The sequence below is a fragment of the Cetorhinus maximus genome, chromosome 18 (assembly GCF_964194155.1).
Source record: "Cetorhinus maximus chromosome 18, sCetMax3.hap1.1, whole genome shotgun sequence".
Lineage (NCBI taxonomy): Eukaryota > Metazoa > Chordata > Chondrichthyes > Lamniformes > Cetorhinidae > Cetorhinus > Cetorhinus maximus.
In genome coordinates, this window is record NC_135896.1 from 29007206 (window position 1) to 29148279 (window position 141074).

Genomic DNA, 141074 nt, shown 5'->3' on the forward strand with positions numbered 1-141074 from the left:
TTTGGATTCCTTTTTTATGTTAGCTGCTACTCTCTTTGCTTTCTCTTAAATGCTTTTTCACTTCCCCTCTAAACTTTCTATATTCAGTCTGGTTCTTGATTGTGTTGCCTGCCTGACATCTGTCATTAGCATACTTTTTCTTCATCTTAATCTCTATCTCTTTCCAGGGAGCTGTGGATTTATTTGCCCCTGCCTTCCCACTTCATGGAAATATACCTTGCCTGTGCCCAAACTTTCTCTTCTCTACAATTACTCAGATTATCCCTTTCTTAAACAACAGTACTATGTTGACAGCCCTCCAATTCTCTGGCACTACACCTGTAGCCAGAGGAGATTGAAATATGATGGTCAGAGCCTCTGCAATTTCCTCCCTTGCTTCTTTTAACAAGCTGGAATATATTTCATCCAGGCCTGGCAATTTATCTACTCTCAAAGGCATTAAACCTTTAATATTTCCTCCTTTACTATGTTTCTCTCATCCAATATTTCATGCTCCTCCTCCTAAACTACAATATCAGCTTTGTCTTTCTTTTTTGAGAGAACAGACCAGAAGCATTCATGAAGAAGCTTACCCACATCCTCTGCTTCACACATAGATCATCATTTTGATTCCTAATAGACCCTACTCTTTCCCTAGTTATCCTCTTGCACTTTGAGTATTAATAAAACATCTTTGGATTTTCCTTATTTTACTTGCCAGTATTTTTTCATGTCCTCTCTTTGCTTTTCTAATTTCCCTTTTAATTTCACCCCGACAATTTACTTCGATAACTTGAATTCAGAAAAAGGTGCAGATTGGTTAATTTTATAGATGATGCCAAATTGGCACAGGTAGTGGAATTGGAGGCAGCAGCTCAATAATTACATAATGAGTTGGACAAAGTATGTTTATATAAATACATAAATGCCATATTGCTTTAAGTAGGTCAAGGGAACGCAGGTTCAAACTTGTGAAAAGCAAATTTAGGACCAATGTCAGAAAATTATTTGTCACAAGAGTAAACAATATAAAGAATGAACTTCTAGAAAGAAAAGTGAAGGCAAAAAGCCTGGAGTCATTTATAAACAACTGGGTTCAACAAGGGGAGAACTATAGAGTGCTTCTCAATGGACGAACCAAGGTGAAGTGAATGGTCTTCCTCCCCTGTAGCATTCTCTGAACCTATCTACTCAGCTCCCACTGTGTTTTCCCTACCTAAGTAGTATTTTGAAATATCTCCCTTATGATACACTACAGAAATGCAAACTGCTGCATAAATTTCTGCTTACTCATTACATTTTATATTTTATGTCAGTACCTACAAGGGTCAACCAACATCATTGAGGCAGTGCACTGTATTTGGAAAGTTAATTCCCAGCTTCAGCCCAAACTGCTCCCTCTCAAACAATAAAAGGGAAGATAAATAAAGTTGCAATGTCTTGATTAGAAGCAGAGGATTAATTAAACCTGCCCACTGCTTACAGAAAAAGTAATTTGACACCCTTTCTGGTTTGCAGCAGCTGCTCCAGAATGGACACCAGAATTACAGAATATCTCCACAAAGAACCATTATAGCACCTGCCAGTTAATCTTCAGATAGGCCTCAAATAGCAGAGATGGTCAAAATATTCACATTATTTCCGAAATATAGGGTGAAAAAATGTTGTACAGTATATAAAATAATACACAAATGAAACTGGTTTCTTTAAATACATTTCTTTCCCACGCCTCGTCAACTGCAATCCATGGGTGGACAAGCAACCAATGTACATTGGTGATAAAGGGAAGGCAGAATATTTTCTTTACTGATGGTCTACAATCACCACAACCTTAGGAGGTCATACAGCAGGAAAGGAAGCCAGGTCACTCTGCTCATGCGCCCTGCCACCCCCTCAAAACAGCACCATTCAGTTTATACTGCCTCTCCATGTTATACCTCATAACATGCATCACTTCACACTTATCCACATTACACAGCATCTGCCCATTTCATCAATTTGGTAAGTTTTATATCATTTGCAAACTTTTATTCCCAACTCCAAGTCATTTACATACAAGAAGAAAAACAATAGTTTTATTACCATCCCTTGGGCAGCCCACTGAATACTTCTCTCACATCAGGAAAACATCAATTCACCATGACCTCCGACTCCACTCCCATACTAAGTTGCCAAAGCCCCTTTAATACGTGTGTTTCTATTTTCCAAATATGTCCATTGTGTGGTACTTTATCAAATGCCTTTTGAAAATTCACATATACATCTACTGCACTGCCTTCATCAGCTCCCTCTATTGCTTCAGAAAAGCTAGAAGAACAGACCTCTGGAGGGAAAAAAACACTGATGCAATATATTTAAACTTGTACCAACAGAAATCAATCAACAGTGCAGGAAGAGAAGCACAAATAACTCAAGATAGCAGGAAGGACAAATAAACCAGGAGGAGGAAAATATGCAAAGTGATAAAGAGAGGGAGTCAATAAAATGATTGGAGAGCAGTCCAAGCCACAAAGCACATAAGTGAAAAACAAACAGAAACATGAAAAAGAGAAAAATTAGACAAACGGAAAAGGAAAGAAAGAAAAATGTTCGTCTGTAGCATGCTTCATGGATCCAGTTACCACCCATCCAAACAGAGTAGGCGCACAGTAGGTGCAGCACAATAACTTCGATGCAATCATAGCCAATGTCAGCTATTAATGATTAAGAGGATGCAGGCAGCAGCGTTATTTAAATGCAGTGTTATGCTTGATATTGTGATTGAAGAGAAATTGCCAAGTACGGTTTAACTATTTCATACTGAAACTGTTATCAGATAGTTTACAGAACAAAATATTCAGAATATGAATTTGCTTTTAAAACATTTAAATAAGCTAACTGCATTTTTTTCACTGATTATTGCAATTCAAATCAGAGCCCATTACTAAATATTGCATCTTAGAATTGAACACCACGAATAAATGAATGAATTCCAAATAATTTTGTATCGTATTTTATTCTCTTGTGGTATGCACCGTAAGTAACTCAACCTTGCCTAAGTACACCTAAACATGTCAGGAGCAGAGATCCTGCAATAACAAAAACAGTGGTGATAATCTGGAACTCTCCTCAAAAAGCTTTTGAGATTAGGTCAATTGAAAATTTCAAAACAGAAATTGACCCAACTTTCATATAAACAGAAAGTATTGGAAATACTCAGCAGGTCTCAGAACTGAAGCGGGGTAAGATATGGGTTTTATGCTATTGAAAGGGGGAAGAACAAAAGGAAAGGTCTGCGATAGGATAGGGGGCAGGAGAGATTAAATAACAAAGATGTCATGGAACAAAATGCAAAGGGAGTGGTAATGGTTGTAGCAAAGAAACAAAACATTGGTCCAGGTGAGTGCTAATGGCAGAATAACGAACAGCTCCATCTAAAAGCAAAATCATGAAAACAAGATACAGAGTGGCAGTTTCAAAAAAAAGTCAAAATGGAGGAGAGAGTTCATGGTCTTAAGTTGTTGAACTTCAATGGTGAGCCTAGAAGGCTGTAAGGTGCCTAATTGGAAAATGAGGTGCTGTTCAAGCTTGTGTTGAGCTTCACTGGAACGCTGCAGCAGGCAGAGCACAGATATGTGAGCGTGAGATCAAGGTGTTGAATTAAAATGGCAAGCAACCAGAAGCTTCGGGTCATGCTTGCGGACTAAGTGGAGGTGTTCCGCAAAGCTGTAACCCAGTCTCTGTTTGGTATCCCCAAACTAGACACTGTCCTAGATGCTGCCAGACCTGCTGAGTATTTCCAGCACTTAGTTTATATTTCAGATTTCCAGCATCTGCAGCATTTTGCTTTTTTTTTTGGACATATTTTTGTTAGACAAGGATATTGAGTGTTACAGAACAAAGGTGAAGATAAGGTATAGATCTAATGGAATGGTGCAGAATGGTCAGTCTTTGATCCCTGTCACAAATTCTGGTCACTGGCTGCTGACTCCAACTGTCTCCCTGGCAACTGCTTGAGGCTGAACAAGGCTGTTTGCAATCTTGGTGCCATACTTGACTTTGGGATGAGCTTCCAAGTCCCTAACCACACCATCACTAAAACCACCTACTTCCATCTCCACCTTACTCCCCCCACTCAGCTCATCTCTTGCTGAAGCCCTCATCCATGTCTGTTACTTCCAGACTTGAATATTCCAATGCACTCTTGCACAGCCTCCCATTTCCACCTGTCATAATCTTATGCCCACCCAAACTTCTGCTGCCATGTCATAACTCACACAAGTCCCATTCAACCATCACCCTTGCGTCTGCTGGCTCCCTATTGAACACCACCTTCATTTTAAAATTCTTATCCATGTTTTCAAATCCCTCCATAGCCTCACCCTTCCCTATATCTGTAACTTTCTCCAGACCTACAACCCTCAGAGATCTCGGCACTCTTCCATTTCTGTTCACTTGGACATCTACAGTTTGCATTGTTCCACCATGTCTTTAGCTATTAAGGACCTGAGCTTTGGAATTCCCTCCCTAAATTGCTCTTCCTTCCTTTGAGACACCCCTTAAAACTTCTGGTCATCTGCCCTACCATCTCCTTATATGCTCAGTGTCAAATTTTAAAAGACAGACAGACATGCATTTATCTATGCCTTTCATGATCACAAAACATCCCAAAGCCCTTTACAGCCAATGAAGTGCTTGGGAAGTGCAACCACTCCTGTAATGTAGGAAATGCAACAGAAAATTTGCACACAGCAAGCTTCCACAAACGATGTGATAGTGAACAGATAATTGTTTTGTGATGATTGACGGTTATAAATGGCTAGAGCACAAGGGATAACTCCCCTGCTCCTCTTCGAAATAATGTCATGGGATCTTAAATGCTCAGGCAGCTGGGGCGTCGGTTTAACATCCCAACCAAAAGATGGTATCTATGAGTGCTGTACTCCCTGAGTACTGCACTGGAATATGAGCCTAGATTTTTGTGCTCAGGCCTTGAGCATAAGTCTTCAAATGGGACTTAAATGTGCATATTTCAGTCTCAGAGGCAGATCTTGTTGCTCATGCTCTTGTGAAGCACCTCGGGATGTTTTACTACGTTAAAGGTGATACAAAAATGCAAGCTGTTGAATGGTCAATACCTTTCTTCATAATTCAGTGGGAAAATACATCATAGTGTATGATAGTGAGTAGTAAATAACACTAAAATTTCAAGTTCTATCAGTAATTTGTGCTTAATCAGGGATCTAGACAAGCTAAGCAAGAATATATCACAATAAATGGGAACCGTACTATAGTAGTTATGTTAATAATCCCAAGGCCTGGAGACATGAGCTCAAATCTCACCATGGCAGTCGGGGAGTTTAAATTGAATTAATTAAATAAAAATATCTGGATCAAAAAGCTAAAAAAAAACCGTAATGTTGACCATGTTGTTAAGAACCAATCTGGTTCACTAATATCCTTTAGGGAAGGAATCTGCCATTCTTATCTGATCTGGTCCATATGGTCAACTCAGCATTGTGGTTGACTCCTAACTGCTCTCCAAAATGATCTAACAAGCCACTCAGTTGTTAAGGCGACAGCTCAACACTACCTTGTCAAGGGCAATTAGTGATGGGCAATAAATGCTGGCCTGGCCAGCGTTTCCCACATTCCATGAGGGAAAAAAAGGACAGTTTTTCTTCTCTTTGGGGAAAACATCTCGTGACCTTTGCTGGACAGTGACAGATGCGGTTATCAATAGGGGTTTAAACCTTTTTTTTTGCACAATAGGCATGTATAACTAATTCCTAGGCCAATGTCTTAAAATGCAAACTTTGCCACACAACTTTTGCTGGTGGTACGTTCCCCACTGCCTGTCTAACCGTGGAAAAAGGAGTAAGCTGAGGGCGACAAGACTTGGAGGATTTCAAACTCGACAACCAAACGGAAGCAACAAGCCGGCATTTCGAGTACGGGACCGACTGGCCAAATGTATTATTGTTGTTTTCTTCTGAAAGTAACAATCGTTAGAAATGAGATTCGAGCCGCTGGGGTCTCCTCCTCCTCCTCCTCACCCTCCCCTCTGGCAAACCCCAATTATTTCAGGAATGGTCCCTATAATTGTTGAGAGGGAAGCAGCTACCATTCACCCCCCCCCCCCCCCCCCCACACACAACCCGTGAAACTCTTGATCCGCAAACCCACAGGAAGACAACATGAGACTTTCCCGCAGGCGGCCAATCTCCTCTCGCCGCAACGTGACTCGAATCCACCTTCCCGCATCCCGAGAGCGGTTCCGGTTCGGGCCTGGGGGCCACCGAGCGAGCGACTGACTGACCGACCTCCCTCCCGGTGACTACCCCGCCCGCTCACTGCGGGGCCTGGGGGCCCCCACCAGACCCTCAGCTCGGGCCGGGTCAGGACACACTCACCCTGATCTTGCGGCTGATTTCAGTTCCTATTTCCATCCCTGATGCCCGGCTCCTTGCCTCCTCCTCCTCCTCCCACTTTCGGTGCCTCAGCAACGGCGCAGCAGCCGGGTATCCCCGGGAACTACGGGCTGCCATTCGTATCAGACTTCCTCCCCCCCCCCCCCCCGTCACTGCGCGGAGACCAAAATTGCGCTCAGTTAGCGTTTCGAAATACACTTGTGTTCAGTGAGCCAAACCCAGTTGCTGCAATTGTTGACAATTTTCACAGTGCAAAAAGATGAACAATACGAGCCTCATATCACGTAAAATAACATCTATAGCAGCGACAAATGAATATAAAGAAAGACTTGCGATTATATAGCGCCTTTCACAGCCATCAGGTGTCCCAAAGCACTTTACAGCCAATGAAGTACTTATGAATTGTTGGCACTGCTGTAATATAGGAAACGTGGCAGCCAGTTTGCACACAGCACACTTCCAACAACGAATGTTATAATGACCAAATAATCTGTTTTTGTCAAATTAATTGAAAGGTAAATATTGGCCAGGACTTCTGTTGGATCCTGTGCCCTATTTGTTGGGACTTAAGGATCAGGGTTGCATGCTTGTTTCGAGATGACTGACTTGGTACCATAGTCAGAGAAGATCGGTAGATTGTTCTTAGAAGAAACAAATTCTGTTTATTTACAAAAGGAGCTCAGCAGCTACACTTGTGTGCTTACAACTCAAAACTGTCTTTACACTTCAGACTCTTTACTCAAGTCTACTGACTACAGAGGTAGCCCTTGCTACTCTGCTATTAGGTACCAAGCTTGTGTGATCTTCCATTACAATATTCGTCTTAAGGTATATTACACATCAGGTTACTACAACTTCCCTGCTCTTCTTCGAAATAGTGCGATGGGACCTTTTACATCCAGTCACACATGCAGGCAAATAGGGCCTCGGTTTAATCTTTCAGTTGAAAGACCTCTGACAGTACAGCGCACCCTCAGTACTGCACTGGAGCATCAGCCTAGAATTTTGCATTCAAATCCTGACTTGAACCCACAACCTTCTGACTCAGGCTACAAACTAAACCACTATTGGGGAGTTTTGTTGCCAGAAATTCACTTGAAAATGGACTTCGGTTTCTTTTTCTTTTACCCTCAAACCCATTGTCTCATTTCCCAAGACTCTGTCTGCCTTTCAGGTGAAGGTATGACATTTCCCTTATGCCCACCACATTGTTTTACATCTATTCCTCTTTCCTTTTATTTTTCTCTCAAATCTGTCATTAACTTTCCATTTTCTCTCAATTTCACTTTTCCATTCAGTTTTCCATATTGGCAAACTCAACCAACAGCGAAACATAAAATTGCAAAATAGTCACAGCACTGAAGGAGGTTAATCAGCCCTTTATATCCATGCCAATTGCATGAGAAACTCAGCTAGTCCCACACCCTTACCTTTTCCCCCTAGCTCTGCAAATTTTCTGTCCTCAGATAATTATCCAATTTCCATTTGAAAGCCACAGTTGAACACACACTAATGCAGTGCATTCCAGATTTTAACTAAAGGCTGTGTAAAAAAGCTTTTCCTCATGTTGCCTTTGGCAAAAGAGTCATCTGCTTTAAATCAGTTTCCGTTGGATCTCAACACTTTTAATGGTAACAGTTTCTCCCTATCTACTCTGTCATAGTCATACTCTCAGAATCATACCATTCAGATAACATCACTGATTCCTCCATTACCATCCCTGGGTATGCTCTGTCCCACTGACAGAACTGGCCCACCAAAGGTTGTACACCACTGTGCTGCCATCAGGAGTGATTGACCCGGTGGCATCCTCAAAATTGACTCAGGAATCCATGAAGTCTCATGGCATCAGGTCAAAACAGGCAAGGAAACTTCCTGTTGATTAGTTGAGGAAGGATGTTAGCTAGTAAGGAATCAGTACATTGCCACATTGACCGCCACTTGGAAGATGCACTGACAATAACAAGGGCTGAGGGACTTGAATGTCCATCACAAAGCATGATTCGCTAGCACCACTACTGACTGAGCTGGTCAAGTGCTGAAGGACATAGCTGCCAGACTGAGTTTGTGGCAGGTAGTGAGAGAATCAACAAGAGGGAAAAACCTACTTGAGCTCATCCTCATCAATCTGCTGTCAATGCATCTGGCTGTAGTACTACTGGCAGGAGTCACCACAGCATAGTCCTTGTGGTGACAAAGTTCCATCTTCATACTAAGGGCACCGTCTATCATATTGTGTTGCACCACCACTATGCGAACTGAGCTTTGTTAAGATAATCTTTCACAATTTTCCATAATTCTAATTTGCTATCAGCAAATTCAATATTTTTCTCCTAAATTCAGATCATTTATGCATAACTAGTAAACTAATCAGTAAACTAATTGTAAACCGTAAGGAAGATAGTGATGGACTTCAAGAGAACATAGGCCGGTTGGTGGAATGGGCAGATACAGCAGATGAAATTTAATATAAAGAAGTGTGAAGTGATGCATTTTGTTAGAAAGAATGAGGAGACGCAATGTAAAATAAGGGGCACAGTGCTATAGGGGATGCAGGACCGGACAGACCTGTGCACAAATCATTGAAGGTAGCAGGGCAGGTTGAGAAAGTGGTTTAAAAGATATATGGGATCCTGGGCTATACAGGTAACAGTCTAGAGTACAAAAGCAAAACTCTGGATCAGCCTGAACTGCAGTATTGTGTCCAATTCCGAGCACCGCACTTTAGGAAGAATGTGACATTTTTGAGAGATTGCAGAAAAAAGATACGAAAATGATTCCATGAATGAGGATGGTTTCAGGCTTCAAATCAGAAGCTTTTACCATTAAGATGTTATACATCTTCAAGGTGTCATTTCTGGACTATAACAGATGCATGTAGTAGATTGTAATATGCTAGCCTTTGTTGATGTAAAGTCATAGGATAATGGGACTGATTTTCGTCTCTTCATTTCATTTGCACTCAAACAGGGCAATAGTGGCCATGACAGCCAGTTACATTTAGTTGTGTTACATCAGCTTCCAGGGCCACAATTTTCAAACACGGTATTCAGATCATAAGAAATAGGAGGAGAAGGCCATTCGGCCCATGGAGCCAGCTCTGCCATTGAATAAGATCATGGTTGATCTGATTGTGGCCTTAACGCTACTTTCCTGCTTGCCCTCATAACCCTTGAATCCCTTGTAGATTAAAAATCTGTCTGACTCAACCCTAGTTCTAGATTCCCTATGAGGGGAAACATCCTCTCAGCATCTACTCTGTTAAGCCCCCTCAGAATTTTATATGTTACAATAAGATCACCGGTCATTCTTCTAAATTCCAGTGAGTATAGGCCCAACCTGCTCAACTTTTCCTCAGAAGACAACCCCTTCATCCCAGGAAGCAGTCTATTAAACCTTCTGTGAGGTGCTTCCAATGCAAGTATTAGTGGTGCAAAGAACTCTCATTTGAAACAGGGGCAGGCAGGAGATCTAACAATGTTAAAAATAAGAAAAAAGTTACAAGTTTTGAACAGCAGAAATGTCAGCTACTTGAAAAAAAATACATTAAATGGCTTGTTTTTGATTAATTGGATTCAACTTTCTTTTGTTCATAGGGTCTACTAACTGAAGAATAGTTGAAAAGCATGGGAAAAGACCAAGTCATCAAGTCCACCTTATATACTTTTAGCAGAAATGAAATCAAATTTACATGAAAAGGGGCAGGGCATCTATATTTCTGTCAGTTTAATTCACAATCTGTTATAGAATACAAAAGCTATAGCCATGTAATCAATAGGCTATTTTTGTCTCTTTCATACATACAAACCTCTCTTAAAAATACTTAGCATAAATTTTACCTGATTGAAGTTTTCATTGCGGTTTTAATCATTTCTTCAAATAATTTTGCAGAACATCTGAGTAGAAAAAGTTTTAAACTAATGAAGCATCTTGGAAAATGAGTTATTATGCATATGTTCAGACCATATCATCTATGTTCACCTCACATGGTATTTTATACCAAGTTCAAATATAAACTTTTGGGAGAGACTAAGGCCTTCAGGTAAAAACATTAAAATTAAAATACATGAAACGATTGAATGGATAAATGTAATTCTTATTAAATGTAAAATCTTGCGATTTAAAAAATTTCAGTTACTAAGAAAAAATGCTGCACCACCCATGGGGACATCTTCTGTGATTACATTAGGACAAGTTTATTGGAATTTATAATGGAACAATTTACATAAATTTGACAAAACGTCACAATAGGAAGAAAGATATCTATCTGGACTGCAAGTGTACAGATGTCAGAATTCAAAGTTATTAATTAACAGATAATGTGCTCAGTGTGTGAGGAAGATATAATAATTCTCAATGTTATTGGAATCTATTGTAAAATAGTGGTGTGTATGTGTGAGAGAGAGATTTAATTGGATTAAAGGCAGCTGGTCAGAAGGCTTTGATGTAAACATGGGGGAAGTTTAGAATAAAAACAAAAAGAGAAATACCTGGAAAAACTCAGCAGGTCTGGCAGCATCGGCGGAGAAGAGCACAGTTGGCGTTTCGAGTCCTCATGACCCTTCAACAGAACTAAGTAAAAATAGGAAAGGGGTGAATATAAGCTGGTTTAAGGGGGGGCGGGGCGGGGGGGGTATTGGGACAAGAATAGCTAGGTATACGAAAATCCTGACGGAGAGTAGAGCAAAACTTCTTCAAGGTAGGCATTTCTTGAAGAGAAGTGGCAGTCAATTAAACACAGAGATAAAAGCAAAGAACTGCGGATGCTGGAAATCCAAAACAAAAACAAAAAGAGAAATACCTGGAAAAACTCAGCAGGCCTGGCAGCATCAAGGTGTAAAAGGACATTTACATTTTTAAATAAACCATGTTAGATTGTTTTCAGAGGGGTAAAATGTGTCACCTAGCCAGGTGAAGTTTAGAAACAATGTGTTTATTTTCCCCGAAGATTACTGGTAAAACTTAGTACTATGAGAGATTTTTATTATCAGAAAGATAAAGTCCAAAGACATAATGAAACAATGGGAATTTGCATTCAAAGGAGAAAGGCTATGTAAGGGTAGGCATTTTTTTAAGATCCAACAAGCGTGAAAAGCCTTCAGCATCTATGTCTCAAGCTGTTGTTTTCAAAGAGCTTAAGTTAAGAAAACTCAATTTGAATTTGACTGGTTCAGGGTATTGTCTCACTTTGCCTGGGTCTTTTAAAATCTGTGTCTCTTACTGTTGCCTTAACAAAAGTGTAACTGGGAGTTAGATTGATTAAGGAATTTAGAAGTTATCATAGTAGTAATTTGTAGATCTATGTATGTGTTTAAAATCATTTATCTTATTAATAAATATTTAATGTAGTTTTGTAAAAACCTATAAGACTTGGTGGTCTTATTACTACTGAATTCAAGTCACGCATCTCGAAATTTATACAAATTGCAAAACAAGTTGTGGCAGTTGTTTCAAGTTTCCCTTTAGGATTTGAACAACTTAGCATTTACCATCAGCTGTGCCATAACACTAATACACAACATATTAGCAGGTTCTTGCTATATAGTGATTAAATAAAATGTGATTAAATAAAATATGCAAATTTTAGGGGTAGTTTCATGTTTAAATTAAGTAAATAAACAAACAGAAGTTTGAAAATTGTGAACCTCATTTTTATTATATAGCAATTTTATTTTGTCTTACTCTTTTTACACAGAACTGCATGGGCTAAACAAATTGATTCCTCTAATCCTGCCAAAAGTTGCACTACCAGCCACCTTCCTCAGCCCCTACTGTCGCTGCTTGAATAAAAATACTGTTAACTTTCCACTGCACCATCACTACCTACTAAACATGTAGTATAATTTATGAATTTTCCACAAATAATGAAACGAGCATTTAAAAATTTAAAATGCAACAAGAAGCATAGTTAATACCCTCCTCCAATAAGTATAGATATTAAAAACAAAAACAAAAACACCTGGAAAAACTCTGCAGGTCCGGCAGCATCTGCGGAGAGGAGCACAGTTAACGTTTCGAGTCCGAATGACCCTTCAAATTCTGTTGAAGGGTCATTCGGACTCGAAACGTTAACTGTGCTCCTCTCCGCAGGTGCTGCCGGACCTGCAGTTTTTCCAGGTATTTTTGTTTTTGTTTTGGATTTCCAGCATCCGCAGTTTTTTGCTTTTATCTTAGTATAGATATTAAGTTGTGAGCTGAGCAAGTTAAATCCAAAAAATACAAAGATTCTTCACTTTTTTCAATTCTTCTGTTAGGCTATTGTTACGGACAGGAGGGGGTTTAATTTAAAACAGCCCTGATTTCTTCTCCTCACCAGCCATCTATAAACAGAAAGGTGTTTTTGATTTTCCCCTTTATAAGTGGTGGTGTAATTTCCCCAACCCTTCAGTTTTTGGGGTGATCCAATCCTCTATTAATAATCCCACAGCGAACAAGAGATTGATTTTACCCTGAGGATTAGTTTATTTTACACACACTCAAAAACACAGGAAGGGGGATTGCAATGTAGCCATACTTCAGGCAAGTCTTTTCCTCGTCGGGCTTAATAATCTTTCCTTCAGGCTTGTCAGCCACGTGAGGCATTTCTTTCCCTGCTCTAGGGCTTTTCTGGTCCCTATTTAATGCTGGGATATTTTGGGGAATCTATTTCAGATTCTCAGGGCCTTCACTGAACATCCTTTAATTTTACTGGCCTGGCTTCAGCCTTGCTACCTTCAAGCTGTTCTCTATCTGGGGGTGCTATTCCACCCTTTTGGGCCTTCCCCAGCTTTCTGCCCTTCTGCAGTTTCCTGCTGCTTGGTACTGGCCTCTTTTCTTTCACTGGTTAACACCTTGCTACCAGCCAAATTGTTCCGAAGGAGGGAATAGATTCCTGCTACTGGTAGTTTAGGGACAATTGTACAGTAACAGGACCTGAAACAAGGCACACTCTAGGTAGACCTTATGGAGATGTCCAAACACAGATCCTCCTCCCATTCCACTGATCAGTGCCTTGGCCTTCAGGGTGGACTCAGGATGGGGGCACTGGGGGGTAAGGACTGAGTGGCCCATATCCTGGAACAGTACCACGGACTCGTTCACATTCAGAAGGGTAGGGGGATACTTCCCGAAAAGAAAAAACTTTGGAAGCTCTCTGGGAGTTTGTCTGGCTCAGACACACAGTGCCATGTCCTCCAAAGAATAAGTTTCTATAGAGAGTAGCCCTGCCTGCTCTGCTGAACTACCCATTGAAGCATTATTTGGGGTACTACCAGGTTAACTGGCTTGCCTCGCAAACTCCAGCATTGGGGTCTGGAATGGCCTATTTTGTTGCAATGAAAACACACCAGCCTCTGGGAATTCTCATCTCGGGCTCTAGGGGGGCTCCTCGCACCCTCTTTTGTGTTTTCTTTTCTCAGTGGGGGACCTTTCCTATCTAGGTCGCCCTGCTTCTCTTTCCAAACCATACCGATGAGAATTGGAAAGGGTCTGCCTGAATTTACAGGCCTTTGGTTGAGATCATAGTGGTCTGCTCTGACAGCTGCATCCCTAGCTGTGAGGATCCTCTGATCCATCAAGTGTTTCTGCAATTTTGAGGAGGTGCAAATTTTGAATTCCTCCAACAGTATTAGCTCACCCAACTCCTCATAGGTGCATGGGATTCTTAGGGATCTTACCCATCGGTTGAATGCTATTTACTTCAGCCATTTGAACTCTATGTAGGTTTGTGTGGACTTATGAGCATTCTGGAATTGTTGGTGGTGTGCCTCTGGAACTAACTCATAGGCACTTAGGATGGCCACCTTGGTTTGCTCATAAAATTCAGGGACACATCAGGAGGCACATGGAGTAGACCTCCTGGGTTCTCCCAGACAGCTGCCCTCAAGTTAAAAATGTCCAGAGATCTGAGGGCTATTTTAGCTGTCCTGCTATTTCCTTGATGGTGGCAAAAACAATTGACTCCACATCACTCTCTTCAAACTTGGGAAGGAATCTCACATACCTGAGGGCCTCAGAGAGTGGTTCCGGGTTACAGGGATAAGGGATGCTGCTTGTTAGAGATTTTTCCTTGCCGCTTCCAATTGTCTGTCCTCTCTCTTCGTTTGATTTCTCCTCTCACCACCCATCCGTAAGCAGAAAGGTGTTTTTGATTTTTGATTTCCCCGATTATTTTCCCCAACTCCAGTTTTTATGGGGTCATCCAATCCTCTATTAATAACCCCACAGCAAACTCAAGATAAAGGTAAAATGAGAGGCTTGGTTTATTTTGCGCACACACAAAAACACAGGAAGGGGGTTCGCAATGTAGCCCCTGGTACACTCTCACAATAAAAGAGGGATAAAGGAAAGAAAAAGGTACAGGGCCAAGACCACAGACAAAATAAGAATTATTGTTTCACAGGAGTCCAGAGTCCAGAATCAAAAATCCAAGGGTGCATTCCTTCATAGAGGTTAGCCATCTGAAACTGATGCAGGTTGATCCACTTTTCCAGTAGCGCTGACTTCCACAATGGGAGAAGCACGGAGAGATGAATCAGTCTTGCAGTAGGCACTGGTACCGAAGTTCAGATGTTCCAGTAAAAAAAGGTGTGGTTGAGGGCTAGGCAATTTAAACCTAGGCAGAGCTCTGTTTCTGCTGCTGCTTTGTTGATGGAAGATGGCAGACTGCTTGGATTCAGCTCCACAAGGCAATATTACAGGTTCTAGCAGCTTTGTGGGGGTGTGGAGCAGGTGGGGGGGGTCCATGTGACATAACTTCCACTTCTTTCCCTTGGTTTGTACAAAGGATGCATATTTCTGGTCTGGATTCTTGAGATGGTTAATAAGTTTCCGCAGTTTCAGGTCCCCTTTTGTCCTCGCAGCCATTTCGTCTCCGTTGGCCAGAGCTCAGCCTTAGAAATGTAAAGGGTATTTGTGCATTTCCTTGGAATTCAATTTCTGCAGTCACAGGGGGCATTAGTGCCTCTCTAGAGATAACAAGATCCTTGCTGTTTTCTGAAGACTAGAAATTCCTTTTGTCTGAGCCGTAGCTAGTCAGGCTTCAGTCAGTGTAAAGCCTACGTCCATTTAAAAAATAATAATTTTACAAAGTAGCCAGGATGATACAGACACATATATATTTCTTCATGTCTTCTGGACATGACACTATTAAATGGCAAATATCAATGCAACATTTGCATGTGCTTCAGTCTTAAAATAGTTATGTCTATACTATCTGGGAAAGGTATATTCTACAAATTACAAAAAGTAAGATTAAGATTATTTGCAATAATGTAGAGTGACACCAAGTGGAAAATATTGATCAGTTCATACTCATTAAAGCATTTCAGCTTTACAGAAGAATCATTGAAGTTCATAAAATACTACTAATTATGAACATTTATTAGACAGATATTCTACTGTATATGCAAACAGTATATAGTGCAATTTATTTACTATTGGGATTTTATATTACACCATTCCCAAAAGTGTCCCAGGTGAACTGGAAAGATAAAAGGAAACATATGCTTAACCAGAAAGGCGTGTACTGGTACAAATATAATTTTCATTCCTTGATCAAGAGTTTGGTAGCAAAGTGCCCTCCTTTCCCTAAAGACAGGATCATTCACTGATTCATTTGTGATATATTTTTTGTTTAATCAGGATGCAAGAATGTATGGTGTTAAACTGTTTCAAGTTTACTAAAATCTTCCTATTCACTTACCTTAGACCAGTCAAAATCTTGGCATTCAAAAGCAAAGGACTGTTTAAGCACTTGTTTAATTAGCATTTGCAAATTCGTATCAGTCCATTTAAACAATGAAGTTTTAAATTCAGTTTGTGTTTCCGCTATATGTATGTATGAACAATCAGAATACAGCTTGATTTGGTGTGGGGATGTTGGTGCAAGGGGATTGATCATATTGGAACACTTACATAAGTTTAAAAAGTGCTACAATTGCAGAACAAAGCATGACTTGCCAAGCAAGAACAAAACAAGAAACAAGAACCATTTGAATGAGGCTATAGATTGCTTTCATTAGTTAAGTATAATTTTTGTTGCTTAATAAATTGTCCTGCTGCCATTTCATCAAATATCTCCTTGTCCAAAATTTATTGTCTGGTCTTTGAACCTCTTACATCTCTGAATGGAATTAAACATTACCTTGCTAATTAAACGTGCGGCACATGGGGATCATGGGCTGTCCATTCCCCTACCATTCAAAGGCAGTGGTAACCAGGCAAAGCCCTAAACTTTGAGGGATGGTCAGCTGTTGTGGAGCTTCCTCCCACTGGAATCGAAACTTTCACCAAAAGAGGAGAGGAGGCCAGTGAAATCACCAATCTGAGGGGCAGCTCAGAGGAGCAGGCCTTCAGGCGCCAGGTGTATTGGCAAGGTTTGGGGAGCCACTGTGTGACACTCCCAACAAAGGCAGCAGCCCAGTAAAGGCGGAATGAAGGAGGCATGGGACATCTATGCAGTCCTCCTGGATACCCTCACCCACTGCATCAAGTGGAGGATCAGCAGCACAGAGAGTGGACCAGATGCCAGAGACATCAATGCCAGTACAACAAGGGGTGCAGCCTGCAGCTGGGCAGCCTGCAAAAAGGCGGCTTTGTTAAACAGCAGCAGGGTTGAGTCCAAAGATGAGTAATGCTTTGTACCAGAACCAGCTCCTGATGTTGGTGCCAGAGAAGACCATAGCCATCAAGGCAGTCTGCCACTGGCCTGTGCTGATGCTGACAGCCTGCAACCCATGGGACAGGTTGGGCATCCAATGCCAGTGGCGCTGGAAGTCACCTCAGCATTGAGCTTCTTCCAGGGATCCACTGGAGACACATGCACAATATCCCGGGCAGCTGCATCATGGAGATCACCAATGCCTTGTTTAAGAGGGCTGGAAGGTTCATGTACTAACACACTGACCCTGATAGCCAGGCAAAAAGGCTTCAGGGCCATTGTAGGATTTCTACAGGTGCGGGGTGCAATTGATTACACCCACATGGCAATCCAAGCTCCTAAAGACCAGCCTGCAGCTTCATAAACACTCATTCAACATGTGACCACCAAAAGTGAATCCTACAGGTGTGCTTCATTTCCCATGAAGTGCTCATGAAGCCTATGCGTGCTTCAACATTTCCAGATGCCACAGCTGTTCCAGCCACACACATGCCTTCAGCAATGGATCCTCGGGGATAAGGGATACCCACTCAAGATGTGGCTGCCGATGCTGGTGAGGAACCCTCAACACTGCAGTCAAGGAAGGATACAATGCCTGCCATAGTCGACTCAGGCCTCAAATTGAGCAATCAGCTCACTGAAGATGTAATTCCGTTCCCTAGACCATTCCAGTGGAGCACTGCAATATGACCCAGTGAAAGTTTCCCGATCATAGCTGTCTGCTGCACTCTGCACAACCTAGCACAGCGGTGGGTTGGGGGGTGCTTGCAGCTAGAGAACTTGGTGGAGATTTACTCCTCTTCGGATGAGAAGGATGTGGAGCAGGGGGCATAACAGGCAGGACAGCAGGACAAGGTGCCTGCACCAGAGTCAAGAGCCTTGGAGAGATGCACTAGGGAGACTCATGACAACCTCATTCACACCCGCTTCCAGCCGGCATGAGGCCCTGGAACAACCTGCCGCATAAGACCACAGCCCATGTTGACCCCACCTCATCAGATTTAGTACTTACACCAGAACCCATTGCCCAGTGTTGCCCCATTCCCGAAAAGGGTCAGACTCCACCTTCTCCCCTATGGGCAGGAAGATGAGGGTGCAAAGGTTCATATTGCAAGTGAGAAGGCAACAGTCACTGAAGAAAAGATGCTGGAATAAGTGCACCAACACAACTTTACTGAGGCACGAAGACAAATCATTAGCATTTAAAGTATGACCACCAGTGTCATGTGCTCTTTCTAATGACCTTCCAACTACTCCAACCTAATGCGACCCCCATATCTGCAGCTGAAGTGGAGATAGGCTTCTGATCACAATGTCCCATGGCCAGAGATGACCTCGGTGACCATCCAAGGCCTGGGGGCTCCTAGCATGCTGAGGGCTCCCGCACAAGTGCAGTTGCTTTCTCTGGCCAATCCTCCTTCCTCTCAATGCGCAATGGCACCTCCTTGTCTTCTGGAGATGGAGTGGTACCTGGGGGTGGGGTGGAGGGCTCATGGGAAAACCAATTTTATGCAGGTCTGTGCACATATTCAGCAGCCACTGAGTGGTCTGCTGGATTTGGCTCTCCATGAGGATTGCCAATCTCTCCATGGAAGAAGCCATGCACTCACACCCAAGACATGGTAGAACTAATGCCCTGGATGGACTTTTCACGATCTGCACATAACCTCTGGCAGTTCCACCAGATGTTCCCATCTGTTGCTGCAGCTCCAGCAGGTGCCATGGGCTGACACTGGAGGCCCATCACCAGCTTGGGGTTCAGCATTGACCTGGCTTCCAACAGTACACCCACTCTCAGGGCCCTCAGCTCTCTCAGCCTCTGTCAGGTGTTCCTGCGCATCTGAGGTGCTCACCTGATTGTGACCCCAAACTGAGTCATGAATGCACCACGGATGTGAATGTATCTGCTGGAGGGTGGGGAGGAATGATACAACACATCCTTTGAGGATTTGGTACCTTCCTTCTCAGAGGCGGATTGCAGGGTCCCCATCTGTCTCCAGAGTACAAAAACCTGCATTGGAGAATGCAAACAACTAGGGCAAAGGCCTTCCTGCTCCCTATTCCGATCCATACCTCAGACATGGTTTCCTTTCTGCCCAACAGTGGACCAAGCTGAAGGTCTCCTCATCCTCTTCACGCTGCACTCTGGTCACATCATCCATTATAGCCCGGCTGCCCTGTTCTCCGGCCAGGTCAAGTGCCTCCTCCTCAGAGGGCGTCAGCGTTCATCTGGTACATGTCCCCCCCTCCACCCCCAGTCTCCAACCCCTTCCCTGGTGTTGTGGGACCTTTTCTCCTGCAGGCAGGAGAAAGGGAGTTGCCGCACAATGATCAACTGATCCCCTAATCAGCTGGTATCCCTCTAGACCATGATCAGGAGCTCCCAGGTATCTGGCAGGCTTGGAAGATGCTGGCACCGAGAGGCAGATGCCTGTCATCCAATACAGCCATTCCTCATGGGGCAACTAGTGTGGGGCATACAAATATTTCACCTGCCTCACCCATCCCGTCCCAAATTTTGACCCATGCCTTGCCTACATGAAAGCCACAGTGTGCTCAGCATTCACTCAGTCACCTGGTGGTGTGGCAGTGGACACTGACCTGTTTTCAATGCTGGACCAGATGTGCTGCTCGGCCCCATGTCTATAACCTCCGCCGTTATTTCAATCCAGGCTGGAGGATCTCTTCTTACCGTCTGCAGGCAATCGCATCTCCTGCCATTCCTGGGCCGCCTGGAGAGAACCTGCATATTGCTGAACTATGGGGCTGCCCTTTGCAGGGAGGAATCGCTGAATTATGGGGCCACCCTTTGGCTTCCGTGACATCCCTGTTTACAGCCTCCTACTCTGCTGTTGACCATGCACCAGAAACATGGGAGGTGAAAGTTCTTGGTCTGGGAGATGAAGGTGCCTCCTTACTGCAGCTGGCACAACAATGTGGGAATCTTTGAAGCACTGCAGACAAGTCTGGCTGCTGTTTAAAATGGTGCCAGCACCTGTCCTCCCATCACCTGATTCCAGGATCAACACCTTCCTGTCCATCCCCAACAATTGATTAATTGGGCCCCACACCTCCAACTTGTTAATTGGCCAGCCAGCTGCTTCTGCCCCAAAAGGCAATACCACCCACTTTTGGATCCGCTGTCAGGCCCCGCACCACTGACGTTAAATTCTGCACATTGTGATTAAAAACACAAAATCCATGTCATGGTAAGTCACAGGTAATGCTGTTTTGGAAGGACAGAAGAATTGTTATACAATGTAATGAACAACGTACTGCTTTCTTAGTGAGGAAACTGTCTCTTTAAGATAGTCTAATGTTTAAGTAAACACAAACTCGTCCATTTTTTTGTTTGAAGAGAATTTCAGCTCCAGGTTAGAACATCAGACATGAATTGAAATTTTTTTTCCTGCCATAAAGAATAGCTTTCATCTCTGACATTTGCAGTTGCACATCCATGTATATTAAAGGTAATTTTTTAATAGATTAACTATAAACTACACACATATTCACCTACATAAATATGCCATAGTGAATCTCCGGTGGCATTTTTAAGTTAGTCAGAGAATATGTTACGTCTTTGAGCCGTGTTTGTTGTAACAGGCTGGAAGCAGTTACAGTGAATATCTGAAACAAGAAAGGAAACATTTTCCCTTTAATTCAATCTGCTGGCTATTCCAGCACTACAAATTCATTCATCTATCTATGTGTATGTGCGCCCGTGAGTGTGTGAATGTGTGTGCATGAGATATATGTGTGAGATATACACACATGCATACATGCTTATGTGCATTAGTGTGCATATATAAACATATAATATATATTTTAAATACGTTACACCCAATTTAATTTGAAAGACTTTCCACCTTCTTGTGGTCCATTCAAATTTTAATGCTTCCTCTCTAGCCTCATTTCTCCTGAGTCTATCCCAATACTTCTGTGACCTACAGCTTGTCACTTTAAAAAAAATTCTACTTTCCGTTTTGCCCGTCTGTAGCTTCAGGCCTAATCTTGCCCACACTTTTCCTGCATACGAATATATAAATTAAGGGCATCAGTAGGCTTTTCAGTCCCTTGAGCTTTTTCAATCATTCAATAAGATCATGGCTGATCTGATTGTAGCCTCAACTCTACATTCTGCCTACCCCGTTAACGTCCAACTCCCTTGATAGATCCTTGACTATCTACCTCTGCCTTAAAAATATTCATTGACCCTGCCTCTATCACTCTCTGGGGAAGAGAGTTCCAAAGGTTCATGACCCACTGAGAGAAAAATTCTTCTCATCTCCGTCTTAAATGGAGACCCCTCATTTTTAATCTCTGTCCCCTAGTTCTAGCTTCTCCCACAAGGGAAAACATCCTTTCAGCATCCATTCTGTCAAGTCCCCTCAGGGTCTTATATGTTTCAATAAGATTACTTCGCAATTTTCTAAACTCCACTGAACACAGGTCCAGCCTGTCCAACCTTTCCTTATAAGGCAAACCCCTCCCCATCCCAGGTATCAATCAAGTGAACCTTCTCTGAACTGCTTCTAACGCATTTATATCCTTTCTTAAATAAGGAGACCAAAACTGTACACAGTACTCTAAATGTGGTCTCACCAACTCCCTGTACAATTGTAGTAAAACATCTTTTTATATTCCAATCCCCTTGCAATAAATGACATTTCATTTGCCTTTCTAATCACTTGCTGTACCTGCATACTAACTTCTGTCATTCATGTTACTACGACAACCAGATTCCTCTGTACCTCAGAGTTCTGCAATCTCTCTCCATTTAAATGACATGCTGCCTTTATATCCTTCCTGCCAAAGTGGATAAGTTCACATTTTCCCACATTATACTCCATGTGTGGAATTTTTGTCCACTCACTTAACCCTATATGCCTTTGCAGACTCATGTCCTCTTCACAACTCACTTCCCTACCTACCTTCCTGTCATCAGCACATTTAGCAACCATACATTCGGTCCCTTCACCAATCCATTGATATAAATTGCAAATAATTGAGGCCCTAGCACTGATCCCTATGACACTCCACTCATCACATCTTACCAACCTGAAAATGACCCATTTATGCCTACTGTTTCCTGATATCGAACCAATCCTCTATCCATGCTAATTTTATCCCATACACCATGAGCTCGTATTTTGTGTAATATCTTTGATGTAACATCTTGTTAAATGTCTTCTGGAATTCTAGGTACAGCACATCCACAGGTTTCCCTTTGTCCATGTGGCTCATTACTTCCTCAAAGAACTCCAATAAATTAGTCAAACATGATTTCCCTTTCACAAAACTATGTTGACTCTGCCTGACTGGACTGAAATTTTCTAACTACACTATAAGCTCCTTAACTAAGGTCATCTCTCGTTATTGTACAAATGTCATCCTTAATTAACAGAGCTTCCTGTCCTTCCTAAATGTCACATGCTTTCGAATATTCAGGTCCCAGTCTTTCTCATCCTGTATCAATGTCTCTGTATTGGTTATCAGATCACATTTATTTTTAATTGGGCTGTCAATTCATCTGTTTTGTTGAGAATGCTACATGTATTCAGATAGAGCTTTAGTTTTGCCTTTTATTATTTTTGTAACCTCTAGCCTTATCTGCTGGTGCACTCTTAGGTTTGTACACTCTTTCCCTTCCTGCCATGCTCTGATCATAATTTCCCTTATTCCTACCTTGCTCTCTTGCCTTGGCTTCTCTATTTATCACATCTTCCCAACATTGATCCCTTTCCCCCATTATTTAGTTTAAAATAGTCTCTATCGTCCTAGTTATACGACTAGCCAGAACACTCATCCTAGCATGGCTCAGGTGAAGATTGTCCCAACGGTACAGCTCCCACTTTGCCCAGTACTGTACCAGTGCCCCATGAATCAAAACCCATTTCTCCCTTTGGGAGAATCTTTGAGCCTTGCATTTAACTCTCTAATCTGGTTTGCCCTATGCCAATTTGCTCCTGGCTCAGGTAGTAACCCAGAGAGCCCCCAGCTGCTCATACTCCCTCAGCAGAATCTCTGTTAGCTCTACCTATGTCGTTGGTACCTACGTGGACCACAATCATTCAATCCAACCCCTCCCACTGCAAGTTCCTCTCCAGCCCAGAGCAGATGTCCCAAATAAAAGCAAAATACTGCCGATGCTAGAAATCTGAAATAAAAACAAAAAATGCTGCGAAAACTCAGCAGGTCTGGCAGCATCTGTGGCAAGAGAAACAGAGTTAATGTTTCAAGTCTGCATGACTCTTCTTCAGAGCAAATGTTCCGAACCCTGGCACCTGGCATGCAACACAGCTATCTGGACTCCTGCTCTCAGCTGCACAGAACTGTGTCTATCCTCCTGACTTTATGGTCCCCAACTACCACTACATTCCTATTAACTCCCCTGAGCTTGAATGGCTTTCTGTACCATGGTGTCAAGGTCAGTTTGTTCATTCACATTACAACCGCGACTTTCATCCATATAGGCTGCAAGAAGCTTGAACCCTTTGGACATTTGCAAAGGCTGAGGCTCCTCCACTTCTACCTTCTGGTCCCCATACCTGCCTCACTCGCCACCACATCTTCGTATCCCTGACCATTGAACAAATTGGAAGACCCTATCCTAAGGGGTGTGATTGCCTCCTGGTGCAAAATGCCCAGGTAACTTTCCCTCTCCCTGATGCATCACAGTGTCTGCAGCTTGGCCTCCATCTCAATGACTTTGAGCCAAATTTGTCAAGCCACAAATACTTACTGCAGACATGTTTGATCTGGATCACACTAGTGTCTAGCTCCCACATAATGCAGTCATAACACATCGCCTGCCTTGCCATCTTTATTGTGTATTAATTTATTTTTCTTAATTTCTAGTTAATAAACACTACTACTCCCAATAATATTTACTACCTCTAGTAAAAACCTTACAAGTACTAGTAAATTACACAAGTTTTGAAGATAAACGATCAAAATATTCAACAACCAATCACTTATCTATTTTCCTGCGATGTCACACTGATTTCTCTCAGAATGCGACCACTGCACTCTGGAGCACATACTGGACTGGATGGGTCTTCTAGGTGCTGCTGACTACCTCTGGGTCCCTCTTTTCGCCCACTCTTCTAAATGGTGGTTACTGCCTCCGGGTCCTCTTTTCACCTATTGGCTGAATTCGTCCTGAAAGGTATAGATGCCAGACTGGCCCTACATCAAATGGGTTAAGGTTATTAACACAAGAAAGCAACCTACTTGACCTCAGCCTCATACCTTACTTTTGAAAACACATTTTCTACAATAGCCTTGGTGGAGTTGAGCACTGCAAAGTCCTTAGGACAAAGTCTTATTTCCACTATGAAAGCATCTTCCATATTGTATAATATAGCACAACTAGAGTGTTAAGTGGGACAAGTTAATGAGAGATCTAGCATTCATAAGGCACTTTGGGCCAACAGCAGCAACAGAATTACACAGCACCACAGCCTAATAGGCAGCACCTTTTGAAATATCTCAGCAAGCACTAAATTTGATGTTTTGCGATTGGTTTTTGGAAATGTTTCGCCACTGGCATCAGTATCATAATGTTTAAATTTCAAACTATCAAAACACAATAATTGTAGGCGTAGTTTACTTTCAACTTTAAAAAAAATGGTCAAATTAGGATGTGAAAAATCATTGTGGTTGTTTCCCTCCTGTTGCTCAGGTACCAATAATTAAAATATTTACATTTCAATCAAAACCCAAGTGAAAATCAGGTGGTAAAACAGTTGAATTTTGTAAACGTCTCTAAGTGCTTTTTAAATTCAAATCAGGATGAGGAATGACTGTTTTTCTTTTCAACTTCAAGTTTTATTCATACAATTATTTAAAAAGACCGTGCATGAGACAAAATGTTCAAGTCTATTGACTGTTCTGTAGTTTTTTATAAAATTTTTATTAAATTATAAAATTCAAAAAGCATATTTAAAGAAGTATGATAAAAGCAAAAAACTGCAGATGCTGGAAATCCAAAACAAAAACAAAAATACCTGGAAAAACTCAGCAGGTCTGGCAGCATCTGCGGAGAGGAGCACAGTTAACGTTTCGAGTCCGAATGGCCCTTCAACAGAACTAAGTAAAAATAGAAAACAGGTGAAATATAAACTGGTTTAAGTGGGGTGGGGGGGTTATCTCCACCTATCACTGACCCTCTATCCAGCTCTAACCCCACCCCCCCTCCCCCTTAAACCAGTTTATATTTCACCTCTTTTCTATTTTTACTTAGTTCTGTTGAAGGGTCATTCGGACTCGAAACGTTAACTGTGTTCCTCTCCGCAGATGCTGCCAGACCTGCTAAGTTTTTCCAGGTATTTTTGTTTTTGTTAAAGAAGTATGATGTTTGTTTGATACTAAACAAACAAATAATTTGACTATCTTAAAAACTATTTATTTCCTGTAAAATCGTCCAACATTCCACATCCTAAGACCATAAGACCTACCTTCAGCCATTGGAAACATTACTTTTAACAAAAATATCGAAGTTCATGTCCAGGCTTTTCAGAGAGGCATCAAGTGAAAACTTTGAGAATATTCGAAGACAAAATAAATGCAGTCACATTATTGTGAAATATATGTTTTTATTTTGTTTATAACCTTATTTTTGACAGTAGAATGGCAGACAATTCATTTTTCAAAAAGGAAGTCAAGATGATTTGATTGGCAACAAATTATGATAGTGATATGTTGACATGTTTTAGGAAGATTTACTATTACAACATGTTGAAATTAACATGAAGTATTAATGTATAGATTTTCTAAAGTGGGGCACAGTTAATAAGGATAACGTGCATAGGAAATACTGAATGCAAGATTTACCATTATATTTCCTGTGATTTTGTTTAAAGACAGTGGAAAATTTTGTAAGTACAGGAACTGGGTGGGTGGAGTTGCATGTAGTAGTATTTTTAGGGCAGATTTAACAGTGTTGGGGAACAGTATATGGGAGTGATTGGGTTATGAATCATGAGGTGCAATACTGTGGGTGTGTCCCAAAGGGTGCCAAGGACATAGGATTACTTGGAAGAATGATTCTAGAATCTGATTGCATTGAGGAGCAGAATTTGAGTCTGAGCGCACTGGGAATGCAGTCTAATGTTGTCAGCATGAATGGAACTTCTGGGATCTAAGAATGAGAAATCTGTGGGGAGGAGGTTGTCCTAGGATGCAGGAGTTTGAAGTGGGACTTGGAATATGAGTATGCATCATGACTTGGGAGAGGAGAAGCTGCCCCGGACCTATCACAAATCCTTTTCAAACTTTTAATGTTCCATATCTAATGCTCCACCATATGCCTACCCATTAAGCCTCCCACAACTCTTTGCACCATTAGGCATCCCTCCACCTATTAGCACTTGAGCATGAAGTTTTGGTTTCTTAAAATTAATAGTAAATCAAAAGGCACCATGATTGAGTTGGCTGACTTATACAGCTTAGAAGTATTCTATAGGGTAGCTTTTGTCAACTTATTAAAAGATTTGTTTACAGTTTCCAAATTAAAATATTCAAAGGCAGTACAGGGTATTTTTTAAATTGAATTTTCAAAGTAATAAACAAATGACATAAAACAACAATTCTTTATAAAGAATACCAAGTCAACAAAGAAACCACAAACCAAATGTTTTTTTTAAAACTGGTTCTGTTTGTCTAAGTAGTTCATTACAGAAAACATTTATTAATAAACTTAATTAAATGTGAGGCTTGCCTTAAATAAAGCGTTGATAAATTGTAGTTTCTTTTTGGATGAAGCAAAGAAACTTTCCAGCCTTATAAAATGAAGGGACCCACCCTTCTACTTTTCAGCTCTTGCTGATGCAGAGACTACATGTTGCAAAATTCTGTAAACAGTACATTTGCTCAGATGTGGTTAAAAGCCTTCACCAACTACTGGTATGAAAAATCCAGTCAAAGCCTAATGACTAGAGCCTTGAGAAGCTTTGAGAGATGATGAGACCTTACTGTAAAAACTTTAATGAAGGCATTAAAAGAGAAGGTATTAAACTAAAGAGAGTTTTGTGGATAATTTTTATCATTGTAAAATCTGTATTCTTTTGTTCAAAACATTACTTTAAACATTAGAAATTTCAGTTACTGAAGAAAATAGTAATAAGTGGTGACAAATATTTACATATTTAGATAGTTATGTTCAATGTTAAACATTAATGTAAAAATAGTGATAAAGGAGCAAGACTTGTGGATATGACATGCAAGATTTTTAAATTTAGCAAACATTTCATCCTCATGTCAGACATCTGGCATGATGCCTTTGTATGTGTGAATTTATTACAGCTAACCGGCTCATGTTTATTAAACCTTTAATTATAACTGAAAAAGTTAAAATGTATATCAATCAAATGAAATGGCAGCGGGTAGGTAAATTTCTAACAAGGAATTAAGAGCATACAAACAATTAAAGAACGAGCAGATAGAAGAATCCACAAATAAAAAAGCATCACAACAACTATTTTGTGAAAAAAGTGTTTGGATGCGATTTTACATTCTATTCGTTCTCCACCAAATTTAAACATTTACTGGAAGGAAGATTTGTAATGTAATGGTGTACAACATTTACCAGAAAATTCTTAAAGCTATCTACAGATTACGGTTTCTACACTTGAAATGCCTGTATAGATGTGAGATGTCCAAATGTTAGAACCATATTTTTAAAGACTGTGGGGAGAATTTTCTTCCCATTGGGCAGGCCAGTCAGGAGTGGGCGCGGAGCTGATCGCTGGTGCGATCGGCTGCGCGCCACCATTTTGTGTGGGCGGGCCAATTAGGGCCCACCCAGCGTGACGTGTGCCCAGTGCTACATGTGGGGACAGGGGAAGGAGGGAGAGTCGGGGCCTGTGCTTTTCCGCGCATGCACATGAAAGAGTGCAGATATCTCTGAGGCATGGAGCTGCAGGGAGATCAGTGTTCAAGTTGGGAAAAATAAAAAAAATAAAATTATTCAGACATGTCCCAGCTCATGTGACACTGTCACATGTTTATGAATTTTCATTAAAATTTCTCTTTCATTTATAAAACCTCCATGAAACCTCATCCCGCCTGTGGATGAGGTTCTATGATAAATGCTAAGGCTGCCTGGGCTCTTCACCTGCCCTCCAACCTTAAGGTTGGATGGGCAGCTTTCTCAATAGGACTAACTGGTTTTTGAATGGCGCCTTTGACAGTTCGGCGGACGTGTAGCCAACCCCGGTGCATGCCGCCGAATGGAAGATCAGAATTACATGTGGTGACGTCGGGACGCATGCCCAACGTCACCACGCGTCGGCATGCAGGGTCTGCCCCCACCGCCGAACAGAAGATTCTGTCCTGCATTTTCTTTTAAAATATGGACATTGCATTATTGGGACACTTGGAAGCTGATCTGGATTTTTTCTTAAAAAGGGTCATAAATTCACCTTTGGACTGAGGGCAAGTATGCCTTTTCCAAGCAATCACCTGAACAGCATGGTACTTGAGGGGGAAGAGCTGTTTGCTAGTATCCACTGCAATTATTTTAATAGATGAAAGAAAAACTGGTTTAAAGGTGAAGGCTAGTGATTTACTGGAAATCACATGACAGAGATGAGCTTAAAGTTTTGAATTTGTTTTTTTGAAATCAGTTTGGACTGAACTGGGAAGGGGAAAAGCTGTCCAATTTGCAGTCTTTGCCTTGCCTGAAGCCGTGTGATTGTCAGTATCCAGTTAAGAATCCTCACTTCAGTGGAGCTTGTCTATTTGGAAACCCAAGAGGCCGAGATGAGAAGGATTGATCTGGCTCTATTTTCCTCCACTCCAAAGCTCTATTGGAGAACCTCTGAGGCTACTACTCAGACTAGCAATCTATCTTCACATGAGGGTGCTCCAGATTGAGTGTCAAAATCCTGCTAATTTTATCCTTTTTTTAATATAAAGTCTACCCCAACTGCTCATCTCTGCAGAGACCCCTGTTTGTCCTTTGTTTGTTTGCGTGCATGTTTGTGTGCATTTGTATGTGCACACACCCGCACTGTAGAATTTTAAAAGGGGTAGATAGTTACACTTCCAGATTATAATTGTGTGTTAACTGGTTCTTGCAACTTGCTTTAAAAAATAAATTTTGTTTTATAATAAATCATTGAGTTTGTTGAAAGAAGCCTGGTTAAAGTCTTTTATTCTGAGCCTAATAATAGTGAAGTTAAATAATTGGCCATTTTGGTAAATTAAACTTTTAAACTAATGGTGCAACCTGTGGAGTAATGGGGCTAGATAACCCACGTACTCCTCCCATCCCGGTCAAAACACAAGTCTTGAACTTATATAGCCTCACCATTAGCTGAGGAAAATCAAGTTCAGAGACACAGTTCCCAGCATACAACTGTGCCATCATCTTGCAGCACAATTCATCCTCTCTGCAGTTGTATTAGCGCAAAATTACTAACGATCAAAACCTCCACAGGTTTTTTTTGGACAGTGTAATTTTTTTTTTGTACAAACATCAAGAAACTAGAGTCCTAAATCTTAAAGGAAACTACAAAGGTATGAGGTGTGAGTTGGCTAAGATAGATTGGGGAACATGATGGTGGATAGACACTGGTTAAAATTTAAGGAATTAACATATGCATTGCAACAGTTATACATTCCTTTCTGGCGCAAAAACACAACAGGAAAAGCGGTCCAACCATGGCTAACAAAAGAAATTAAGGATAGCATTAGATCCAAAGAGGAGTCATATAAAGTTGCTGGAAAAAGTAGCAAACCTGAGGACTGGGAGCAATTTAGAATTCAGCAAAGGAGGGTCAAGAGCTTGGTTAAGACAGGAGAAAGAGAGTATGAGAGTAAACTTGCAAGGAACATAAAAGTGGACTGTAAAAACTTCTATAAGTATGTAAAAAGAAAAAAATTAGTGAAGACAAATGTAGGTCCCTTACAGTCTGAAACAGGAGAATTTATAATAGAAAACAAGGAAATGGCAGAGCAATTAAACAACTACTTTAGTTCTGTCTTCATGGAGGAAGACACAAATGACTTCCCAGAAATACGAGGTAACTAACGGTCTAGTGAGAAGGAGGAATTGAAGGAAATTAGTATTACTAAAACAATAGTGCTGGAGAAATTAGTGGGACTAAAAGCCCATAAATCCCCAGGGCCCGATAATCTACATCCCAGGGTACTAAAGGGGGGTGGCCATGGAAATAGTGGATGCATTGGTTGTCATCTTCCAAAATTCTGTAGATTTTGGAACAGTCCCGGCAGACTGGAGGGTGGCAAACGTAACCCCGCAATTTAACAAAAGATAGGAGGGAGAAAACAATAAATTTCAGTTAGCCTAATATCAGTCGTAGGGAAAATGCTAGAGTCTATTACAAAGGATAAGGTAAAGGGACACTTAGAAAATATCAACGGGATTAGATAAAGTAAACATGGATTTATGAAAGGGAATTCATGTTTGACAAACCTACTGGTGTTTTTTGAGGATGTAACTAGCAGAATAAATAAGGGAGAACCAGTGGATGTGGTGTATTTGGATTTTTAGAAAGCTTTTGATAAAGCCCCACATAAGAGGTTAGTGTGTAAAACTAAAGCATTGAGATTGGGAGTAATATATTGGCATGGACTGAGAATTAGTTAGCAGACAAGAAGCAGAGAGTAGGAAAAAATGGGTCTTTTTTGGAGTGGCAGGCAGTGACTAGTGGGGTACCTCAGGGATCAGTGCTTGGGCCCCAGCTATTTCACAATATAAATCAATGATTTCGATGAGGGAACCAAATCTAAAATTTCCAAATTTTCTGATGACATGAAATTTGGTGGGAATGTGAGCGATGAGGAGGGTATTAAGAGGCTTCAAGGCGATTTGGACAGGTTGAGCGAGTGGGCAAATACATGGCAGATGTATAATGTGGATAAGCGTGAAGTTATCCACTTTGGTAGGAAAAACAGAATGGCAGAGTTTTATTTAAATGGTGATAGATTGGGAAATGTTGATGTACAAAGGGACCTGAGGGTCCTTGTACACCAATCACTGAAAGCAAGCATGCAGGTGCAGCAAGCAGTTAAGAAGGCAAATGGTTTGTTGGCCTTCATTGTGAGAGGGCTCGAGTACAGGAGCAAGGATGTCTCACTGCAGCTGTACAGGGCCTTGGTGAGACCACACCTGGGAGTAATGTGCGCAGTTTTGGTATCCTTACCTAAGAAAGGATACACTTGCCATAGAGGGAGTGCAGTGAGGGTTCACCAGACAGTGTCCTGGGATGGCAGGATTATCGTATGAGGAGAGATTGGGCCGACTAGGCTTGTATTCGCTGGAGTTCAGAAAAATGAGAGGAGATCTCATTGAAACATAAATTTCTGACAGGGATGGACAGACTGGATACAGGGATGATATTTTCTCTGGCTTGGGGGGGCTGGTCTATAACAAGGAGTCAGTTTCTGGATATGGGATAGACCATTTAGGACTGAGATGAGGAGAAACTTCTTCACTCATAAGGTGGTGAACCTATGGAATTCTCTACCATAGAAGGCTGTGGAGGCCAATTCTCTGAATATATTTAAAGAGGAAATAGATAGATTTCTGGACTTTAAAGGCATCAAGGGGTATGGGAGAGTGTGGGAGTATAGCTTTGAAATAGAGGATCATCCATGATCAGATTGAATGGCCAAACAGGCTCAAAGGGCCAAATGACCTACTCTTGCTCCTATTTTCCACGTTTCTATGTTAAGAGAGTAATGCATAAACTCCAATTTCTGCTGAGGTAATATTCTTGAAAAAAAATTTAGGAAGAACATTCATTGATTGTTTATTATCATATGCACGACAAATGAAACTTTAAAGTACACCAAATTTCAAATTAGAAAACCTGTCATTTGTAATGTATTTTGAGTGCACGACCAAAATCGAGACTATAAAGCTCGCAAGTTCTGGAAGAACTGTACCATTTATTCAAGTTTGGAGAAAGTTTCTGAAAATGTTATAAACAAAGCATTCTACCAAATGGTTCTGCATATACACAAAGTACTGGCACAGAAGGAAAAATGCAAACAAGAAAAGGGTAAAACTGAAGTTTTGCTTATTTCTTGAACTTTACCAAAAAAGGCCACATTCTAAAAAGATGTTTCAGCCAAACTTGCGGAAATTTATTTATGCTACAGTGGTATTTACATATATATCAGCAGTGGGTAAGGAAACACGGTTTACTTCTTTTCCAGGAACCAATCAAAAATATTTCCCCATCTCTGTGGAGATCAATTTCACATGAGATGTGAGAGATGGGTAGGTTACAACAACATGCTCCACCACATCAGGAGCTCTTCTAGTGTTACATAAGAAAACAAAATCCATCAACTTAACAAACATTGCAAGCCACATTTGTAAACCCATAATCAATGTACAAGTCATACTGCACCTGATCTAAAAACACTAAGAAAGAATGATATGGCATAAATGTTGACTTTAACATACAAAAGCACAAATGCACACACTCGTAATTTTCACAAAGTACAATCCTGTACATAATGCATTTTAGAATATGATGTGATCTACTTAATTTATATATACATAAATGTTTTACAGATTGTCCTTCATACTCCCATGGTTCAATACACTGTCCTGTAAAGGAAATGAACTTCCAGTTATCATAAACTCCTTTTCTCATAATTACTGAATCACTGAGTTGAGGTGAATACAGGTAGATCAGAGTTAAGAGAGATTTACAAAAATGCTTCCACACAAGTTTTAAACGAAACAACATGGACATTGTGTAGGAATCCTTCACTTTTACACTTTGTAAACTCAAGTCACTTAGCAGCAGTTTTCCAATTCATAGATTATATTTGAAGTGCTTTACTGCGAAATTATATTACACAAAGTATATTACACTGAAAGTCACACAAAAGCCAGTTGTGTGCAGACTAACTCCACTACTTATATCAAATGGTTATCAGTGCCAAAATACTCATCAAATTTAAACCTATTACAAGCTAAAAGTAATTCAAATATAAGATTAGTTCCAACACAATTAGAATGGATATCTGAACTAGAATAAGCTTACATTGCTTTTAGCAATCACATAATTTTAGATTTCAATAATTATAATTGAGTCTGCTAATTAAACTATACAAACCAGACTTTTTACTAAATGGATAGTTATGTCTTACTTAACTGAACAGCTGTAAATTAAAAATATGAACAGGATTGGTTTATTCTGTATCTGTATAACTTGTACTTTCATTACTTCCGTAAACTGTCATACAATACAAGCCTAACAAGAAAATTATCACCTATTTTACACACCAGTTCCAGGTCTAAAAGTATTAATTCCAACAAAAATCTTTCATTTGCACCAGTTCAATCTTACTCCATGAATCTCACATTCACTCATCATTCTGTTTGCACATTCTTATTTCTTCCTACTAATGAAAAGAATCAGCTATCATCCTCTCATCACATTTCCATTAAATTAAAATACTTTCACACTATAGCTTTAAACTGATCATGCACCAAGTATGGTGGATTCATAGTATTTGTCCTCTTATGACAATCTTGTTTACAATCGTGCTCAGAGAGCAGAAAATGGTTAAAAGTTATCAACTTGCACTCAAATTTACATAGAAAAACTGCCATAAGATAGGTTTCTCTTACTTCATATTAGAGAAATAAACATTTTCTTTATAAAATTTCCTACCAATTGAAGCACAATGCATTTTCCAATACAGTTAAAAAAATCGGAGGTAACACAGGGAAACATGTATTTCTCCCATAGATTTGATGCTTCTTCTGTGTACTTCACATGCCCTCTTACACAAGTTTATTCCTCCTCCTCTTAAGAGGTTAGAGAAACTTTTCCTTCATTTCAAACAATTCTGCATTCAGCTGTTTTGATTGCAAAATTACAGCACATACGAACACAAGCTTATATCAGCCTAGAACTTCTCAGAAAGTGAATGAGCACTTTGTAGACAAAGATATATTGTGCAATTGTCTGCACCATTAGCATCCGTTGTTGTCTGAGCAGGTTCAGCATGGTAGTAACATCCAGAGTCTGTGGGATAAAAAATTAAGATACATTTACATATATTGCACTGATTTGATACAAAAGGGTGAATTTAAACACACCAGTACCACAGAATGGATTTTCTAAAAAATATAAACTGGCCTTTCTCAATTGACACAGGAAGTGCAAAAGAATATTAAATGACCAGAGTTAGACAAAAGCAAATACAAACAAGGAAAGACAAGTGTGTACCTACCCCAGACCACATAATCTACCCTTGCATTTCATTACTCAAGACAAGTTTTACAGAACATCTTCCTGATCCTCAAAGTACAAAAAAAGCTTAATGCCCATTTTGAGCATGTGCCCTGGACAACTCTTTTGAGGCATATATGAACATAGTGAGTGGCACATTTCCAGCTCAAAAAGCGCATGCACGTGTTACCCACCACCCCACCCCAACCCCCCCAAACCATGGCACCTGTTTTATGACTGTAAAATGGGTGCAGTGTCATCAAATTTGTAAGCTGTGATGATTTAATAGATAATGTGTAACAAATGAAATTTCTGCACTTTACTAAAACAATACCAATACCTATATGAAAACCAGAGTGTAGCCCGAAGATGCCCACGGTTGACACTGTGGACACGATATTATGTGACTAATTGATTAAAATGGGACAGCACTTAACAGTACATGTCAGCTCCTTATTCAACCCTCAGAGATCCCAAGGTATCTCATTCAGGAAAAAAGGATCACAGTCCCGAATGCCCAATACATGCAGAAGCAAACAAAACATTTAAATTATCAATTGTTGCATACCATGGAAACAGAGATCAAACATATCAATGTCAGCTATTCATTTACAGGTAAACAGGTAAACTCAAAAATATATGCACACATAAGCGGGTAGAAGCATGAAATTGTTCAAGAAATAATGCACTACAAAACTCAGTAGCAGCCAATGAGTAAAGAATGTTGGAAAACAAAGCACAACGGTGATGAAGCAAATGACAAATCTATCAAAACTTCCCAAACCTCCCCTTATACAACAGAGTCAAGAACCATCTACCTGCAACAGTAAATGCTTGTAGTATTAAAATCAGTAAACCAGGTGGAGATACCCAGAACCTAAAGCACTCCAGGTGTTATTCTCCTACGTCATCAGTGCCCAAGCACCCCCATCTCATATAAGAGTACAAGTCAGCCTCCATTCCTGACTGAGCATAGATCATAATAAGCCTCTAACCCATCCCAGAGATCATGATCAGCTAACCAACCCATCCCCACTAGCAAGGGACTACTCAGTCAACCCCAAAGAATCTGACCTGACAACACAGCGAGCCTCACCCGCTGCCAGACCAGAAGTACCCATCACCAACAACCCCCTCATCCTACTCTCTTAAGACAGAGATGCCGATCACACACAACCTCCACTTCACTGAGCAGACTTGGCAATGGTATGCTATTTCTCAAGTGCCAAGGTTCAGAACATCAAGAGCAAATTCAAAAGGATCTGGAATGGGAAAGTGAGCGGTCAATGGCCATGGTTCACACAGAAACTAATGACAGATAAGAATAGGTTTGAGGTTCCAGAGAGGATTTAAGAAATTGAATTCTAGTGTAAGTAGCAAATCTGCAGGGTAGCAATCGCTGGAATACTCCTAGCCCCACATGTTGAACTAGTCATAGGGTGGAATTTTACGGCTTAATCACAGCAGAGGGGGGGCTGGAAAATGCAGTGAACCATTCGAAAGTCCACTGACTTTGGCGGGACCGGGAGATCCTGCCGGCGGGAAGGGCCGCAAAATTCTACCCATAGAAAGATTACAATTAGCAAGACGTGACAGGGTTAACTGGTGCAGAGGGGAGGAGTGTAAACTTATGGGGCACTTGGGCCATATCTGGAGGCAGGGAGGACTGTACAGATGGGTTGATTGTCACCTAAATTACAGAATAACCTACGTACTTATAGAAAGAGTAAATAAAGCGGTGGAGAAAGATTCTAACTATTTAAGGGGTTCTGAAGGGAAATCAGCACAACAGGTCAACAAATGAGAAAAGACCAGCAGGAAATATATGTGGGTGTGAACAGTTACCCAAATAATGGTTCTATACATGAAACAATGTAGCATAAGGAATAAAACAAGTGACTTAAAAGTACAAATGTGCTTTCAGGAGTATGATATCGTAGCCATTACATCTACCTACATAGGATATGCAGCACAGAAAGAGGCCATTTGGCCCAACCAGTCCATGCAGGTGTTTATGCTCCACTCTTAAATCTACCATCGTAACTCATCTATTACCTTCTCCCTGATATGCTTGCCTGGTTTCCCTTTAACTGCATCTATGCTATTCACTTCAACCACTTCCCGTGTTAGCAAGTTCCACATTCTTACCACTCTTTGGTTAAAGTAGTTTCTTCTGAATTCTCTAATGGATTTCTTGGGGACTATCTTATATTAATGGCCACTAGTTATGCTCTTTCCCACAAGAGGGAACATTCTCTCTGCATCCAGTCCATCAAAACCTTCCATAATTTTAAAGACCTCTATTAGGTCAACCCTCACCCTTTTTTTTTGAGAAGGGACCCACCCCGTCAAACCTTTCCAGATATGGTATCATCTTCTCTGCACCTTCTCCAGTGCCTCTATATACTTTCTATGATATGGCAACTGGACGTACATGCAGTATTCTTGAGTGTGGTTGAACCAAGATTCAATACAGGTTTAGCACATCTTCTCTACTATTCAATTATATCCCTCTAGTAATAAAGCCTAGTTTGCTTTTTAAAAAAATGATCGTGCTAACTTGTGATGTAACTTTTAGTGATTGATCTAATTGTATTTAGAAATCCTTTTCATTCTCTACCCCATCTAAACTTGCATCTTCCAAAAATAAGTGACCTCCTATTCTTGGCCTAATATCGAATTAAACAACTGAGACAAAGTCCCAGAAAACCAAGGCAGGCCTTTTAAACAGCCCACCTCGGCATTCGGCAGCTCATGGCCCCCTCCAAACTGTTCCTATGGGGGGCAGCAAGCCCAACTGCAGCTCAAACCTATACCCCAGAGCGAAAATCGCACCTTTCCAGGCACTTTTACCCAAGGCAGGCGCGTTGGGCCAGGAATTTTCCAGACTCCCGCTACGTGCCCTTAATATGAAAATCCAGCCCTATCAGAATGCTATCCAGTACTATCCGGCATCCAGTATTGGATGAACAGAAATTTCCTTCAATTATATAGTGGAAAGGCTGAAGCCATCATCTGCGATCCCCATCAAAAATTCTGTTCCCTACTGCCAACTCCATCCCTCTCCTTGGCAACAGTTCCAAGATTAAATTAGTATGTTCACAACCTTGGTGTCACATTTGAAAACGAGATGAACATCCAACCTCATATCTGGTCCATTGCTAAGACCACCTATTTCCACTTCCATAACATCTCCTGACTTCGCCCGTCTCTGCTCAACTGCTGCTGAAACGCTCATTTGTACCTTCGTTATCTCTGACTTGGCTATTCCAACAGATTCCTAGCTGGTCTCCACATTTTACCCTTGATAAACTGGAGGTCATATAAAGCTCTTCTGCTTGTGTCCTTACTTGCACCTAGTCCCATTTACCCATCACCCCTGTCCTCTCTGGTCAAAGCAACGTCTTGATTTGGAAATTCTCATCCTTATTTCAAATCCCTCCTTGGCCTCACCCCTCCTTTTTTCTGTAATCTCCTCTAGTCCCACAGTCCTCCAAATTATCTGCACTCTCAAGTGTACACAAAAGCATCCCTGATTTTAACTGCTTGGCCATTAGTGATCACATATTCAGTTGCCTCGGCTTGAAGCTCTGGAATACCTTTCTTACACCTCTCTGTCTCTCTACCTTACCTTCCTCCTTTAAGCCATTCTCTTTGACCAAACTTTTGGTCGTCTGACCTAATATCTCCTTATGCGCCTCAGCAACATATTTTATTTTATAAAGCTCCTGTGAAGTACCTTGGGGCGTTTTATCATGATGAAGATGCTAAATAAATATAAATCATTGCTGTTGGCTATAATGGGTGCATGTACAAATACAGAGATGAGGGAAAGTAGCAAAAACAATGTGGCTATAATGGGAGATGATAGGAATTTTAATTTTCACCTAGAGAGAAGAACTCATTTTAAAAATTCATTTTTGTTAATTATGTTTGGGGCATTTCCAGAACAAAATGCTTTAGAATCGATAAGCAGACTGGCCATATTATATGTAGGATGAGCAATGAATGTGAATTAGTTAACAATCTGATGGTAAGGCAACATCTCGCAAATAATCACCATAATATAATTAAATCTGATGTAATGTTTGAAAATGAGAAGGGAGACTAATAAACCCAGGTTATAAATTTAAATGAGGCAAACCTCGAAAAGTTGAGACATGAGAGAGTGAGAAAATGAGGAACTACAGAACTGACATTAGTAGGGGAAATGCTACAACTATAAAGGATGTGATAACTGGACACCGAAAATAAGGGTAGGATTGGGCAGAGTCAACACGAATGGGAAATCATGTTTGACAAACCTGCTGGAGTTTTTTTGAGGATATAACTAGCAGAATAGATAAGAGGGAACCAGTGAGTGTGGTGTATTTGGATTTTCAGAAGGCTTTTGATAAGGTCCCACACAGGACGTCAGGAAGCAAAATTAGAGCACATGGGATTGGGAGTAATATATTAGCATGGATTAAGAATTGGTTAACGGGCAGAAAACAGAGTAGGAATAAATGGGTCATTATCAGGTTGGCAGGCTGTGACTAGTGGGCGACGGCAAGGATCAGTGCTTGGCCCCAGCTATTTGCAATCTATATCAACGATTTGGATGTCGGGATCAAACATAATATTTCCAAGTTTGCTGATGACACAAAACCAGGTCAGAATGCGAGTTGTGAGGAGGATGCAAAGAGGCTTCAAGGGGATTTAGACAGGCCAAGTGAGTGGACAAGAACACGGTGGATGAAATATGTGTAAAAATGTGAAGTTATCCACTTTGTAGGAAAAGCAGAATATTTCTTAAATGGTGAGAGACTGACAAGTATTCATGTCCAAAGGGACCTGCGTATCCTTGTTCATAAGTCCCTGAAAGCTAACATGCAGGTGCAACAAGCGATTAGGAAGTCAAATGGTACGTTGACCTTTATTTCAAGAGGATATGAGTACAAGAATAAAGTAGTCTTGCTGCAATTGTATACAGCCTTAGTGAGACCACACCTGGAGTATGGTGTAGTTTTGGTCACCTAAGGAAGGATATACTTGCCATTGAGGGAGTACAACAAAGGTTCACCAATCTGATTCCCGGGATGGTGCAATTGTGCTTTGAGAGATTGAGGAGACTGAACCTATATTCTTTAAAGTTTAGAAGAATGAGAGGTGATCTGATTGAAGCATACAAAATTTTATAGGGCTTGACAGGCTAGATGCAGGAAGGATGTTTCCTCTGGCTGGCAGGGCAGGGAGTCTAGAGCAAGAGGATGCAGTCTCAGAATAAGAGGTAGGCCATTTAGGACTAAGATGAGGAGGAATTCTTCATTCAAGAGGGTGGTAAATCTTTGGAATTTTCTACCCCAGAGGACAGAGGAGAGATTGATAAGATTTCTAGATATTAAAGATAACAAGGGATATGGGGATAATGCAGGAAATTGGCATTGAGGTAAAAGATCAGCCATGATCTAATTGAATGGCAGAGCAGGCTTAAGGGGCCAAATGGTCTACTCCTATTCCTAGCTCCTATGTTCTTAAACACCACAGTAAACTGGGTTGAACTGCTGATGGGTAAACCTACAGACTAACAGGGATGTAAAATGGGATTAGAATAGGATTCTGATAGCACAGAGGCGATGGGCTGAAGGGCCTGTTTCTGTGCTGTTTAACTCTGATTCTATAACAGTACTAGTGTAGTTAAGCAACTATGGTCAATGAGGTAGTGGACACTATCAAGGTTAAAGGCTTACACAAATGGAAGGAAAAGTGAATTCAGCAGGCTGCAAGAGCTATAAAAATCAACAAAGCCATATAAGAAAAGAACCTATGAAAAATGCACAAGATATCAAAACTGATAATATTTTAAAAATACATTCAGAAAAAAGTGTAGTAAAGGCGAATGTGGCCTCAAGATAGAAGTGGGCAAGACTCTTATGGACAATAAGGAAATGGTAGACTTGTTGAATGAGTACTTTGTACCAATTTTTACTGTGGAAGAAGAGGACAAAATGCCAGCAGTTACAAAGGGAATGCAAATTAAGTCAAAAGGGAGGAACTTAGAGGATTTAAAGTGTTTAAAAATAGTGACTAGTAAAATAATAGCATTCAGGACTAACAAATTTCCAGGACATGATGGTTTCCAACCCAAGCTATTAAAATAAATAGGTAAGGAAATTGCAAATGAGTTGGTCATACTTTTCCAAAGCTCTCCAGGTTCAGAAATTGTGCCTTTGGACTTGCAAACTACAAATATCACTATTATTTAAGAAGGAAAAAAGAAAATAACCAACAGGTCTGTTGGTTATCAGTTGCGCAGAAGTTACTTGAATTTATTAGACAGAGACTGTGTACCAGGGCAAGTTCAATAAAAAGATTAAGCTTACTGCATTGTGTTCCAGGCAGCCAATCATAATTTCCGATAAAATTACAACACCAGTCCTTCCAACACCAGCACTGCAGTGTATAAGTAAAGGTGTATCCGGATTTTTACCGTCTGTTGCACTATTAGTATGGCGTCGCACTGACTCAATTTCATCCAAATAAGCTATAAAGGCAATGGCAAATTAAGAAAATGCATGTTAACAAGAATTATTTATGTAAGTGGGGCAAAATGCATCAGTATAAACGTATGGCGTTTATTCAAATTCGAAAAGTTAATCAAAATGAAATAAAACTTACATCGAAATCCCTTGACATCTTCTGGGCAGCCATTTTCTGGCCAGTCTGTATACTGTAAATGCCATACTGTCCTCTCTTGCCCATTCAATAGATGTTTAATTTTCAACCCTGTGGTTGCATAACAACCTGAGTCAGTTCGAAATCGTGTGGTTATTTTGAATCTTCCATATGTGACTGAGTTATTCCTGGAACCTAATCGAGGCCAATACCGAAAGCTCTTCTCTCTCCCTCCCTCCTGTAACATAAATACAATATAAAGGACTTGATTAACACTAGAGGACATCCAATTTCGTAATTATTATGCATACTCCAAGTAATTGCATTATGAACTGAATTTGGAAGTCACTTTACGTAATCATTTTTTAAAATTCTATTTGAAGTGCTAATTGATTGAAAAAAATGATGCACAATTTCCTAACCACTTTTGTGAAATTTATAACAAGGAATAAATGATCTGAGGGGAGAAATACTTGAAAGAGAATACTTTCAAACTGCATAAATATTCTGTCGCACTGAAGTAAAATCTCAACATCGGCACTTAAATTATATGCACAAAGTTAACAGTGACACAAAGCTGGATTTTCCCTTCAGGGGTGGGAAACAAAAAATGGGACTGAACTTGCCCATGGGGGCAACAGTAACTAACTGGGATTTTGAAGGTGGCATCCCCTTAACCAGCATGGAAACATGTTCCTTGTTCAATTAAGGGTTGTGGACAGGTCGCAAAGCTGGAGGGCTAATCAGAGGCCTACCAGCAAAACAGGAGCAACAGGCTACAAAAGAGGGTAAGTTACAGAGGGTGCTTCAACATGGATCTGTCTTCTTACCAACTTCTTTAAACTTAAAAGGTGAAAAATGGTTTTTGCAATGAGGTCAGAACTATGGATGGTGGGGGTAGGGAGCCCCTATATAGGCCGGCGTGTGGCTGTTCTCTCAGCCAGGCAGGCAGGGAAGGCCTTTAGACCTGCCCCCCAGCTTACTGCTGGCTGCACATCTCTAGGCACCTAAACTGTCCTGACCTATGTGGGAAACTGGAGGTCGACTGGAATTTTTCTTTAATTGACAGTCACAAAATTATTAGAAGCCTAATCGGCTATCTACACAATGCACTACAGCAACTCACCGTAGGTCCTTTGACAGCACCTTCCAAACTCTACCACCTAGAAGGGCAAGGGCAGCAGCTGCATGAGAACACTGCCACCTACAAGCTCCCCTCCAAGCCACATACCATCCTGACTTAGAACTATATCGCTGTTCCTTCACTGTCGCTGCGTCAAAATCCTGCAATTCCCTCCCTAAGTGCACTGTGGGTGTACCTGCACCACATCGACTGCAGCGGTTCCAGAAGGCAGGTCACCACCACCTTCTCAAGAGCAATCTGAGACGGGCAACAAAAATGCTGGTCTAGCTAGTGACGCCCCATATCCCATGAAAGAATTAAAAAAGAATGCCACTTGGGGACAGGGAGCCCTGCTGACCCCGAACCTGCCTCTGCAAAAAAAATGACTGCACCAAGAACAGCAACAGGAAAATGACACGTAAGCCAGCATTGGCATTTTTGGGCCCCAGCAGGGCCCAGAAATCCAGCCTATGAGATCATATTACTGTGTCCAACAGAAGTTTGCACGAATATATTTCAAAATTCCTGAGCCTATTGTGACAGTCCAAAGCGCAAGTCAAGTGGATGAAGCTTGGCTGACGTGCAAATTCTGGCAGGACCCAGAAACATCAGGCTTTCACTTATTCAGGATGTCTAGTTCTATTACTGTATCTTATTTGTATACACAGAAAAAATGCAGATATTAATTCTAAAGCCAAGGGCATGAGCAACTCAAGAAATACCTCTTCTATGGTAATCATGGCTATGATAGCGACTCCTTGTTCCCACACCATTTGCCAAAAATCAAGGCAAGTGGTCTGGAGTGGTCCTTGTGTGGCAATGTAATTCCATTCCTTGCCTTCAACTACTGCCTGTAGTGAAAAGATGAAAGTTATCTGACAACCATGGGCAAGTTAAGAAAAAGTCATTATAAATTTGTGAAGAACTGTGGCAAACTTTTAAGTGCTTAAATTCAACGGAATCTGCAGAAATGCCACACTTGTAGCTTTCTACAGCCAAAACAATTACAAAGCAAACACCATGTATAAAACTTATCTACCTTTATATGAGATGCATTTATGTAACCAGTATTGTTCTCTTTTGTAGGCACTAGCTCCACCCTGTTATCATCATAGGGAATAACATCTGGGAATCGATTTCTTTCTGCATTTTCAGGCAGCAATGCAATGGTACACTCTGCTTTTGGATTTTTCTTTGGAACACTTTCATATTCTGTAAACACCATTTTCTGTTCCAGACGCTGCTCCAAGATTTTGTACTAAAAATGCAAAACACACTTACAAGGGCCATTTTATTTAAAAATGAAACTGCTGGAGCAATGATGTAGTAAATGGATTTTGAAAATACATTTCACCATTAAGACTTCTTTTTCATAGTGTTTTTATAAATGGTTTATGATAAATTTTGCCTTATTTTTTTTCTCTTCTCCAACAAGATTAGAAGCATTTACTTACTACCCTCATATTTCAGTTTTCACTATGATTTCTGTAACTCTGTTTACAAAACAATGAGGATTTGAGTTAATATAGACCTTTAAAATGACACAGAAGCTCAAGCAAGCAATAACAATATAATTGGTTAATTCAATCTCTTTTTAAGGCACAGCAATTTAATCAAACCATTTCATCCAGTTAGGTCATCAGCTTTCGTTTCTTATATTCACTTTAAAAAAAAGTCAGCTTTCAATTTAATCCAAGACAGCATTCTATCACATTAGCATAAGCAGCGGGAAGTTTTACATTAATTTTACTGTAAACAAATACCATTTTCTGGAACTTTCAGTTTAGCACAACTTCTATTTTGAATTCGAAAAGACTTTTTTTAAATGACAAAATATAAATTAGAAACCAGGTGCATCACAAACCTTCTTTGTGGTATACTAAAACTTCAATAACCAAAAGCTGAGGCATAATTCTCAATGAATTACAATAATAATAATTGAAAGAACTCTATTTTCTTTTCATTAAAAAAAGCCCTTCTCCCTAAAACGCATCTTCCCGTTAAATTCTGAAGATTCAACTTTTAATCCAAAAAACCTTTACATAAAAACAATTTGAAACTCAATAATTAATTATATCATGAAATTAACCAGTGAAGGCTACCTGACGGCTCAGTGGTAACTGAGGCATTTAAGACCACAAAAGTCTTGGGTACTAACAGCTAATTAATTAATTAATCACTGCTGAAGTGGCAGTAGAAGCAAAGTACGGCTTCATGTATACCTGGATGAGGAACAGGGGGAAAAGAAAAATCAGCAGTGACACCAACTGAAAGTGTATGGGCAGAAGGCAGGTAAGGAAGGGATTAGGCTCAACCATGGCCGCCATACCCCATTGACACTCCATATTATAGGTTGTGACAAAGAATAGATGCCTGGATGAAATCTGATAGCACCAGGGTATAATATTGAAAACTGTTGCCTCCCATTGATTTGCATCCCATTGATTTGCATCCCAGTGTAGGCCATTTACTTTATGGGGGGGTGGGGAATAAATATAGGGGTAGAGAGTTTTTAAAACCTTTCCCTGGAAATATTATTTTATTTGCACATATTTCAGATACATTTCAGTATTTTTACAATGAAAGTGTACACGAGGATGGACTTTTAAATATTTGCTACATCAGTATTTTTACAAAGTAAGTGTACCTGAAATATCTACAAATAAAATATTTCCACGGCAATGTTTTAAAAATAAATTTACTCGCCAATTTTCTCTCTTTCCCCGTCCTTTTCCAAAACAAAATCAGACTGGGTTACCATTTCATGGGTGTTGGTGAGCCTGCAGGTGACAATACAAAGTTGCTACAAAGGACAAGAATAAGCTATGGCAAAAGTTCAATTCTATTCCTTTCAACTGTCCATCTACAGATGCACAATTCCAACAGGAAACGTAAATAAGAACCAGAAACTCTCAGCAATTTTCCTGCCGAAATGTCAATTGTACTACTGTTGCCCACACATAAAATCTCAGTATTATATTGTGCAATTATCACTTTTCTAATATTATTGTAACTAAAAGTATATAGTTTAGCTACTTCTGGTAGCCAGAGTTTCATCAAATATTGTGCCTTTAACAGTTCAATCTTCAGACAGTCTAATAGTCAATCTAACGCTCTGAACATATAAATAATATGAATGATATCAAACTATACCCTTTCGTCGTATGATGTCTTGATAGGCTCATCTTTAAGAACATCAGGTAAAGGCTTTTGAAATGGTGTTAATCCATTTAATTCTGCCATCTTCAATGGTCCAATTTTCCTAATATCAGACACACGAGTTCCTTTACGCGTATCCTTCAAAATTTAAGGATAATTTAAATAAAACAAAAGCCAATAGCTAACAGGCATAACACAATCCAGAACACATTTACTCAGCGTACAGAACCTGCATGGCAAGATTCTGCAGGAACCAGGAAGTCACATATAATAAACTGCTATCGGAACACAACAGTGTACAGCTAAAAATAACTCTCAAACAGGTGCTCCACAGGCCAAATGCAAGAGGATAGAACAATTCAAATGGCCAAAGCAGATTTTTTAAATGGTCGCACTGAAATCAGGTTTTCCAAAAACAATCAACTGCATAACTAGAAACAATACACAGTGGTGTCGTGGTGTTGTCAACTGGACTAGTAATCCAGAGACCCAGGGTAATGCTCTAGGGGCCCAGATTAGAAACCCACCAGGGCAGATGGTGGAATTTGAATTCAATAAAAATCTGGAATTAAAAGTCTAATGATGACCATGAAACCATTGTTGTTAAAAACCCATTTCGACAGGACCACCCAGGGATGATGATGGTGGGTGGTGTCTGGGACTAAGCCAGCAGACTTGGCGGCACAGTGATATATAGTCGGGAGGGAGTTGCCCTGGGGGTCTTCAACATCGACTCCTGACCCCATGACGTCTCATCAGATCAAAAATGGGCAAGGAAACCTCCTGCTGATTACCATGTAGTGCACCCCCACCCCCCCGTCCTCTCTCAGCTGATGAATCAGTGCACCTCTATGTTGAATACCACTTGGAGGAAGCACAGAGGGCAAGGGCGCAGAACGTACTCCGGATGGGGACTTCAATGTCCATCACCAAGAGCGGCTCGGTAGCATCACTACAGACTGAACTGGACAAGTCCGAGAGGACATAGCTGAGTCTGCACGAGGTGGTGAGGGAACCAACAAGAGGGAAAAGCATACTTGACCTCATCCTCACCAATCTGCCTGCCGCAGATGACAGTAGGAGTGACCACCGCACAATCCTTGTGGACACCCTCCATCGTGTTGTGTGGCACCACCACTGTGGTAAAAAGAATTTCAAACAGATCTAGCAACCAAGACTGGGCAACGATGAGGCACCGTGGACTATCAACAGCAGCAGAATTATACTCAACCACAATCTGTAACCACATGGCCCTGCATATCCTTCACTCTACCATTACCACCAAGGCAGGAGAACCCTGGTTCAATGAAGAGTGCAAGAGGGCAAGCCAGGAGCAGCACCTAAAAAATGAGGTGCCAACCTGGTGAAGCTACAACACAGGAATACTTGCGTGCCAAACAGCATAAGCAACAAGTGACAGACAGAGCTAAGTGATTCCACAACCAACTAAATTCTGTAGTCCTGCCACATCCAGTCATGAATGGCAGTGAACAATTAAGCAACTTGCTGGAGGAGGTGGCTCCACAAATAACCCCATCCTCAATGAGGGGGGAGCCCAGCACATAAGTGCAAAAGATAAGGCTGAAGTATTTGCAACAATCTTCAGCCTTAAGTGGAGTGGATGATCCATTTCAGGAGATCCCCAGCAACACAGATGCCAATCTTCAGCCAATTCGATTCACTCCACGTGAAGAAATGGCTGAAGGCACTGCACTGGATTCTGCAAAGGCAATGGACCCAGACAACATTCTGGCAATAGTACTGAAGACTTGTGCTCCAGAACTTGCGGCGCCCCAAGCCAAACTGTTCCAGTATAGCTCAACACCGGCATCTAACCGGCAATGTGGAAAATTGCCCAGGACAAATCAAACACAGCCAATTACCGCCCCATCAGTCTACTCTTGACCATCAGTAAAGTGATGGAAGGGGGCATCAACAATGCTATCAAGCAGCACTTGTTTAGCAATAACCTGCTTGCTAACGCTCGGTTTGGATTCCGCCAGGGCCACATAACTCCTGAGCTCGTTGCAGATTTGGCTCAAATGTGAACAAAAGAGCCAAACTCTAGAGGTGAGTTGAGAGTGAATGCCCTTGACATCAAGGCTGCATCTGTCTGAGTATGGCATCAAGGAGCCCTAGCAAAGCTGGAGTCAATAGGAATCGCGGGAAAACTCTCTGCTGGTTGGAGTCATACCTAGCACAAAGGAAGATGGTCGTGGTTGTTGGAGGTCAACCATCTCAGTTCCAGGACATCGCTACAGGAGTTCCTCAGGATAGTGTCCTAGGCCCAACAATCTTCCGCTGCTTCACCAATGACCTTCCTTCCATCATAAGGACAGAAGTAAGGATGTTTGTTAATGATTGCACAGAAGTAGAGATATTTGTTAATGATTGCACAATGTTCAGCACCATGCACGGCTTCTCAGACACTGAAGCAGTCCATGTCCAAATGCAACAAGGCCTGGACAATATCCAGGCTTGGGCTGACAAGTGGCAAGTAACACTCACACCACACAAGTGCCAGGCAATGACCATCTCCAACAAGAGAGAATCTAACCATTGCCCCTTGACATTCAATGGCATTACCATCGCTGAATCCCCCACTATCAACATCCTGGGGATAACCATTGACCAGAAACTGAACTGGACTAACCATTTAAATACTGTGGCTGCAAGAGCAGGTCAGAGACTAGGAATCCTGTGGCAAGTAACTCACCTAAATCCCAAAAGCCTGTCCACCATCTAAAAGGCACAAGTCAGGAGTGTGATGGAATACTCCCCACTTGCCTGGACAAGTGCAGCTCCAACAGAACTCAAGGAGCTTGACACCATCCAGGACAAAGCAGCCTGCTTGATTGGCACCCCATCCACCACTGATGTACTGTGGCAGCAGTGTGTACCATCTACAAGATGCACTGCAGGAACTCAGCAAGGCTCCTCAAACAGCACCTTCCAAACCGCACCTTCCAAACCTATGACCACTAACAGGAAGGACAAGGGAGCAGACACATGGGAACACCGCCAACTGCAAGTTCACCTTTCTAAGCCACTCATCATCCTGCCTTGGAAATATATCGCTGTTCCTCCTCTGTCACTAGGTCAAAATCCTGGAACTCCCTCCCTAACATTGTGGGTGTACCTACACCACATGGACTGCAGCAGTTCAACAAGGCAGCTCACCCCACCACCTTCTCAAGGGCAACAAGGGATAGACAATAAATGCTACCCTAGCCGGCACCACCTGCATCCCATGAATGAATAAAAAAACACCAATCTTAGTAAATTATTCACCATTCATTTTCACTCCCCCACTTCACCCAAGATAGCACAATGTCAAGGGTTGTTTTTTAGTTCGAGGAAAGGGAGATAACGGCAGATTTGAAAGAGAGGATAACAGTACTGGAGGTAAGAACACCATTAGTAACAGCTAACATAGAAGCCAGGAAGGGAAGCTGGGCGGTTAACAGTTCAGTAGGAATAAGATCCAGAGTGCAAGCAGTGGGTCCCATTAGCAAGAAAATTTCAGAAAGGGCAGGAGGGGAGATGAAAGAGAAATTTGAAAAAGATGCAAATTCAGGGTTGGAGGGCAGAAACTTAAGAGGAAGTTTGTTCAGTGAGCTAAGGGAAGTGGGGGTAAGCAGCAGAGGCAGCTGAACGCATGGTCTCAATTTTTGTAACAAAAAAGTCTACAAGCTCCTTGCATTTACCACTGGAGGTGAGAATAGAGGCAGCAGGAGAGTGTGATTTATGAAGATGGTTCGTGTTGGAGAAGAGAAACTGTTTGTTATCTTTGCTTTCCTGGATGGGTTTTAAATAAGTGGTTGTTTTAGCAATGGAAGGAAGTAACTGATAATGCTTTATGTGAGCCAGCCAGATCTGGCGATGGATCTTTTAAACCAGCTTTTCACCAAAGGCATTCAAATCTGCATCCCTTAGACTTGAGAATGAAGGCGAGGGGTATACCAAAGCAATGGCTAGGCAAGTATGTGTAATGGCTTTAGTGGGGAGGTGGGCAAAGATGGCAGAAATGGTGATGGGAAAAGCATTTTTTTTTCAGCCTGCCTTCTAATATTTTTTCTTTTTCTGTTTTTGCAGGCCTGGGAGAACAATAAATCAGCATTCCACAAACTGCGATGACCCCCCTCTTAACATTTAGAAGCATCAGTTCAGCTATATACTTTCCAGAAGATCTAGTTGGCAAATTTGAGAAGATAACTTTGGTGAGCAGGAACAAACGGTGGTGAAACAGGAGCTGAGCACTTGGCCACATGGCTGCCATCAATGACAATGTATACTTTCTGAAATGCAGATGTCTGGTGAACCTGGCAACTACGGCAACCTCCTATTTTTTGGGAGGAAAGTGCTGACTGATGAATCAGTTACCTGATACCTATGTGGCCAGCACTTTAGTTGACACAGCAACACTAGCCTGGAATAAGTTGGGGGCAGAAAAGCTTGGGAAGCTGGTGACCTTAACTATCACTGGCCGTAGCACAGCTACGTTTCAGGTGTCCTTGAGGCAAATGGCAAAGCTATGTAACTTTGTAATGGTGCATTTGGAGCCTGCATTAGCATGTAGATTATGCCAAGGCATGCAAATATAACTGATGGCATAAAGACAGGTGCAACCAGTAGCACTCAGGGGTTGTGTGTCCCCAGTCTTTCATTTTGTTCTACCTCAATCAAGAAATACTATATTGGGGACACATCTAACTAATTCAAACACATTTGCCACTTGCCACGAGTGTCTTCATACCTCATTGTTCCTTGAGCTCCTGTTAAAGCTGGTATTCTAAGAATCCTCTCTCATGTGCCTTCTTATTTGTCATGTTCCGCTAGGTTCTGTAAATATTTCACTTGCAGTCTAATTTCCAGTGACTTAGCATACAATAACGGAATATCCTTTGCAGGGCATCAAAGCTAATGAGTAAATACAAGTTGCATTCCCTAAAATAGGTTCCAGATATTAATAAAAATTTCAGAAATAGAAAAATCTATAATAGAATTATTAAAAGGGTACTGTAATCATTATTACCAAAAGAAGCCCACAAAGGCTGCTCTGCTTTGACATTGCCACTGTGCAGGGAGTTTCACTTGCATCAACTTAAAATGGTTTTTGATGCATCAATGCGCAGTCCTGGTGCAAAATCTGTGAAACTGCACCGTATATACTTAAAATTGTTTTGCATGAGGCCTACAATAGTCTATGCCACAAGATGTGTCTCGTATACAGCCAGCAGAAAATAACGGGTGCTATACATGCCTAAAACGTGCTGCACAAACATCACAGTTGAAGGGTAGTAACAACATAACTTATGCTGTGGAAATAATTATCTATATTGGTTTTAAATTAACAGCTTCAAGGTTTTCAGCAACAGAAGAGGCATTTTAAACTTATTTTATGTACTCAGTATATTAGAGGCTTCACCTTAAAAAATTAATGTATACAATTGCCTCTGCAACACCATAGAACCGTTTATGTTTGTGACAAGAACATCTTTGCATTTTCCTCTGACCTGTGAAAAGTCTTGCTACAAATATTGTTTGGGGGTTAGGGTGGGAGGAAACAATTTTATTTACTTTTTTAAACCAATAAGTGGCTAACTTCAATGGAATGAAAGAGGATCTAGTCAAGATAAAATAGAAACAGAATTTGACAGGAAAAACTAGAATGGAATAACAGGTGATCTTTGAGGAGACAACGTTTCAGGGACAGTCCAACAATATGGAAAGGTAGGAGAACCAAAGCCAGGGCTCCTTGGATGAAAGCATAATACAGAATATGATGGAACAAAAAAAGTGTCGGATACATGTCAAGTGAATTCTTCAAATGGGAACCAGGCTAAGTACAATAAGTTCAGAGGAGAAGTGAAGAGGAATACAAGATTGACAAAGAGAGAATGAGATTAGAATGGCAGTTAACATAAAAGGGAAACCAAAATTCTTCTACCAGCATGTAAATAGTAAGCAGGTAGGGTGGGGTCTATTAGGGACAGAAAAAGTGATATATGCCTAAAGGCATAGGACAAGGCTAGATTTGTTAATGAGTACTTTGTATCAGTGTTTACTAAGGAAGAGGATGCTAGCAAAATATCAACTAAAAGTTATGACAAAGGTGAAGGTTGAAATGGGGTGAAAATTGATAAGCAAGGTGCACAGTAAAGTACTATGCTCTAGAGTGGATAAATTGCCAGGTCTGGATGGCTTGCATCCTAATCTGCTAAGGGGAGTGGGGCGGAAATAGTAGAAGGGCTAGCCATAATCTTCCAATCATCTCTAGATACATGGGAGGTGTAAGCGGTTTGGGAAGTTGCAAATGTAGCACCTTTGTTCAAGAAATGGTACAAAGATATTCCTAGTAACTACAGGTTGATCAGTTTATCAGTAGTGGGTAAGGTTTTAGAAACAATAATCGGCAGCACCTTCCAAACCCACGACCACTACCATCTAGAAGGACAAGGGCAGCTGACACATGGGAATGCTACCATCTGCTAGTTCCCCTCCAAGCCACTAACCATCCCGACTTGGAAATATATTGCCTTTCCTTCATTGTTGCTGGGTCAAAATCCTGGAACTCCCTCCCTAACAGCACTGAGGGTGTACAACTGCAGTGGTTCAGGAAGGCAGCTCATCACCACCTTCCTCAGGGCAGTTAGGGATGGGCAATAAATGCTGGCTTAGCCAGCAACACCCACAGTCCATGAATAAAAAAAAGGCAGGAGAAAAACAAATGCACTTGAAGAGCCATCATGGATTTGTAAAAGGCAGATCGTGCCTGACTATTCTAATTGAATTTTTTGATGAAATAACAGAGAAGGTTGATGAAGAAAATGCAGTGGATGTTGTCTAAAGGAATTTTAAGGAAACGTTTGGCAAATTACCACATAACAGGCTAGTTAACAAAATTGAGGTTCATGGAACAGGAGGATCAGCATCAGCTCGAATAAAAGATTGGCTTTACGACAGAAAACAGTAAGTCATGGTAAATGGTTGTTTCTCAGATTGTAAGACTTTAGACAGTTCCCCAAGGGTCAGTGCTAGGACCACTGTTTATATATATATATATATATATATATATATATATGTGTGACTTGAATATTGGAATACAAAGTAAAATTTCAAAATTTGAGATGATATCAAACTTGGAGGTATGGCAAACAGCGTGGCTGATACAATTGATTACAACAGGACATAGATAGACTAGCCGATTAAGCAGACAACTGGCAGCTGGAATTTAATACAGAGAAATGTGAGGTAATGCATTTTGGCAGATGGGAAGGGAGAGGCAATATACACTTAATGGCAAAGATGTAGAGGGCATAGATCTTCGAAAGTGCAGGACATATTCAGAGAGTAATTGGCAAATCATATGGAATCTTGCACTTCATAAATAGGAGGTATTAAGTACAAAAGCAAGGAAGTTGTGCTGAACCTGCATAAAGCTCTGGTTAAGCCACAACCAGAGCATTACGTTCAGTTCCAATCCCCACACTTTAGGAAAGATATGGGACTGAATTTTCCCCCGTTAGGGGGGTTGTGTGGGGTTGGGAAGGAACAAGCGTGAACCCGATCGGTGCCTCCAATCAGGTTCGCGCCACCATTTTACGTGGGTGGGCCAATTAAGGCGGGGATGGATTCCGAGTCCGGGCATGCACGCGAAAGAGCGTAGAAATCTCCCTGAGGCATAGTGATTCCTCAGGGAGATTTGTTTAAGTTTTAAACAATTAGTAAAGTAATTAAAAACTTTTAAAACATGTCCCCTCATGTGACTCAGTGTCACATGAGCTGGGACATGTCATTGAATTTTTAAAATAATTTTTATTGAATTTTTAAACACTTCATGAAACCTCATTCTGCCCGTGGATGAGGTTCCATGAGGTTCCTTAGGGTTGGACAGGCAGTTCATTTAATTATATCAATTAGTTTTTAACAGGCCTTAATAGGCCTGTGACAGTTTGGTGGGCACGCAGCCGACTCACCTGTGCGCCCGCCGAACTGAACAACTAAATGATGCATGGTGACGTCAGGACGCACCCGTCCGACGTCACTGCACGTCATTTTATGCGTCGGCGAGCGGGCCTCGCCCCCATTCACCAACCGGAAGAATCTCCCCATTAAGTTCTTTGAGAGGGTGCAGAGGAGATTTACCATAATGGTTCCAGGGATGAGGTAATTTGGCTACAAGGTTAGGCTGGAAAAGCTAGGGCTGTTCACCTTGGAAAAAAGAAAGTCAAAGGGAAATTTGATAGAGGTGCACAAGATTGCGACAGTTTTAGATAAAAGTAGACAAAAGAAAAGCTGCTTCCATTAGCTGATGGTAAAGGACTAAGGGACACACATTTAAAGTTTTGTGCAAGAGATATGGAGGGGATGCGAGGGAGAGCCTTTTTATGCAGTGAGTCTGGAATTCACTGCCTAAGAAGATGATGGAAAGGGAGACATAGGCACTGAGAGAAATAAAATTGCAGTGTTTTGGGGATAGAACATGGAAATGGGACTGATTGGATTGCTCTATACAGAGGGCCAAGCATGGACTTGAAGGGCCAAATGGCCTCCTTCTGTGCCCTAATGATTCCATGATTCCAAATGAACCCCTACGAAATATTTTCTTAAGCCAATATAAATAGTTCTACAATATTGAGAGACATTTTTTAAACTGATGTATTTGCAGCTAAGATAGGGAACCAGTGTCAAACTACTCACCCCAAGTGGCGGGAGAGCTTCCATAGCATTTAATCTACCAGAAAGCACTTCAGACATTGGTCTCTTCTTTGAGGACTCTCTTCTTATCTGGCTTTTTCCAACTGTATTGAGGTCAGACTCAGACACAAATGCAAGAAATTGCATAGCTTCCCTTTTTTGCACTTGATTTTCTGAACTGTGCTGGCTAGCTAGAGCAGGTGCAGAGCTATATAGATAGTCTGGCAATGGTTCTTTAAGGAACTGGTTTAACACAGCTGGCAATCGGGCTGTGGAGTCAAGAGGTGGTTTCTGAGATCTCTGCTCAATGTACCCTGTATCATACTCCTCATCCTCTTCACTACTGTGAATCAGCATTGTTGCATCGGAGAGAGATCGCCCATGGTAGCAACTTTTCTCTTCATGAATTTCAGTATCTCCTGGTTTTGTTCGTTCAAAGTAAACATTTGGCTGTGAATCTGCAGAGGTCACTTTTCCTGAGCATGTCTCAACACCTGTTGTAGACATAGTCCTTTCTTTTATTCTCCAACCCTCAAAATTGTGCATAAGCCCTGCAATCTCAATGCTGTTACGTTTATGGATGTTGCTATGTACTCTGGCAGAGGTTAGGGGTTCACTGACTTCTTGTAGTGAATGTGCAACAGGCAAACTATCCTCCTGGAAAGTCTGCACAGAGTGATGCACACGCCTTGTTATCAGATCTGGATTGCTGCTACTAACATACAGATGTCGTGAAAGGTCAGGTGTACTGTTTGCAGGTCTTGGATAAGGGTAGGGTGGTGGAGGTCGATACACTTGAGTTCTCAACATATTTGCTGCATTGTAATCCTGAGTGTGTAACTGTGCATTAGTTAATTCGGGCACACTAACAGCCCCAACGACAGGACGTCGGTCAACTGAATTTATATATGGTGACTGGCTATGGAAACTGTAGTTCAAATGAAAAGGGTACTGATACACATTTTGGGAATTAAACTGAGCATGCTCTCTAATTTCCGGCTGGCTATAAACAAGTGGGTCTGGTCTACTGTAGGCATAAGAATTGCCTATGTTAAGATTTCGCATGGAATGGCTTTGTCTTTCATTCTGAATCATTCCACGATTGAGCTGCCTCATAACTGTCTCGTAATCTGGGGTTGGCCTATAGGAAGGTGGAATAATCGTACTATGTCTGTTTGTTGAGATGTAATCTCCTCTTATTACGTCACTTCCAGTGATACTAGGATTTGAAGACATAGGCGATGCTTGCATAAAGTGCTGTGGATTATTTAAAGAGCTTGTGCTATGTGCACTATAGATACTGCCATTTCGGATTCGACCATTGTATTCATATGGTGCTCTATCCAAACTGGTTTGAGACCGATAGAAACAGCTATTTTGATTGTTCACGTAGAGATTGTCTGAAATAAAGTAGAAGGTGAAAATTATGCAGAACATGAGTAGCTGAACCATACAGATTTAATGTTTGATCTCCAGTCTACACACGTTAGTTGAGCGGTGAAACGGGTTGAATCAATATTAACAGTCAAGGCCAATAAATATATCAGTATGCCAGAGGCTACATTTTACACCAGATTGATGTTTATGTAATAGTCTCAGATTACTTCAAACTCGCATCTCTGAATCATTAGTCCAGGCTCTGGATTACTCGTCTTTTAACATAACCACTGCCCTACCCCTATGTCATCTAAAATACATGGTACATTGCAAATTAACACTACATACTTGACAGGTTATTTTTCTAAAATGTTTCTAGAATTGAGGTCTGCAACTACAATTCTAATAATTGTCAAATATGTTTTGTATTTTGTTATTATTTCTTTAGGTGGTTAAATTTGAATATAGAAGGTAATAGAAAAAAATTGTACAAAGATAATGTCACATTTATGACTAAGCAATACAGCCTGACATTTCCTTGATTAAATACTCTACCTTGAGAAGATTTATAGGGCTCTATGTAGGGTCCAGTGTAATGTAACTGGGGTAGTGGCATCATGTACTGATGAGGTTTTGGCTAAAAGAAAATAAAAAGCAATAAAGAACAAATCAATTCATAGCAAATGAAACGCTAACAGTAATTTTATATAAAACCACAAAATATTCCAAAACCTAGACAAGAAAGGTGAACACTTCTGGCATATACTTAAAAAATAAAAAAGTGGTTTAAAGCAGGATATTCTTGACTAACAAGGGAGTCAAAGGGTATCGGGGTAAGGGGGAATGTGGAGTTGTGGTCACAATCAGATCAGCCATGATCTTATTAAATGGCAGAGCAGGCTCGAAGGGGCTGAATGGCCTATCCTGCTCTTAATTCATATGATCATACGTAAATAAAATGATCCTAAAAGGTACACAGGACTAAGTATCAAACACACAGCCAATTTGGACGAATCTTGCATGATTAGTCCTATACACAAATAAAGGAGTCTGATTTTTTTTTCCTATGGCAATTTCAAAATCAGCAACAACTTATTTACATAGCATCTTCAATGGAGAAAAACGTCCCAAGGCACTTTACAGAAGCTAATCAAACAAAAATTGAGACTAGGGCCCAAAAGAGGTGTTGTTAGAAGGGGTGATGAAAAGCTCGGTTAAGAGATGTATTTTAAGGAGGGCCTTAAAGAAAAGCAGGTGACAAGGCAGAATGGTTTAATAGAGGGAATTACAGAGCTAAGGGCTCAGACAGCCAGGCTACCAATGAGGCAAAGAAAGCTGAAAGCAATTTTTTTTAAAAACATGACAAAAATAATAATTTCCACTGTTAGTTTTGTGCAGCTCGGGTTTAAAATGGAAGCTGCTCTCTCAACGAGATGCAAAATGGGAGGCAGGGAACAGCTAGTGAAAAACAAAATTCCACTTGATCAGGAATCAATTAACTCAAAAATAAAGGCACTAGACTTGAGGAACATGACTTTCAAGCAATTAAAAAGATATATAATTTCTGGTTGTGGTCAAATGTAAGAACAGCTTGGAGAAAATACAAAGCAAGCCATTCTTAAGGCCATTAAAAAATGGATAAATAGCCCAATTCCAGCTGCTTCCATTCAGTTTTGTGGGGGATAATTTTTTTTACAGCCTACCATTATTTAGATACACACAGTAGTTTGCTAGAGAAAATTAAGGGGTGTGGAACTCATAGATCCATAGCAGGAGGCCATTTGACCAGTAATGTTCATGCTGGCTCTCCGCAAGAACCCACTTAGTCCCACTCCCCTGCCATTTCTCTTTAGCTCTCAAAACTCTCCAGATAATTATCCAATGCTCTTTTGAAAGTCACAATTGAATCTGCTGCCACCACATGCCTCGGCAGTGCATTCCAGTCTCTTTGTGTAAAAAGGTTTTCCCTCCTGTTGCCAATCACCTCTTTTGCCAATCACCTCAAATCGGTGTGCTCTGAATCTTGATCCTTCCACAAACAGCAACAGTTTCTCCATATCTGCTCTATCTAAACCCCTCATGAGTTTGAATACCTCTATCAAACCATCTCTTCATCTTCTCTTCTCCAAGGAGAACAGCCCTTGCTTCTCCAATTTATCCATGTAACTGAAATTCCTCATCCTTGAAACCATTCTCATGAATCTTTTCTACACCCTCCCTAATGCCTTAATTAGCAAGATACCATCTGATTTAAAGAGTTCTGGGGCTATATCAATGATTTCGATATGGGAATTGAAGGAGTGCTGTCAACATTTGCAGATGCTGCCAAAATAAGAGATAAACTTATTTTTTTAGGATGATCAAAGGAAGCTGCAAGGGAATACTGAAATCAGGAATGGACTAAAAAATGATTGATGGAGCTCAATGTCAGTTAAGTGCGAGGAGATGCATTTTAATAAATAAATCAGCAGTAATTATACTCTAAAAGGCTCACTACTGTGCAACAGCAGAGGAACTAGGGGTATAATTTTAAAAGACATTAAAAGGCAGCACCCCGGGTTCCGAATTCTAGGCTTTATCTCAAGAGTATTAAAATATAGGAGCCAAGATGAGCCTACATAAAATCTTAAGTTCTCAGTTAGAGCTTGTGTGCAGTACCGAGCTCCATACAATAGAAAGGATATTGAGGCTTTAGAGAGGTTACATGGGATTACAAATATAATGGTAAACTTGAAAAAATGACATCTTTTGTCAGAATACTACAGAGTACAGGGCAATCTTTGTTTAAAATTATGTAATGATGGAAGCAGGTTAGATAGAAGAGTGCTGCTTCCGCTAGTTGAGGGATCACAGATACAAGATCAAATGCAAGAGATTTAAAACAGACAGCAAGGGAAATTCACTTTCAGGGTTAGTGTTAAGACAGAAACTATGGCAACATTCAATATTGGATTGGATATGTGGAAGAAGAAAATGGAGTTAAAGGAATGGGAACAGGATAGGCAAATGTCACTCAAACTACTTGCTTGAGCAAAGGGGAAACTCACTGAGCCAAATGGCCTCTTTCTCTGTTGTACATACAAACATATGAAATAGAAGATGTAGGCCATTCGGCCCTTCAAGCCTGCTCCACCATTCAATAAGATCATGGCTGATCTGTTTGTGTTGAGTTCTACATTCCCATCTACCCTCGATAACCTTTGATTCCCTTGCCTAACAAGAATCTATCTACCTCTGCCTTAAAAATAGTTTTAAGTGACTCCGGTTCCACTGCCTTCTGAGGACACATCAGGCACTGCAAGCATCGGAAACTCACATTCTGGAGTGATCCAATTCTAATATGACCAAAGACATAGGTTTTAAAGATGTTAACATAGAATGGCTAACATACGTTGACATAAAATGGCTGATACAATATGCATTATGGAAAAGCAGAGTTAACTTGAGTTAGAAACCTAGACTGGCATTTCACTGCAGGCAATTTGTGAAGGCAACATAGAGAAGACACTCCTCATAGTTGCTTGGTAGGAAATTTTGATATAAGAGCAGCGAGCAGGGCTTTGTTTATCATTAACCATAACAAGCTTAAACATGTGAGTAGTAGAATAGAGTAGATTATAATGCATAATGTTTATATCTATGAACGTGATAAGAAATAACAATTACAAGGCAGCAATGATCTCAGTTAGAGTACTGTGTACAGTATTAGGTTTCATATTATAGGAAGGATATTGAGGCTTTAGAGAAGTTACAACAGATGCACTAGAATGTTGTCTGGTATGAGGAATTACAAGCAGCTGAATGCTGTTACTATAAATCTAAAACGACAGGAGACTGATTAGGATAATAATATTCCTGCACCTGCCTGAAGAGAGTTACAAGTTGTTAAATAAAAACTATAAATTAGTAAATCAATGCTGCAATGTTTATTAATTGAACTAGGAGAAGTCGGTTCACACAACATACCAGCTCTCAGCATTAGTTAAATAATGAATAGAATTACTTGTTAAAATGAGTCATAATGGCACAGAAGGAGGCTGATCAGTCCATACCAGCTCTTTCCGTACAGCAATTAGGTCAGTCCCATCTCGATCCCAGTAGTTCTGCAAGTTTGTCCAAAATCCTAAATCTGTGCCCCCTAGTCCTTGGACCATCAGCTTCTACAGAAATGCCCTCTGCACCCTCACATTCTTCCTTAAGTGTACCTAACTGGACACAATATTCTAGATGTGGTCTGACCAGAGCTTTATAAAGTTTTGGCATACCTTCCCCGATTTTGTACACAATACATCTATTTATAAAGCCCAAGATCCCATTTACTTTGCAAATTACTCTCTCAATATGCCCTGCCACTTTCAAAGATCTATGCACATGAACCCCCAGGTCCCTCTGTTCCCACACACTTTTCATATCTGTGCCAGTAAGTCTGTATTGCTTCTCCCTATCCCTTCTGCTTAAATGCATCACCTCATATTTCTCTGCATTAAATTCCATCTGTCACTTGTCTGTCCATTCTGTTAGCCAATCTATGTCTTGCTGCATCAATTGACATCATCCTTGCTGGTTACCACACCTCCAAGTTTGGTAAGTTTTGAAATTTTATTCCGCATTCCAATATCCAAGTCATTTATCAAAAAAAAGGAATGGTCCTAGCACTGACCCTTGGGCAATACCAACATCCACCATCCATCAGTCTGAAAAACAACCATTTACCCTGACTCACTGATTTGAAGCCAACTTTTTAATTGAAGCCAACACAGACCCTCCCATTCCATTAGCCTGAATTTTGGTAACCAAAGTAAGTGGCATAAAGTCAGCTCAACAGAGCACTGCTTTGACAGGGTATTTACTTAACTCAGGGAATATGGTGAATGAGGTAATTCGGCACAGTGAGGGAAGAGGTACAGTTCTGGTCTGTTAGAAAACAAGGAGTGGTCCAAGAGAGGGAACGGAAGATAGTGAGACATGAGGCATTAACTAGTTAAGCAGATAAGATGATTTGTTGGTTTAAGGTTTCTTTTTTCCTGTGAACTAGGGTAGAAATTTAAACCAAGACCAGGAAAGTAAAAGTACTATATTAAATGTAGCTTAATTAGCTAAACTGTTTAATATAACTACAACTTAATTTAACTTGGTTCAATCACATTTAAGAGTACTGCATGCAGTTCTAGTCACCATATTATCAAAAGGAAATAAAGGCACTAGAGAAGTTGCAGAGAAAGTTTACAAGGACGATACCAGAAATGCATTGGTATACATAACAGGAAGAGATTGACAGGCTGGGTCTCTTCTTGTAAAAAAGTGGCTGAGGGGTAAAATTAAGAAAGCTTTTGACAGAGTGGATACGAAGAAAATGTTTTCATTTTTGGGGAAAAGCATGATTAGAGGCCACTAAAATAAGATAGTCACCAAGAAATCTAATAGGTAATTCAGAAAAAAGTTCTTTATCCAAAGCATGGTTAGAATGTGGAACTCTACCACATGGAATGGTTGAAGCAAATTGCATAAATGTGTATAAGGGGAAGCTAGGCAAGCATTTGAGGGAGAAGGGAAGACAGGGTTACGATGATCGATTCAGATAAGGAAAGATGGGGAGGCTCGAGTAGAGCATAAAATCCACATGGACTGGTCAAGATGAATAGCCCGTTTCTGTGCTGCATATCCTACGTAATCCTATGTGACCAGTTTTTAATCTGGCACTTCATGAATTGTTTTCTTAATATCCATAGAGACAACATCATTGCTTTCCCTACATCAACCTTCTCTGTCTTTTCATCAAAAAATTCAAATGGATTAGTCAAGCACGATCTTCCTTTCACAAATCCATGCTGGCTTTCCTCAATTAACCCAAACCTCTCCAAGTGCTTGTTGATTTTCCCCCCACCCCGGTTATGATTTCTAAAACCTTATCACCACTCATGTTAAATTGACCAGCCTGCAGTTACATGGAATATCCTTACACCATTTCGTCAATAAGGGTTTCATATTTGCTGCTCTCCAATTTTCAGGCACCTCTACCATTTCTAGGAAAGCTTATTGCAAACCCTTTAGCTATCTCCACTCCCTTTAGAAACCTGGGATGCAAGCCAACCAGATCACATAGCAGTGACCTATCCACTCTAAGCATAGCTAGCCTTTCCTGTACATCTTGTCTATCAATTTTCACCTCAGCCATTACTACCTTTGTCTCTACTGATATTTTGTCAGCATTCTCTTCCTTAGTAAATACCAAAGTACTCTTATTCTAGCCTTGCCTTGCCTTGCACCTAAGCATATATATTCCTCTTTGTCCCTAATAGGATCCACCCTACGTCTTACTACCTGCACTTACTTACATGCTGGTAAAAGATTTTCAACTTGCACTATGTTAACTGCCATTCCATTCCCATGTTCTCTCTTTGCCAATCGTTCATTCCTCTTCACTTCCCCTCTCAGCTTATTGCACTTGGCCTGGTTCTCACTTGAAGAATTCACCTGACATGCATCATAAACCCTCTTTTTTTGATTCATCATATTATCTATCTCCCTTTTCATCAAAAGGAATCCTGAATAAGATTGCTATTAATTATTTGGTGGCAGCACTAGATAAGACCTTTTAAGTCATGTTGGGAACAAAATGAAAGCTATAAGGCAGCATCTCACATACCAAAGACATTCTTGACAACAGGCTCCTTCGGACTGGACTCACTGAAGCAGTTTGAGTTTGTCTGAAATCGGAAAGCAGATGATTGTTGCAATCCAAACCATTTTTCCCTCTAAAGTTAAGAGTTTAAATGCTTTTAAAAGTATTTAACAGTAAAAACCCATCGTAAAACTCCATGTACAAACAGATCTCCACCAGTAGCAGTTAAAATGGTTTTTTTTTGGGGGGGGGGGGGGAGATGAAAAAGACAATGCAACTATATACATTATATTGCTGCTGCAAAACTATGTAGCTTTTAAGTTTTACTTCACAACTTTCAGCACTTTTTTCCCCTTTTATATTACATCTATTTGGTAAATCAAAATCTAAAGAAATTTGAAAATCCATATGCATCATATAATCTTACAATGTTAAAGCACAGAAATAGGTTATTCAGGCACAGTGTGCACACTGGAGCATTGTGGGAAGCCAACCAGAATGAGACCAGGGCCTGAGGGCACTGAGTTGTGGACAATGAGATTTAGGTGTCCATATATACAAATCAATAAAAACTAGTGATCAGGTACAAAAGAAATCAAAAAAGCTAATACACTGCTGGCCTTTAGGGCTTTGTAAATATAGACCATGAAGATCCTAAATTTGTTCCCTGGTCTGTGCCAGTTGACCTCAGTTGAGTGTGTGAAAGAGGTACAAAAATTGGCTTCAGTGTCCTTGCTTAGGGAAAGGGAAATTACCACTTCAATGTTCTGTTCTAATTCCCAATTGCTATACCTGATGGAAGCAAAGGCATCAATTCACTAAGTAAGGCCTACAAGCAAATACATGATCAACAGGCACTCGAGCAAGTTACTAGAGATCAACTAGTACCCATGAAGCTGCACTCAAGAGTTAATGCATTCAGGAAAAGAGGGAAGGGGGAAAAATACATTCATATGAAACTGAAAGCAGAGCAATAATCCCAGGATAGAGTTAATATCTATAAACTCAATTTTCTTTGAGTTTATTGGGTCATTTAAATGTGTTGACTATTTATTTTATTTCTCCAATGTTTATTTTAACATACTGTGCTAGATTTTTATGATTAAGCAGATCACAGAGCTTCACTTTATATCCAAACCTAAACAACAATGTCAATTGCTCAGTTACAAATAACAGCGTGACTTTGAAAAAAAAAATTGGATAATTATTTGAAGAACAAAAAAATTTGCAGGCCTATGGAGAAAAAGGTGGGAGAGTGGGACTGGGTGAGTTGCTCTTACAGAGAGACAGCATAGACATGACAGGCTGAATGGCCTCCTTCTGGACTGTAACAATTCCATGACGTATAGGAAAGGAAAACTGCACACCTCCCAGACAGAGAGCAAACACTTACAATGCAGAGGCGAGGAAAACAAAAACAGTTTGGCTCATCCTTTGCAGGGAAGAGAAAGACTTGAAAGTAAAGGCAAATGGGAAAAAGGGAAATAAAAATCACAGAATTATTACAGCACAGGTGGCGGCCATTTGGCCCATTGTGTATGCGCTGGCTCTCCACAAGAGTGATTTGCCTAGTGTAACTCCCCTGCCTTCTCTCCTTAGCCTTGCACATTGTTCCTTTTCAGAAAATCTAATTCCCTCTTGGATGTCTTGATTGAGCCTGCATGCACCACTGTCAGGCAGTGCATTCCAGATCCAAGCCACTCACTGTGTGTAAAAGCTTTTCCTCATGTCGCCATTGCTTCTTTTGTTAATTATTTTAAGTGTACCCCCTCTGGCTCTTGGTTCTTTCACCATGGGAACAGTTTTTCCCTATCTACTGTGTACAAACCCCTCATGATTTTGAATGCCTCGGTCGAATCTCCTTTTCATCTCCAAGGGAAACAGTCCCAACTTCTCTAATCTATCTACATAACTGAAGGAGCTCACCCCTGTGACCATTTTTGTTAACCTTTCCTGAAGTGTGGTGCCCAGAACTGGATGCAATATTCCAACTGAGGCCGAACCAGTGTTCTATTCAAATTTAGCATAACTTCCTTGTTTTGATACTCTATCCCCCATTAATAAAGTTGAGGATGCTGTATGCTTTATTAACCATGCTCTCAACCTGTCCTGCCACTTTCAATGATTTAAGCACATATACACTTGGGTCCCTCTGCTCTTGCGTCCCCTTTAGAATTGTATCCTTTATTTTCTATTGTCCCTCGTTTCTCCTACCAAAAATAAATCACTTCACACTTCTCTGCATTAAATTTAATCTGCCACTTGACCACCCATTCCACCAACCTGTACATGTCCTTTTGAAGTTCTACACTATCCTCCTCACAGTTCACAATTTTTCCAAGTTTTGTATCATCCACATATTTTGAAACTGTGCCCAATCTGGGTCATTAATATATCGTGCAAAGAGCAAGAGTTCGAACACTGACCCCATGTGGAACTCCACTACAACCTTCCTCCACTCCGAAAAACATAGATTAATCCCAACTCTGTTTCCTGTCACTCAGCCAATTTTATATTCATGCTGCTACTGTCCCTTTATTCCACGAGCTATAACTTTGCCCACAGACTGTTTTGCAGCACCCTATCAAATGCCTTCTGGAAGTCCATGTACACCACATCAAGAACATTACACTCATCAACCTTCTCTGTTACCTCTTCAAAAATCTCCAGCAAGTTATTTAAACATGATTTTCCCTTAACAAATCCATGCTGGTGTTCCTTAGTTAACCTTCATTTGCCCAAGTGAATATTAATTTAGTCCTGAATTATCATTTCTAGAAGCTTCCCCACCACAGAAGTTAAAGTGACTGGACTGTAGTTGCTGGGCTTATCTTTACACCCTTTTTTGAACAAGGGTATAACATTTGCAATTCTCCAGTCCTCTGGCACTATCCGAGTCTGAGGAAGGCTAGATAATTATGGCTATTGCCTCCACAATTTCCACACTCACTTCCCTCAGTATCCTTGGATGAAGCCCATCCAGTCCTGGTGCCTTTCAACTCAAGTACAGACAGCTTATCCAATATCACCTCTTTATCAATTTTAAACTCTTCAGGTGTCTGAATTACCTCTTCTTTCACCATGACCTGCACAACACCTCATTCCTTGGTAAAAATAGATGCAACATTGGCATCTACCCGGCAACGTGGAAAATTGCTCAGGTATGTCCCATCCACAAAAAGTAGGACAAATCCAACCCAGATAATTACCATCCCATCAGTCTACTCTCGATCATGAGTAGAGTGATGGAAGGGATCATTAACAGTCAAGTGGCACTTGCTTAGAAAAAACCTGCTCACTAAAGCCTTGGTTCAAACATTGACAAAAAAGCTAAACTCCAGATGTGAGGTGAGTGTGACTGCCCTTGACAACAAGACATGAAGGACCCTAGCAAAACTCTGGAGTCTGTAGAAATCAGGAGTGGGGGTGGGTGGAGGAATCTCTGCTGGTTGGAGTCATACCTAGTACAAAGAAAGATGGTTATGGTTATTGAAGGTCAATCATCTCAGTTCCAGGACATCACTGCAGGAGTTCCTCAGGGTAGTGTCCTCAGCTCAACCATCTTCAGCTGCTTCATCAATGATCTTCCTTCCATCATAAGGTCAGATGTGGGCATGTTCGCTGATGATTGCACAATGTTCACCATTCGTGACTTCAGATACTGAAGCAGTCCATATTTAAATGCAGCAAGACCTGGACAATATCCAGGCTTGGGCTGACAAGTGGCAAGTAACATTCATGCCACACAAGTGCCAGGCAATGACCATCTCCAACAGGAAAGAATATAATCATCACCCCATGGCATTCAATGGCATCGCTGAATCCCTCGTTATCAACATTCTAGGGGTTACCATTGACTAGAAACTGAACTGGACTAGCCATATAAATACTGTGGCTACAAGAGCAGGCAAGAGAATAGGAATCCCGTGGTGGTTCCCCAAAGCTTGTCTACAAGGCCCAGGTCAGGAGTGTGATGGAATACCCTCCACTCGCCTGGATGAGTGCGGCTCCAACAACACTCAAGAAGCTTGGCCCCGTCCAGGACAAAGCAGCCTGCTTGATTGGGACTCCATCCCAATTCATATTCATTCCCTCTAACACCGATGCACAGTGGCAGCAGTGTGTACCATCTACAAAATGCACTGCAGGAATCAGTGGCAGATTGACTGTGAAACACACTGTTCTGTGGCACTGGGCCCGCAAATGACTGGGGGCCCCAAAATGCAGGCCAAATCTGACACGTTTTTTGAAATATCCCCTGTCCAATATAATGTGAACAATTATTGTGTTGTGTCCTCTCTAAACTATAAACATCATTGTTCTGGAGTGTGGGGACATCTACTGGCCGCAAATGAGAACCGTAATAGAGTGGTTCAAATTTACATTCACTGTCAATGCTACAGAAACAGGACAATGTGCAATGTGAGCAAATAGTTTCTGTCTATAAAATCTGTCGTATTATTTCACGTTTTATAGTGAAAAATATGAAGAATCCGGAAATAACAACAAATTTACTTCATTCGTTGGATAGTTGTAAATTTGCAGTGTTACCTTTCATTAGACATTCCTGTCTGATTTCTCAGCATAGTCTTTACATTACTTGAAATGAACCAAACACAAATACCAATGAAATCTGAGGGCAACGCTGCAAGTTTCAGGGAAAAACCTGTAAAGTGGAAAGGGGTGAAATACAGAAAGAATAAAATGAAATTAAAATATAAGCGCAAAATGCTGGGCTGATGGCTCCATGGTGCTCAGAGGGGGTCTCTCCAAGGCAACAGCTGCTCACCCCTGCCTCCAGCTCTAACACTACTGCTGTAGGGGGTCATCCCTCTGATCGTAGCCTGCCTACTTGTCCCCTGCCTACTTGTCCCCTGCTCATTGTAGTAAAAAATGTCCACCCTTTGAGGGCTTCTAAACATGGAGGCACCCTCTTTCTCTGTAGCTTCAGCAGCAGCCACCTCTGGTATGGCTTTCAGCTATGAGAGGCAGGCCACCTTCTTCATGGACAATGGTCCCTCCAGTGGCCTCTTCATTGGCCGCCGCCAACAAAATCACAAATGTTGTCCATCACACGGACTTGGGACCAGCTTTTGGTCCTTATTAATAGCAACGGATTTCGGTGGGACAGTCAGATTTCCAGTGCTGATGGGGTCTATTTCTAACAATGTGGATATTTATTTTATTGACGGGAGATGTGGAGCTGCTTAATGTCCTTACAGCTGGAACTGATGATGCATTCACTGATGGTCCAGCCTTGTAGAAAATCCATGATCAGAATTGCAGCTTCATAGTTAAAAGGTAGGCAGGCTGAATATTCAGGGTTGATCTTCCTTATAACTGATCTCAGAACAAGTGATAAATAAGCAAGTGCTGCTGATGCTGGAAATCCGACATAACAGTATGTGCTGAAAATACTCAGCATATCTGGCAGAATTTATGGAGAGAGAAACAGATTCAACATTTTGGTCAATGATGATCCTTCTTCAGAACATGCAATGTTGGTTTTGTTACTGCTGTTTTCAATTATTCTCGATGACTGCAATTGCAGAACGTGGTCATTATCAAGCTGGGGTCCACAAACCCTGGGGAGTGAGAGAAGGCTTTCCAGGGGGTCTGAAAAATAAATTTTCGACTGGGCGAGAGAGAAACGCAAGGCAGGTAGGCAAAAAAAAGACACTGCCAGCTTTGTATAAATTATTGGTAGTTAGTGTTAGTCCCGCACAAGTAGCTAACAAGATGCACATCCAAAGCTTCTGAATACTTGCCCTTCTTCATGCTGATGAACGCCTCGGCTGCCATCTCTCAGTTACTTTGCAGAGGGGAAACTCTTTCGAGTTACCAACAGTCACAGATTGCAACTCTTTCGAGTACAATCACAGTTCTTGGTTTCCGGGAGTGGGACATGAACCCACAACCCTCTGATTCAAAGGCGAGGGTGCTATGAACTGAGCCACAGCTGACACCTCTTACAGAGGGGAAGTGGGAGACCAATTGTTGTTCAATTAATGCAAGGGTGTACTCAATTTGAAATCAGGCAGCAAGTAATTGTCATTACAATGCTGTCTGACTTGCTGAGTGTTCTAACATTTTGTTTATCTTCATCCCTCATTGGCTTGATTGTAGTAATAGTGGAAAACCTGTCAGTTTGATTTATATCTTTATTGCAACATGCTGGAAGATATCATGTAAAATTCCTCATGATTAAATAAGACCGAAAAGCTAGGCTGGATTTGCACACGTCTATGAAATATTCAAGAGAATGTCTCAATTTGAAAACTGGGGGTTGGGGGAGGAACGTCGAGAGAATGTGCTTTTTCTTGGCTGGATCCAGGGGTGGGGGCAGTGCCGAAAATGAAGCTGCACACAGGGCCCCACTAACTCCTAAATCCACCAGTGGCAGGAATTCATCAAGGCTACTTTGACAGCAATTTCAAACCAACAACCACTGCCATCTAGGACAAGGGCAGCAGATGCATGGGAACACCACCACCACCCCTCCAAGTCACACACCATCCTGACTTGGAAATAGATCACCGTTCCTTCACTGTTACTGGGTCAAAATTGTGGAACTCCCTCCCTAACAGCATGGTGGATGTACCTACACCACATGGACTGCAGCAGTTCAGGACAGCAGCTCATCACCACCTTCTCAAGGGCAATCAGGGATGGGCAATAAATTCTGGCCTAGTCAGCGACGCCCACATCCTATGTATGAATTTTTTTTTTTTAAACGTTCATTTAATGCCTCAGCCATGTCCCCTGCCTCCAGGCCCAAGTTCCCTTTTTGGTCCCTAAACTCAGCCCTACTCCTCCTTATACCACGTTTTTACTATTTATATGCCTATAGAAGACTTGGGATTCTCTTTTATATTAGTTGCTAGTCTCTTTGCATATTCTCTCTCTCATATGCTTTTTCACCTTCCCCTTTGAGCCTTCTACATTCTGCCTGGTTCTTAGCTGAATTGTCCACCTGATATCTGTCATAAGCACACTTTCCTTTTCTTCTTCATCTCTATCTCTTTCATTATCTAGGGAGCTGTCGATTTGTTTGCCCTACCTTTCCACTTCTTAGTAATATACCTTGTCTGCTCCCGAACTCACTCTCTTCTCTAAAGGGAGCCCAGTTTTCAGATATTGTTTTGCCTGTCAACCTTTGATTCCAATTGATCTGGGTTAGATCTGTTTTCAGTACACTGAAGTTGACCTTCCCCCAGTTAATTATTCTTACTCTGGATTGTTGTTCTTTGTCCTTTTCTATAATCAACCTAAACCTTATGATACAATGATCACTGTCCCCTAAACTGTCCCCACTGACGCTTGACAAAAAGATGAAAAAATGTTTCCAAGAACCTTGGAATGATACAGATGAGTCGCTAAACATAAGGGAAATACAAATTAAAGTTCAGACAACTATTTTACTTCCATCTTGTCATCTGTTTCAATTTAAAATACAATACCAGAAAATTGTGCCTGCACTACCGATTTAATAGACTTGTGCTCCAGAACTTGCCGCACCCCTAGCCAAGCTGTTCCAGTACAGCTACAACACTGGCACCTACCCAGCAATGTGAAAAATTGCCCAGGTATGTCCTGCACACAAAACAACAGGACAAATCCAACCCAGCCAATTGCCGACCCATCAGTTTACTCTCAACCATCAGTAAAATAATGGACGGGGTCATCAACAGTCCTATCAAGCGGTACTTGCTAAGAAATAATCTGCTCATTGACGCTCAGTTTGGGTTCTGCTAGGATCACTCAGCTCCTGACTTCATTACAGCTTTGGTTCAAACATGGACAAAAGAGCTGAAGTCCAGAGGTGAGGTGAGAGTGATGCCCTTGACATCAAGGCTGCATTTGACCGAGTGTGGCATCAGGGAGCCCTAGCAAAACTGGAGTCAATGGGAATCAGGGGGAAAAACTCTCCTCTGGTTGGAGTCATACCTAGCATAAAGGAAGATGGTTAAAGTTATTGGAGGTCAATCATCTCAATTCCAGGACATCACTGTAGCAGTTCCTCAGGGTAGTGTCCTAGGCCCATCCATCTTGAGCTGCTTCATCAATGGCCTTTCTTCTATCATAAGGTCAGTAATGAGGATGTTCGCTGATGATTGCACAATGTTCAGCACCATTCGCAACTCCTCAGATACTGAAGCAGTCCATGTCCAAACGCAGCAGGACCTGGACAATATCCAGGCTTGTGTGGCAAGTAACATTCATGCCACACAAGTGCCATGCAATGACCATTTCCAACAAGAGAGAATCTAACCACCGCCTTGACATTTAATGGCATTACCATTGCTGAATCCCTCACTATCAACATCCTGGGGGTTACCATTGAGCAGAAACTGAACTGGACTAGCCATATAAATATTGTGGCTAAAAGAGCAGGTCAGAGGCTAGGAATCCTGTGGTCAGTAACTCACCTCCTGAATCCCAAAGCTTGTCCACCATCTACAAGGCACAAGTCAGGAGTGAGATGGAGTACTCTCCACTTGCCTGGATGAGTGCACCTCCAACAACACTCGAGAAGCTTGACAACATCCAGGACAAAGCAGCCTAATTGATTGGCACCCATCCACAAACATTCACTCCCTCCAGCAGTGTGTTGCTGCATCAAAATCGTGGAACACTTTCCCTAACAGCACTGTGGGTATACCTACAGCAAATGGACTGCAGCGATTCAAGGAGGCGTCTTACCGCCACCTCCAAGAGCAATTAGTAATGGGCAATAAATGCTACCCTAGCCTGCAATGCCCTCATCCCACGAATGAATAAATGAGTTATACTTACAAGTTAGAGTTTTTATTCAGGCTATAAAACTTGCGTCGTGCAACACACATTCGCCATACATATTTGGATGTTTCCATATCTTCCTGCAGAAATAAAATTAAAACCAGTATCAGTAGCTTCTACAATATCTTACTTATAAGCATAAAAAGTTACCACAGAAAATTATGAAGTACACAGCAAAAAGATAGGTTTAACCCTTCAGGTGTAACCATCTGTCAGAACTGAGAAGTAAAAGACTGGCAAATATTTTAGTTTTGAAAAATAGAGGCAAAGGAAGAAGCAGATGACTTGAACAATGTACAAATTGCTTACTAGAATAACCTGTGTATGTATTTCACTAGAATTGGGACCAGCCAGTAACATTCCTATGCATTGCCAGTCAGCAAATTTTTACAGCGCAGTGCTCTTTCCGCCATTTAATTCCATCATGGTTGATTTATACCTCTGCTCCATTTACCCACTTTTTCCATATCAGTTGATTCTCTAACCCAACAAAAATTTATCCATCTCAGTCTTCAAAATTTCAGTTACTGCCCTGTCCCATTCCTCCCCCTTATATATTATTTTCCTTTTCCAATTCTTTAACTATGTCTCTGTCATGCACTGTACGATTCACTGGCCAAAATATACTCTAAGTTGATCTATTTCAACTCTCTTACAAACATCAAACACCATTTTGCATGACTGCCTGCTAAACCCCCAGAAACTAATTTTTCTCATTTTGCAAATTTCCTGACTGCCAATCAAGATTAGGGACTCATCATTTAGGATGTGTTACACACCGATGTTGTTCTTTTATGGTGGTCCAAACATAGAAATAAGATGTGTTTACCTGATTAATAAAACTGTAACTGAAATATAATTAATAAAATTGCACTTTTCCAACTTTTGGGGATTTATTACTCTGAATATAGTTTCGTAGTGCATGGATGTTATCTACTCAGACGCCATACTCCTAAACTGGCTTCTACATAAATAATTAATAGTTAAAGCCAAGTGAGATCACATAACTAGGGAAGTATTAAATTAACGTTGAAGGATATACATTAAATGCTCTGTTCCCTTAAGCCAGGTTAGTAGAAAGGAAATAAACAATCCTGAGACCACAATGCAGTATGAGTTACTATCTTCGGACAACAGTACAAGTTGATGTGTTGTCTTCTGAGATCAGTGTATTTCTGAATTTGTTTTGTTCCATTACATAATATCAGACTTGCGCACATATCAACTGAAGGTAAAAGTTTCAGAGCACTCACTGTCTGGAACTGGATGGTCTCCTCTTTGTTTGCCAGTTCTAATGCAAAGAAGGATTTGTTGTGAGACAGATTGGATATATCATTCCATCTAAAAAGGGAAAGATAATTTCGTTATATAGGCATTTCTACCTCAACTGAAAAGATTTAAAACTGATTTTAGCTAAATTAGCAATGATATTGAGTGTTTTTTGGCATGGAAAGGTATTTTGCTTTGTAGCAGAGGTGAACCTGATCATGTCTCACAGCATTAATTTAGTATCACCATGTGACTGAATAATTCCATCCACTGTGAAACTTATCAGGACACATTACTGTGGATAGGTGAGAAAAAGTACTTCAGTGCAAAATATTCAACATTTTTTAGTCCAAAGTTTTTTTTAAAAACTTTCATTTACTAGATGTAACCATTTCTTGCGATTTCTCCTCATGACTTTGCAAGGAACTAAAATTGCAGAACAATACTCAGCTGACAGAATAATGAACTCTGCCAGTTCAGTAAAAAGCAGAATCTCTTAATTCAAGATACCAAACCAAACAAAAGTGAATTTCAAAATTGAACAAAGTGATCAAATAGGCTAATGTGTGTTGGCATTCAAAAAAAAGGAAGTGGTGCTTCAGTTGTACAAAGCCTTGGTCAGACCCCCATCTGGAGCACCAGTTTTGGACACAACCTCAAGAAAGATGCATTGGGTCTTGGAGGGAAGTACAGTGCAGAGTCACTAGAATGATGCTGCAGCTCAAATAGTTAAATTATGAGGATAGATGAAGTGAGCTTGGCTGGCATTCCCTCCAGTTTAAACAGAAGGGTGATAAAACCAAGGTGTTTAAAATGATAGAGAGATTCAATAGAGTAGATACAGAGAAACTATTTCCCATGGTGGGATTCCAGGGCAACAGAGCATTATCTTAAATTAGAAATTGGCTACTTGGGTGTGAAAAAGGTAGCGGAAATCTGAAAAATTCCCAAAATGCTGTGGTTCCTCGGTCAATTAATATTTTTAAGACTCAGATCAATAAGTTAAGGGTTGATTTGATTGAGGTTTTAGGATTTTGAAAGGAACTGATCAGGTGGATGGAGAGAGAAATGTTTTTCCTGGTGCAGGAGTCTAGGACAAGGAGATACAACTTTAAAATCAGAGCCATGTCATTAAGCAGAGAAAAGTTAGGAAACACACCTCATGCAAAGGGCAGCAAAACTGTGGAACTCATTCCCCCAAAAAAAGCAGTAAATACTACTTTAATTAATTTGAAATAGATAAAATTTTTACCAGATAAGCAAATAAAAGGATATGGAGCAAAGACGGGTGGAAACAGTTAAGATATAGATCAGTTATGTCCATCACCAAGGCTGGCTCAGTAGAATCTCTTCTGACCGAGTCCTAAATGGCATAGTTGCAACACTGGGCCAGCGGCAGGTGGTGAATCATGAGGGAAAAACCAACTTGACTTCATCCTCACCAATATTTTTCTTTAATTAATTAACGTGACCATAATTCAGTAAGTTTCAAGGTACAGGTGGATAAGGATAACAGGAGTCCTCGGGTTAAGATGCTTAATTGGGGGAAGGCTAATTATAACAATATTAGGCAGGAACTGAGGAATCTCGACTGGAGGCGGATGTTTGAGGGCAAATCAACAACTGACATGTGGGGGGCTTTCAAACTTCAGTTGATAAGAATTCAGGACCGGCATGTTCCTGTTAGGATGAAGGATAAGTATGGCAAGTTTCAGGAACTTGGATAATGAAGGATGTTGTGAGATTAGTCAAAAAGAAAAGGGAAGCATTCGTAAGGGCTAGAAGGCTGGGAACAGATGAAGCCCGCGGACAATATAAAGAAAGTAGGAAGAAGCTTAAGCAAAGAGTCAGGAGGGTTAAAAGGGGTCATGAAAAGTCATTGGCAACCAGGATTAAAGAAAATCCCAAGGCCTTTTATACATATGTAAAAAGCAAGAGGGTGGCCAGGGAAAGGGTAGGCCCACTCAGGGACAGAGGTGGGAATCTGTGTGTGGAGCCAGAAGAAATGGGAGATACACTAAATGAGTACTTCTCATCGTTATTCACCAAAGAGAAGGACTTAGCGGCCGATTTGTCGAGTGCGTAGAAAGCCTGGATCATGTGGAGATCAAGAAAGAGGTGTTAGGCATCTTGAAAAATATTAAGGTGGATAAGTCCCCAGGGCCAGATGGGATCTACCCCAGAGTACCGAGGGAGGCAAGGGAGGAGATTGCTGGGGCCTTGACAGAAATCTTTGTATCTTCACTGGCTATGGGTGAGGTCCCAGAGGACTGGAGAATGGCCAATGTTGTTCCATTGTTTAAGAAGGGTAGCAGGGATAATCCAGGAAATTACAGGCCAGTGAGCCTTACGTCAGTGGTAGGGAAATTATTGGAGAAGACTCTTCGTGACAGGATTTACTACCATTTGGAACCAAATGGGCGTTTTAGTGAGAGGCAGCATGGTTTTGTGAAGGGGAAGTTTTTCGAGGAAGTGACAAAGATGATCGACGATGGAAGGGCAGTGGATATTATCTACATGGATTTCAGTAAGGCCTTTGACAAGGTCCCTCATGGCAGACTGGTACAGGAGGTAAAGTCGCATGGGTTCAGAGGTGAGCTGGCAAGATGGATACAGAATTGGCTTGGTCATAGAAGACAGAGGGTAGCAGTGGAAGGGTGCTTTTCTGAATGGAGAGCTGTGACTAGTGGTGTTTCGCAAGGATCAGTGCTGGGACCTTTGATGTTTATAGTATATGTAAATGATTTGGAGGAAAATGTAATTGGGCTAATTAGTAAGTTTGCAGACGACACTAAGGTTGGAGGAGTTGCAGATAGTGAAGAGGATTGTCAAAGGATGCAACAGGATATAGATCAGTTGGAGACTTGGGCGGGGAAATGGCAGATGGAGTTTAATCTGGACAAATGCGAGGTAATGCATTTTGGAAGGTCTAATACAGGTAGGAATTATACAGTAAATGGCAGAACCCTTAAGTGCATCAGTGGACAGAGGGATCTGGGTGTACAGGTCTACAGGTCACTGAAAGTGGCAACGCAGGTGGATAAGGTAGTCAGGAAGGCATATGGCATGCTTGCCTTCATCGGCAGGGGTACTGAGTATAAAAGCTGGGAAGTCATGGTTAGGCCACACTTGGAATACTACGTGCAATTCTGGTCGCCACATTACCAGAAGGATATGGAGGCGTTGGAGAAGGTGCAGAGGAGGTTTACCAGGATGCTGCCTTGTCTGGAGGTTATTAGCTATGAGGAGAAGTTGGAGAAACGTGGATTGTTCTCACTAGAGCGACAGAGATTGAGGGGCGACTTGATAGAAGTCTACAAAATTATGAGTGGCATGGACAGAGTAGATAGTCAGAAGCTTTTTCCCAGGGTGGAAGAGTCAATTACTAGGGGACATAGATTTAAGGTGAGAGGAGAAAACTTTAGAGGAGATGTGCGGGGCAAGTTTTTTACGCAGAGGGTAGTGATTGTCTGGAATTCGCTGCCAGAGGAGGTGGTGGAAGCAGGTATGATAGTGGTGTTTAAGAGGCAGCTTGACAAATACATGAATAGGATGGGAATAGAGGGATACGGACCCCACAAGTGCAAAATGTTTTAGTTTGACGGGCAATATGATCGGCGCAGGCTTGGAGGGCCGAAGGGCCTGTTCCTGGGCTGTACTTCTCTTCTTCTTTGTTCTTATTCATTCATAGGATGTGGGCCAGTATTTATTGCCCATTACTAACTGCCCTTGATGAGCCATCTTCTTGAACTGCTGCAGTCCATGTGGTGTAGGGACGCCCACAGTGTTGTTAGGAGGTGGTTCCAGGATTTTAACCAGCAACAGTGAAGAAACAGCACCATAGTTCCAAGTCAGGATGGTGTGTGGCTTGGAGGGGAACCTGCAAGTGGTGGTGTTCCCATGCATCTGCTGCCCTCATCCTTCTAAGTAATAGAGGTTGTGGGTTTGGAAGATACTGTCAAAGGAACCTTGGTGAGTTGCTGCATCCTGTAGATTGTACATACTGCTAACACTATGCATCGGTGGTGGAGGGAGTAAATGTTTAAGGTAGCGGATGGTGTGCCAATCAAGTGGCTGCTTTGTCCTGGATGGTGTCAAGCTTCTTGAGTGTTGTTGGAACTGCACTCACCCAAGCAAGTGCAGAATATTCCATCGCACTCCTGACTTGTGTCTTGTAGATGGTTGACAGGCTTTAGGGAGTCAGGAGATGGGTTACTTGCCACAGAATTCCCAGCCTCTGACCTGCTCTTGTAGCCACAGTATTTAGATGGCTGGTCCAGTTCAGTTTCTAATCAATGGTAACCCCAGGATGTTGATAGTAGGGAATTCAGCGATGATAATGCTATCGAATGTCAAGGGGAGATGGTTAGAACCATGTTCCTTTGTACTCACTATGACTCCAACTAGTGGAGAGTTTTCCCCTGATTTCCATTGACTTCAGTTTAGCTAGGGCTGCTTGATGCCACACTCTGGCTGCCCTTGACATCAAGGCTGTATTTGACACTCACACTTCAACTCTGGAATCAGCTTTTTTGTCCATGTTTGGACCAAGGCTTGCAGGAAGGATGCTTTCCCTGACTGGGTGGGGCGCGGTGGTGGAGAATGGTGGGGGTGTTCCTATGTAATGAGGTCAGGAGCTGAGTGGCCCTGGTTGAGCCAAACTCAGTGTCAATGAGCAGGTTACCACTGAGTAAGTGCTGCTTGATAGAACTGTTGACGACCTCTTCCATCACTTTGCTGATGATCAAGAGTAGACTGATGATGTGGTAATTTGCCAGGTTGTATTTAGGAACATAGGAGCAGAAGTAGGCCATTCGGCTCCTCAAGCCTGTTCCACCATTCAACTATATCATGGTTGATCTTCTACCTCAATGCTATTTTCCCGCACTATCCCCATATCCCTTGATATTTTTAATATCTAGAAATCTCTCAATCTCTGCCTTTAACATACTCAATGACTGAGCCTCATCAGCCCTCTGGGATAAAGAATTCCGAAGATTCACCATCTTCTTGAGTGAAGAAATTTCTCCTCATCTCAGTCCTAAATGGCCTATCTCTGATTCTGAGACTGCGTCCCCAGGTTCTAGACTGCCCCAGCCAGGGAAAACATCCTTCCTGCATTTACCCTGTCAAGCCCTATAAGAATTTTGTATGCTTCAATCAGATCACCTCTCGTTCTTCTAAACTCTAGAGAATATAGGCCCACTCTCCTCAATCTCTCCTTAAAGAACAATCCCATCACCCCAGGATTCAGTCTGGTGAACCTTCTGTTGCACTCCCTCTATGGCAAGCATATCCTTCTTTAGGCAAGGAGACCAAATTAGCACTCCAAAATCTGCAATCTGCAAAATAATACTCCAGGTGGGTCTCACCAAGGCTCGATACAATTACAGCAAGACTTCTTTACTCCTGTACCCAAATCCTCCCGCAAAAGCCAACATGCTATTAACCTTCCTAATTGTTTGTTGCACCGGCATGTTAGCTTTCAGTGACTTATGAACAAGGACACTCAGGTCCCTCTGGGCATCAATACTTCCAAATCTCTCACCATTTAAAAATACTCTGCATTTCTGTTCTTCCTACCAAAGTGGATAACTTTACATTTTTCCACAGTATATTCCATCTGCCATGTTTTTGTCCACTTACTTAGCCTGTCTAAATCCCCTTGAAGCATCTTTGCATCATCCTGCCTTTTGTGTTGCTTTGTGCAGATGCATCTATCCATGACAATACTGGTAGCAGCGATCACCACACAGTGCTTGTAGAGACAAAGTCCTATTGTTATACCGCCTTGCTAAATGGGAGATCTAGCAGCTCAAAACTGGGCATCCACAACATGAGCCATCAGCAGAAATGTATCCCACAACCTGTAAGCTCAATGCCCAGCATTTTCCTCACCCTACTATTACCATCAAGCTAGGGGACCAACCTTGCTTCAAGCTAAGAGCACCACCACGCATACCTAAAAATGAGATAGCAACCTTGTGAAGCTACAAAACAAGTCTACATGCTAAACAGCAGAAGCTGCACGCTAGAGTGAGTTAAGCAAACCCACAATCACCGGATCAGATCTAAGCTCTGCAGTCCTATTGTATGCATTCATGAATGGTGGTAGATATTTAAACAACTAATGAGACGAGGAGGATCCACGAACATCACTTTGCTTAATGAAGCCAGAGCCTAGCATGCCAGTGGAAAAGAGCAACCTGAAGCATTTGCGACCATTTTCAGCCAAAGGTATCGACAGAATGATTCACTGCAGCCTTCCCAAGGTCCCCTCCATAACAGATGCCAATCTTCAGCCAATTCGAATCACACCACATGGTCCCAAGAAATGGATGAGCAACTGGATGCAAGTGAAGGCTATGGGGCCTGACAACATTCTAGCTGAGATCTGTGCTCCAAATAAAGCTGTGTCCCTAGCCAAGCTGTTCTAACGCAGCTACAAAAAAAAAAAAAAATAATTGGCATCTATCCGAGTGCGCAAAATTGCTCAGGTGTGTTTTGTCCACAAATCCAATCCAGCCACTAATTACTACCCTAATCAACTCTCAACCATCAGCAAAGTGATGAAATGCACCATCAACACTGCTAACAAGCAGCACTTACTCACCAATAACCAGCAATGAACATCTCCAATAAGCGAGTGTCTAACCACCTCCCCTGACATTCAACAACATTACCATCACTGAATCCCCCACCATCAACATCCTGGGGTCACTATCGATCAGAAACTTAAAACGGATCAGTTGCATAAATACTGTGTCTACAAGAGCAGGCCAGAGGCTGGGTATTCTTCAACAAGTGACTCACCCAATCCCCCAAAGCCTGTCCACTGTCCACGAGATACAAGTCAGGGCTGTGATGGAACAGTCTCCACATGCTTGGATGAGTGGAGCTCCAAAACATGCGAAATGCTTGACAGAATCACAGAATTGTTATGGTGCAGAAGGTGGTCATTCGGCCCATCGTATCTGCACCGGCTCTGAGCATTTTATCTTAGTGCTAGTCTCCTGCCTTTTCCCCCGTAACCCTGCACATTGTTCCTGTTTAAATAATCATCCAATTCCCTCGAATGCCTCAATCAAACCTGCCTCTGCCACACTTCCAGGCAGTGCATTCCAAACCCTAACTACTCGCTGTGTGAAAAAGTTTTTTTTTCACCTTGCATTTGCTTCTTTTGCAAAACAGTTTAAAACTGTGCTCTTTGGTTCTCGATCTGTTTACAAGCAGGAACAGTTTCTCCCTATCTACTCTGCCCTCATGATTTTGAAAACTTCAAAGTCTCCTCTTAGCCTTCTCCTCGCCAAGCAAAACAGTCCCAACTGCTCCAATCTTTCCTCATAACTGAAGCGTTTTATCCCTGGAACCATTCTCATAAACCTCTTCTGAGCTCTCTCCAATGCAATCACATCCTTATCATCATCTCAGACAAAGCAGCCCATTTAACCCAGGCCCCATTCACCACTTAAAACATTCACTCCTTCCACTATCCATGCACCTTAACTGTAACAACCACCATCTACAAGATGCACTGCAGAAACTCACCACAGTTTCTTCAACTGCAGCTCCCACCCCACAACCTCCACCATCCAGAAGGGCAAAGGCAGCAGGGACATGGGAATACCACAACATTCAAGTTCCTCTACAAGTTTCTCATTGCCCTGATTTGAAAATATATCACCATTCCGGAGTCAAAATCCCAGAAATCCCTCCCTAACAATACCGAGGGGGTACCTACAGCACGTGGACTGCAGCGGTTCAAATGGTTCACCACCACCTTCGAGGGCAACTAGGGCTGGGCAATAAATAGCTAGATGTAGAGCTGTGTCATGTTCAGTAAGGATACGTATTGCTAACATGCATCATAGGGCTGACATAATCAGTAACATTACTGATCAGCTGCTGCCTTAAACCTACCTCCACCTCACTCTAGGTATGCTACAATGCAGAGATATTATAGATGTGATGGAGTGCTCTCCACTTGCCTGGATGGGTGCAGCTCTAACAAAACTCAAGAAGCTCAATACCATCCAAAGCAAAACAGCCCACTCGAGTGGCACTCCAACCACCACCTTCAACAGCCACTCTCTACATCGCCAATGCACAATGGCAGCAGTGTGTACCATCTACAAGATGCACTGCAACAACTCCCAAAGGCTCCTTCGACAGCACCTTCCAAACCCGCAACCTCTACCACCTAGAACGACAAGGGCAGCAGATGCATGGGAACACCACCACCTGCAAGTTCCCCTCCAAGCCACACACCACCCTGACCTGGAACTATAATCGCTGTTCCTTCATTGTCACTGGGTCAAAGCCTGGACCTTCCTTCCTAACAGTACTGTGGGTGTAACTATGCCACATGGACTTCAGCAGTTCAGGAAGGCAGCTCATCACCACCTTCTCAAGGGCAATTAGGAATCGGCAATAAATGCTGCCCTGGCAAACAATGCCTACATTCTGTGAAAAAATAATTATATTGAAATTATAAAGAATACCACCCTTCCCACTAAGACTTGCATAGGCACAGGAATAAGACATTTAGTCCCTGAACTTTCCTCACTGTCGCAGGTTCAAAAACCTGGATCTCCCTTACAAACAGCACTGCAGGTGTACTTACACCAAAGGCACTACAGCGGTTAAGAGCAGCAGCTCACCACCCCCTTCTCAAAGGTAATTAGGGATGGACAACAAATGCTGACCTTGTGAGCAACACTTACATTCCAGGAACAAACAAAATGAAATCATGGCTGATCTGTAGCCCAAATTAATATACTTGCTTTTGTTCCATATCTCTTAATACCTAGATAATTGAAATTAACCTCAAATGAAATTAATTGACCCAGCATTAACTGCTGTTTGCGGGCAAAGAGAAAGGAAGACTTGGATTTGTATAAATCTTCAAATACTTTACAGCCAATGAAGTACTTTTGAAGTGTATGCACACAGCAATTACAGCAATGTGAGAATGACCAGATAACATTTTTTTTGTGATGTTGATTGAGGCATAAATATTGGGCAGGACACTGGAGATAACTCCTCTGCGCTTCTTCTAAATGTTCCATGTGATCTTATACATCCACCTGAGCAGCCAGATAGGACCCCGGTGTAACATCTCAACCAACCTCCAACATTGCAGTGCACTCTCAGTACCGCACTGGAGTGTCAGCCTTGATTTTTCTGGAGAGGTACATGAACCCAGAACCTTGTCACTCAGAGGCAAGAGTGCTACCAACTGAGCCATGCCTGACACTAAGATAGTTCCAAACTTTTATCACCCATCCCTAGTTGCCCTTGAGAAGGTGATGGTGAGCTGCCTTCTTGAACCGCTGCAGTCCATGTGGTGTAGGTACACCCACAGTGCTGTTAGGAAGGGAATTCCAGGATTTTGACCCAGCAACACTGAAGGGACAGCGATATATTTTGAAGTCAGGATGGTGAGCGACTTGGAGAGGAACTTCCAGGCAATGGCGTTCCCATCTATCTGCTGCCCTTGTCCTTCTAGAATGTAGTGGTTGTGAGTTTGGAAGGTGCTGCTTGAGGAGCCTCGGTCAATTCCTGCAGTGCATGCTGTAGATGGCACACACTGCTGCCACTGTGCATCGGTGGTGGAGGGAGTGAATGTTTGTGGATGTGGTGCCAATCAAGTGGGCTGCTTTGTCCTGGATGGTGTCAAGCTTCTTGAGTGTTGTGGGAGATGCACTCACCCAGGCAAGTGCGGAGTATTCCATCACACTCCCACACCTCGTAGATGGTGGACAGGCTTTAGGGAGTCAGGTGGTGAGTTACTCATCACAGGATTTCTAGCTTCTGACCTGCTCTTTTAGCCACAATATTTATATGACTAGTCCAGTTCAGTTTCTGCTCAATGGTAACCGCCAGGATGTTGATAGTGTGCGGATTCAGCAATGGTAATGCCATCGAACATCAAGGGGCAATGGTTATATTCTCTCTTAATGGAGATGGTCATTGCCTGGCACTTATGTGGTGCGAATGTTACTTGTCACTTGTCAGCCCAAGCCTGGATATGTTGCTGCACTTAGGCATGGACTGCTTCAGTATCTGAGGAATCATCTAACTTGTTAGTAAATAGTGAACAGTTGAGGCCCCAACATAGATCCATGTGGGGCACCAGTAGTCACATCCTGCCAATTAGAGTGCCTGCCCACCATCTCTACACAATTCTCCTGTCATTCAGTCAATTTCCTGACCAGGTCATTAATTTATCCTCAATTGCATAAGCTTCAACTTTAGCTAAATCTCTTCAGAGGAACTTTATTGAAGATGTTCTGTTAAGTCCATATAAATAACATCTAAAGACATCGTTGTGACTGCTTTAGTCACCTCATGCAGCTCCACTTCAGCAGTCAAACAGGGGTCCATGTGCTGGGATGCTACTACATTTACCTACAGACTTCAGATCTCCTGTTCTTTCATTTTCCCCTGTCATGTCTTAGCCTCTCTTCTTTCAGAAAAATACTAGCCATGAGTTGAGATGCCTCTAAATCTTTTCAAGAATTTTCTGCTACTTCCTTCTAATCGCATCCTTTGAAATTTCACCAATTTATCATTTTCTACTCCCATTGAGTGCACCCAATTGTCTACACCAAACTAAATGTACACTTGAAGCTTTGAACTGACCCACTAAAATCAAGTACTATTAGCACTTTTGCACTAGTTCTCAACTATTTAAAAACTTACACTGTTGCACAAAAAAAAATCTCCATTTTATCTTAGGACATTTGTATTCAGTTGCTTTCAAATTACAATCAGGACTGGTCATGGATCTTCCTTGATATCTAATCTGCAAGGTAGCAAGTATTTCCAAGGCATTGAGGACCAACTCAAAGTGGATTTTCAAGAAGCACCGGGAGACAATGTGCTGCAGGTGCCAAAAATGGAGCAGCTATAAATTCATGACTGGAAACTTCAAGTAATTTTGATCAAGTGTGCATACACAATCCTGCCAAACCAGCAGGCTTTAGCAAATTGCAGAACCTCAATCCACATGTGCTCTAAAATAGCAGCTCAGGTGACAATAGAAGCCCTCTGCTAAGAATAAAAACACAATAACTCATTTTTAATTGGCAGATTGGACACTAAATTTAAAATATTAGTATTTCTAACATTAATCCAATTAAGAAAAATCACATAAGGGGGTTCTATTTTAATTAGATGTTTATCTCATTTTTTTTTGTTAGAACTAAGTCATTAAATCCTTGAATGAATTATTATTGCCCTTACTTGAAAACAGAGGGAGGTCTGCCATTTTTGTGCTTCACAAAGATGCCTTCCAAACATGCACCTATAAGTAGATCATTTCCTTGGCTATCCTGTAGGCATAAAAAAAGATCAGAAGTATGCAGTGGCAAATAGACAATAGAGATTTTACAGATCACATTGTGCTTGAAATAAATCTAATCAGGAATTTGTGCAATGTTATAGCATCATAGCCACATGGGAAAAGAAAAAATAAGAAATAGCAATCCTCACACATGTATACAAATTGTTCTCTGGTCTTTGTTCCAGTTGGTAAGTGGTATTGTGCTTGAAAGTAGATTTTTTTTCCTTTCTTTGTTTACTTGCTCTGTCTCAAAATCTTTATTCTTCTCCCTTTGGAAGCTCATTCCCTGTCTCACTGACAGTTTTGTTCACAATTTCTTCTCCCACTCAAACTGTTATGACCTTATACACTGTAGACCTGTACTACTTCTAGCCAGGTTACTATGTCACAATGCAGCCAGATTTTCTCAATCGCGCAGTTTAAGCAATGAAATGAGGAATTCAGCTAGAGCTACAAACCAATTCTGATTTAATTATTTACTTGCAACACTGTCTCATATAATAAACAGTGATAAAAGCAATCATTGGTGGGATTTTTGATAAATGTCATGTGAGCAAAAGAAAGCTGCGAGCAGAGCCATTTGCTGTGAAGAAAAAATTGTCCTTTTAATCCAGTGAGCATTTCATAATCTCATCCAGTATTCAACAAACCTTTACAAGCAATACAGAATATGAACTTCTGTGAGCAATCATCTCAGTTAAATCATCAACATGGTTTATTTTATCAAGAATTTACTGGGAAAGCTGCAAACATTTCTACTTTTTGAAGTTGAAATCTGTTGTGCAAGTTTCACTACTGTACTGTATTAACATCCCATTTAGGCATATGTATTTCTTTATCTATTAATAAATTTGGACAAGTAGCTTTTCAGACAATTGCCGTGGACCTTGTGTTTTATTTTGCCTTCTGAGAAAATAGAATAAAGTGGTAGACATTTCATGCACTTGCCAGCTTGCAATTTACCACAATTTGGCTTGAATTGTTAACATGTGTTAATTCTCACATGTCAGCATTTAAAGATGCAGGTTTCAGCTCATAAGAGTGATGGGTCAGTTGGTGCAAACTACAATCCAGTCACTGGCACAAATAAGATACTGGGGAAAAGTGTAAACTGCAACAATGAAATTAAACTTGTAACAATGCAACATCAACAAATGTTAGGCAGTAAATTTAATTTGCAGATATAATTAAAAATAAATTAAAGGCATTACATTTTCACCTACAGTGCACCCAACGTATGAAACTCTGCGTTGGGAGCATCAAGGCAAAAGAATTACCCTTAAGTTTTATCTACACTATATTCGCAACAAATATGGGGGTTAGTTTGGGAGGGGGGGGATGCGGGGAAGGAGGGGCGCAGGTGGGTAGTCGGGTGGTGGGGCAAGTCAGGTTGGGTTGGGTCAGGTGGTGGCGGCCAGTCAGGTGCAGGTGGGGTGGGTCAGGGGATCAAGGAGGGAGTCGGGGAGGGGGGTTCTCTGTCTAACACTTCCTGGTAACTATCCAGGAAGTAAATCGGAACTGTTCAAAGTCTCCGACTCTAACTCAGAGTTGGTGGGGAGCAGGCGAATTGCTCATTAGGAGTTCAAACTTCCTGGGCACTTCCCATGCAGTCAGTGTGTCGGGACTTCCGCAAGGGACCCAACATGCAGTGTCCAACAATCCAGAGACCGGGAAACCTGTCCCATTGTTTTTGTAAGTCCCGAATTCCTACTTTGCCGTGTTATTTACATTTGAATTTTTTTTAATGTAAAAACTTCAAATTAGTAGACCATATTAATAATTGTTTTTAAAAATCCAGCCATTACCTTTAATGCATAAAGTGAGTCAATCTTGATGTGGCCACATTAAATTGTATTTATTATTATAAGCATCAAAAAGTAACCAGAATTCAGTTGCATACATATGCTGATACACTAAAGCTCTGCTTCAGTAATGGGAATAGATTTATGCATGTTTTTGGTAGTTATTTTTGACTTTGTAATAGAATGGAATATTCCAAAGAACATCTTTCAGCATAGCGTAGTTTTTAACTTCACTAACACACTGCTTTGCATATATGCTCAAACACTCACTCATTTCATGTCTTGTAATGCAACTAAGATCAGTTAGATCACAGATGATAACATTAAATTATTAGCCAGAATAGGCTGTGACTATGTGGTTAGTAGAGGAAACCCTTTGCTGCGTAGGATTTTTACATAAATTAAATGCTATAAAACGTTATTTTGCCCATTCACATTAATGTTTTCCTACTTTCAACAATGAAAAATTATCACCCACCATCGTTATATAATGCAAATTCTATTAGTACTTAAATGAATGTAAATTTATGTTTATAGTTAAGCTTGTTCAATTAGTAATATTGTGGGTTGGGCCCATTTTCACTTTGAACAAGTTTTCTTAGAAAGTATGGTTACTGTATTTTTTTTAAAAATCAAAGCCTTCTTTGTAACAAGCATGTTTAAAATATTTCATATCCTTCTTGGTTTCTTAATCTTATTTGCAACATTTCTTTTTTTATTTCATACCTTGGCTGTATAGTTTTCGTGGCCATACCCTTCCATTTTCACTACCTCCTGAAGAAACAATAACTCTGTCTCAGAGGGAGTAAGGCCTCTAAAAATAGAGTAAAAACAAATATTATATGTGTTAACAAGCTTCAATTTAGCACATAATACAGCAAGATGAAATTTCACAAACAACCAGAATATTATGACAATAAAAATGGAATAAGTTATGAACATATTAACAAGGAGGAGTAGGCCATTCAGACCCTCGAGCCTGCTCCACCATTTAACAAGATCATGCTGATCTGATAGTAACCTGAAATCTGCATCCCACCTATCGCCGATAACATATCACACCCTTGCTTACTAAGAATCCATCCACTTCTGCCTTAAAAATATTCAAAGACTCTGTTTCTGCTACCTTATCAGGAAGGGAGTTCCAAAGACTCATGACCCTCAGTGAAACAATTTTACCTCAGCGCTGTTTTAAAGTTCTAGATTCTAGAGTTCTAGGTTCTCCCACAAGAGGAAACATCCTCTGTCAAGACATCTCTGGATCTTATATGTTTCAATCAAGTTGCCTCTTATTCTTCTAAACTCCAGTGGATACAAGCCTAGTCTGTCCAACCTTTCCTCATAAGACAACCCATCCATTCCAGCTATTAGCCAGGTAAACTTACTCTGAACTGCTTCCAACGCATTTACATCCTTCCTTAAATAAGGAGATCAATACTGTATTCCAAAAGTAGTCTCATTAGTGCCCTGTAAAACTGAAGCATAATCGCTTTTATATTCTTTTGTACTAAATTCCCCTTGCAATAAATGATAACATTTTATTAGCGTTCCTAATTACTTGCTGTGCTTGCATACTAGCCTTTTGTGATTTATGCGTTAGGACACCCAGATCCCTTTGCACCTCAGAGCTCTGCAATCTCTCACCTTTTAGATGGTCGGCTTATCTTTTATTCTTCCTGACAAAATGGACAATTTCACATTTTCTCATATTATACCCCATCTGCCAGATCTTTGCCCATTCACTTAACCTATCTATATGTTTGTAGCCTCTTTATGTCCTCTTCACAACTTACTTTCCAACCAACCTTTGTGACATCAGAAAATTTGACAACCATCCCTTCATCCAAGCCATTTATAACAATTGTAAACAGTTGAGGTCCCAGCACTGATCCCTGTGGCACACCATTCGTTACATCTTGCCAACCCGAAAAAGACCCATTTATGCCTAGTCTCTGCTTCCTGTTAGCCAGCCAATCTTCTATCTATGCCAATATATCACCCCCTATACCATGAGCTTTTATTTTCTGCAATAACCTTAGATTTCCAGAAGGCACTTGAGAAAGTGCCACATCTAAGTATAGTACATCCACTGGTTCCTCTTTATCCACAGCACATGTTACTTCCTTAAAGAACTCCAATAAGTTGGTTAAATATGATTTCTCTTTCACAAAACCATGTTGACTCTGCCTGATGACCTTAAGCTTATCCATATGCCCTGCTATAACTTCTTTAATAATAGCTTCTAACATTTTCCCTACAAGAGATGTTAAGCTAACTGGCCTGTAATTTCCCAATTTCTGTCTCCCACTTTTTGAATAATGGAGTTACATTTCCTATCTTCCAATCTAATGGCACCTTCCCCAAATCTTGGAAAATTAAAACCTATGCATCAACTATCTCACTAGCCACTGCTTTTAAGACCCAAGGATGAAGTCCATCAGGACCCGGGCTCTTGTCAGCCTGCAGCTCCAACAATTTACTCAGTACTTCTCTGGTGACTGTAACTTGCCTGACTTCCTTCCCCGCTTCCATTTCCCGGTTTATAGCTGCTTCTGGGATGTTACTTGTATCCTCTGTAGTGAAAACTGATGCAAAATACCCATTCATTCATCTGCCATCTCCTTGTTTTCCATCATCAATTCTCCAGACTCACTTTCTATAGGACCAACGCTCATTTTGTTAACCGTTTTCTTTTTTAATTTATAAAAACTCTTACTACCTGTTATTATATTTCTGGCTAGCTTTCTCTCATACTCTAATTTTTCCCTCCTTATTAGTGTTTTTGTCATCCTTTGCTGTTCCTTATATTCTGTCCAATCTTCTGGCCTTCAACCTATCTTTGCACAATTATGTGCTTTTTCTTCAAGTCTGATACTATCTTTAACCTTTCTAGTTAACCATGATGGTGTATCCATCTCTTTTACTTAACCGTTGGAATGTATTTATTCTGCGCATTCTGAAATATCCCCTTAAATATTAGCCACTGCATCTCTATTGACCGCAACCTAATTTGCCAATTCACTTTCACCAGCTCAGCTTTCATGCCCTCGTAATTGCTCTTATTTAAATTTAAAAACTTAGTCTCAGACTTAGTCTCCCTCCCTCAAACTGAATGTAAAATTCAATCATATTATGGTCGCTGCTACATAGGGGTGCCTTCACTATGAGATCATTAATTACTTCAATCTCATTGTGCAGTACCAGGTCTAGTATAGCCTGCTCTCTGGTTGGCTCCAGAACATGCTGTTCTAAGAAACTATCCCGAAAACATTCAATGTACTCCTCATCTAGGCTATCTTTGCCCATCTGACTTTTCCAGTATCTCTCCCTTGATATCGCTGTGCCTTTCTGACAAGCTCCAGTTATTTCTTCCTTTATGTTCAACCCTACAAAAGGGACAAAAGAAATCCATTTGTTCATCTCATTCATTCTTCAAATTTAAAAAAGCTTTAAATCTCTACATTTAAAAATATTTTTTTCTTTTGCTAGAAGTCACACTGACTTAACCCTTGTCATTTTCATTCTTACTATTTAAGTACAAAGTTCTTTGCTGTTATCCATACCTTAGTTTGAGTAAATTAATTGACACAGATCAATGTTGTACTACTAATACAGTTTTTTTTAATGTAGATTAATATTTTCTCCTGTTCCTTTCTTCCCTGAGCTGAACAACAACTGTAGTCAAAGCAAATGATGGCAAGATCTTGGACATCAGACATGCTGTGAGAAACTGGTTTAGGGTACATAAACACAGCATAAAATATATCGCTCCATTCCAATTTTTCCCTGATTTGGTCTCTATTAAATACATTCCCACACGACACAGTTGAGATCAGGATCTTTGTTGCATGAGCAGATAAATACATAAGCCACTGTTCTGTGGAATCCTTCAGCAAAATAATGGGAGGGTGGGGAAGGTCAATATAGAATATATACTTCACCTGAATTTACGATGTAGTGAAGCAACTTTCTGCGTTGCTTCTTGAAGCATCCGCTCATCTTGAATCCAATTCTTTGCAGGGGCAGGGAGGTGGTTGGGGGCACAGGGGAGGGTAATAGGTAAGATATAAAACAAAATAGTCTTATTGAGTAATGGAAATTAAACGAGATAACTACTCGTATTTCTTGACAAATAACATTTAATCAATCATTTGGCTTCAATTCAATATCACAGGACAAACAAATAAACTTTTATTACTTACCCTTTAACAAAATGATATTCACATGCTACATTAGGTAATCTCTACATTGTTCTAGGCAGTGAAATGAAATAAAGTTGCCTTGAATATTTTCAATTTTCTTTTCATTTACTTACAACTGCACTTTCAAATTCCCAATTATTTAGCCTTTAGCCCTCCATTCAGCAAAACATTTCTGCAGCTATTGATTTTGTTCAACCGCACACTGCCCTCCAGCTTTGATGCCCTCGTCCCCAGTAATCCATTACTCTCTCTCACCATAGCTGTTCCTCCCTGCTCAGTGCTTAATACTGCTTCCTCAAGTCCATGGGTCGCAAACTTGAAAGGATATGGCGGACAACTGCATTAGCCATCCACCACCAGATCTGGCTGGACCACATAACACACTATTGGGTCCTGCACATTTGCTAAAACTGCTCTATAGATAATCTGCGCTTCTTTCCTCTACTGCAGTCTTCCTAAATCCCATTCCCATCCACTTCACCCCCCAAATCAGTGCGAGGAGCTCATAGACTTCTTTGTCATAAGATCAAGACCATTAAATCAGCTGTCTTTGCTATTCCTTACCCTAGTCACATCTTTCTCTAATTTCTCTCCCATCTCCCTCTTGCCCTCTCTGAGCTCATCTGCTATTAAATACATTCCCACACAATATAGTTGAGAGATCAAGATCTTTGTTGCATGAGCGAATTAATACAAATGCCACTGTTCTGTGGAATCCTTCAGCAGCACAATGGAAGGGTAGGAAAGATCAACATAGAAATATGTACTTCACCTGAATTTATGATCCAGTGAAGCAAAAGCAGCTGATTGGATGGTCTTGATCCTATGACGAAGAAGTTTATAAGCTCCATGCACTTTTGTTGGAAGTAAGGGCGGAGGGAAAAGGGATTTAGGAAGATTGTTTGCAGTACAGAAAAGAAGCGGGGGTTATCTATAGAGCAGTTTTAGCAAACAAGCGGGACCCAATAGCATTTTAAGCGGTCCAGCCAAATCTGATGGTGGATGAGCTCATCTTGAGCACGAGACCCACCTCCTATTCCCTTGATTCTATTCCCACTAAACTACTGACTAAACGAAACCAGGCAACTTAATCTCCTAGTCCCCATGTTAGCCAATATTGTTAATGGTTCTCTTTCTTCAGGTGTTGTCCATTTCTTTAAATCTGTCATCATCACCCCTCTCCTCAAAAAAAAACCCATGACCCCACTGTGCCTCCAATCTCCCTTTCCCCTCCAAAGTTCTTGACTATACTGTCGCCTCCTAAATCCACTCCCAGCTTTCCTGGAAATCTAAGCTTATCCTTTGATAATCCATATGATTGTGAGAAAGGTAAACCATCCCTCATGCTTCTTGATCTTTCTGCAGCCTTTGACACAACTGAACCATTCTCTTCTAATGTCATTTCAACTGGGTGGGACTGCTCTCACCTAGTTCCATTCTAATCCATCTAACTGCAGCCAGAGAATCAATTGCAATGGCTTCTCTTCCTGCTCTTACACCGTTACCTCTGGTGTCCCGCAAGGATCTATCCTTGGTCCCTTCCTATTTCTCACCTACATCTTTCCCCTCAGTGACATCATCGAAAAGCATAGCATTGGCGACACCCCAGCTCGACGTTGCCAATTCTTTTGATTCCTCCACTGTTGCTAAACTATCAGACTGTTTATCTGAAATCCTGTACTGGATGTGCAGAAATTCCTCCAATTGAAACATTGCAATGACCAAAGCAATTTTCTGTGCCCCCCCACTCCATATTCTGTTACCTAACAACCAACTTTATCTCTGTCACATTTGACCTCAAAACAAGCTGCTGACCTCATATTCGCACCTTCATTAAGACTACCTACTTCAACCTGTGTAACATTGCCTGACTTCATCCCTTTCTCTATTCATTTCATCTCATGCCTTTGTTATCTCTTCACTTGACTATTCTAAGCACAGCTGGGTGGCTCCCCCACATTTTACACCCCCATAAACTTGGTCATCCAAAAATCTGCAACCTGTGTCGCAACTCGCACCAAGTCCTGTTCAGCTGTTACACCTCTGTCCTCACTGCAAAAACAGAATTACCTGGAAAAACTCAGCAGGTCTGGGAGCATCGGTGGAGAAGAAAAGAGCTGACGTTTCGAGTCCAAACGTCAGCTCTTTTCTTCTCCACCGATGCTGCCAGATCTGCTGAGTTTTTCCAGGTAATTCTGTTTTTGTTTTGGATTTCCAGCATCCGCAGTAGCTTTTAGCTTTTTGTTTTTATCTCTGTCCTCACTGGCCTACTGGTGAAGCAACGGGCTGGATTTTATGGCTTCTAGCAAGCTGAGGGAGGCGGAACAGGGATTGTGCAGTCCACTCACTCCCACCATCTCAGCACGGTGAATCAAGCATCGGACAGCCAATAAGCGGCTGCCCTGCGGGCAGGTGGCCAATTTGCATTTTTTTGGGGGGGGGGGGGGGGGGGGCTCCACACCCAAGTGGGCATCAAGGGCGGGCCCACTGCCCTCACACTCTCATTTGTTATGGCAGCCGAAAAACAGTGAATAAATAAAGTTTAATAACATCTGAACGCTGCCACATTTACCAGCAGACTTTGCTGCTACAAGCAGCCATGGTCCCAATTGCAGGCCTCATCACCTGCTCTTATGCCGCTTCCTCATACCTGGTGTAAATCATTCCTAAACTTTTCTCCCAGCTGACTACTGAAAAATGGAGGGGGCAATGAAAAACTGCAGTCAATTGGGTCTTTAACAAGCTCAATAGCTTGCCAAATTGATTTTTCCAAAATGGCGGGGAAACTTACAATTTCGGCGCCGCTCGCCTTCTGTAATATCGGAGACTGGTATATAAGTATCGGATTGCTGACCTGAGATCATCACGCCATATTTTACATAAACCCGCCTGATTTACAGCTGTCAAATCCAGCCCAAATTCCTGATTTTAAAATTTTCATCACTGCTCATGAAAAATCCTACCATGGCCTTGTGCACCCCCGCATCCAGCATTTCTATCCACTCCAGGCGCACATCCCTCTGAGACATCGGCGCTTCTCTAATTCTGGTCTCTTAAGCATCCTTTACTTTAACTGTCCACCATTGGTGGCCTGGACCCTAAACTACAGAATACGCTCCCTACACATTTCCATCTCTTTTCCTCACTTTTCTCCTTTAAGACATTCCTTAAAACCTACTTCTTTGACCAACAACCTGACCTAATAACTCGTGGCTCGTCATCATACTTAGTTTTATAATGCTCCTGTGAAACACCTTTGGACTTTTTATGATGTTAAAAATGCTATACAAATATACATTATTAAATATTCACCAACACAGACATTGGATCACTGTCTGGGATAAGCCAGGATTGGATAGAAAGAGTACTTCCTACTTTCTAAATCTTAGCAATGGTTTGCTTAAAAAAAAAATTGCTTAAACATTAAGCATTTAAAAGTTTCTGCAACATATGACACTTAACAGAACTTACAACTGGAAAAAGATCACACTTGTATAGGAAGTCTTGGGATTCATACTGATCATAGTCTCCAAAATCAGCTGAAAAAAAAAGCACAGAAATATCAGTTATTCAAGCAGAATAAAACCTGGAGGTATGTCGATAAGCAAGGGCTTGAAATCCATTTCATCATTCAATAAAAGATTAGAACCAAGACGTGGTACATCAATAAAACTTCTGAATTATATTTTACATCACACCTTACTCAGTGGTATTAATACAAGGAACAAAAAGCAAATGGTGATTGAATAAAACAGAGTAGAGTGATGGCACATGAAGCTTGTATTAACATTGAAAACAAAACAGAAATATTTTGGTACTGACACCTGAACTGATACCTAATGTTGTTTGAATAGGTAGTTCTCAGCTATTAAAAAAATAAGCCAAGCTATTAAGCATGGTCATGCATAATTATTAGTTTCTTGGGGGTGGGGGTGGGGGAGGGTGGGTGTGTGCTGCAGGAAAGTAAAAGAGATAACAGATGCACGGTTAGGCAAAAACGTCTCAGAATTTTCAATAAGAACATAATAACTGGTGAGTACAACACTTCTCTGACTTCTTATAAATCTGTTGAATTATTGTAACTTGTTGAGAGTGAGATGTTTGTGCTAATGAGTGAAAGTGGAGATAAATGTCTTGGTGATTCTCAGCTCACCAATTATTGACAAAAATTTGTGCAGGTTTTAAAAAAAAATCACAATATCCATGAGATAGAACAGAGGCAATACTTGCAAATGCTTTAAAACAATTAGTTTAATTTTAGACATTAGCTTAGGTGACAAAACTTTGGTTATTGCCACAGTTAGCTGCACAAAAATTATCAGTATAGGGTGATCATTTTTCAAAAAATTATCACTTGATTAAACTTTTAAGATTAAAGGTGTTCCAAGTAAATGTCTACGTATGCAAATCAAATGTTAATACTGATCAAATCACAAGAGGATTTGAGTACAGGAGTAAAGGTGTCTTGTTTCAACTGTATAGAACCTTGGTTAGACCACACCTGGAGTACTGTGTATAGTTTTGGTCTCCTTACCTAAGAAAGGATATACTTACCATAGAGGAGTACAATGGAGGTTCACCAGACTGATTCCTGATATGGCAGGATTGTCCTTTGAGGAGACTGGGTTTGTATTCTCTACAGTTTAGAAGAATGAGAGGTGATCTCATTGAAACTTATAAAATTCTTAAGGGGCTAGACAGGATAGATGCAGAAAGGATGTTTCCCCTGGCTGGGGTCTAGAACCAAGAGCCACAATCTTAGTCTTAAATGCTTGCCCCTTATTCTGAGATGAGGAGGAATTTCTTCACTCAGAGGGTGGTGAATCTTTGGGATTCTCTACCCCAAAGGGCTGTGAAAGCTCAGTTAGTCAGTCATTGAGATCGATAGATTTCTAGATACTAAAGACATTAACAGATATGGGGATAACGTGGGGAAATGGCTTTGAGGTAGACATTGAGTTGGATGGCAGAGCAGGCTCTGGGGCTGAATGGCCTACTTCTGCTCCTATGTTTCTATGATTAACAAACAAGTTCATTTAGGAAAAATAAACCAGAAATACAAGTCAGTTAGAGAGCAAGCAAAATAAATACCCCTTTAACCAAGCAATACTGCAGATATAAAAAGGTCATTACTTCAACATCCCACAATACAACTTTCCAGGATATTAAACCAAGAATAAGCACTCATTGGGTAGCCTATCTAATATTAGCTGCAATTTCTCAGAGGGACGTAGTACAGATAGCATTCAGACTGTAGGAAATATTCATGTTTATTCATTTAACTGGTTTTCTTTTTAAAAAACCCTACTCATTCTAAATGTAATACACATTAGATGATTCTGGGACTATAACACACATTAGTTATCAGCCATCCATGATAATACTCAGAACCCAAACATGCATTAAAATTTCTCTATTCATACCTATGTTACAAATTTAACCGTTTCATTTGGGTTTGGTACAACATGTATGCAGCAAGTTTACATTGCAGCATTTACTTAACACCATGAACATTAAAAAGACATTTTACAAAGGCACAGGTCAGAAAAACAGCTGCTGTGCCAAAGGAAAAATTAAAGTGGTGATCAACAACTATAAAAGGAGGTTTGGAGGGGTGGAGTAGTAATGCTGAAGTGGTTACAGGGATAGCAAGGGGCAAGATCGTGAAAAGATTTAAACAAGAGGATGAGCCAGGTCTGGGACAGAGGTGTAGCAATGTTACAGGCATGGATGTAGGCAGTACTTATGATGGACTGGATATGGGGTTAGAATCATGAAATGGTTACAGCACAGAAGGAGCCCATTTAGCTCACCATGTCGTGCTGGCTCTCTGCAAGAGCAACTCTGCTAGGTCCCCTCCCCCACCCTTTCCATGTAGCCCATCAATTTTCTTTACTTCAGGTGCTTATCCAATTCTCCTTTGAAAACCACTGAAATTGCTCCTCTTTCAATTAAGCATTTTTTGCTCTAGGTTGCTCCTTGTCCTTTTCCATAACTTTATGATAGTACAATTACTGTTTCCTAAATGTTCCCCTACTGACACCTGATCCACCACATTCCTCAAAACCAGATCTAACAATGCATCATTCCTCACTGGACCAGAAACATACTGATTAATAAAATTCTCCTTTTCAGAAATTCTTTCTCCTCTCTGCCCTTTACACTATTACTAATCAAGTCCATATTAGGATAATTAGTCTCCTATTATCACCACTCTACAGGCACCCTCGCCTTTGAATCAGAGGGTTGTGGGTTCATGTCCCACTCCCGGAAACCAAGAACTGTGATTGTACTCGAAAGAGTTGCAATCTGTGACTGTTGATAACTCGAAAGAGTTTAAATTCCTTACATATTTGCTCCTTCAGATCTTTCCCATTATTTTGTAACCTATAGAATACACCTAGTGCAACAGCACCTTGAATGTTTAACTCTTAACTACGTAGATTTTGTCCTTGGCCCCTCCAGAACATGTGCTCTTCTCCAGCACTGTAACATTCTCCTTAATTAGCACTGCCAAAGCTCCTCCTTCCTATCCTTCCTTATCTTTCCTGAACACCTTGTATCCAGGAATATTTAGCTCCCAGCCCTGCCCTTTTTTGAGCTAGGTCTCCATTATCACCACAACATCAGATTCCCATGTAGCTCTCTGCACCTGCATCTTATCAGACTTATTCACTACGCTTCGTACATGTACTGTAAATCTAGCTTAGACCGTAATGCATTTTCCACTTAGTTTGGCCCCACATAACACCTTACCCATTTCTTATTTTACTACTAACTGCCTTTTCCAATCCTTCATGTGTCTAGTTAATGCATTCTAATACTACATCTTGGTGCATATCCCCCTGCCAAGTTAGGTTATTAAACTCTTCCCGACAGCAACAGGTACTGCCCCCCCCGCCGAAGATATTGGTCCAAGTTCATTTAAGTGCAACCTGCCCAGCCTGTACAGGTTCCCCCTGGTCCCAATGTCCCAGAAATCTAAAGCCCTCCTTCCTACATCATCTCTCCAGCCATGCATTCATCTGTTCTAGCCTTCTATTTCTGTACTCATTAGTGCATGGCACAAGGAGTAATTCAGAGATTACCATCTTTAAGGTCCTCAGGGTTGGAAGCTCAGCCGAGTTGAATAGTATGTTTCTGTCTAAGACAATGGTTAGGGCACAGAGCTTGTGACAGGGTCAAAGATGATGGCGTTGGTCTTCTCATTGTTTAACTGGAAAAAACTGTGGCTCATTCAAGACACATGATAGACAAAGCTGTCCAAAAACACAGAGGCAATGGACAGTCCAGCGGTTGTTGTCAGTGTACATATGGAAACTGACCCTATCTCTGCAGGTGATGTCACCAAAGGGGCAACATATAGTTAAGAGATAGTAAAGGGGCATGGATAGAACTTTGAGGCTGTCCTTAGCAATGGTTAAGGGCCAGGAAAAGGTACATGTCTATAATCAAATAGGTGAGAGTGAAACTAATTAAGGACAGTCCAGTGAGCTAGACATTAGAGATATTGGAGGAGGATAATGTGATCAACCACATTAGAGGCTGATGAGAGATCAACAAGGATTAGAAGGATAATACATCATGGCCACAATCATAAAGAATCTTATCTGTGCTTTGGTTTATGACCTTCTGTGCTGTGGTAGGGGTGGAAGCTTAAGTGGAGATTGAAAAATGGAGTAGTGAGAAAGGTGGGCACACATTTGGGAGGTAACATGTCCAAGGACTATGGAGAAGAAAAGGTTTGGAGATTGGCCGATAGTTTGCAAGTAGAGAAGGTTGACAGTGGGTTATTTTGAAGTGTGTAGAATTGATGGCAGTTTCAAAGGTGAGAAACACAATACCCAATTGAAGTGTGTAGAATTGATGGCAGTTTCAAAAGTGAGAAACACAATACCCAAGAAGGAACCATTTAAAATGTTGGCAAACAGAGGGGGGGAAAGATAAGGACAGTAACCATATACTACACCTTACTGGAGATGAATCCACCAGCCCACTGATTTGAAGTATGGAAGATAAAATTAATTGGAAAACCAGAACAGACTTTCATATTTGTCCTAAGAAACTGTATTAAGGTTACATGCCATTTGGACTTTGGAATCAATAGTATATTAACCAATTAATCTTTCCTTACCCTGTGCAGCTAGACCAGCAAGCTGAATTCCTTGTTCTAATGTGCAAGGTATGCGGCCTTCTAAAATATCTTTCTTCAGTTGTAGATAATACTGGTATCTGCAAAAGCAAGTTGCAATGCTTGAAGCAATTAACCCTATACACAATTTTCTTCCCTAGCTATAGCAGGAATTACTGCACAATGGTGAGCAGGAATATTAGCTGGCTTTTTTTTTCGTTCCCCAAGGGTATTCTGGACAATACTTTGACCCCCACCACTGCACCAGCTGAGATCAGATAACTCAGAAGAATTTAAACCTGGATATGGATAACAACCTCTTACATAATTCTAATAACATTAGGAGATAGGCTGAATACCTAAGGATAACTTAAGGTTTATGCCAAATTTAATACAGTTAATTGCATGTGCACAAGTAATACAGCCAGGCATTGTGTTAGCCCAAGATTCAGGACTGAAGGACTTTTGAAATTTAGCAATTATTCAGTTTTGAATCTTGGGCATGTAAATGCTGTACATAATATATTGAATTTCCTGCTTAATCAAACAAGGTTAAGAGGTCCTCAATGATCAATTGTTGAAGTGTTAACTTAAAGACTACATTGACATATTTTCTCCAAATGACAAGCTAGTACTGAGGTCTAACATTTCATACCTTGTAATCTCCTGCTGAAGTTGTAAAATACTTGGCACATAAAATACCACACCAAAATAAACTGTAGGTTCAACAGCATATTTATCTAGCTGCTTTTTCATGGGCTTTTCCAGATCCACCCATCGAAATTGATTCTGCTTATTGTAATACCAGAGACTGAAGTAAGTAATCTGTAGAAGAGGAAAAAACATTACTCAACAAACTTTGACCTACAGGACACCAGAAGCTAGAGAGCCCTTCATCTTTATGCTGACACTATGCCAAGTGAAAACAAAATGAACAATATTTTCAACTTAAGAAAAGAACTCTATTAAGCAGAATAAACTGTGTTAGCTAACATATATCATTCTACTTGAGTGAGAGTATAACTTTGTGAGGGCTGAGGGTTTTCTGGTGCTGATAGTCAGTGAAATTTAAAGCTTAATTATTTTTTACCTCCTTTTTTAAATGAGCATCAGATAAGCCCCACACCAATCTAATGCAAAGAGATGCCAAATTGTAAAAAGATTACAATTGTGATCACAAAAACAGGTTATTTGGTCAAAGATATGCAATCTAACTGAATACTATCTGGAACGATATTGAAGAGTGAAGCAAATTGATAATATGAGGGCACACAACTGAACCTCTGAAAAGTGCCACAAGTAAAGTCCGTGGAAATGCATTTAGTTCCATCTCCTGCCATATTAAAAGGAAACACTCCCATTATAAATATTTTTTAAGCCATAGCAAAAATGTTTCAAAACTATACAACTTCCATAAAGCAATTAAGAGATACATGATAGACCATAGAAAAATACTGCAATTTTTTGGGGTTTGCACTATGCATTCTATAAGAACTACTTTGAAATTCGAAGCTATATTTCAAATTTCAGACCCCGCAAATACACATCAAGTCAATAAACTCTGCTGAAGCAAGCAGTGCATGCAAAGCCTACATTTTAAACGATGCTGCCTGCCATTTTTGCACACCAGTTTTGAAATGATCAGATCACTAAGGCCAGCTTTTAGTAATTTTTTACCATAATTTCAGATTTTATTTGGGCTGGTGAATCAGGAAAAACAGATTCTCTCCCAGTTTTTGAAACCCACTCCCTATTTTTCACAATTAAATCAAGCTCCAAGGTACGCTTCATATTCAGAATGTCCTAATGCACAGTGTGCTGTACACGCTGTGTATAACATACAAAGCATTTAACATCACATCACAAGAATGACACATATGCATCTTGGGTCCTGGTGTTTCAGCACCAAATTCAATAGAGAATTGTCTTGTGTTTAAAGTCAATATGTAAGAAAAATATATTTAGATATTGCAACTTGTTTCAACCAACCACAATTTGATTATGGAAAATGATTAGATATATAATCTAACATGCTATATTTAACCACAATTCAAAGCCAAACAGAAATGGTTATGTTTACAATTACAATTTTCAGATTTATCCAAATTTGACTTCAATCTGATTCAATTGCTGTCCTAGCCCACAAGCTTGGTCAACAAAGGAAACGAGACAAAAGTATAAAATTAAATGAAACTGTTCATACACAGGCAAAAAGCAGTAGCAATTCCAAGGACTAGAAGAGATAAAATGAATGGCAAGGGATGCAAAATGGTATGGACTATAAAAAGGAAAAAAAGGAGACAAAAATTGCAAGGAATATCAAGAATAAAAGTACAGGGTTTCTTTTTAAAACAAAACAAAATAAACTAAGAGCAAGAGGGTGGCTAAGAGTTATGTGGATCCCTTAATGAAAGGCTAAGATGATATTTTAAATGGAAATCAGGAAATCATAAAATTTTGTATCAGTTTTCACAGTAGAGTATGAGGTTATGATACCAGGGGTGCGAGGAAAACTTGAAAACTTAAATCAAGTGGAAGGGCTAACTAGAATCATTACAGGTAAAAAGAAAATAGTGATGGAGAAATTAATGTCATTAAAGATAGGCAAATCTCCAGGGCCCAATAGTTTTCACCTCAGGGTATTAAAAGATGTAGGTGAGAAAATTGTTGATGCATTAGTCATGATCTTCGAAAACTCACGAATCAGGATTGGTAATGCAATGTCAATCCACTTTTTAAGAAGGGCAAGTGATAAACTAGGAAATTACAGGGCTGGTGGTCCAACCTAGGTTATCGGGAAGTTACTCGAGTTGGTTATTAGGGACCAGATGACTGAGCAGTTGGACAAACATGGAGGTAATCAGAGAGAGCCAGTATGGATTTGTAAAGCGTACACGATATGTCTAATAAATCTATTTAAATTTTTTGAGATAGCGAACGTTAGTTAAGAGAATGTTTATAGATTTTATATGGAGTTCCAGAAAGCATTTCACAAGGTTCCACGTAAGAGACTTAAAAAGGAAAGTGCATAGAATTGTAGACAACCCATTAGCTTGGATAGGAAATTGGTTAACAGCTACGACAGAGAAGGGATTGCAGATATGCACTCAAGTTGAAAGGATGAGATGAGTGGTGTTTTACTAAAATCTAGTGGGCAGGTACAAAATATTAATTTGAAAGGTTAATGATATGTTGGCCATTATTTCAAGGTGGTTAAAGTACAAAAAGGCAAAAGTCATACTACAGCTGTAGAGAGCTCTGGCCTGTATTCATCTGGTTTGCTGCATTCAGTCCACCTCAAGAAGGATATATTGACATTGATGGGGTGCAGTGCAGATTGACAGGAATGAAATAAAGGTTAAAACAGTTAAAATATGGAAGCGGGGTATAGACATGCCTGTATTCCCCTAAAAAAAGGCTAACAGTGATCTAATTGAGGTATTAAAGATGATTAAAGATTTGACAGGATAGATAGAGAGAAATAACTCTCTCTGGTGGGAGAGTCTAGTAAAAAAGGGCATCACCTTAAATTAGAGTTAGGCCATTCAGGATGATGTCAGAAAGCACTTATTCAGCACAAAGCAGTGGAAATGTGGAACACACTCCCAAAAAGCTGTCAAGATTGGGCGAATTGAAAAATTAAATCTATGATAGAAAGAGTAACTCCTACCTGCCCTCTAAGATGTCCCAGCAAGTCACTTAGCTGTTCCAAACTGCCACGGCAAAATATAACAAAATGGGCCACTAGGTATTGACCCAGACACCGGATTCGGGCATCAAAGACAAACTCAGCCAAGTCAACCTTGCAAAGTCCTCCTCATTAACATCTGGGGATTTGTCCCAGGTTTGGGGGAGGTGCCCCATAAACTAGTCAAGCAACAGTCTGACATAGTCATACTCTCAGAATCATTCATAAGAACATAAGAAATAGGAGGAGTAGGCCATTCGGCCCATCAAGCCTGCCCCGCCATTCAATAAGATCATGGCTGATCTGACCAGCCTCAACTCCTCTTTCCTGCCAGCTCCTCATAGCCCTCAATTCCCCGATATTTCAAAAATCTATCTCCATCCTCTTTAAATACTTTGTGATCTAGCCTCCACAACTCTCTGGGATAGAGAATTCCAGACATGCACCACCTCAGAGAAGAAATTCTTTTTCATCTCAGTTTTAAATGAGTGCCCCCTTATTCTATAACTATGTCCCCTAGTTCAAGATTCCCCGACGAATGGAAACATCTTAACATCTACCTTGTCAAGCCCCCTCAGAATCTTGTACGTTTCAATAAGATCACCCCTCATTCTTCCAAGCGCTAATGAATAAAGGCCTAACCTATTTAGCTGTTCTTGATAAGTCAACCCCTTCATCCCAGGAATTAGCCTAGTGAATCTCTTTTGAACTGCCTCCAATGCCAGTATATCCTTTCTTAAATACAGGGACCAAAACTGTACACAGTACTCCAGGTGCATACCAACACCCCGTACTGTTGTAACAAGACTTCCCTATTTTTAAACTCCAACCCCCTAGCAATACAAGCCAAAATTCAATTTGCCTTCTTAATTGCTTGCTGCACCTGCATGCTAACTTTGTGTGTTTCATGCACAAGAACACCCAGATCCCTCTGTGCTGCACATTTTTTGGAGTGTCTCTCCATTTAATTAATAGTCTGCCTTTAGATTCTTCCTGCCAAAGTGCATGACCTCACACTTTCCTAAATTAAACTCCATCTGCCAGGTTTTTGCCCACTCACTCAACCTATCTATATCCCCTTGCAGATTCCTCATGTCCTCACCACAACATGCCCTTCCACCTATTTCTGTATCGTCAGCAAATTTGGATACATTACACTCTGCCCCCTCCAAGTCATTAATATAGATGGTAAATAATTGAGGCCCTAGAACTGATCCTTGTGGCACTCCACTAGTTGCCTCTTTCCAACCTGAAAAAGACTCATTAATCCTGACTCTGTCTTGTGTGTTAACCAATCCTCAATCCATGCTAATACATTACCCCCCAAAACCATGAGCTCCTTTCTTGTGCAATAACCGTTTATGTGGCACCTTATCGAATGCCTTCTGGAAATCCAAAAACACTACATCTACTGGTTCTCCTTTATCAACTCTGCTTGTTATATCCTCAAAGAACTCTAGCAAATTTGTCAAACATGATTTCCCTTTCATAAAACCATGTTGACTCTGTTTGAACGTGTTAAGCTTTTCTAAATGTCCTGCCATTTCTTCCTTAAGAATGGACTCTAGCACTTTCTCTGAGGACCACATGAAGTCTCTTGACATCAGGTAAAACATGGTTAAGAAAACCTACTGATTACCATCGACTTTCCTCAGCTATTTTTTAAATTCATCCAAAGGACATCAGCATTACTGGCAAGGTGAGCATTTATTACCCATCCCTAATTACCCTTGAGAAGATGGTGGTGATTCACCTTCTCAACAGAATTGAGTGGCTTACTGGGCTATTTCAGAGTGTAGTTAAAAGTCAGCCACATTGCTATTATCTGGGGTCACATGTAGATTGGACTGGGTGAGGATGGCAGATTTTCTTCCCTAAAGGGCATTATGAACTGGATGAATTTTAACAACAATCTGGTAATTTCATGGTCACTATTACTGATACTAGCTTGTTACTAAATTCCATATTTTATTTAATTAACTAAACTTAAACTCCCTAGCTGCTATTGTGGAAATTAAACTCGTATCTCTGGATCATTAGTACAGGTCTCTGAATTACTAGTATAATAACATAACTACTATTCTGCTGTAGCAAATGAATCAGTAGTTCTCCACTTTTAGCACTACTTGGAAGCACCACCAATGGCATAGATTACACTCTGGGGTACTTCACTGACCACCACCAAGAGTGGCTTGGTAGCACCACTACTGGGGAGTTGAGTCCTGAGGGACATAGTTTCCAGACTTGGCTTGCAACAAGTGGCGAGTACACCAACATGAAGGAAAATTTATTTGATCTGATCCTCTGTAATCTACCTATCAAAGACCCATATGTCCATGCCAGCATAGTAGAAATGACCACCAGACAGCTCATGTGGGGATGATACCTATCTGCAAGGACACCTTCCATCGTGCATATGGCACTACTACCATGTGCTAAAATGGGATAGATTCACAACATTTCTAACAGTTCAAAATTGGGCATCCATGAGGTGCTGTGGGCCATCAGCAACAGCACTGTATTACATTATTATCCGTAACTTCCTGGTTGGGCATATCCCTTACTCTAGCTTTACCATCAAGCCAGGAGATCAACTCTAATTCAATGACGACTGTAGAAGGGCACACCAGCAGTACCAGGTATACTTAAAAAGGAGATGCCAACCTGGTGGAGCAACAACACAAAACTACATGCTACTAAACAGAAGCAGCATGCCATAGACAGAAATAAGTAATCCCACAACCAACGATCAGACTAAAGCTTTACAGCCCTGCCACATCCAGTCTTGAATGGTGGTTCAAAGTGCTGTGGGTGCGCAGTCAGTGAATATATTCAAGGCCGAGATAGATAGATTTTTGGGCGCTAAGGGAAACAAGAGATATGAGGAAAGGGCAGGATATAGTTGATGCACAAGTTCAGCCATGACCCCTTAAGTGCAGGAGCAGGCTCAACTGGCAGTATGGTCTACCCCTGTTCTTAGTTCTTATGATTTAAAACAAAGAATCGATTGTAATAATATGTAGCTAAGCTGCCAGACAAGACCATTAGAACAGCATGGTGTTGCAAATTTGAGGGGCTTTTGGCCTGTTGCCGATGGCTGCCCAGCCTCTGAATTCCACAACTTTACTGCCTCACTGTGAAGCTGCAGAAACGAAACAAAGAATTTTTTTGTTCAGAGTTTTCTCATGCATCTCCTGCAGGCAAGCCCCTTGATTCCATATGACACATTATGTGTGGACACAAAACTGGGCAAAGGGCTAAAAAGAGACTATATGGAACATTGCCTTCATAAGATAATGAAGGTCCACTGCACTAAAAAAAATATTGGCCACATGCTCCATTTTTTATATTTTCATGTATAAGATTGGGTATCAATTTAAAAAGTTCAGCACTGCCCACCAAGAATGAATTACTAACCATTATTCTTTACCAAAATTTTAATAAAAATCCTGGCATTAATGAGCTAATGAATATGCTACACTGTTTTGCTCTATAAGATAGCTCACCTCTCTCAGCTCTAATCTCTGTGCGACAGCTTCCAAACATTCTTGACCTGTGCTTTCAACAGAAAGGGTGAATTCCAGGAATCCATTATCCAGCAGCTGGATCCGCACAACCAAACAGCTCTTACTAGAGACAGTATATCTTCGCGTTCTTTTCAATTTTATCCCAAAAGGTAATGGCATGGCAAAATAAAATTAATTTAAATTTCTTGTACTTCTTCCCTCACTTTGAGCTTCATGCAGAAATTATCCAACAGCTGATAGAAGATTTATCCACTTGCATCTGGGAAGCATTGCCCTGCAAAACAAAAAGTGGCAAATGAACAGCTGCAAGTGCAGTCTTCCTCATTCTTCCAAGGAAATACTATTTTAATTACAAATGGGATAAGCTCCTAACTTCACAGCAGAAAAGTTATCCCTTTAAGAATTTTCACACCTGGTGAAAATTGAAACTATTAAAGTTACTTTATAGACAAGAAAATAACTCATGGTAAAGATCTGAGCTTGCGATGCTAAATTACTCAAACAAATTCAGCTAGGATCCAGGTCTAGAGATTGCATTTAAACTTAAGAAAATAAGTGCACTGCAATTTTTTTTCACATTAAATACTGCAATCGTCCACAAATCTGTATGTGAAAAGAGACATGGCATATTGAGGAGCTCCACTTCCCATACAACTATTCTACTTGTGAAATCAATTTAATTCACAGATGCAAAGTCAAAATCTGCATACACAACTGCATTTCAAATGTAACAGAGCAATGCAGGAAAAGAGCTCATTAATTAAATACAGTATGAGGCATTTCTCTCAAAACTAAAACCATTTATCTGTGAGAACTGTCAGAGTAACTGAGCCCAGAAAGAGAAAAACTCAAAAGACAAATGTGCCAACTAAAATTGGATCATATAGCCACAAGGAGGTAAAATTAAGTTTTCTTATATCATTTAAGAAAAAACTGAAATATGGCTAAATTTAATATTAAATCACAGTCAGCACAAACTTGGTAGCGCATACAAAGTTTAGAAAATACAATCTTTAGTATTATGATAGTATTTATCCTTTGCACTAGAACTACTAACAATGCACTCTGTGAATTTGAACATTCTAACATGATTTAATGAAGACAAAATGTGGCACCACCCATCCTATCTGAATTCTTGCTATTCAGCTGGTTTTATATTATTCTTCCAATTCAGATTCATCACCCGTAAACAGCAAGCCAGCAGTAATGCCGTTAAATATCTTTACTGATGACAGGGACATAGACTCAGGTAAAACTTTGCAATTATCAACAATTATCCAATAGCATATAATCAGCATACATAATATGTGCAGAATATTCACAAACAGCTTTTACTTAAGCTTGAAATTTAGTGTTTACTGTAAATTTATTCTGAAAAATAGGCTGCACAGATACATATGAACTAGGAGCAGGTGTAGGCCACTCAGCCTTTCAAGCCGGCTCAGCCATTCAATAAGATCATGGCTGATCTGATTGTAACCTTCCACCGACCCCTGATAACCTTTTAGCCCCTTGTTAATCAAGAATCTATCTAGATCTGCCTTAAAAACATTCAAAGACTCTGTTTCCACTACCTTTTGAGGAAGAGTGTTCCAAAGACAGGTGTTCTATTTACATTCACTGTTTCATGACAGTGAGGCTTGTCCCAACTAGTAATGACAGTTACTGTTCCTTGGTCGAACAAGAGGAATTCAGGTAAGCCCTGATCTTCAGGAAGTATGAGACCTGTCACATTCTCCCAGTCTTTCTGGACAATAAATCCAGAAAGCCACAATGAGGGACCAAGTCCAAAAATGTGTGCCTTTAAGGTCCAGGTCCTTCAACATTCATTCTCCTGGAAAGGAAGGGATTTGTGAGTCAAGTATGAAGTGTGATCCTGAACTGGCCCTTGAAGATTCTGCTGCAGATTCTCCACATTACTCCATTATCTGGTGGTTTGGTCTTTATCTCAGTCTTTTGACCTGGAAGCAAGCGTGGTACAAAAGGCGTTTTAAAGAATTTGTCAGGAAGTTACAAAGTGGAGAGGGCCTGTTTATGCAGTTTTGAAAACATATTTGGTTTTTGGAAGAAATACCATACCATACCAGATGAGGCTGGAATTTGGTGCTGGTTAGTAAATCAGCATAATCCATCTGCTAAGGAGGTCGCTTAGTCTGGTGATGCTTTGATCATGCCAGGTTCAGAACCTACTCATGGTAGGGGGCTTTTCATTGCTCCAGACTGATTTATAAGACCAGAGAAAATTTTCAAAAAGAGATGCAGCCCTCTTTCTAGGTAGATAGCTTTATTGCTTTTTATCCTTTTGCTTTTTGGGTCATGGAATAGTACTGTATAGGAATGTATAAGCCTGCCATTGCCAACCATTTATGTTATACAGGCAAGTAGCCTCCAGCCTCCATGTGTCTGTGGTAATGGAGTCATGCAGGACATTCCAAAAATACTTAATGGTCCCTACCCTGATCTTCTATTGCTGAAAACCACCAGTAACCCTAATAGAAACTTTAGCTGCCAAACCTCAATCACCTTGTTGACCTCCACCCCTCCTCATCAGTTTTATAACAGGGTTCTTTTTGGTTTAATGGTATTCATGTTATCTCAAGATATCTCATTCTTAAATACAATAGACTAGTTGCACCACCACCCTTTGCACCAATCTCTGCCTACTGACAGTCCTTTTGGAGCTCAGTGATGGAAGTTTTTGGTCATGTACCCACCCCCCCGAAAGGCTTAGTCCATGGCTCTCCCTTGCTCCTTTCACCCATCATCCTCTTCACCTTCTTTAATGGCTTTCCTCTATCCCTCTGACCACCTCTGAACATCTACAAGATCCACAACCAGTTTCCTTAAAGCAACAACTGACCCAGAATCCTTCAACAGCACCTTCCAAGCTCTCAATCTCTATCACTTAGAGAACAAGAGCAGCATTCAATTTGGGAACACCATCATCTGCAAGTTATCCTCCAAGTCACACACCCACCTTGGAACTATATCATCACTCCTCACTGTCGCTGGTCAAAATCCTGGAACTCCATTCCTAACAGTACCATGGGTGTACCTACACCACAATCACTGTAGCAGATCAAGAAGGGGGCACACCATCACCTTCTCAAGGGTAATTGGGGATGGGCAACAAATGCTGGCTTTGCCAGCGACACCCACATTCCTTGAATGAATAAAAATCACTTTCTTGAATGTCAAGCAATGCAACAGGGGTTGTATTCGTATTATACACATTTTACATTGTTGTACTTAACAGAAGATAAATTAAACAGTAAAAATATTCAAATCTAACATGAAAAGATTAAGAACTAAGGCATTACAGTGTGTATTAGAAGACCACTAACAAACATTGTAGGCTACATATGGATTGGAGCCAAGTTACTCAGTTGAACCATATCGAATGATTCACGAAATATATTAAAATGTTTAAGATACCAAGATTCATGCAACTGCTTGTTGTCCATGGGCAACAGGTCTGGAAGCAACAAGGCAGGATGGATTAGGACGGGAAGCAATTGGCACATAAAAGCAGAAGCCTGTCAGAGAGCAAGAGGACCTGGAAAAAAATGGCAGGTTATGCTCGACTGGTGCTAGTGGTGAAATGGTCAAGAGAAACAGCTGCGGTTGCAAGTTAGGACTACTAGGTTTCTTGGACAAGTTGTGGATATAGCTGTAGGTAAATGCAATGTCCTGAAAGAAAGCTTTTTCCTATTATTTGATTGTTCCATCAGAAAATTGAGTCAAGCCTAAATTGAACAGAAATGAAATCTGACACAGGCTACAGACATAAACAACTTTGATACTTTAATTTTCATTTTTACTTTGGAATGGCCATGCTAAAACAACGTTTAGAATGAATGTTTCACAACTGTTTTCTTAATGCAGTAAAATACCAGTTTTAATAAATTTAACAATTCCAGATTGATTTTTCTTAAAACTGATTTTGAATTCTAAATTTAAATTCTAAAACTACTCTAGTGGATTGGAGATCATTCTCTGGGTGCTCAATATAAAAATGGCTCTTAAGTCATAAGGTACAAGACACACCTCCAACCAGTGGCTGTATTGCAATGGTTTAAGCTTCCAGAGAATGTAGTATACAATGAGCCTAATTCTTTCTTGAAACTACTTATATTATTTGCTTCAACAGGCTTACCTGAAAATCTATCCTACACGTCTATTACTCTTTGCGTAACACAGACTTGCCTATTTATTGCTAAATTATATTTGCTCATTTTTGAGCCCTTGACAAGTGTGAAAAATGTGTGGATTAGCTAAAAAGTCCCTAAATTTAGGGACCATGATGCAATTGCATCAAAATCTCTATTCTGACACAAACAAACAATCTCCACATTTTTAACCTCATCTCCTGTGATGTGCTACTTAATCAGCTTAGTAGCATTGTGTTCCCTTCTTGCAAAACATATTACGATCCAAAGAATACCACAAACCCAAGACGATACCTAAGCAATGACTCATGCAGCCTCAACACTCATTATTTGCATTCCATCATTCTGTTAATGTTATCTTGTGTCTGTTCTTTACTGTAGCCTTGTACCAGGCTAATGGTTTCAATGTTATATATAAATCAAAAGGCTATGATGCAATTGCCTCAAAATCTCTATTATGACACAAACCATCTCCACATTCTCAACCTCATCTTCTGTGATGTGCTCCTTAATCAGTTTAGTAGCATTGTGTTCCCTTCTTGAAAAAGATATTACAATCCAAAGAATACCACAAATCCAAGACAATGCCCAAGCAAGGACTCACACAGCTTCAACACTTATTATTTGCATAAAAACAAAAAGCTAAAAGCTACTGCGGATGCTGGAAATCCAAAACAAAAACAGAATTACCTGGAAAAACTCAGCAGGTCTGGCAGCATCGGCGGAGAAGAAATCAGTTAACGTTTCGAGCCTTCATGGCCCTTCGGCAGAACTGAAGCATAGTTAGAAGAAGGGAGATATAAAAACTGGTTTAAGGTGGGTGGGGGGGGGGGGGGGGGGGAGGTGGAGAGACATTGAGGGTGTGGTGATTGTGGAGATGAGCAGATAATCAAAAGATGTCACAGACAAAAGGGTCAAAGAGGTGTTGAAGTTGGTGATATTTGTCTAAGAAAAGTGCTAATTAAGAATGGAAGACAGGATATTCAAAGTACAGCTCTAGTGGGGGTGGGGTGGAAAGACTAACGAGGTTTTAGTTTTAGATTTAAAAATAATGGAAATAGGTGGGGAAAGAAGAATCTATATAAATTATTGAAAAAAAAGGCGGGGGGGTGGGGGGGAGAAATGGGGTGGGGATGGGGGGAGGGGGAGTTTAAGATCTGAAGTTGTTGAATTCAATATTCAGCCCGGAAGGCTGTAAAGTGCCTAGTCGGAAGATGAGGTGCTGTTCCTCCAGTTTGCGTTGAGCTTCACTGGAACAATGCAGCAAGCCAAGGACAGACATGTGGGCAAAAAAGAGCATAAGTACAAACATCTTGAGAAGGAGATACTGGAACTGACCGGCGGCGAGTCAGGAAAATACTTCGGATTCGTCATGGGTGCGAGAGGGAAGTGGCTCGACAAGAATGACGACCTCATGCGTTTCCTGAAGATCGAGAAGTACAAATCCTTCGCCCAGCTTGCTTCGAGACTGACGATCTCCCTGACATTGGAACTGTTGCAAATCTTTGGAGACCAGTAGTCAGAGGAGCGTCTGAAAGAGACCACCCGAAGAGATGTCACAAGACCCAAGATGAAGGACGGAGAGACTCCACGAGATGGGTATTGTATGTCTCCAGGGTGGGAAGTCCTCGCAGACATTTCCTCCTACCTCTCCCTGGACCATGACCCCACCACAGAACATCAAGCCATTGTTTCCAGGACTGTCACTGACCTCATCTCCTCTGGAGATCTTCCTCCCACAGCTTCCAACTTGATAGTCGCCCAACCTCGGACGGCCCGCTTCTACCTCCTACCCAAAATCCACAAACAGAACTGTCCTGGCAGACCGATCGTGTCAGCCTGTTCCTGCCCCACGGAACTCATTTCTCGTTATCTTGACTCCCTTCTCTCTCCCCTTGTCCAGTCCCTTCCCACCTACATCCGTGATTCCTCTGACACCTTACGTCACATCAACAATTTCCAGTTCCCTGGCCCCAACCGCTTCCTCTTCACCATGGATGTCCAATCCCTCTACACCTCCATCCCCCACCAGGATGGTCTGAGGGCCCTTAGCTTCTTCCTTGAACAGAGGCCCCAACAATCCCCATCCACCACTACTCTCCTCCGTCTGGCTGAACTTGTTCTCACACTGAACAATTTCTCCTTTAACTCCTCTCACTTCCTCCAAATAAAAGGTGTGGCTATGGGCACCCGCATGGGCCCCAGCTATGCCTGGCTCTTTATGGGGTATGTGGAACATTCCTTGTTCCGGTCCTACTCCGGCCCCCTCCCACAACTCTTTCTCCGGTACATCGATGATTACTTCGGTGCTGCTTCATGCTCTCGTCGGGACCTGGAAAAATTTATTAATTTTGCTTCCAATCTCCACCCCTCCATCATCTTCACATGGTCCATCTCTGACACTTCTCTTCCCTTCCTTGACCTCTCTGTCTCAATTTCTGATGACAGACTGTCCACCAATATCCATTACAAGCCTACCGACTCCCACAGCTACCTCGACTACAGCTCCTCACACCCCGCTTCTTGTAAAGACTCCATCCCATTCTCTCAGTTCCTTTGCCTCCGTCGCATCTGTTCTGATGACGCTACCTTCAAAAACAGCTCCTCTGACATGTCCTTCTTCTTCCTTAACCGAGGTTTTCCATCCACGGTCGTTGACAGGGCCCTCAACCGTGTCCAGCCCATATCCCGCGCATCCTCCCTCACGCCTTCTCCTCCTTCCCAGAAACATGATAGGGTCCCCCTTGTCCTCACTTATCACCCCACCAGCCTCTGCATTCAAAGGATCATCCTCCGCCATTTCCGCCAACTCCAGCATGATGCCACCACCAAACACATCTTCCCTTCACCCCCCGACGGCATTCCGTAGGGATCGTTCCCTCCGGGACACCCTGGTCCACTCCTCCATCACCCCCTACTCCTCAACCTCCACTTATGGCACCTCCCCATGCCCACGCAGAAGATGCAACACCTGCCCCTTCACTTCCTCTCTCCTCACCGTCCAAGGGCCCAAACACTCCTTTCAAGTGAAGCAGCATTTCACTTGCATTTCCCCTAACTTAGTCTACTGCATTCGTTGCTCCCAATGCCGTCTCCTCTACATTGGAGACACCAAACGCAAACTGGGCTACCGTTTTGCAGAACACCTGCGGTCTGTCCGCAAGAAAGACCCAAACCTCCCTGTCGCTTGCCATTTTAACACTCCACCCTGTTCTCTTGCCCACATGTCTGTCCTTGGCTTGCTGCATTGTTCCAGTGAAGCTCAACGCAAACTGGAGGAACAGCACCTCATCTTCCGACTAGGCACTTTACAGCCTTCCGGGCTGAATATTGAATTCAACAACTTCAGATCTTAAACTCCCCCTCCCCCCATCCCCACCCCGTTTCTCCCCCCCACCCCCCCGCCTTTTTTTTCAATAATTTATATAGATTCTTCTTTCCCCACCTATTTCCATTATTTTTAAATCTAAAACTAAAACCTCGTTAGTCTTTCCACCCCACCCCCACTAGAGCTGTACTTTGAATATCCTGTCTTCCATTCTTAATTAGCACTTTTCTTAGACAAATATCACCAACTTCAACACCTCTTTGACCCTTTTGTCTGTGACATCTTTTGATTATCTGCTCATCTCCACAATCACCACACCCTCAATGTCTCTCTCCCCCCCCCCCACCCACCTTAAACCAGTTTATATATCTCCCTTCTTCTAACTATGCTTCAGTTCTGCCGAAGGGCCATGAAGGCTCGAAACGTTAACTGATTTCTTCTCCGCCGATGCTGCCAGACCTGCTGAGTTTTTCCAGGTAATTCTGTTTTTGCTTATTATTTGCATTCCATCATTCTGTTAATGTCATCTTGCGTTTGTTTTTTTTTCCTGTAGCCTTGTACTAGGCTAATGGTTTCAATGTTATATAAAAATCAAAAATTCTTTAATCCAAGATAGTTCCATCCAACACCAACCACAGAGTTTATTTCCTACACAATCACAAGCTTACTATTTTGGCATAACAATTGGGCTCCCCCAAGCACATACCCAACCCCCAAAAAATCCAAATCTTCTGACTATAATTGAAAGGAAAATATTCTTGTGCTTATAACATTGTTAAGAAATGCTCCATAGCAATTTACATAACAAATCAAGAGGGCACTCAGTAGAATGCAGATTTCTGCCACACTGTCTTACCTCAATGTTTTTACAATTACACAGCTCTTCTGAGGTTTTTCCCTGCCGGGTTGATGCTAACTACAAAACTGAAAAAGGAAATCTTTTTATTAACAGCTTCTGTCTCACTGAGGAGGTTTAAGACCAATCCACATCCAACAACGTGCTCTGAAAACTCTACTCATATTTTGACAGCTGTGACAAATTGCACCACAGAAGCTGAAACAATCCACAACATTGTGAATAAAACCCACAAGTTTCTAAAGAGAAAGTCAATTTGCCCTACCTCCCAGAGTTAATGGATCCTTTAAAAAATTCCAGGATCAGAATCCACATCTTCGCCAAAAGCTAGTCAGTTCTTCCTGGGGCCATATCCTGTGTACAAGTTTTATTGAAATCCATTCATTAGGTCTTTTTTATTCATTCATGGGATGTGGGCTGGGTCAGCATTTATTGCCCATCCCTAGTTGCCCTTGAGAAGGTGGTGGTGAGCTGCCTTCTTGAACCGCTGCAGTCCATTTGTGATGTATTGTTTGCAGACTAATCGGCAGGCTAACACCTTCAGTGGTGGATGTAATGAATTAAGGTTGGACAGTGGAACTTATCAGTCAACTCCATTCCACTTTGAAAGAAGTTTGCTATAATGGGAACTTTTGCTTCTGTGCTCATTTTCTACTGTGCATTCCATTCATGTTTTGTGGCTTTTTAGCCAATCTATATCAAACCTTGTCAAAATAACAAAACAGAGGAAAGGATTCTAAATTCAAACAATAGATTAAAAACAAAACAGCACACAATGCTAAACTGAATACTAAATCTAATCTCACTTCAAAGGTTAATAAATTAGTGCATGCTCATCACATTGAAATGTTGTAAAACAAAACATTTTAACACTTTACAGTTGTGTGTGAAAACACTTTAAAAGCATTGCTATCATGCATGTAACAAATTCAGCAACCCAGTCACCTCGAGCTGCTTTCTGTCTGGGTTCTTCATGAAATGGCGTGCAGCCTTGAGCCAGAAACAGTAATAAATACTATAAACCCTAATTATTCAAGCATATTTCAGATTCAGATCAGTTCCAGGTGTTTGGATCTGGCTCCTTTGGGCATCAGAATTTTAAGGGATAAGAAAAGCTTTTGCCTCAGAAACTATAACGTTCATGTTTGCTTTTCCTCTGCAACGAAACATCAAGCTGTCCTGACACAGGGAAAAAAATAACGCTAAACACTTCTTTAGAAGAGAAAGGAGGTTGGGATCCAATTAACAGCCCAGGAAAACACAAGTGTGTTATAATGTTGCTAATTACAATCAATGCACATGTGGTTCTTCATCTGATGCACATTCTTGAGCAACTCATTTGGCCTTGTTAAAATACACAAATAAAATCAGAGAATCATTGCAGCTGCCTACTTTGGAGAACTTTTAAATCAATCATATCCGAATTGTTACCCACAAATACCCCTGTAGTAAGTTTATTGTAATGCTTAAACAATGGTTCTCTTGGCCAGTGACACTCTAAAAATGTTTGAGAAATGCTGCTAGTGGAGCTTCTCAAGGCAGATGCAACACTCCAAAATGTTGCTATCTGCAATAATTTCTGTTAGATGAGATTATCTCCACTCCTGTGAGCAATACGCAAGAGGTGAGGAGCAGTGCTGCAGTGAGGAAAATGAAGAGAGGTGGTACAATGATATGGCTTTGTCCTACCCCAGCTTTCACACCTGTGGAGTTTGTGGTGGTTCCCTTGGTGAGGGTCAAAATTTGCATGTCACTGTGGAGTAGGCAGAGGATGGTGAAAAATCTCTGAGGGCAACCAAATTTAAGGATACTCCATAAGCTTTTGCAGTTGACAGTCAAAGGTTTCCGTGAGGTCGATAAAGGCCACGTACAATGGTTGGTGCCGTTCCTTGCACATTTCTTGAATTTGCCGCCAAGCAAAGGTCATGTTTGTGGTGCTTCTCAACGGATGAAAACCATACTGGAAAGAGTTCCTTGGTCACTGGGAGGAGAATCCTACGATGATCTTCCCTATGTCAAGAGGCAGGGAGACTCCTCTGTCATCACCACAATTGGACTTGCCTCCTTTCTTGACGATAGTCACGATTACAGCATCCTTGAGATCCCCTGGCATGCATGAGGTGTGCAGGCGTGCCAGGAGTGGATTGCTGCCATGTTTCAGAATTTTAACAGGGATTCCATAAGCTCCAGGGGCTTTGTTGTTTTTCAGCTATCGAATGGCTTTTTCAACTTCGCTCTGGATTGGGGTAGCACCAAGACAGAGCCAGACAAGGTATTGAGGAATAGAGTTGAGGTAGCTTGAATCAAAGAGAGTGTTGGTTGAGGAGTTCTTCAAAATGTTCTCTCCAGCGAGCACTGACTGCTTCCCTGACCTTGATGAGCTCTCCTTCATGCTCCACTCCGAGCGGGATGGGCCCTTGAGTGCTTGCGCCATAGATCACCTGACAGCACTGAAGAAACCAGGCATGTCATTGGTGTCTGCAAGTTGTTGGATCTCCCGCACTCTTTAAAAGAAAACTATTCAATCTAAGGCACCTTCAGTCCAAAACCAAAATCACTCCAATCTCAGTCACAGAGCTTCAGCATACAGGTGACAGTGGTGTGCGCTCACTCAGAAACTGAGCTCCAGGTCACTGTCAACTCTTTCTCCAAACCATATGAGAAAATGGGACTGTCACTTAACACCAAGAAAACCAAGGTCCTCTTTCAACCAGCTTCCACAACAAAACATCTCCCACCATTGATTAAGATCAACAACGAATCCTGGAAAATTCCCATATCTGGGAAGCCTCCTCTTGACGAAGGCACCCATCGCCTCCAATGTGCCAGCTCAGCCTTCGGCCAACTGAGGAGAAGAATATTTGAGAACCAGAAACTCAAACCCAAGGGGCAGTGATCCCCATGCTCCTATATACTTTGAAGACTTGGACGACCTACAGCAGGCACCTCAAAGCACTGGAGAAGTATCACAAGCAGTGTCTTCACAGGATTATCAAATCCAGTGACAAGAAAAGTGATCCAACAGCAACATCCTCTCCCAAGCCAACTTACCTAGCAAGATGCTAATCGCTGAAAACCAGCTCTGCTGGGAAGATTTGTATGCCTGACACCGGACCACCGGACTCTGAGCTTAGTTGTGGCAGAAGAATTCCTGGAGGACAACAGAAACGTTTTAGGGATGCCCAAAAAACATCCCTGAAGAGATCAAACATACCTGCTGACTCCTGGAAGATCCTGGCTTGTGATTGGCCAAAATGGAGAAGGATCATTTGGATAGGCACCTAACACATCAAAAAACTTCGTTGGGAACATGCAGAGGCAAAGTCGAAGTGTCAGAGGAAGCACACAAACCTCCAAACAACCCATCTCCAACCCTTCCAGCGTCACCTGCCCCACAATAGCAAAGTCTGCAAATCGTGCATCGGACTTATCAGCCATTTCAAAACCCTCAAACCAGAGTGGAAGCAAGTCATCCTCGATCCTGAGGGACTGCCTGAGGAGGAGGAGGAGAAGAAGAGTTAGATGAGACGTTGAAACCCAACAATCTCAAAGCGAATGAGACAATGTCAAGCAGATCCAAGATCCTGGTTCAGCTGCAAGAAAATAATGCAAATACCATTCTTATGAATGTGCCAACTGCAATTGAACCTCTTTTTGAAAATGAACATGACAAATGGGAGCTAATGGATGTAGCTAATCAGATTTGGAAATATGTAACGGGACTCTGTATTCATGGAACTCATCTTTGCAACCTTGATCAGACTGGTGCTACATGTCAGTGACAAGAGAAATGAGATAATAAAGATTTAAAAATTCATGCTGAATTTGAATAGACCAATAATGGTATCAGAAAATATATCCAAGATGTTTCACGAACTTTCACTAGAGATAAAGCCCGATTATAAGTAGCGAAGTTAGACTTTTGTACACTTTAATATATGCTTTACATGATCACCTTCTACACAAGTTGTAAAGTGTCTTGAACAACATACAACCCGAGATAAGAAGTCACATTTCAGTTCCCACATACAACGCACGTGAAAAGATTATTAATAATCAAAACAGGAAGTGCTGGAAAATCTGAGCAGGTCTGGCAGCCTCTGTGAAGAGAGAAACAGAGTTAACATTCCTAGTCCAATATGACTCTTCTTCAGAGAGGAGTCATATTGGACTTGGAACGTGAACTCTCTCTCCACAAATGCTGACAGACCTACTGAGTTTTGCCAGCACTGCTTTTATTTCAGATCTCCAGCATCCACAGTATTTTGCTTTTATTGTAGTGAAGAGGTTATTGGTCTGCTGTCACATCATGAGTGTCGAAATTAAATCAATCATACAATACAAAGCTTCTACATGTACTAAGGATCATCAGAAGAAAACTATTATAATGTGGAATTTTCTTGTTATGTGTTTGAAAACAGCATATCTAAAGAAAATAAATTTCAAAAACATTCAAAGGAAGAAAACATCACTATGGAAACAGCTTAGGTTTTTCAATGTAAGTACCTTAAATGGGAAAATACACATTTGTTTTTAACTGCTATTTCTCTCAACTCCCATTTCCTTCTGAAATCATAAAATGTCTCCTCTTGCGCAACCCTGGTAGGTAGCAAGTTCCAGGTCATTACCACTCTCTGCACAAAAAAGTTCTTCCTCACATCCCGCCCCCCCTGTGTCTCTGTCCAAAACCTTCAATCCATATCACTTAGTCCTTGTACCATCAGCTAATAGTAACAGCTTTTCTTTGTCTTCCTTATCTAAACTTGTCATAATCTTGTACACCTCTTGTACATCTCAATCTCCTTTGGTCCAAGGAGAACAACCTCAGCTTCTCCACTCTAGCCCTGTAACTAAGTCCCTCAACCCTTGAACCATTCTGGTAAATCTCCTTTCCACCCTCAAAAGAACCCTTACATCCAGTGTGGTGACCAAAACTAAACATAATAGTCCAGTTGTGGCCTAACCAGAGCTTTTTAAAGATTGAGAATAACTTCCCTACTTTTGTACTCAATACCTTTATTTATAAAGCCCAAGATCCCATATGCTTTGTTAACAACACACTCAATATGCTCTACCACCTAATTTCCATACACACAATAATTAGCATTGCCTTTTCACGGTCATCAACAAAACATCAGTGAGATCATTCATTTTCTTTCATAATTCAATTGGTATTTTTCTTAAAACTGAACATTAATATGAACACAAAATCACTTGTTCTCAGCTTAATCCAGGTCCTAAAGTTTATAGAACACAATGTAAAAGGAATGTAAGCAGAACATTATATTCATACACACAATAAATTTTACACAAATCTTCTGGAATTTATCCTTTTCAAAATGACTTGAAGAAAACCTAAAGAATGGATAGTGTTTAGGAAATTAGGTACATTAATCATGCTCAGACTGCATAATTCAAATTCAACTCAGTCACTACTCGGGGGGAGTCAAGTCTAAGCTAATACTTTAAAGAGCTGAGGTCTTCAGGTTAAAAACAGTGGAATGAGGAGGTAGCTCAGATACTGTAGAATGAGTTGGGTTAAAATGTATGCATGGAAGGGAATGATAGATGAAATTTAATGCAGGCAAATGTAAAGTGCTCTATGAAAGAGTTGTCCAATTTAGTCCCACACCCCAGTTTTAGCACCATAACCTTGAAAATTAGCTCTTTGGGTTTACTGTCTTTAAGAAGTTACTAAAGAATATGGTTTCCCCATCCTTTCAACCAGTGTATTCCAGATCGCAACGTTGTATGCAAAGAAATTTCGCCTCTTGTTCTTTTGTCAATTATTTCAAATCTATTACTTCTGGTTACCAAACCACTTGACAGACAAAACAGGTTCTCCCTACTTACTCTATCAAAACTCCTCAATTTTGAACCCCTCCATTAGGCCTCTCTTTGATCTTCTCTGTCGTAGGGAGAACAATCCCACTTCTCCAATCTCTCCACATAACCTAAGTCCCTCATCTCTGGTATCATCCTGGTAAACCTCCTCTGCATCCACTCCAGGCCCTTGACATTCATCCTAAAGTTTTATTACAAGGTTTGGTCAACATAGATGCAAACTAGTGGATGCGCACAAAGGAAATACACTTGGGATCAACCAAGAAGAACGGAATAGTTCTTACCTATAATTACTTTGTTTTATTCATTCATGGGCGTGGCAGCCTCTTTAATCCCATCCCTAACTGCCCTTGTACAGAGGGAATTTAAGAGTCAACCACATTGCTGTGGGTCTGAAGTCACATGTAGGCCAGACCAGGTAAGAACAGCAGATTTGCTTCCCTAAAGGGCATTAGTGAGCCAGATGGGTTTTCATGGTCATCGTTAGACTTTTAAGTCTATATTTACGATGAATTCAAATTCTACCATCTGCCGTGGTGCCCAGAGCATTACCTTGGGTCTCTGGATTACCAGTCCAGTGATAATACCATTACGCCACCGCCTTCCCTCATTAGAAACGGACCAACATTAATCTTGCTGGAAAGTTTCCTTATGCTGTAAATTCGGTCATCTTCAGTTAAAATAAAAGTTTTACTTGAACTATGTAAACTTATGAACATCAAGTTTCAAAAAACTTAAACACTTCAACAAACGAAAGCACACAAAAACATCATCAACTCTGTTGACATTAAATAAGGGTTAAGAGTATACTGGGACCCCAGACTGTGTTATTTCACAGCTAGGTCTTTTGCTGATGCCTAGCACACAGGCTTGAATCCTGTCAGTGCCAGGGCCAATACTGCATGCACATCCCTACAGATTCTAGGCCAGGTGCTCCAAAATAAATTAATAACACAAGTGCTGTGTAAAATCAACCAACTAAATAGCTGCTTTTAATTTTTCTTTTTTTAAAAGTGGGCGGCTGTGTCCATAGTCATGGAAGGCTTATGGCCACATTTGCAGGAAGTTTTGGGATCTAAGGCGGACCCGTGTTACACTGAGTTTCAGACTACAGCAGACTGTATTATAACAACATATTTATATAGCGCCTTAAACACAACAAAACACTCCAAAAGCGCTTCACAGAAGCATTACAAAACAAAGTATGACATTGAGCCAAGTAAGGAGACGGTTGGTCAGGTGACCAAAAGCTTGGTCAATTGAAGATTTTATGATGTGTCTTAAAGGAGGCAAGCAAAGTGGACAGGTAGAGGGGTGCAGGAAGGGAATTTCAGGGTTTGGGCCCCAGGCAACTGAAGGTACAGCCACCAATGGTGGAGCAATTATGATTGGGAATGCACAAAAGGCCAGAATTAGAGGAGCACAGATACTTTGCAGGGTTGTGGGCTTGCAGGAGATCACAGAAAAATTAATAGCAGGGTTCCGTTATATATGCAAATTGCACCAAAAGACAATGGCTCATAATTTCTACTTAAAGTTTTTTAAGGGAACATGAAAATTATATTTGGTGTTAAAAGTCCCAATATAAAAAAGCTTTACCCAAGACAAAAATAATGCAGAATCAATGATTTCAAAAGAAAATTGTATAGGCACAAGAGAAATAAACTTGCAGGGCTACAGGGATAGACTGTGGGTGTGGGAAGACTTCTCTACAGAGAGCTGACATGGGCTCAATGGTCTCCTTCTGTGCCATTATGACTCAATCCATGTTAAAGCACAACCATCTAATTTAAATTCTCTGATGGGCTTAGTGACGTGTACAAAGGTTTTGGGGTTGTCGATTTCTAATTTCTAAAATGAACCGTATTTCATTTCATGGCAAGATAGAGCATGAGGAAATACTTATCTAGTCCATCCTCGTTCACAATTTTGTTAAGAGGTATGTTAGACATTTTGAATAATGCAGCAATAATCAGTGCTGATTCTGAGACAAGCAAATTGTTTTTGTTTTAACATTCAAGAGATCCTTTTTCCTAAAGAGTCTTAATTTTAAAAACAAAATTAAAACAAATCTGCTCGCAGAAGCAGCAGGGTCTAAACAAACATATTTTACTATAGGATACTGGAGGGGAGACAAAAGGAAAGTTTAGAGAACAGCAACAGGTGCGACATTTAAAGAGTGTTAAACATACTGACACCGCATGTTTCAATCCAGTACAAACACCGCCAAGCATGTAGACAATGTGATGGCTGCACAACAGCATTCCTGGCGGAGCTCAGCAAGCTTTCTGGATAATAGAGCAATCAGGAAACCTCAGTTCAAGTGTCACATAGGCTACATCTCTCCTCCCCATTTAAACCACGCGAGCCATGAAACCCCTTAAACTGCATCCACTTCAATTCTCAGCCGGGCGGGGCTGAGTTCCCTGTTTATCATTGAGGGCCTGCTCAAGACCACAGGAATGTCAATACAATATCAACACAACCCGGTGCGGGGAAGGAGGGCATAGGCAGGAGGAAGGGGGAACATGGGCTGGTACCCACTGCCAGCTTACCTACTTCACATATTCCAGAAAGATCTCTCCTCGCAGCTGCTCCGCAGGACAATCAGCCAGCAGCCCGACACCTCCCCATTCCGGCTATTGTCCCTCCGCGCGCCGCCCGCCTCACCACAACAACATCTCCCTCCGCGCGGACCGCCTCACCACAACAACATCGCCCGCCGCGCGGACCGCCTCACCGCCACAGCAACGCGCGCCCTTCCACCTCCCCCCGCTCACACCCACCCCAGGATTCCTCCGCCACACTACTTTCAAGCTCGCACTTCGACCGTTTGCACGTTTGGAGAGGGAGCGGATGGCTTTTCCGTCTGTCCCTGGGTGGTTTAGTGAATGTTTTATTTTAATGAAAATGTTTAATTTTTTTTTTTGGGTGATGGCGTTCGTCGCAGCTTCCCTATTTGTGGAGTGATACTGGGAGCTGGGCGGCTGTGGTGCTGAAGAGTCCATTACCTCAGACAACTGGAATGTAATGTGCACAGAGAATGCATGGCATGGGACAGCTGGCTTCAGGGCTGACACTGGCTTCAAGCTGCTTGTCACAAACATATTTAGCTCGTTTTATTTCGTTGCTACTCTGACCAGCGCACATATCAGCCTTATGGTTAAGCCAAGATGCTGTGGAGTCTGGAAATCTGAGGTTAAATAAAAAAAACCCAGAAAATGCTGGAAACACTCAGCAGGTCTAGCAGCACCTGTGGAGAGAGAAACAGAGTTTGTTTCATATGGCTACTGCCCTAAAACCTTTATTTACATACAATGACATCAGAGGTCACATCATGGCAAGCCAGTGTACAAAAGGTATTTATCCAAACATCCATGCATTTGCTATCATTTGCATGTTACTCGACATACAGAGTCCATGAAGAAAATTATTACGCATGAACAAAACTGTTCTTTCCAGTCTGTTCCAATTTCACTTGTCCCAGCACATGCATTGTGCACAAACTTTAAAGCATTCAGGTCTTCTTATGGTATGTGTGCAAGTTGTTGTTCTGTTCACCTGATGTCTGCTAGTTCCTGGAGTGACATTGCTTCTCTGGGGAATTTTGTTGCTGAACTTTGCAGTAATTGTTACTGCCAATCCATTACATTTGTTGGGGAACAGTTGACCTCTGGGTCTGATGGTCGTACAGTTTCCCTGTATATGATAAAGGTGACAACGTCTCTACACAGGTCCCAGGATGCCAAGTGGGCTGACTTGGCGGGCATACCAACAACGCAAAGCAGCCAGATGGAAGGGGCTTTGGACATGGAAACTCCACCTAAGGGGGAGGACGCAGAGATGGTGCCAGGGAGCGGTCCCGGAATGGCAAGGAAGGTGCGATCCCCAGCCAGTATCCCTGGTACAGGGATCTGGACGATCAGCTGAAATCGGCTGAGGAATTGATGACTATAACCGATGATCCCAAAACGAGAGCCTTGGCCATCGGCCTCGTGGAAAGCATAACAGATGCGTTAATGAAAGGAAGGTTGATCAAACTGGCAAGCGGTCCAGGAATACAGTAGCTCGCCCAAAAGACGGAAGCAAGAATACGAAGGCAAAGAAAAAATGGGCAGCTAAAAAGGCACATTTTAAATCCACACAGTTGACATATAAAACAGATAGAAGGAAAATAGCACATCAAATCATGGGTGCACCGTCCACCCAACTATGTCCACTCAGCAAAGCTGAACTGGAGGAGAGTTTTACAGAAAAACTTTCCAAACCCAATAATAAAGCAAACCTACAGAAGTTTGCACCATACAGAGGAGCGGAATGGTATGTCTCTTTGGAAGAGCCCCTAAGTAAGGACGAGGTAAAACAGGCAATACAGGGCATGGATAAAAACACGGCAGCAGGTCCTGATGGGATGAAGTGGGAAAACATCAATGACATCCAGAAGGAGTTTGAAGACAGGATTCCACGCCTCTTCACCCTCTGGCTCATGTCTGGTTCCATCCCTCGGATGCTGAAAAAGAGTCGTACGGTCCTCATTCCCAAGACTGATGATACGGAAAAACTTAAAAATATAGACAACTGGCGGCCAATAACAATCGGCCCGATTTTATTACGGCTCTTTACGAAGATCATCGCCGAACGCTTAAGTGAAGCGGTCCAGATCGACCCCAGGCAGAAAGGGTTTCTGGTAGCGACTCCTGGTTGCAATGAGAACATAACGATTCTCAGTAATATCATGAAAGGGGCGAAGTGCAACAGGAAAGAGATGGCCGTTGTCTTTGTGGACCTGGCTAAGGCGTTCGATTCCGTAGGGCATAAAATGCTCATAAAAGCACTGCAAAGAGTGGGGCTGCCCAAATCATTCATAAACATGATAACAGATCTGTATACGGACACAGGCACGTACATTGAAAGTAAAGACAGAAGAACAAAACCCATCAACATCATGAGAGGGGTCAAACAAGGTGACCCGTTATCACCTATACTATTTAATATCGCGATGGATCCTCTGATCTGTACCCTACAAGAGGCACAGTTGGGCGTCCACTTGCCCTTTCGGGGAACTAAGATGTGTTGTTCAGCTCTGGCGTTCGCTGACGACATTGCTCTGCTCAGCATGACCAAGAACTTGGCCATTGTACAGGACTTCTGCCAAAAGACGGTCATTGGAGATGAATGCCGGGAAGACCAAGGGCTTCCACTTCATCCACAAAAGGAAGACGTTCCTGTACAACACCAGAGCGAACTGGCAGCTGAAAGGAGGTCCGATCTCTTACATACCACCAGGAGAGACGGAGAAATACCTGGGTGCCAGAATCGACCCCTGGGCGGGATTAACTGAGGAGCAATGTGGATCCAAACTTGGTATGTGGATAGAGAATCTGAAGAAGGCAGCTCTTCGGCCTATCCAAAGGATCGAAATCCTTAAAACGCATATGATACCCAGAATATATTTCCACCTGATCCTTGCAGAGGTCTCACAGAATACACTAGTCAAACTGGACCAATATATCAAGAATGGAACTAAAGAAATTCTACACCTTCCGCCACATACAACGGATGGTTTACTATACAGCAGTAACAGGAATGGAGGTCTAGCCATGCCGAGGCTTGAAGTCCAGATTCCGTCTGCCATTATCCGAAAACTAGAGGCGTTGGAGAGCTCACTGGACACGGTGATAGAGGCCACATTTGAATTCAGCGGTATTGATAATAAACAAACAATCGACTCCCTGAGGAACCTCAAAGTACTCAGAGAGATCGAAGAAGTCCTCAAGGATAGTGGAGGTCTAAGAGGGACTGATGAAGGATATGGCGCGGATGAAATTGGTATCGCTATGGGATGGACGGATACTACCCAAACGTCCAGACCCAAACCCATCAACAGATACGCGGCTTGGAGGGAGGTTGAATATTTAAAGTGGAGCGAACTCCAATGCCAAGGAACCGGCATCAAGTATTACGGAAATGACTACGCCTCTAATTCCTGGATGAAAACCTGTTTTAACATTAATTAGTCCAGACTCATTAATAGTTTACTACTGCGGTGCAATCTCTACCCAACGAGATCCACCTTAAACCGAGGCAGACAACACCACAACAAATCCTGCAGGAGATGTGAGGCCCCGTTCGAATCACTGGCTCACATCTCCGGCAACTGTCCGTTTGTGAAAAATGCAAGAATCAAAAGACATAACAAAATCCTGGACTGCTTGCAGCAGTTTATCGCTAAATACGGCTGGACATCTCACCTGGAACCGAGGCTCTTCGGAAAGGACGGGTCCCTTTGGAAGCCAGATCTGGTCCTCGTCAAAGACGGAGAAGTAGCGGTGGTGGATGTCACAGTACGTTTCGAAGATAATAACAAATCATTGGAGAAAGCTTGGGCCGACAAAGAACACAAATACCAACATCTGAAGGAGGAGATACTGGAACTGACAGGCGGCAAGTCAGTAAAATACTTCGGATTCGTCATGGGAGCGAGAGTGAAGTGGTTTGACAAGAATAACAGCCTCATGCGATTCCTGAAGATCGACAAATACAAATCCTTCGCCCAGCTTACTTCGAGACTGACGATCTCCCTGGCATTGGAACTTTTACAAATCTTTGGAGACCAGTAGTCAGAGAATCGTTTCACAGAGACCGCCTGAAGAGATGTCACAAGACCCAAGATGAAGGACGGAGAGGCTCCACGAGATGGGTATTGTATATTTCCAGGGTGGGAAGTCTAACGCCTGATCCCCAGTGGGCGGGTAAGGTGGATAATTTGTACATAATGGTTAAATGAACTTGTATAGTCTGGCATAACGGTGTTGGTTTTTACCTTGTTTAATTGTTTGGGAAGTGGTTACACGGTGTTAATTATAATTATGTTAACTATAGCGGCTTTTTCCTGGGTTAATGTAAAAAAATTAATAAATGTAACACACATTCAGATGATGTGATTCAGGGTAGGTCTTCGGACCACTAACCATGTGATCGGCTACCTAGTTTCATCAGTACCTATGTGACGAACTTCCACGCTTACTCAAATTTTACCTACTGAAAATCACGATCAGCCGTCCCAGAACTCTGCTTCCACCTGATTCACTGCCCTTGGTTGCGGTTTCCTCACTGCCCTTGGTTGTGGTTTCCTGGAGCTAAGACACAACGTGGACGAGCCACGTAAATATTCGGATTGGACGCTACATAAATTGTGCGTACTAAATTAGCCAAATGCCTCGTCTGACTTGTTGAGTGCATCGAATGTTTGCATGCTGACCAGCTGTCCTACTCTCAACTCTGGCAATGATTTGGCGGGTTTATTAAAGTGAAATTTGACTTTCTGTCATTTTACTTTGATTTTGACAATCGCTCCTGCTACTACTTCTGGTTTCAGCAGTTATTTTATCTGTTGGAAGAATAGTCTGAGTGTGGCGTAACATTAGTTGCCAGACTGGACAACTTTCCACGCCAAAATGAATCACTAAAATCTGTGTCCTTGGGTTCTTAATCCTTCCTCCCTATCTATTCTGTCCAGACCCCTCGTGATTTTGAATACCTCTATCAAATCTCCTCTCAACCTTCTCTTCTCCGAAGAGAACAGTCCCAATTTCTCCAGTCTTTTTACATAACTGATGTTCCTCATCCCTGGGCCCTTATGTATCTTTTCTGCACCCTCTCATATCCTTCCTAAAGTGTAGTGCCCTGAACCAGACGCAATACTCCAGTTGAGGCCAAACCAGTGTTTAATACAAGTTTAACATAACTTCTTTGCTTTTGTACTCTATTTATCAAGCACAGGATGCTGTATGCTTTATTAACGGCTCTCTCAACCTATCCTGCCACCTTTAATGATTATTGAATATATACACCCATGTCCCTCTGCCCCTGCACCCACTTTAGAATTTTATTTATAAGCCAACCAAAATGCAACACTTCACACTCCTCTGCATTAAGTTTCATCTGCCACTTGTCCGCCCATTTCACCAAGTTGTCTATATCCTTTTGAAGTTACATACGAACACACAAATTAGGAGCAGGAGTATGCCAGTCGGCCCTTCAAGTCTGCTCTGCCATTCAATAAGATCATGGCTGATCCGATTGTAACCTCACTCCACATTCTTATCTACCCCTGATAACCTTTCGCACCCCCTTGCTTATCAAGAATCTTATCTACCTCTGCCTTTAAAATATTCAAAGACTCTGCTTTCACTACTTTTGAGGAAGAGTGTTCCTGAGACTCACAAACCGCTGAGAGAAAAAAAATTCTCCTCATCTCTGTCCTAAATGGTCAACCCTTTATTTTTAAACAGTGGCTCCTAGTACTAGATTCTCCCACAAGAGGAAACATCGTCTCCACATTGACCCTGTCAAGACCCCTCAGGATCTTATATGTTTCAATCAAGTCTCTTGTTACTCTTCTAAATTCCAGCAAATACAAGCCTAGTCTGTCCAACCCTTTCTCATAAGACAACTCGCCCAATCCAGATATTAATTTAGTAAACCTTCTCTGAACTGCTTCCAATGCACTTATAGCCTTCCTTAAATAAGAAGACCAATACTGCACACAGTACTCCAGATGTGATCTCATCAATGCCCTGTACAACTGAAGCATAACCTCCCTACTTTTGTTTTCAATTCCTCTCGCAATAAATGATAACATTCTATTAACTTTCTTAATTATTTGCTGTACATGCATACTAGCCTTTTGCGATTCATGCGCTGCTCTGCAATCTCACTCCATTTAGATAATAAGCTTCTTATTATTCTTCCTGCTAAAGTGGACAATTTCATGCTTTCCCACATTATACTCCATTTGGCAGGTCTTTACCCACTCACTTAACCTATCTATATCTCTTTGTAGCCTCCTTATGTCTTCTTCACATCCTACTACCCTACCTTTATGTCATCAGAAAATTTAGCAACCATACCTTTGGTCCCTTCATCCAAGTAATTTATATAAATTGTAAAAAGTTGAGGCTCCAGCACTGATCCCTGTGGCACACCATTCATTACATCTTGCCAACCAGAAAAAGACCCATTTATGCCTACCCTCTGTTTCCTGTTAGCTAGCCAATCTTCTATCCATGCCAATATGTTACCCCCAACACCATGAGCTTTTACTTCTCTCAATAACCTTACAAATGCCTTCTTGAAATCCAAATACAGTACATACACCAGTTCCCCTCTATCCACAGCATATGTTACCTCTTCAAAGAACTCCAATAAATTGGTTAAGCATGATTTCCCTTTCACAAATTCATGTTGTCTCTGCCTGATTGCCCTGAATTTTTCCAAGTGTCCTGCTATAACGTTTTTAATAATAACTTGTCCTGTACACCAAGGTCTAGGTCATTAATATACATCAGGAAGAATAGGGGTCCTAACATTGGCCCATGGGAAACACCACTATCCTCTAGTCTGAAAAACAACTGTTCTTCACTAATCTCTGTTTCCTATCATTCAGACAATTTTGTGTCCATGTGGGTACTTTTATTCCATGAATTCTAACTTTGCTCACAAGTCTGTTGTGCGACAACAAGTAATGGTGCAGAAGCAGGAAGAAAAGCCATTGTAAGTGATTCTCTGGCTATGATTAAAGAGATAGATTTGAACCGGGTAAGAGCAGTCCCACAGTAATGACTTGATGGACCAGACAGGTTTCAACAAGAAACAGATAAACTTTATTACAGAGAGCTTTTCAGTTGCTACATTCTCGATCAAGACTCTCACCAGGAAGCCCTGCCCCCCACCCCCGGATTACCCGTGCTTAGGGCTCATTGGTCGGAGCCTCCAAGAACATCACGTGACCCCTGATAGACAGCAGAAGGGACTATACCTTCAGTTACTACGTTTCCTCCTCTTTTAGTTACTTACAGTTTCTATTTACAGTGAACATTTGAATATCCAACAACATATGCATATATACAACTTCAGGAGGTTAAAGATGAAGTCTCTGAGGTGTTTTCCTTATTCAGTTAGAGTGGCATAGCTCTACCACTTGAGGTTCCCCCGTAGCAATGACATGATCAGGAACTGCAGCATGAGACACACCATTAGAATGTGGCAGTTCAGGGTTTGGCAACTCTACAGAGCTATCGGGCATATCTATTCTAGGTTGATCTGTCACCTCAGGAATTGATGATGCAACATTAATCACAGGCGGAATAGTTTGTTGTTGGAATGTCTCTCTATCATGAATATGATCCTCGTGTATCCAAACAATTCTGTCTTCCACTTCCACCTGGAGGGATAAGGGACCAGCGTCTGAGGTAATGGTTCCAGGAACCCAAAAAGGCCTACTTCTGAAATTCCACATGAATACTGTGTCTCCTACAGTGAATGTGTGAGCTTTGCTATGAATATTGTGATTCAATTTTTGATTACTCTGATTCCAATCTACCTTCCCCTCTAAGTTTGGAAACACCAGACTTAACCTTGTATGTAGGTGGCGTTTCATCAATAATTCAGACGGTGTTGAACCCGGAGTCGAATGAGGCCTTGTACGATAATTGAGAAGAAAGCAGGAAAATCAAGTTTCTAGAGCACCTTCTGATAACCTCTTCATTCCAGATTTGAAAGTTTGCACAGCTCTCTCAGCTAAACCATTTGATGAGGGATGGTATGGGGCTGTTTTAATATGTCTGATTCCATTTAAATTCATGAATCTCTGAAACTCTGTACTGGTGAAGACTGTTATCAGAAACAAAGATTTCCGGTGGCCATGTATGCTAAAACAATGACGCAGCTTCTTGATAGTTGCGCTCAATGTTGGTGACCTGATTTTGTATACATCCATCCATTTAGAATGTACATCAAGAAAAACATGGTACCTAAGAATGGTCCTACATAATCATTATGTAGTCTAACCCAGGGCCGACCAGGCTACTCCCACAGATGCAGTGGAGCTGAAGCAGACAACATCTGTTGTTGCTGACAATGGAGACAGTGCTAGACCATATTTTCAATGTCACTGTCAATGCCTGATCACCAAACATAGCTTCGCGCAAGCATTTTCATCTTTGATATGCCTGGATGCGCACTTTGAAGCTTTGTCAAGAGTGGTTCTCTTCCTTGTTAAGGGATGACAATTTTTGACCCCAAAACAAAATTCCATCTTGACAACTTAACCCTGTGTTTCAGGCATGGAATGGTCTCATCTCTTCTGATACTGGTGAATTTGACCACCCTTGCAAAACAAAGGCCAGAAACTTACCTGTGTCGGGCGGGCTGGGTGGGAACGGGCAGGGGTGGGTGCGGAGCTGATCGCCGCCCACGATCGGCTGCGCGCTGCCATTTTATGTGGGCGGGCCAATTAAGGCCCACCCAGCGTGACGCATGGCTGGTAGTGCTCAGTGTTACCTGTGCTGACGGGGGGGAGGAGGGCGAGTCGGGGCCTGCACGCTTTCGTGTATGCATGCAGAAAAGCGCAGCAATCTCCCTGAGGCACGGAGCTGCCTCAGGGAGATTAAGTACATGATGAAAGTTTATAAATAATAAAGTTAAAAATTATTTAGGCATGTCACCTCATGTGACAGTGTCACATGAGCCGGGACATGTTTATGAATTGTGTAAAAATTAATTAATAATTTTATAAAACCTTCAGGAAACCTCATCCCACCCGTGGATGAGGTTTCCTGAAAAACACGCAGGCCGCTTGGGCTCTTCGCCTGCCCGCCAACCTTAAGCTGTTAATTATCTAAATTACTTCCCTAATGGCCTTAATAGGCCTTTGACTGTTTGGCGGGTGCACAGCTGCCTCTGGCGCGCGCCCACCAAGTGAAAGAGCTAAATGACGTGTGATGACGTCAGGACATACGCCCGACGTCATCCCACGTCATTTTGCATGTCGGCGTGTCGGGTCTGCCCCCGCTCAATGATGGCAATATTCAGGCCCAGGTCTCTGACTTTTGACATATTGGATCTCTGATCATCCAATTTCTAATTTGCTTCGCGCACACAGGCGAAGAATCCAAAAAGTTCAGTACTAGCACAACTTCTTCTGGCACTGGAGAATGTACAATGCTATCTGGTAATGGTAGACGACTGAGTGCATCCGCATTTGCAATATGTAAGCCAGAACGATACATAAAGGTATACTCATACGCAAATAATATCAAAGCTCAACATTGTATTCTTGCTGATGCAATTGGGTTAATTGATCGAAGCCTCCAAGAACATCACGTGACCCATGTTAGACAGCAGGAGAGGCTATACCTTCAGTTACTATACCCACCCAGCTGGATGACCACGAAGAGGCAGTGGAGGAGGATGTGTGTTCAACCATGTCAAAGGCTGCAGGCAGGATGAGGAGGGAAAGTTTACCTTTGTCACAGTCAGCTAGGATGTCATATGTAAATTTGACAAGTACTGTGGCAGGGGTTGGAGAGATTCAAACAGGGGGCTCTGGAAAAGATAGGAGCTTATTTGGGAGGTGACAACACGTTCAAAGACTTTTGAGAGGAAAGGGAGTTTGGGAATGGGATGTTAGCTTGCAAGGTTGGTGCGTTCAAGGATTTTTGTTTCGAGGAAGGGATGATGATAGCAGATTTAAAGGCGAGAAGGACAAAACCTGAAGAGAGAGAACCATTTACCATATCAACTAACATAGGAACTGGGAAGGGAGGTTGGGTGATCAGCAGTTTACTGAGTCTTGTTCAAGAGAGGGGAGATTCTTTTAATACTTAAATATGTAGCAGCTGGGAGTGAGTTACTGTCTACTGTTTATCATAGGTGAAACTTGCCTAGGGAGTGCAAACCTATTGGCAGGTGGACTCTTTTTAATAACAGCAAGAAGGCTTAGATATTTAAAACTGGGGTTTCTTTTCACCAATACTACACACATAAGATCAATGAAAGGGCATCAAAATCCAAGTTTGCCCAGTGTGCCATTTTCCATAAGGCCTGCTCTGGAGATATATATCGGACATGTTCATCACGATATGTGCTGTTAACAGAGTGTGCTTCAGCCTAAAAGTAAAAGTCTTTGGCTGGGACTTTTCATGCCCGGGGGCGTGTTCGGTGGCTTGAGCGGACAATATGTCAAGAAGGCCAAAAATCAGTTTCATGACATTATGAAACCAGTTTGCGATCATCTGCTCCGCCCGCCAATGGCAGGCTGCGTTCCCTGCCATCGGACGTCAGGAACCTCATTGTAATACATCAGCATATCATTATAAGGCCAGCCTGCCAGACTCATTTCCCCATCCACGGCTTGGTCGTTCGCCCACGTCAGCGGGAAAACACGCCAATGTGTTTCGCAACAGCATGTATAAAGCGTGCACTTGCCAGGCTGCACTTTGCTCTGGACTTCAAAGTTTGTTTGCCTACCTTGCTTCGGTCAGCACCCATAGTCATCAGCATCAGGCTTCACAGGCAGCACCTCATCACTTTTAGCGGAGCTCACGGGTAGGTCTCTACCTACCAGATCAGCCATATATGGATGGCTTTTCAATGGCTGCAGGGCAAGGTCTTGCTTGAGGAAGAGGGAGAAGTGGCCTCAGGCAAGGGAAGAGGCTACAGGGCGAGGACTGTACTGGGGAAGGAGAACATCCCAAGGTGTGTATGGGGGCACATGTTGATCTGTGCAAGTGGCCTCAAGATGGTGAGGGCTGAGGAGGCAGTCTCCAGTGGAAATGAGGCCAGATGGACATGTGAGGTTATGTGTGAGAGAATGGGTGGTGATGTCCCTTGAGTTGGCAGTGAGTGAGATGTATGATGGGCTTGAGTGTGAGAGTTTAGAGTGATGAGGTGGTTGCCATACCCTGACTGCATGGATGAGATCATTCATTCTCTATCTGCATTGGGTGGCTAACCTCTTCTATGCAACTTTGGCACTGATCACCACTGCCATCGCTCACCAAGCTGGAGTGGTAATGTAGCTGCCCCTCCTGTGTCCCAAGCTGGGGTAGAGAACATCACAGCGGGCCTCCACGGCGTCCAAAAGGTGCTCAAAGTCTGCAGTCTTCTTGCCTTTCGGGGCCACGATTTCTTTGTTGCAGTTCTGGGCTGGAAGCACTGAGCTTGGCTGTATTTTGAATGCGGTGCCTGATGTGATGAAGTGGCGAGGTGATGGCATGGCGGGTGAATGAGAGTCCACCCGCCATGGAAATGGCGTATTTCCCCGGAATGCATAACTAATGGTTTTGGACGATATGGTGTGAAAAACTGCCATTGCAGCCGGCAGGTAAAACGTTGTTTTATCCGCCTGCTACTGCCCTTAGTGCAAATCTGGGACGATTCCACCCTTTGTTTCCGTGGAGATTTTTAAGGCAAGTTTTACTCTTGTTCGTATCTTATGATCTATTGCATTGTGGTGACCAAGCTTTGCTAAACGATAGAATAAGTACATTCCCGAAGTCAACAAGATATGACCAAGAAAATCTGACCCTAATTTGAATAATACATACATTAGAAAGGAGGTAAAAAGAAAAATTGGGCTGTACAACTCATGCTGGGGGAAAGGGGAGCAATGGAATGAATAAAAGAAAATGCAGAAAGGGTGTTCAGCATGGCAAAATATCTTGGTAAAGTTATAGCAGCTAATGTTAAATGAAGCAGTAAAAAAAAATCGTTCAGTACCACAACAATTAAAGGACAGTCACTGAAGAGGTGAAAATCATAAAGCCTGGCAAATAGTCTGGAAAATGCAGGTAGGCACAACATTATGAACATCTGGAATTACTAGTGTCTTCAAATATTCACATGGGAAGACATGAACAACATGCCCTATCTGAACAAGTATAATTAATGACCACCATAAATGAGATGGAAGTCCTAAACAGGCAAACTGTGCTCAAAACAAATAAATCCCCAAGGATAAATGGTATTTATCTCTAAAAGTTCTCAGAGAGAATTATGAGGCATTGACAATCATTATAAGGGAGTTAACGAACACTGGGGAGGTATTAATGGATTGGAAATAGGCTAATGTGGTTCCATATTTTAAAAGGGTAACAAAGTAGGCACAAGTAACTAGTCTTAGTTCCATTCCATGTAAAGTAATTGAGGACCTTCTGTATGACAATAACTTAGTTAGCAGCGTCAACATGGACCCTGAATGGGAGTATTACAGCTGACTAACCTCTTTGACTACTTCGAGGAAGTGACATTCCAAGTAGACTATGGGAAGCCCTATGAAATTAAAATGCTTCACTTTCAAAAGGTTTTTGATAAATTTCAATATGGTATAGTAATGTAATGGTTTTGTTACAGGATTAATAATCCAGTGAATGAGAGTTTAAATTACACAATGGCTGCTTGAGAATTTGATTTCAGTATTTTTTTTAAATTGGGCAATGAAAAGCTAGTTCACAAATCTCATTCCTGACCTTAAGATGAAGGAAAGGTCATTGATTAAGCAGCTGAAGGTAGCTGAGCTGAGGATATTTCCCTGAAGAACTTCTGCAGTGATATCCTGTGATGGCTTGCCTTTGCCAACCAGAACCATCATCTTTTGCATTGGTTATGATGCCAGCAATTTTTATAATTATTTTTTAATGATTCTAATGGGTGATTTTTACTATAATTATTTAGTTTGGCTAATGGATAATGGGGACAGTATGCAGTCTTGCCGTACTCCTATGATGATGTTGAAGGAGTTTGTGGTGCCCGTGCTGGTCTTGACGCAACAGCTGGAGTTGAAGTATAAGGCTTTGAAGATGTTAATATACCTGGGATGCTGTACTGTCTTGTAATGTACCAGACTGACTGTTGATAAACACTATTGAAAACCTTCTTGAAATCAATGAAGTTGATAACAAGTAACTTCTGATGCTCTAGGCTCTGCTCTACGATCTTCCTGAGCATAAAGGTCTGCTTGCAGTTTGATCTGTCACCCTGGAAACCTGCCTGTTCTTCGCAAAATGTACTGTCTACTTTTGTTTTCAATCTGATGAGGAGCAATTTATTGAAGACCTTACCAGGTACTGACAGCAGTGTATGCTCCTCCAGTTTTTGCAGATGCTGAGGTTTCCTTTCTTTGGCAGTTTGATAATTACTCCTTGTCTCCAGTCCTCCGCAATCCAGATCTTGTTGAACAGGTCCCTGAGAGCTGTTTGTATCTTGTCAATCCCAGTTTTGTTGTTCTTAAGGCTCTTGGCGGTTCTTTGGATTTCTGATTTGGCAATTTCTCCCAGGTTGACGTTCAGCTGTTGAGGTGCAGTGCTTTAATCGAGCACGAACATGGAGCTGTGTCGGGGCTGGTTGAGGATCTCCCAAAAGTGTTCCACCCACCTTGCCTCCTGTCCCTCATCTGTCAATAGCGTCCTCCGGTCCTTGCCCTTGATTGGTACAGTGGTGCTGCTTCTTGCACCAGTCAGCTCCCGTACGATTCTGTACGGTGTCTTGGAGTCATTCTGATGTGCTGCATTTTGTCCCTCAATGCCTTTCAACTCAATCCATCCTCATTTGTCTCTCCTGAAGCTCCTCTCCACAGCTTTATCCAGTCTTCTGTATCTCTCATCGTTTTCTTGTCTTTGCTCAATGTTTTGTTCCTGGTCCTTCTTGATCATTACCAGCTTTCTTTCATCAATTAACTCCTTCAACGGATCAGTGATCCATTGCTTTTCAGTGGTCCCTCTCCTCCAGCCAATGGTGACTTCTGTACTCTCCTTAATCCTGCTTTTGAAGATTTCCCACTGTTCTGCAATGTTGCCTGACCTTAGTAGTTCTTCAAATCTGTTGGGAGAGCGCCAGCCAGAAGCTCTCCAACGTGTCCTTGTTCTTCAGTTTCTCCAATGCAAATGACTGTTGTGACTTCGTGGTTGTCTTCTTCACCTTCAGGTGGGTCTTGCCTAACACAAGTGGTGGTCCTATCCTACATCAGCACCTTGACAAGTCCAGGCATCTTATAGGGATGTCCTCCATCTATAGTTGATGTACATGTAATCAATCTTGTTCAGGGTGTTAACATCTGAAGACCTCTGGGGATGTTCTTGCGTTTGAAGAAGGTATTCCCAACGCTGAGCCCGTTGCTCTTGCAGAAGGCCAGCAGATGCTCGCCATTTCCATTGACTATGCTTGCAGGTCCATAGGGCCCGATCATACCATTCAGTCATCGCCTTTTCCTTTTGGCTATTGATTTCATCGTGAGGTGAGTGCAGACCTTGGCATCCCATGGCAACACTACTGGGTGACGGACCTGGATTTCACTGATAACATCGCCTTGCTGGACGAAGGCTCGGGCTACGGGCCAAGTGCTGGAAAGTGGGATTAGAATAGACAGGCGCTTGATGGCTAGCTCAGACATGATGGGCTGAAGGGGCTGTTTCTGTGCTGTATAATTCTATGACATGACCAACAGTCTTGAGAGTAGTGGCACCAAGTTTGGCTTATGCATCAGCTGCAAGACCACCAAGACAATGACAACTGGATGGCAACAAGGCCCACCCATCGTCATTGAGCATCAGACCATTGAGGACATCGACCATTTCCCCTACCTAGGGAGCAACATCTCCAAGGAGGGTGAAGCAGAGATCGATGTCTGCACAAGGACCAGTAAAGCAGCATCGGTCATCCAGCAGCTTCACAAGATCTGGGCATCCAACACTATCAACCTGGCCATGAAGCTGTGACTTTACATGTCCATAGTAGTAGCAAGTGCAATCTATGCCAGCGAGACATGGAAGAGAACAGCAAAGAACAGGAACTTGGACATCTTTCACCGGTATTGTCTACATAAGATCCTAGACATCACGTGGAGAGACAGCATCACCAATGAAGAAGTGCTACAGAGGACTGGTCATAGGGGACTATGGGACATTGTGATGGAAAGGCAACTGAGGCTGGCAGGACACGTATTTTGCCTCATGGTCATACTGCCAGAGAGGAAGTAGAATGGACACCACCAGACAGAAGATGATGATGGGGCTGGCCAAATAATACCTGGCGAAGTACATTTAAGTAGGACCTTTGAGAGCAGGACACCACCTGGGCTGGAGTAAAAGAGATTGTGGTAGACTAGAGCTGGTGGTGGAGTGTTGATGCCCATTGTCCTGCATGGGACCAGAGGAAATAAGTCTTAGCCTAACTAAATCTAATGGATAATTCTTGCTGTATTGTGAGTCCAAAAAATGATTTTTACTTGTCTTATGGGCAATTGACTGTATTTATTAATTAAATCCAACAAGGGATTTTTGTTGTATTTAACAATTTGGTACAGGCAATTTGCCCTATATTTGTTTAGTGAGTTTAACAGGTGATTTTTACTATATTTATTTGATAAATACAATGAGTGGTTTCTACTATACATAGAAAGTGTAAATAATGACTTCTACCTTATGGGCAGAATTTTGCCCTTGGCGTGTGGGATCGGCGGGGGTGGGCGGGGGCAGTCGGGAAGCCGACCACTGTCCGCGATCGACAACGCACCGCAATTTCACGCTGGTGGGCCAATTAAGGTCCGCCGAGTGTGATATGCAAGCGGCAGCGCTGAGCGCTGCCTGTATGGGCGGGGGGAGCAGGCCTAGCATGTAATTCATGCATGCGCGTGAAAGAGTGCTGAATAATCTCCCTGAGGCACAGAGCTGCCTCAGGGAGATGAAGCATGTATTGAAAAAATTATTAAACAGCAGAAAAAAATTAATGAAATGTCCCCTCATGTGATTTTGTCACATGAGCAGGGACATGTTTTTAATTAAAAATTAATGGTTTTATTTCATTTGTATTTGATTTTGGAAACCTCATCCCGCCCGTGGATGAGGTTTCCAAAAGAATGCAAAAGCCGCTTGGCCTTTTCATCTGCCCGTCAACCATTCGGTTGAACAGGTAGTGAAAAATTCAGCACAATGGATAACTTAAAGGCTTTAATAGGCCTTTTAATTGTTGGCAGGCGCACTGCCGGCTCTGGTGCGCGCCCACTGACCGAACTATCGCGCGACTGCATGTTGACGTCGGCATGCTCGGTTGACATCATCGTGCATCATTTCATGCTCGGTTGGGTCGGGTGCACATGCCCACCCGCCGAGTTAAAAATCCTGCCCTATATTTAGTATCCGATTGGCAATTGTTATATTTATTTAGGAAGTCAAGGGATTGATTCTACCAGTCCAAGAACAAGTTTTAATATATTGCTATAGTGAGTTAATTCTTGCATTTTGAATATTTTTTTGAGTCCAATCAACAATCATTAGTCATACCAACTGTATATCCAACAGGTAGAGTTAAACAATCTTGATACTGAAATTTTTTATCTTAGTATTTGCAGCTATAACTGGTATTGTAGTCACTGGAGGGATTGGAGAAAACTTCATATGATAGCTGTCGATGAAACGTGCCTATAAAAGACTATGCCAAATTGAATGTATAATAGGTGATAGATTCCTGCTGGTTTTGCCTATCCATATAATTAATTGCCAGGGCACAGGTGCATATATCTAAGTGACTAGCACCCTTGATGTCAAACAAGTCTACAGATTTCAGTTGCCTTTACTCTATGGTACCTTCAGAGTAAGAAAATTTGATTGATTTATTTCTGCTTAAAACAAAATCACTTCATGTTAAATATATTGGTATTTATGAGAAATCATGTCAGCTTTCAGTGATAACATTCAGACTTAAAGTTTTGGAGAAAATTTTGTTAACATACAATGTGAACATTTTCGTAAGAGGGGTGACTATCCCAGGCAGGGGAGGCATTTAGGTCAAAGCCTCCTTGTATGTGGGCAATGTTGCCCTCTTCTGCTCAGATTGGCTGTCAGTTTTCAGGCTGATGAGCATCTGCAACCAGTTTGAATTGGCCTCGGAAGCCAAAGTAAATTATGGCAAGAGCGAGGTCATGTTCTTTGGGAACTGGGCCAACGAATCCCTTGTCGCCATCACCATCAAGTCAGACTACCTGAAGGTGCTTGGTTTGGAGGGAGTGGGGGGGGTGCATCAAAAACTGGAAGAAATGTGTAGCCATGGTAAAACAAAAACTCGGCATGTGGGAACAATGCTTCCTCTCCATTGCAGGTAAGAATCTGGTCATCAGGTGTGGGGCATCTCAGTGTTGCTGGGGCGCATGTCTGGCCCGTCCTGCACTCCTACACTGGTTACCCAAGCCATCTTCCCCTTTGTCTGGAAGTTGGAAATGGGTTGTGTCCACAGGGATATAATGTACAAATCTCTAGACAAGGGGAGAAAAAAGGTACCCAAGTAGCCCAAATTCTGATGGCCACCTTTGTGTGTGCCTGCATTAAGCTGTAGCATTAAGCTGTACATAGACCCTCGGTATGCAAACACCAGGTGTTACTGTATGCTGAGTTTCTATTTGTCCCTAGTGTTGCAAAGGTATGGCTGCATTGCTGTGGATCGTTTAATCCAGTTGGACTGTGTTGTACCACCAGTTTGCAGTTTCGCTTTTCGATTACGATCTATCTCAAAAATTACAAGATTTGAAACCCCCAGTCCCTTCGAACCATATCCCAGACGGATCCCAGCACACTGTTCCCAGGGATGCTCTCCGAGACAAATATTAACTGCTGCTGGAGGACCATTAACTTGGTGAAAGACTCTCTTTGGTCTGCCCACAATTGTTGATCTTCCAGTGCAAAGAGTGAAAGCTGTTATAGAAGTATATCTTTATATGATAAATACATGTTCCCTCTCACTTCAGAAAATGTGTTATGAAATATTGGCTCCAGCACTTCCCACAGTGTGGGAATACTTGTTCAAATCTTGCATCAGTATTCATCCTATTGGGTTTACGTTTCAAGTAGATTTTAAAGTTTGAAGGCTAGCCCATGTAGGATTAATGTTCAGGCTATCAAGACTATACATTGTTACTTTAGATAATGGTACCTGCTTGTATCCTGTACAAATAGACCAAATAAGTATAAATGACTAATTATTGCTTTTAAATAAAATTGGTAATTAAGTAATATGAGACTGAACATATGGTATTGCTACAGCATCAAATTTCCTTGTTCATATAAAAGTATTTAGAGTGCAATGTTACCAGCCAGTGGCAATCACTAATCCAAAGTTTAGATTTGCCAACTACAATTTAACAATACTCATTAACTTTTTGGCTTACAATTTTAGTTTGAGTCAGTTCCAAAACAGTGACAAAATCAATTTAATTCCTATGTTCTAAACACAGTGTTATGACTGGAACATTTCAAAAGAGTTAAATGCCATGGTCCAGTAAGCTGTTGACAACTCAGTGTTTAATGACATATTCAACAATGTCACCACTTATTACTGGGGCCTAGTTAGGAAATTTGCACCCTTGTTGAGTACACATGAATGGAAATATCATAGGGTTTGAATACAAAACAACATATCATTTTAAAAACAAATAGAACTAACTTCAAACATGACTTTTTGATTTTCAAAAAAAAAATGAAAATAGGCCACCATGGAAGGGTTTGATTGTCAGTGCTATGAAACATATTTTTCATTTTTGTCACCCAAGTTCAGCATCAGACACCCACAGTAAGTTATAATGCACACCAGAAATTAAGTTATCACTCAAGACAATAAAAATGACAAATCTGAAATTTAAAAAATGTAAATGCTGGAATTAAATCAGCAAATTAAAGTTAGAAAAGAGGATAGGTCCCTGCCTTTTCTGCTTCAGATGCTAATTGATCTGCTGTGAAATTTCAAATTTCCCGTATTTACCTTTTCTATTACGAGGTAAACTCTTAATATTTCCACCAAAATTTACCACACAAGTGTCAGTCAATGACCATCTCCTGAGGGTTACCATTGACCAGAAACTTAATTGGACCAGTCATGTAAATACTGGCTGTAAGAGTAGAGTAGTGGTAGGAATTCTGTGGAGAGTAACTCACCTCCTGAATTTCCAAAGCCTGTCCACCATCTACAAGGTACAAGCCAAGAGCACGATGGCATACTCTCCACTTGCCTGATGAGTGCAGCTCCAACAACACTCAAGAAACTCAACACCAACTAGGACAAAGCAGTCTGCTTGATTGACACCCCACCCATCATCTTAAACATTCACTCCTTCCACTACCAGCACACAGAGGTGTGTACTATCTATAAGACCCGCTTCAGCGACTTGCCAAGTCTCCTTTGACAGCAACTTACCAACCCACAAACTCTACCACTTGGGAGGAGAAGGGTGTCAGATGCATGAGAACACCACCACATACAAGTTCCCTTCCAAGTCACATACCATCCTGACTTGGAAATATATTGCTGTTCCTTCACTGCTGTTGGGTCAAAATGTGGAATACCTTCGCTGACAACAATGTGGGTATACTTATACCAGAGAGCTGCAGCAGTCAAAGC

At 41.4% G+C, this 141074-nt stretch overlaps 2 protein-coding genes across 6 annotated transcripts in view; both read right to left on the reverse strand.

Annotated features, from left to right (window-relative positions):
* Positions 1-6520, reverse strand: part of zc3h14 (zinc finger CCCH-type containing 14) — a 57841-nt gene extending 51321 nt beyond the window's left edge. For all 4 annotated transcript variants that reach the window (XM_078562302.1, XM_078562300.1, XM_078562301.1 and 1 more), the window contains exon 1: positions 6372-6520. In XM_078562302.1, coding sequence (XP_078418428.1) covers positions 6372-6506 — 135 coding nt within the window. In that variant the 5' untranslated portion in view covers positions 6507-6520. The remainder of the gene's footprint in view (positions 1-6371) is intronic.
* Positions 6521-31927: 25407 nt separating this feature from the next.
* On the reverse strand, positions 31928-121564 carry ptpn21 (protein tyrosine phosphatase non-receptor type 21). Of its 2 annotated transcripts, none has more exons than XM_078562290.1 (19): positions 121413-121564; positions 104636-104930; positions 98097-98266; positions 97445-97542; positions 92782-92849; positions 89050-89120; positions 85835-85922; positions 83207-83295; positions 71944-72031; positions 70688-70770; positions 61916-61976; positions 55825-55906; positions 53896-55292; positions 45187-45330; positions 43073-43291; positions 42756-42884; positions 40914-41148; positions 40619-40779; positions 31928-34049 (listed from the first exon to the last, which is right to left on the reverse strand). In XM_078562290.1, exons 2-19 carry the CDS (start codon positions 104813-104815, stop codon positions 33921-33923), a joined length of 3492 nt encoding a protein of 1163 aa, XP_078418416.1. In that variant the 5' UTR covers positions 104816-104930; positions 121413-121564; the 3' UTR covers positions 31928-33920. The 2 variants fall into 2 exon arrangements, with proteins under 2 accessions (XP_078418416.1, XP_078418415.1); XM_078562289.1 differs by having other exon boundaries at positions 121409-121535.
* Between the last annotated feature and the right edge of the window lie 19510 nt (positions 121565-141074).

Coding starts and splice junctions, on each gene's coding strand:
- ptpn21 (XM_078562290.1), bottom strand. CDS start 104,815: ATGCCATTACCTTTTGGGATAAAATTGAAAAGAACGCGAAGATATACT. Junction 97,543..98,096: donor CTTCAGCAGGAGATTACAAG/GTATGAAATGTT, acceptor TTGCTTTTGCAG/ATACCAGTATTATCTACAAC. Junction 43,292..45,186: donor AGACATCATACGACGAAAGG/GTATAGTTTGAT, acceptor TTGCATTTTTAG/TACAAAATCTTGGAGCAGCG.